At 41.9% G+C, this 125,710-nt stretch overlaps 1 protein-coding gene across 8 annotated transcripts; it reads right to left on the reverse strand.

Moving 5' to 3' along the window:
- Positions 1-7,146: 7,146 nt before the first annotated feature.
- Positions 7,147-120,040, reverse strand: UBR1 (ubiquitin protein ligase E3 component n-recognin 1). Of its 8 annotated transcripts, none has more exons than XM_084847611.1 (48): positions 120,017-120,040; positions 119,507-119,644; positions 108,405-108,661; positions 104,987-105,065; positions 103,854-103,964; positions 99,944-100,074; positions 97,303-97,444; positions 92,693-92,755; positions 92,293-92,416; positions 90,587-90,694; positions 88,791-88,879; positions 87,638-87,736; positions 86,760-86,917; positions 85,823-85,922; positions 82,716-82,844; positions 81,594-81,774; positions 76,626-76,687; positions 72,875-72,985; positions 70,313-70,378; positions 70,114-70,215; positions 68,669-68,732; positions 67,218-67,342; positions 62,743-62,795; positions 58,995-59,097; positions 53,766-53,814; positions 52,153-52,307; positions 49,175-49,274; positions 43,886-43,995; positions 41,763-41,852; positions 40,537-40,748; positions 38,824-39,029; positions 37,368-37,461; positions 36,568-36,720; positions 35,700-35,797; positions 33,232-33,325; positions 32,146-32,294; positions 29,196-29,251; positions 27,764-27,860; positions 27,299-27,366; positions 26,780-26,927; positions 25,677-25,764; positions 23,752-23,885; positions 22,768-22,876; positions 20,782-20,838; positions 18,647-18,724; positions 12,412-12,582; positions 11,294-11,395; positions 7,147-10,820 (listed from the first exon to the last, which is right to left on the reverse strand). In XM_084847611.1, the coding sequence occupies exons 2-48, from the start codon at positions 119,585-119,587 to the stop codon at positions 10,679-10,681; spliced, it is 5,298 nt and encodes a 1,765-aa protein (XP_084703737.1). In that variant the 5' UTR covers positions 119,588-119,644; positions 120,017-120,040; the 3' UTR covers positions 7,147-10,678. The 8 variants fall into 8 exon arrangements, 7 of the variants coding, with proteins under 7 accessions (XP_084703737.1, XP_084703747.1, XP_084703727.1 ...); XM_084847621.1 differs by lacking the exon at positions 120,017-120,040 and adding an exon at positions 119,900-119,964; XM_084847601.1 differs by lacking the exon at positions 120,017-120,040 and adding an exon at positions 119,753-119,845.
- Positions 120,041-125,710: the final 5,670 nt, after the last annotated feature.

A 125,710-nucleotide genomic window follows, 5' to 3' on the forward strand; every position in this document is an offset into this window, starting at 1 on the left:
ATTTAGCTTTGATTAACCAGTTAATAATGCCCGAGACTTGGCTTCTAATAATGTTAGTAGTGGTGACACAATAGTTTTCACAAATAGTCAAGGGCCTTAATGATCCATTAGTTTGATAAAGTTTTTTACCAAATAAAGTAATCTGGTATTTTTGGTACCATGAGGCCTCTAAATTACTAGTTTATTATCAAGTTGGTCTATAGTTAAGGGCTTCCCATTGACAAACAGATCTGTTAACCTGTATATTCCCCTGTCCATTATGCAAATTGGTCAAATTTTTCTGGAAAAGAAAAATCTGGATGTGAGAGAATTGGAATTAAAGGTGATGGCTGCAGGGCTAATATTTTTACCCATTTGTCCCAAGTTTTCAAGGTGCGTAATAGAAACAGATTATTCATATTCCTAATTTCTTTGGCTCTCCAAGGTAAAACAACACCATGTTGGCTCCTGCTTGACTTCCAGAAGTACACAATTCTGTAAAAAGCGGGCCACCATACTGAAGCCTCTTCGGGTGGACTCCAATCAGGCCATAGGTCGATGTGGAACTACCAGGAGCATGCCATCTGGTGACCTCCATGACTGGGCAGGTTGATAGGGCAGAAGGCTCTGTCGGGTATCCTGGCCCCAAGTTGTTTAGGGCTTTATATAGTAGGGCCAAAACCTTAAATCTACCCTGGTAGTGAACAGGTAGCCAGTATAGTTCCTCAGCAAAGGAGTTGCATGCTGAAAAGGGGCAGCTCCTAATAACAGTGGAGCTGCTGCATTCCGCACTAGCTCCAGCTTTCGGAACAGCCTTAAGGGCAGCCCCACACAGAGTGCGCTGCAGTAATCCAGTCTTGAGGTTGTTAGTGACTGTATCACTGTGGCCAGGCTATCCCTGTCCAGGAGAGGCCATTGCTGGGGAACCACCTGAAGCTGATAAAAGGCACTTTGAGCTGCCATGGTTCCATACAATGTCGTACAAATGGACTTCTGCTCTCCTCCCCCTTACAGTTCCCCCATGTCTCCTTAATCCAGTCCAGAGGCCCCCAAATCCAATGGAGCAGATTTGGGGGTGTGCAGAGGGCTGCAGGAGGGATCGATTTCGCCAGTGGTGTCCATTCCATTGCTGGATGGACCCAGTTGGAGACAACTCTATGTTTGCACATACATAATAAACCCCAAGAGCCATTTCTCCCAATATATAAACACACATTGCTGCAGTTTATGAAATCAGTGATCTAAATCAGCAGTTTGTACAGTATCACTTACTGTAAATAGTGTGCCAGTATCCCTTCAAGATCATTTATATGCACATCTGCATTTTCTTCCAAGAGTTCAGTTTGTTCCAACAACATTATTGCAGACTTGCAGAGATCTTTTTGTAGTATTGACTGCATCAGGCAACTGGAAGAAGCAATAAGGGCCAGTAACAGCTTCCCTTTATTTTATTCACCCCTCTTCTGCTGGTGGAATAGGTAAATATGTAGAGATTTATGGGGCAGCTGCATCCATACTGCACCATTCACCAGATAGATGATGATTCCAACAGCCTCCTCTGAATTTCCATTCATGTCATAAACATTCTTGTTGCAATACCCAGGTTTCTTCTCTTCCCAAGGCATTTTAAGACTTAAAAAAGCAACCAGCCCTTTGCCTTTATAAATGTGAAGAAAGCAAACAAATTAATATCTTAACCCAGAAGTTAAGCTAGAGCCACATGGCACAGAGCAGGTGGCCAGGGTCACAGAAAGGTTTGGTGAGCATTTAAGAAAAAATGGACACTTGAGTGATACATATTTAACTGTGTGGGGGATGGTGACTGGGAGAGATAAGACAGGCATATCCCTTGGATTCAAATATTTGGCAGAAAAGATTAAAACCCAGAACAGTCTTGAGAGTTGCTTGTAGGATAACACCTGTAGGAAAGATCACTCTTCTCTTTCACACATGTTTTTTAATATCTCCAAATAAGTGCGTGGGTACCATCAAAGGTTGAACTACTGCTTGATAACAACTGTAACTTGCACTATTAAAAGCTAATGCATCTAACCCAGGGATAGGCAAAACGCCGACTGCAATTTCCACTAGACCATGTATTAGCTTGCATCTGATGCAGAAAAGCATTTTGCTTAAGCAAGAGTATATATTCAGGATCACTTAACACAAATTAATTATGCTTTAACTGTTAAGGGATCTAAATATGCATTAAATTTAAACACATCTCCTTGGACCATCTCAATTTTAGGATTTAAAAAAGTAGACCCTACAAGTCAGCCTGCCTCTTCCTTAGCTTACCACCACAAAGATACTTCAACCAAGGAGAGCTGCTTTCCAGAGTTAAAAAAGATCCTGTTGCAAGGAAAACAGCAGTTGCACAGCCCTTGTTTTAATTCTCATTAATTTGAGAAGACACAGATGGCCTCAACAAGGAGAGTCTGTAAGCTGCAACATCTGCTCAGATACAGAAATGCTGTAGACTTCTGATCCCATTTATCATCAATGTGTAAACTAATCAGAATGAGCAGGAACAATACTTTTTTTAACTTGCCATACGTGGAAACCTATCAACTGCATTCAAATAGAACATGATCCTTGCAATTTTTTGGTATAGGAAAGTATTTCCTGCCTTTGTGAAAGAAGCCCACTCAGCTGAGAGGTTCACTGCAGCATTCTGCTAGTGAAAGCCTTGAGCATATGCAAGAATTCACATAGGTTTGACACACAGGTGCATCTACCTTGTTCAGTGTCTTCCCTTGATGACTTGCAGCGGAGTATGTAAACTAACTCCATTGAAAGTATGTTGATTAGTGTGTATATTGATTATATATTGCTATGTTGTATATTGTTTCATGTATTAATAAAAATTATTAATAGGAAAGTAAATTGGTTTGTAGTAAGAAAATGCCCCTGTATAGTGTGTTCTCTCATAGCAATTTCATGACTTATTACAGTCATTGAGCAACAAACATGCATGCACAGACTCATCTTTAGGGCAATTTTACAGATTCCAAAAAACATGTGCTTCAGATGTCAGAAAATTAGGCTAGTGATTATAACCAATTATAACAGGCAGCTATTTCATGTCAGAGTCCTACGTTTGTACTGACATAGCTGGCTCTGTAGCAGACTAGGTATCAGTGTTGTGGCAGAATTTTTACTGGGAACACCTCTGTTTCTTTGCTGTTAATAGCTCTGTGCACCATCTGTATGCTGCGGATGGCAAACATTGGCAGTGCTGTACACCGGATCCTTGCTTATACTGGCATTAGGGAGGCACTATCACAATGGTACAGGTCATGGCATGGCGCTTGTGTAGTTATCACACTTCAAACTGACTGGGTGTTTCCAGACAAGGCTTTTATTGTGCTATTGCCCTGCCTCATTCACAGAATTTTATCCAGATGTCTGGGGTCAAGATGTCATCTTCCATTTGAAACCCTCCTGTGTTTTCCCACTACTTCTTCCATCTTTGTTTTCCCACAACTTCTTCCATCTTTTTTCTTAGCACATAAAATTTGTTAAGATGGAATAGTTGCACAATGTTTTTTGATTGGTAGTACTAGGAATCTTCTGTCTGGAAGCACCCGCTTTGATGGTTCAATGACTAAAAATCCAAGAATTATCAAAATTTACTCAAAACTTTCAGCATTAAATTTGTCTCGTTGCTTGAAGTCACTAACTGATGAGCAAGAAGGAAAATGGCAGGCAGCCAGACACTGGGCCAGTTCGCATGATCAAACAGCCTAACATGGCTTATTTATGTCACAGTGGGCTGTGGTGCATGTCAGTGGCCATTTTGAACATTCAAGCCATGATCACTGCTTGTTGTGTTGTCTGAACCTGGTGGGGGTGGGTTGTGTGAAGGTTAAACAATACTTGCAGAATCCATGGCCTGTTTTAGGGCTATGCAAGGGTTGTTTAACTCTCGCACAACCCACCCAGGTTCGGACGACATGACAACCCACAGTTGCAGCTTGAATGTTCAGGATGCCGCCCACAGGCACCGTGGCTTATCCTGGCTTAAATAAGCCATGATGAGCCACAGCAATCATGTGAGCCTGGTCACTGCCTGCTGTTTAAATGGAATGAATGGAAAACCCTGGCTTACCGTGAACAAGCTGCATGCTTGTACATACAGCTTGATAGTGCCCATTTGGGTCCCCCCTCTAGTTTGACTAGGGAAACCAACCAGAAATTGAAAGCTTACTTTGCTCTCTCTTTTTATGGGGAAAATAAATCCACTCTGTTGAAAGACACAGTCACTTGCATGATGGTTGCTGCATCATTAAGTAATAGCGTCAAATTGGAAGAGTGTCAACCCTTTAACTCTTGACCTTTGGTACAATCGTATTTGGACAATTATACTTGTGGAAAAGCTAACAAGTCAAGTAAGGATGCTGAGAGGGCAGCAGGACACAGAGATCCAGTTCGCATGTAATGGTGGCAAATCTCAGGTTAATTAACTTCTGCTTTGTATAATCAACTTCCGATCATGCCTATTGGAGGGTGATTTGTGATGTGCAAACCCAGACAATATGGGCTAATCGTGAGTTAAGCAACCCACAGTTAACCTAAGAATTAATTGTAGGTTAACTGTGGGTTGTGTAACTCACAATTAACCCATAGTGTCTGGGTTTGTACATCACAAACCAACCTCCAATTGGAGGGTGATTATGCAAAGCAGAAATGGCATTATTGTTGTTGTTCAGTCGTTAAGTCGTGTTCGACTCTTCGTGACCCCATGGACCATAGCACGCCAGGCCTTCCTATTCTCCGCTCTCTCCTACAGCGTGCTCAAGTTCATATTCATTGCATCGGTGATGCTATCTAGCCATCTCATCCACTGCCGTCCCCTTCTCCTTTTGCCTTCAGTCTTTCCCAGCATCAGGGTCTTTTCCAGGGAGTTTTCTCTTCGCATCAGGTGGCCAAAATATTTGAGCTTCAGCTTCAGTATCTGTCCTTCCAATGAGCACTCAGGGTTGATTTCCTTTAGGATGGACTGATTTGACCTCCTTGCAGTCCAGGGGACTCGTAAGAGTCTTCTCCAGCACCACAGTTCGAAAGCATCCATTCTTCGGCGCTCAGCCTTCCTTATAGTCCAGCTCTCACAGCCATACATTAGTACTCGGAAAACCATAGCTTTGATTATACGAACCTTTGTCGGCAAGGTGATGTCTCTGCTTCTTACTATGCTGTCTAGGTTTGCCATAGCTTTCCTCCCAAGGAGCAACCGTCTTTTAATTTCATGGCTACAGTCACCGTCTGCGGTGATCTTGGAGCCCAAGAAAATAACATCTGTCACTGCTTCCATTTCTTCCCCTTCTCTATGCCGGGAAGTGATGGGGCCAGATGCCATGATCTTCGTTTTTTTAATGTTGAGTTTCAAACCAGCTGTTGCACTCTCCGCTTTCACCCTCAACAAGAGGCTCTTTAGATCCTCTTCGCTTTCTGCCATTAGGGTGGTATCGTCTGCTTATCTGAGGTTGTTGATAATTCTCCTGGCAATCTTAATTCCGACCTCTGATTCATCCAACCCGGCGTTTCTCATGATGTACTCTGCATATAAGTTAAATAAACAGGGCGACAATATGCAGCCTTGTCGTACTCCTTTCCCAATTTTGAACCAATTGGTTGTTCCATGTCCGGTTCTTACTGTTGCTTCTTGACCCTCGTACAGGTTTCTCAGGAGACAGGTAAGATGGTCTGGTACTCCCATCTCTTTAAGAATTTGCCACAGTTGGTTGTGATCCACACAAAGGCTTTAGCATAGTCAATGAAGCAGAAAGAGACGTTTTTCTGGAATTCTCTTGCTTTCTCCATGATCCAGCAAATGTTGGCGATTTGATCTCTAGTTCCTCTGCCTCTTCGGAACCCAGCTTGTACTTCCGGTAGTTCTCGGTTCACATACTGCTGAAGCCTAGCTTGTAGGATTTTGAGCATAACCTTGCTCGCATATGAAATGAGCGCAATTGTATGGTAGTTTGAACCCTCTTTGGCATTGCCCTTCTTTGGAATTGGAATGTAAACTGACCTTTTCCAGTCTTGTGGCCACTGTTGAGTGTTCCAAATTTGTTGGCATATTGAGTGCAGCGCTTTAACAGCATCATCTTTTAGGATGGAAATGGCATGCACCACAGCAAATCGTGAATTTTGGTAATTAATTGACCCATGATTTGCTGCCATTACAGGTGAAGCAGGTCAGACTCAGTTCCTGGTATTGTTTTATGGATTATATTAGAACTGTACCCATGAAACGAAGAACACCAACTACTCATGGCTCAATTTGGAAGGACTTGTTTGGGTAAGATGTGATTGGATTCTAATCAATTTCTCTATGAATGTAATGACATTGTCTATTTATATCTTGTCCCTGTTGATTGTTGGATTTTGTATATTTTATGAATTTAAAGAAAAAAAACAATTTAAGTGAAAAAAATATTTAAAAGAAAAAAAATAAATTGAAATCCTACAGTGTCCTCTGAACCCCAAATCCTAGCTTGTTGCTCCACTTACAAAGCAGGATTTGTTCTTGCTTATGAATCCTGGCTTATAAAGGAAGCAACGAGCCAGGATCTCAAGTTTGGATGATACAGTAAGCTTTTGATTTCTGGTTACTTTATCTGGTCACAAGAACCAGGTGGATGGGAACTCTTGTCCATGATAAGCCATGTTTCTCCAGAATCCTGGCTTATTGTTCCATGCAGCTGTGGCCAGTTTGTAGCACATGATGCAAAAAATTGTAGCATTTAAGTTTTTAAACTTTTAATTCTAAGGCTACTGCATAAATTGGAAATCACTGGTCTGCTGACTAGATCATAATTATTTTGGCAAGGAATCTATGTTGCTTTGTTTCAAGAGCATTACAATGTTATATACATTTCTTTTGGAGGGGTGGTGGAACAACGTTACAGACTAATATGACATACAGTAAGTCACACTGAACTAACCTGAAATGCTGTACAGAGAAAACAGTATGGCACAGCCATCGAAAATAAAGGGGGCAAGTCTCAAGGATGAAGCACTTCAGTAGTGCGAAGAAAGGTGATAACAATCACATGATTTAATATGCAGTCTAGTAATTTACTAGAACATTTTTCTTACTGGATGTCATCCATTATACTGGCCTATACATGTGAAACTCTTTCGAAATGAAAGACCACAACATATGAGAAGTTACTTTATTTCCTTTTTAAATATACAGAAAGATATTTTAAAAGGACAAGAACATTATACAAGGCTCAAATTTACATTTTTGCAATTAGAGGATATCAATATATGCATGTATGTAAATAAAATTCCATTTATCTTCCTTATAATTCAAATCAGTGTCATTAGCACTGCGTGTTCACTAAATACAGATTATACTCACAGTGAACCCAAACTGCATAGTCATTAAAGAAATGACAAATGACCACTCACCCTTACCCGTGCATGAACTTTGAGCGTATTTGCTAGTAAAGTCCAAACACATAAGAACAGAAGCCAATTTACTTCATTGTACTCTTTTTCTCAAATCAGGAGAGTTTCAGCAAGGAACTGACCAGTGAGCACAAGCACCCAATCCAGCTAGGTTTCTGCGTACATACCCTTAGCTGGATAGGGAACTGTGTGCAAACATGCGCTCCCTGCCTAATTCCTTGGCCTGAGCAGACAACTGTGCCTGCATGCACATAGCCCTTTAAGAGAAGCTAGAATCCCACCCACTGCCTGTTAGGGGAGGGGGGCTCAATTCAGTTCCCCTAGTTTCCCTTCCTCTCCAATCAACTGATTGGTGAAGTGCCTGCTTCCTCTAAAGGGCTTCATATGCTCAGCCGTAGCTGCTGTGGTTGTACACTGCTGAAGTCAGTAAATAGCAACATTCATATGCAACTGAATTCCAGACTAATCTTACTGAGTACAATTCAGCCAGCATTAAAATATTTTGAAGTCCAAATGTTTTCGATTTAAGATATGTGCTTAACTCTCTAATTGAAATCAATGGGACTCTCAAGTGCTGGCTGGATCATGCCCACTGCTTTAGCGATCTAATTCATTATTTGACTGTTTGCGAAGTCCACAGTGAAAGTTACACTCACTCATCTTCTTCCTCTTCATTAGACATCTTGTTTCCCAGCCTCTCTCTCCAGATACCACAACAAGATGCTGTATTAGGGACATTGCTAGATCACTATTTTTTCTGGGAGAACAGAAGTAATTATTCCATGTTTTGGAATCACTCACCAGAAAAATAGTGCAGGATGCCAAAAGCAGTGTGAGATCCTCCGGCACTAACATAGAAGTACCTCTGCAGTTATTCTAAAACTACTGTGGCAGAACAAATCCAAGTATAATTCTCCTGTAAAATCCAAAGTATAGTATGAGCAAATGGATATCTAATCAAAAGGTGTTGCAGTATATGAATATGGCTAGGACATCCACACTGAAGGATGAACATTGGCTAATCTCTGCTTAGCATGCAGTGTTACTGGAACACTTTGCACTAACCTCAGCACATATGTCTCCATAACAACTGGTTTTCGTAACCAGCTTTAACCTTTGTTTGAAAGTTGCCATAATTATGTTTGTCTGCAGAGGGATTTACCATTTTTGAAAAACCCAGGAAAACAACAAACCCTTCATGGCAACATTCCAAGGACAGACAGCACAGAAGACAATTTGCACTGTACAGAGAAACTTAAATGGATAAATAAGCAAAGATTTTAAAGGAATTATCTAAATACTAAAACATAATTAACACTCTAACTCACTCTACCTACCCTCTTAACAGTGATAACTCCTCCTCAGTGCACTGATGTATATTAAGTGAGAAATCTTATCTTCTGGTTCCACTGCCTGTCATGTCTTCTTACTTTGCCAACTGGAGGCTTATCTTCTTTTAAAAACCATTTATTTTCTCTCACAAAAATCCACACGTTCCTTATCTTCCCTCTTAAAATCTTAAACATACACAAAGGGGCTCCAAAAAGGGAGAAGGAAGGCTAGAACACACATAAAATGTACCCATTTTACTTTTAAGACAGAAAAAAGATAATTCCTTGGAAGAGGATAGTTAAGGCATATTAGGATAGTTTTTCCTCTCTCATCACAAGTTCTCTCTGACATAATCATGGTTATAATCAATACACAAGGAAACATGACTCAAACATTTCAATCCCACCTTTTATCAATGGAGCAGCCTCAAAACATCACTAGCTATTGAAAACAACTTGTTTGTGTAGTTAGCATGATGACACCAGACAATACACAGTCACTGAATTCTCCACAGAACCAAAATGTAAGACTCAAAGAAAGGGCCTTTGTACAAATATTGAACTATTGAACTTCCATCTTGATTTAGTTGTTCTATCAGCCTCCAGATGCTGAAAAGCAGATGCACACTTGAATGGCTTTACTGCAGTCTATGGTCTATGCTGGCCCACAGTAAGCAAGGTACCATTGCTGTAGATAACATCTGGCCACACAGATAGGCCATGGGAGTGGGGAGTCAAACTCCTGGGCTGTACTGATTGCAGAGATGAAACATATTAGTGGGGGGCTGGGGAAGAATGTATTTTACAAGGCGATCATCTGGCTATGCCAAAAGTGAAATATTTAATTTTGGATGAATCTAAGCCAAATGAAAGCTTTCATGTTGATTTAAGGAGTCAACTGGCACTCACATTTTTCCCCTCAAAGTATTCTCAAGTAAATCCCAAAATCTTCCACAGTGTGCTTCTTACCTGCACGGCTTCACCCTCAGACTGTTGCTCTGGATTACTAGATGCCTGACAACACTGCACCACCAAAGAATGTTACATACCATGCCAGTCGCAGACTTATGGGCATGACACGACAACCTACCCTGGCAAATAAGCGATGCAGTGTGGGTTGTTGTCAGAACAGCTGTCAAAGGTTGCTACAGTTAGCGCAAATGGGAGTGAAAAAGGAGGGGCATGTAGATCTCTGTGAAAAAGACTTGCTGGAGACTAGGGCAAGGATTTTGTTGGGTTGGCAGTGCTGGGTCCGGACAACGTGCCAACCCATCGTGGGTTGAACAACACCTAAAACAAGCCATGGATTGTTAGGGTGACTTGTTGCCCACAAACAAGCCTCCCTACAGGAAGTGGTCTAGGTTCTCATGACACGACAACTCATCGTGGGTTGTTAACCACGATGGGTTGTCATGTCGTGCAAATTTGGTCTATGGCTACTTTGAGAGCTGGTGGAGGAGGAAAGAGATGCAGAGTAAAGTATGGAGGAATTAAATAAGTCTAAACACATTATTATTATTATTATTATAACCAGATGCACTGAAGCCATTAAACGGGTCACATGTCCATTCTGAACTGCTGCTGATACACATGACAGAAAATATTATATATTCTTTTACTTGGATTAAGATTGCATCTAAGGATGACAGAAGGCAGTTTGTAACATCTAAATGAGTTATACAAAGAGCAGACTCTGGTAGAAAAAGCTGACTCACCAAGACTCACTTATCCCACTTCTACTACATCCAGCCATTTCTGGTTCTGATTCTGATACTTGAGCAATTGGGGGTGGGGGGCAAGGTTGTGTGCATTTGTGTTTTGACCCAACAAACGTTTAATACATGCACTTGGGCTAGTCATTTCCCTTTATGTAAGCATCTTATTACTCCTTGTATGACTTTTTAAGAGACTCAAATATGGCAATTCAATCTAGTAGAGCCCGGTACTCAGAGCAGATGCCAGTTGAATCCAAAGAGGATCTGGTTAATTTCCTGGCTTCGAGCAATCTCTTCTATGATGCAGTGTTGCTGCCATAACAAGTGGAGTTTCCAGTATCGTTCATGACATAAATGCAGAGGGTTGCCTCTTCTTCAAACAGAAACAAGAAGAAGGGTTAAGGAAATTGATAAGCACTTCAACATTTGGTTTTATTATGACTTTTATTAAAGTAGTGTATGTTAAAAAATGGTACCCACTAAGAGTTAACAGTTAACTCACAAAGAAATGTTAAGAGACATTGACGCCTGTCACTAGTTTCATCACAGAACGTTTGCTAGCAACAAAAGCCTCTGCTGTATGGCAACCAAACAACAAGTTACTATCCATTGTAACTGTCATATAGTCACTAACACTGTTACTATCATATGAGAAATGCGTATTTCTGCTGAAAAGGATAAGAACACTCAGAAGGAGTTTGAACAGCTATTTAAAAACACCAAGACAAGGGTATTTGCCAGATCTTTTGGGCATCAAATAACAGTAATACAAAAATAGTATATAAAAACACAGAAATCAACAAGATGGGAGTTTCTTAGGAGATAAAGAGCAAAACACCCACTTACATCAGATCTGGATCTGTTTCTCCATATTCATCTAAGTATGGTGCAGGATAGAAAGCGCCTCTGGTTTTGCCCCCAATCAGGATAACTTTGCAGTCCCTGATTCTGAAGGAGAAAACAGCTAAGTTAAAGAGGAAGTGCCAAGGAGACCAGTGATCTGCAAGTACTTTCAGTACACAAACCATAAGAATGTGCAAGCACCTATTGGAACTAGAGAAAAGCCTGCAGAAGGGGGTGGTTTGAAGTTGACTTTCCTGCCATCTCCTTCCCCAGCAACCGTCTGAAAAGCCTCTCCCAAGGATCAAGTATAGGGTGGGCTGTGGTGGGCTGTGGCACAGTGGTCTGAGGGGAAAGAGGGGATCGCCAAAAATTGGGTGAAGGCACCTTATGTAAGCGGAGTGCCTCCTCACAGAACATGCCTCTGCCCAAGTTTGAGGAACTGACCCCTTATCCCACAGCACCTCCCCTGGGATCCATCCCATCCCACTCAGCAGAGGGCTCTTGCCCTTCGTAGAGGCTTTTCAGAGGGCTGCCAGTGGGAGGAGGGGGTGGGAAAATCATCTTCTGCCCACCTATGTCTGTGGGCTTTTCTCTGGATCCACCCCATTACAGATCAGGTTTTACGTAAGCAATGCTAGTGACTACTTCCAGCATCCTTTAGATGTGGACATTTGGAGTGGGGGGAGAGAGGAACTGACTACCTATTCCACAACAATTCCAATTCATTTCTGTGAACATCAGGATATTGTGCCACAGTCACCAAACTGGGGCTAGTGAGAGTATAGCATCCAGAGAACTTCTGCTTTTAACAACCAGCTCAGTAACTAAAGCAAAACTGCAGGATGAGGACCTAAATAAAGAGACAGAGGCCTCTGCCAGTCCAACTCACAATTAATTATTTTATTATTTAGTTTAGGATAATCTAATTCTAAAGTATTTTTAAGTTGCATCACAGGAAATGGACACACCAAAATTCATGTGTATCCCTTTGTATGCAAGTTATGTTCTAGAAATAAAGTAGAAGATAAATCTGCATGTCATCTGGCATAACACCAGCCCATCACTGCCATTCATTTTATTTCCTTTGGTCAATGAGCGCTACGTTCCAGTCTGTTACCTACTTGAGAAAAATGCACGCTCCAGCACCACAATAGATGGCATGTGAAGTGCAGGCTCCCAGCTCTTCCCCATTCACGAGCTCCTGACAGCAGGTGTTTTGAGAACACAGCATAGCCCCACAGAACAAACACAATACAGGATGTTTGGTTTCATCATCAGAGGATCGAGGGCATCTGAAATGTTAAAGTTAACTAGAGAGTGAAGTTTGAAACCAACATGGGAGTTTAGAAACACACTGTAGGAAACACATCATTAGTTAAAAGTCTGCTTCATTGGTAACATCCATTTCATTAGGCCTTCTTTAGAAACCAGATGGCCTCAGTGGCACCGAGTGCCTTCTATCAGCTAACTGGACAGGGATAAACTAGCTTCAGTAGTCTGTGCTCTGGTAACCCCCAAATTAGATTACTGCAATGCGCTCTACATGGGGATCCCTTTGAAAAAGGTTCCGAAGCTGTAGCTTGTGCAAAATGCAGCAACCAGATTGATAGCAGGGACCAGAAGGTCTGAACATATAACACTGATTATATGTTCAGTCAGGGGGGCTTTTTGATGTTGGCCCCCCTGACTGTGGAACCCTTTTCCCAGTAATACCAGCCTGGTGCCAACATTTTCATCTTTTCAGCACCAGGTTAAGACTTTCCTTTACGAAAGTCTTGACAGCATATATAAGGTTTTTTAATGTGTCTTGGGATTTTAAAAACTGCTGATTGTGTAAAAACAGGTTTTATATTTTTGTATGGTTGTATATCATGCTATCATAAGAACATAAGAGCAGCCATGCTAGATCAGACCAAGGGTCCATCTAGTCCAGCATTCTGTTCACACAGTGGCCAACTGTCAACCGGTAACCCACAAGCAGGGCACAAGTGCAACAGCACCCTCCCGCCCATGTTCCCCAGCAACTGGTGTACATAGGCATGCTGCCTCTGATACTGGAGGTAGCACATAGCCATCAGGACTAGTCATCATGGCGATCACTCGTGAACGAGTAAGATTGTCTTCCAAAGATAGAGTCTATATAGATAACTCTTTAAAAGGATTAGACAGATTCATAGAAGATAGGTCAATCAACACATTAATTTCTAGCAATGGGTCTGCAGGTGGCTGTAAAGGCCGATTCTGGATCTACACAGCCTCCCACAGTGAGGACATAGGTTTCCAGGTGGAAGGCGGTCACGATGAGGGTTTGCTTGACATGCCTTCGGCTGAGCTCGTTTCTCCCTTTCGCTCTGTACTCGTGCTTCTTCAAAGTCCATAGCGACTTTAATATAGGCTGACCTCCAGTTGGAACACTCATGAGTTATAGCTTCCCAGTTCTCAATGCTTATGTTACATTTTTTTTAGATTAGCTTTAAGAACATCTTTAAATGTCTTTTGCTGTCCACCAATATTCCGTTTTCCATTCATGAGTTGGGAATAGAGTAACTGCTTTGGAAGACGATAATCAGGCATTCAAACAACATGGCCGATCCAGCGAAGGTGATGTTGGAGAATCATTGTTTCAACGCTGGTGGTCTTTGCTTCTTCCAGTACGCTCACATTAGTCCGTCTGTCTTCCCAAGTAATTTGCAGAATTTTTCGGAGGCAGCGTTGGTGAAATTTTTCAAGAAGTTGGGAGTGGCGTTTATAGATGGTCCATGTTTCACAGGCGTACAGTAAGGTTGGTAGTACAATGGCTTCGTAAACAAGCATTTTGCTCTCCCTGTGAATGTCCTGATCCTCGAACACTCTACGCTTCATTCGGGAGAATGCTACAGTTGCGGAGCTCAGGCGATGCTGAATTTCAGTGTCGGTCAGCTTTTGTGGAGAGAAGGCTGCCAAGATAAGAAAAGTGATCGACATTTTCCAGCATCACACCGTTAAGCTGGATTGATGGCACTACAGAGGGATTGGTTTGTGCTTGCTGGTAAAGCACTTTGTGTTTTTTTTATGTTAAGCGAGAGGCCGAGATTTTCATATGCTTCTGCGAAGATGTTTAGGATAGTTTGGAGATTTTCCTCTGAATGTGCGCAGATTACGTTATCAGTATATTGAAGTTCTATGACAGAGGATGTAACTACCTTACTTTTTGCTTTCAGCCTACTGAGATTAAAAAGTTTTCCATCTGTTCGATATACGATTTCTACACCTGTGGGAAGTTTCCCTTCAACAAGGTGTAGGATCATAGCGTTGAAGATAGCGAATAAGGTTGGAGCAATGACACATCCCTATTTAATGCCTGATCCCACTTTGAATGGATCACTTTGAGAGCCATTGTTATCCAAGATTGTTGCCGTCATATCGTCATGGAGGAGCCGCAAGATGTTCACAAATTTATTAGGGCATCCGGTTTTCAGAAGGATGGTCCAGAGAGCAGTACGATTTACAGTGTCGAAGGCCTTAGTCAGATCAATAAATGCCATGTACAGGGGTTGGTTTTGCTCCCTGCATTTTTCTTGGAGCTGTCGTGTGGTGAAGATCATATCCACTGTCCCCCTGGAAGGGCGGAAGCCATTTTGGGATTCAGGGAGGATGTCTTCTGAGAGAGGTAGAAGGTGGTTTGCAAGGATCCTTGCCAGGATTTTGCCTGCCATAGCTAGAAGGGAGATGCCTCAATAGTTTCCACAATCTGTTTTATCACCCTTTTTAAAGAGAGAGATAATTATGGCATCCCTGAAGTCTGCTGGGATCTCTTCCCTCATCCAGATTTTTTCGATGAGCGTGTGAAGCTGTTGTGTAACTTCAGGCCCACCTTCTTTAAAGACTTCAACAGGGATCCCATCCGGTCCACTAGCTTTATTATTTTTCATTTGGTTAATGGCTTTACTGACTTCCTCCAAACTAGGGGATACTGCAAGCTCATCTCTGGTTTGTTCTTGTGGGATTTACGAGAAAACCTCATCAGCCACAATAGAGTTACGGTTAAGGAGGTTGTGGTAATGCTCTTTCCAATGCAGTGCAATAGACTCTTTGTCCTTTAGAAGTTTGGCACCATCTATTGAGCGTAAGGGGTTTGTATAATGGTTTGTTGGTCCGTAGATGGCCTTTGTGGCATTAAAAAAGCCCCGTGCGTCATGGGCATCTGCAAAATGCTGGATTTCTTGAGCTTTCTTTATCCACCAGGTGTTCTTAAGTTCTCTAATTCGTCTTTGGACCTCAGCGTTTGCACTGGCATAGATTTTTTTCTTAGCGGCACAGTTGATGTCTTTTTGCCATATTTGGAAAGCTTTCCTTTTCTTATCAATAATATGTTCAGTCTCCCTATCATTCTCATCAAACCAGTCCTGATGCTTCTTAGTTTGGTATCCGATACCAGTTCACAGGCTGAGATAATGGAAGTCTTCAGTTTATTCCAGTGTTCCTCAACATTTTCGGGGGTTTCCATAGGTCGATGTTCCTTGAGGGTTGTTTGAAAGCAGGCTCGCTTAATAGGGTCTTGAAGGGCTTGGGTGTTCATTTTACGCCTTGGTTTTCTTCCTTGGAGCCTACGTTGAGGGACAATCTTAATGGCCATCGTGGAATGAATTAATCGATGGTCTGTCTAGCACTCATCATGGCTCTAGTGAGGAGTACATCGCAGCGATCTCTGGCACGGACAATTACATAATCTAGAAGATGCCAGTGCTTCCATGATATTTTAATTTTATTTTTCTGACAAAAAAGTGTGTTGGTAATGACAAGATTATGCTCTGCACATTTAGTCAGAAGTAGAATTCCATTCTGGTTGCTATTGCCAACTCCTTCCTTCCCAATGGTCCCTGGCCACAAATCAAAATCACGCCCAACTCTTGCATTGAAATCACCCAGGAGGATGATTTTATCCTCCTTAGGTATCTCTGATAAGATGGTGTCCAGTTGGGAGTAAAAATTTTCTTTGATGTCTTCATCAGCATCTAATGTTGCTGCATAGGCACTTAGAATAGTTGCCTGCTGGTTTTTGGCGAGTTTTATTCGGAGGGTTGAGAGTCACTCATTAATGCCAGTAGGAACTTCTGACAAGAGCTTCATAAGAACATTTTTAATAGCAAAGACTACTCCATGTATTCGTTTTTCTTGTTCAGGCCCTCCTTTCCAGAAGAAGATGTAACCTCCTTTTTCTTCCTTCAGTTGTCCCTCTCCTGCTCTTCGAGTTTCTTGGAGTGCTGCTATGTCAATGTTAAAATGTCTCAGCTCCCTTGCAATGATGGCAGTCCTGCGTTCAGGGCGTTGCTATCTGTATTGTCCAGCAGTGTCTGTAATTCCATGTTCCAAAGTTCATTTGTCTTTTGCAACCGCTAAATGGTGACCCCACTGGACGCGGTAATCCAGTCAGGGAGAAGATGAGGCAGACTATGTTTAGGGCACCTTTTCTAGCCCCCACCCCATACGGGGTGAGCAGAGTGGATCCTGAATAGGACTGCTCAGTCATGGATACAGCTGCTGAACTACTCAACTGCCTCGGTCCTTGAGTCAGGATGACTGAATTTGTATCCACCGCCCATGTGCCAGTCCATAACTAAGGTCTTCCAGATTTCACAGTCCTGCCCCATTGCCATTTGCCGATTGCCATGGAACTTTTGGTTGGTTGGGTTTAGATTGGAAGACGCCTATGCGTGAATTTGTTTTGTGTGTGATCAGTGCACAATGATCAACACACTGTCTTCACAGAAAAGGCTCTAATCCAATGGCATGAATATCATGACAATTGGTGGTCTTTTATCTGTTGCAGCCTTCATCTGCCTTCTCAGCCGTTGTAACATACACCTTGTTATCTTCCGGCTGTTCTGCCGTTGAGGACTTTCTTGGATCGTTCTTTGTCTGGTTCTTCCCCCTTGACCTTGCCGCCATGGGTAACCCTGCTGGGAGTACATAACTCCTGATGACTTCACTCACAGGGTTCATTGGAACACACAAGCCCACTCACCACAGCAAGGTGACGATCCAGCGAGTAAGATCAGGACTAGTAGCCTTTGATAGCCTTCTCCTCCTATCTATCCCTTTTTAAAGTCATCCAAATTGGTGGCCATCACTACATGTTGTGGTAGTGAATTCCATAGTTTAACTATGAACTGTGTGAAGGAGTATTTCCTTTTCTCTGTCCTGAATCTCCCACCAATCAGCTTCATGGGATGATCCCGGGTTCTAGTATTATGAGAGAGGGAGAAAAATGTCTCCCTATCCACATTCTCCACACCATGCATAATTTTGTACACTTCTATCATGTCTCCCCTTACCCTCCTTTTTTCCTAACTAAACAATCCCAGCTGTTGTAATTTTCCTTATAGGGCAGTTGCTCCAGTCCCCTGATCATTTTAGTTGCTCTTTTCTGCACTTTTTCCAGCTCTACAATATCCCTTTTAGGTGTGGTGATCAGAACTGTGCACAGTATTCTAAGTGTGGTCGCACCATAGATTTATATAAAGGCAGTATAATATTGGCAGTTTAATTATACATTCCTTCCCTAATTATGCCCAACATGGAGTCTGTCTTTTTTACAGCGGCCGCACACTGGGTTAACACTTTCATCAAGCTGTCTACCACAACCCCAAGATCTCTTTCTTGGTTGGTCACTGCTAGCTCACATCCCATCAGGTTATACTTGAAGTTGGGATTTTCTGCCCCAATGTGCATCACTTTATACTTGCTTACACTGAACCACATTTTGTCATTTGGATGCCTAATCTCCCAGTTTAGAGAAATACTTTCGGAGCTCCTCACAATCCCTTCTTGTTTTAACCACCCGAAATAATTTGGTTTCATCTGCAAAGTTGGCCATTTCACTGCTTACTCCTAATTCCAGTTAGTTTATGAATAAGTTGAAAAGCACTGATCCCATACAGATCTCTGAGGGATCCCACTACTTACATCACTCCATTGGGAGCATTTACCATTTTATCCTACTCTCTGCTTTCTGTTCTGTAACCAGTTACTGATCCATAAGAGGACCTCTCCACTTATTCCACAACTGCTAAGTTTGCTCAGGAGCCTTTGGTGAGGGCCTTGGTTAAATGCGCGTGCACACACACACACACACACTCTAAAACCACCATATATATACAATAAAGCCATGATTTAAACACAATAAAACCAAAAACTATGATTTTATTGTATAGTTTTATATTATACTACCATTTTTGTATAACAGTTTTCTATTACGCTATCATATTGTTTTTTTAGGTTTTAATGTCTGTAAACCACTTAGGGAGCTTTGGCTATTGGGCGGTAAGGAAATGTAATAAATGAAATGAATGAATGAAAAAAGCTTCTGGTTCTCACCTAAACTGAGAGCCTTGATTCAAAAGGTAGCTGTAGTCGTCTGGAAGCTCAATCAATTTATTTCTTATCCTCGGGTATCTAAGTAGTTGAAGTGAAAAGTATTACTACACTCCAGGACACAACTATAGCCAAAGCAACAATTGGAGAAGTATTCTTCTGCTGAACTTTGAACTTTCTACAGTTCCCCAAAGGTTTGACTTGCACAAGCTGATGATGCAAAGACAAGAAGCTTGCAAGTGATAGTTATGCATTAGAATTACACCTACTATGGGGAATTATAAAGTCATCAATTGAAAAATTGCACAACCCAGCAGCTTTCCTTCCTAGCACTCTTTCTAGATAATTATCCCACTCTAGAGATGCATGCAACTAGGTCTATGTAACCATTGTTACAGATGCAATGTAAGAGATCTGTGATTGGATTTTCCGACTTTTTTGTATTCACCTACAAGCAGCTGTGGGGGCTTTGATCAGAATACTGGCAAAGGAAGAGGGGAGGTTTAACTCTCCACCTGGTCAGTTCCCTGTGGGGAAACCTGAGAGGCTAATAGCAATTTTGGATGACTGATATATCTTAGTCTCCAGAGAGACTAGCATTGTTAGTCTGCTGCACCAAAAACAAAGCATCTTAAAGACGAATACATTTATGATGGCATACGTTTTTGTGGACTATGTTGGCTGTAGGAGTCATGCCATAATCAATTTTTTGGTCTTTAAGGTGCCAAAACTCTGTTGTTTTTATAAATATGAAAAGTCCTTGAATTTCAGAGCTCTTTGCTTGCAACAGAAAGGACTATTATTTGAGAATCACAAGACAAACGTCTTAGGTCAAAACAGACACAACATGGGAGATCTTTGATCAGATCTCCTCGTGTTTTTATAGTTATCTAAAAGCACCAGTGTGGAGCTCTGAAGTGGACTGGAGGAGCCGCAATGTGTGTGCCCTAAAAGGTGCTTCTGGGTAACTATAAAAACATGAGGAGATCTGATCAAAGATCTCCCATGTTGTGTCTGTTTTGACCTAAGACATTTGTCTTGTGATTCTCAAACAGTAGTCCTGTCTGTTGCAAAGCAAAGAGCTCTGAAATCCAAAGAGATTTCAAATGCTTTTTATATACCAAAGTACTTTGCTATTCCAAGAAAAAAAAATGTTAGAAGTCTGGCAGGAGATGCACATGGTTCTGGGCATGTCTAAAGAAGAGGTGGGGAACCTCTTTCATCCTCAGGGCCAAATTCAATTAGGGAGAAATTCTTGGGGGTTGTGTTCCAGTGCTGGGTGGAGCCAAAGGCAAAGGAGCAGGGACAAAAGCAAAAGGAGTGGGCTCAGAATTACAAAAAAACCCAGCATATTGTAAATTGAAGTTCTTACAGCCAGTGACTGAGCCTTAGGAGAGGCATTTCAACCATTTAGAGTGGTGGGGGTGCACAAAAGCTGGGAAGCCACCAAATGACTGGTGGTTGGGGGAAAGATGGTGAGGTCAGGGGAAGGGTCCATGGCTGTCTGGGGAACTCCGGAAGGGTAGATTAGGACCCACAGAGGGCCGAATCTGGCCCATGGGCCTGGAGTTCCCCACCCCTGCTCTAAAGCATGCCTCTGAATTAGAAGTTATACAAATGGGGCATTGTCACATGACGTCTTTACTTGGAAGGGTTTGGCTCCTCAAATATATGGCTGGCTAGTTATTGGTTATCTGGACTGATACAGGGTTGGGTGGGGTCCTGAATGGAACCAACTGAAAGACACAGGTGATTGCCCACTCCAGATAATTTATATTCTCTGGACACTGGTAAATTGATCTGGACTACTGTCTCAACAAGGGATGAGCAACTGAAGGGACAGTAAAATTGTCTACCATTTTGAAGGGAAGGATTATTACTCAGCATTACTACAGAAATGCTGTAATCTAATTTAAACACAAGTGCACATTGGTTGAAAAAGGTTCACCCAAGGGTTGAAAAGGGTTCACTCAAAATGTTACCTTTCCTTTCCTTTGAGAACTCCAGGTAAACTTATATCAAGCATTTTAAAACAACATTCTAAATCAGCAAGTTGAAAGGAAGAAAATGCTCTGGATTTGAATATTCAAATACCAGCGAGACAACTTCTGTTTCAGAACCAAAGAAGTGAAACTAACCTTACAGCAATACGTTTCCCTTTCAGAAAGCTGAGAACAGCAGGATCTGCACACCAGCTGTGTGAAAAGTTGTTCATCAGAATAATATGTTATAGCATTGTCTATTGCTAGTTGCCCCCCTCCCCCCATTAAACAGGTATTTTTCTACTCTTATTTATAATTAAAATCATTTCCTGTATTAGTCAAGTGTTCAGACGTATTGGTAGCAAAATGGAGAAAAAGACAGGGCAGGAATGAGTCTCTACAGATGGGTAGGACACCTTCTCCCCTCCACATGTATCTAAGCATTTTTTTTTAAAAAAAACGAATGCACTACTTTCAGGCTGCCAGGGATTACTGAGAGCAGAGCAGTGCCCATGCACAAACCCTTGTTTGACCAGACCCCTCAGGTACCTAGAGGCTACCTACTGTTAGGTTTTGGCTACACTGGCACACACACTCACCGGGTTCGTACCATCACCACAGCCTACCATCGCTTATTTAAGCCACGGCGGGTTGTAGTACATACCGGCAGCCATTTTGAATATTCAACCATGGGTTATTTGAGGATTGTTCCCCCCCTCAACAACCCCAGCTGCCTGGTTTCAGATGACACAGCAAGCCATGGCAACCCCCACCAGGGGTCGAATATTCAAAATGATTGCTGGCATGCACCACAATCCACCGTGGCTTAAATAAGCCATGGTGGGCTGTGGTGATCGTATGAACCAGCCCACTGTGTACCTTTAGCCTGTCCATATCACATGCATCTGGCCTTTTGTCCTTTGAGGCCAATTGTCTAAGCCTTTACCCTGAAGCCAAGCACAAATCTCCATGATGGCCCTCCAACCAGGAGGGGAGAGGCAACACCTTGGATGCTCCTTTAGACTTCTGACTGGTTCTGACTAAAACCTGGAGTGGATTCACTGCCCCACTGACATTGGAGCCACCAACCAGGAAGGTTTGGACTGGTAGCAATACCGAAGGGTGTTTGCTTGTCCCAAGGCCATTGACAAAGGAGGACCTACTCTCTTGGTACAAAACACTGGGATAACTGATAAGCACTCACCACTTAAATATTAATAAAGCAAACATTAATTTTATTTAAAAATAATATAATTAAACAAATTTTAAGCATTTTAGGCTACCTGTATTTAGGTTATGTCTGTTCTACATAGGGATGGCAGAATTCACCCGTCAGCGGCACGCACCACTCGCTGGACCCTCTCCGGCCACCTGATCTTGTTCGCTGTGCTGGGTGAGCTGTGTGCAGCCACCCAATCTCTCGCCAAGTTGCCATTTTGCATAAAATGGAGGCTCGACCTCTTTCGTAAATGCCCATTTATGCAAATGGTGGCCGTAAAGTGGCCATTTGCACTTGTAATCTGGCATAAATGGCCCCTTTACGGCTGCCATTTGTGTAAATGTGCATTTACAAAAAAGGCCAAGCTACCATTTTTACACAAAATGGAGGCTTGGCGGACCTGCATGGACTGCCACGCTTGCCTTGGTGGCCCACAGACTGGAGGCTGCCTGGCCGAGCAGGGGGGATGTCCAATGGACTCTACCCCCTTTCCGGACTCCCGCAACATCCCTAGTTCTACATTGACAGAAACACTCATACTGTGCACCTTTAACCTCTGCACACCACAAGTTTTCTGGCTATGGGTCTGGTCTTTTCCCATAGCGTGCAGCCTCGCAGAATTGCCTAAGTGATGTGGAGAAATTTCCTCTACAAACACCTTCATATGGACACTTGCTTGTGATACATGGCAGTCTAAGTTGTGTAGGATGTATGAAACTGGGGGTTAAGTGAACCCACATTGAGGCAACGGGTATACTAGATAGCCTTAGTTTCAATGAACTCTATGGTTCCCAGTCCATCTCCAGTTACCCACACTTGATGAAGTAGCTTTTTCCTATCCAAACAGCAACACCTTCCACAGGCTGGGGCAATCTTATGCTATATGAAAGTACATAAAAAAAGGATCCAACAATAAGTACTACCTTCGGAGCAAGGGTTCTATGGTATCCCAATATTCTTGGAAAAGCAAGAACAGATTGGTAGGTAGAGACAAGTAGTCACAAAGTGCCTTGAATTGACATTCCTCTGAAACTGCAAAGAAAGAAAATATTAGATATACCACTAATTGCTTTTTTCTATTAAAAGTTTCATTCTTTGCAGATTCCGAGAGTAAAAGTGTATCAGATGACTAGGTGTGAAGCTTGGGGGAAGAACTCAGCCAATAGCCAGGTTAGAATGACAGCCCACTACTACTTCAGGTAAGAGATTCATGAAGACGCTTGTTCTTATGAAGGGTAATGTCCTGGTAAGCCACACTGAAAACTGCCAGTTCATTTTTCCAAAAGTCAAAGTGATTGTTACTGTAAATGGCCAAGCTGTAAACCACTTCCCCATGCTAAAGAAGACAAGACTGTCTCTTGCATAGAAAGATGGCAGAGCCTATCACTTTGGGGTTACCCATTCCAATAATCTTTGTGGGGTGTGGACTTTTGAGTGTAAGAGTGGATCTCTGTTCTGGAAGAGCAGGTTTAGAGTGAAGGGATGGGTAGAAAGTTTTCATAAAAGGAGAAACAGTAATAAAATGGGCCAGGTCCATTTGTTACTGGGGCTAAGGAGCCACTCAGCTCAGGGCTCTGAGATTATACTTTAACACACCTTCTTTTTCACTCTAAGCACAACCACCATTCAAAAGCAAAAAAGAAACAGTTAAACCAGTACTAAACTACAGTCTCCTTGTTGCCCTAATGAAAGTTATCAACAAACAGGTAAGAACATCCAGATTTTAAGAGCAGTGGAGAAGACTTTTCAAAGTAGAGCTTAGAACATAAAACTGGGAATTTTACGAACAGGAATTTTTAACATCAAAGAACATTTTGGCAACCATTTTGTAGCAGTTGATTTTTCCCAACAGATTTTTGGTTTGATTCTACCTTGGCATGTTGAGATTACCATGTAGAGCTACTTACCCAATGAAAGTTCCTCAGGTGGTGGCACTCCCAGCAAATAATGGAAAAACAGAGCAGCACAACGGAGGTAGGGTGCGATCCCCTTCTTAATACAATCCCACAAATACCACCCGGGAACAGTTTGGCTATAGCAACTGCAAAACAGATCAAATGCATGAATTTAATTTGAACTCTCCACAATCTTATTAAAAAACGGCTTATTAACATGATACAAATTCCTGGCTGACTGAGAACAGATGGTCAGAGGGTGGCCGAAAACTTAAAAAGCCGTCTCACCCGAAGAGAGATTTTTTTGTTTGGAAAAGCTCCTTAAACCATGAAGTTATAAAATACAGATCCCCCTCTCATATGCAAATATACACTTTGCTGAGAAGTGGTTAAAAAAAAAACAACAGTAAATTGGAGGGAGAGCTCAAGCACATAAGCTGACCCTATCTGTATCCTGGATAGAATGAGCAGGCCTCATGCCTCCCTGGCTTCCAGATACTCTCCCTTTCCCCCTCCCCACTGCCTTCCTGTTGGTTTCCCTGACTTCACAGTTGGTTTACTGCTACCCTTCCTAGCCATGCCCCCTTATTCTTTCTAGACCCCCAATGCTCTCTTCAGCCTCCCCACCCCCAGGTTACCAGACAGAAATGACTGAAGTCCCTTTTTCTTTCCCCCCTTGTTTTCCTTTGAGGCTGAATGTGCTGCAGAGGGAAGTATTGGCCTGCAGCCACCCACCATCTTCATTTCCTAAAAATGTTTCTGAACCTCATGTGTGGCACACAGACATTCGTGGGCAAGGAAGATGGCAGCAGCTGAAGGCCTGCATTTTGCTTTGAAGTGGTCCCAGCTTCTGGTAAGAATATGTGTTTAAAAATAAATTAAAAATGTCATGAAAAAAAAAAGTGGGAAGGGTAGGGCATCTTAGTGGATATCAAGAAAGGTGTCTAGGAGTGCACTGCTGCCTATGGGCACCAAATTACCTACACCTCATATACATGGTTCCCCCCTCTTCATTTTGTCTTCACAATAACCCTGTAAGGCGCTGTGTGTGTGTGTGTGTGTGTGTGTGTGTGTGTGTGTGAGAGAGAGAGAGAGAGAGAGAGAGAGACTGGCCTGTCACCCTGTGAGCTTCATGTAAAGTGAGGATTTGAACCCAGATCCTCCTAGCCCAGTGTTCTAAATGTGCTGGTTTCTACCTCATATCTGCATAGAGACAGCTGGATTGCACCAGGATCTGGAGAATCTAGGGACCATGTGGTCAGTGCAATCTGGAACCTTTTAAAATGGCCTAATACTTTTAGAATTTGTAAAGATGCACCCTATTTGGTAATTCTGTCTTAGGTAGATGCCTTTCTTCATTGCTAAGCATTCTATTATTTTCCCATTGTTTTATCCTACATCTTTCTGCTTCTTCTTTATAATAAATTACCTCATTTGATAAGAGTTCTACACTCACATTTTATGCAAGAGACTGCCTAGATTGCTTTTGGGAAATAGGTTTCATGCCCAAATTAGCAATGGGAATCCAGAACAGCGGATCCAAGCCATGAAGCAGTGCTTTCTTGATGTGTTTCTTTTGGAAGCTGCCTTCACAACATGGCATTTGTGGCCATTAAGAAATAATTGTTTCTAACAGATTAAGGCTGCAATCCTATACATGCCTACCTAAAAGTAAATCTCACTGAACTCAATGGAGCTTACTCCTGAGCAGACACATAGGATTGCAGTGTAAATCACTGCACAGGCAATATTTATGAGCTTAAAGGTCATAAAAAAGTAGAGGCAAAAACTGCAACAGGAATTTGCTGTATAGTATTGCAATTTTGCCAGACCCAGATTTTGCTATCAAGCTTTCCCCCACTCTCTCTTGGCGACTGTGAATCATCAGTATTATACATTCCTTATCCATCAAGGCATGTTGCAGAGAAGCTACTTACCCACGTGTGTAGCTGCGAACCTCTTTACAAAAAGAGTCAGCAGCATGTGCCTCCTCGCTTTCACTCTGTATCTGAGCAGAAGGATACTCTGTGCAAAAATGCATCAAAACAAAAATAAATGATTTTGTAAGGTAAAAAATAGTTTACCCAATAGCATTCACTATTTTTCATGTACTTTGACTTTTATAAAGATCTGCTCCTTTTCTGTTTTTTACAATTTTATATAGTGCTATCAGTGCACACAGAAGAATGCCCAAACCACTTCTACATTCAGGATGAACACAGAAGTTGACTATAATTTGCCTGACCCCTATGATGCTGGGCGGGGGTAAATGTAGCCTTAAGCCCAGAAGACATTCATGGAGAAAAAAGGAAGACAGATTCTTCTCACTACCACCTTGATAATATTGTTGAGGCAGATGTCCTGATGCTGATAACTAGAATGAAACATCCAGAGGCAGTGGCATAGACATAGGTTGATCTTGTTGAAACCATATGCTTACCACCCTCCGATTCAGCCCTGGGATGAAGCCCTGACAAAGGCCTGATAAAGATAGGTAGACTAACCAGCTTTCATACTGGCCCTTTATTCAAGCACTTTATCTACAACTTTATCAGACTCCCTGCAGCTGCAGAAAGGAAGTGTCAAGAGTTAAAATGACCTGCCACTCCTCGCTCTAGCCTGGATGAGAGGCTTCCCAGGAAACCTAGGTATGATGCCTCCAGCTCCATCATGAAAGGAAGGCAGGATACAAATGAAATTATGGCCCCATGCAGCTGGGAACATCCCCTGCAGGGCTAGCAGCCACTGCTGCCAGGGATATGAGAGAAGTGTGCATGCTCAACCAATGGCAGGATTGTGGTATTGGGGGAAGGAAGGGTTCAATGTGATACCTCTTGTGCAAGGGAAAGGAACTCTACTTTATGTCTCCTAGCTTGCCCTTTCCCCCACTAAGAGTCCTGGAATGTCAGCACATAAACCCCACTTTACAAATATATGGAGCTATTTTTGACAACTGGAAGGCATCAAAACCTCCTGCCAAATCACCTAAAAGTGGTTTATCATATTATCTAGAAAACACTAAACCCAAAAGGTACCTTACCTGTTGTTGTGAGAATAATTTGTGTTACATGTGCCATAGTGACCAAATGGAAGAGGTAGAGATGGTTACAGGCCGAACTAATAGATGAAGGTTGTAAGTCTACAGTATCCTCCCAGTACAAAGATGAAAATGATAATACGGCACCAACCTGCAGAGGAAATAGGAAACTCATAATATTGGCATTCATAACACATTAAAAGCAGTTCTACAACCAATAAAAAGGACTGAAAACAGGATGTACAGATATAGGCTTTGTGAATTCCTTACAACAGGGAAAACCTGTTGGATATGATGCCACGTTTTCAGTTAAATTATTGTGAAAAATTTAGGTTTTAAGAAGAAATATAAGTCAAGCCCAAAATAAGTCAAAGGCAGTCTCAACATACTCCCCATAATGCACTAACAACTGAAACTGTTACAAACATGACTACAGACTAGACAAGTCCTGAGACTAGTATGTGCACATAGTTAGCCTCAAAACTTAAGAGCAGCAGTATCAAAAGAAGCCTACACACTTACCAAAACATGGAACAGATCTACATCTAGAAGTGATGGCGTATCTTCCACTTTTAAACTGGGCAGAAGAACTACAAGAGCAAAACACAATATTTTTTTAGATATTTTGATTGTAAAACTGCAATAGATTGAGAAGGAAGTGTTTGAATTATTCGGATGCAATCCTATGCATGTTTAAACAGAAAAAAGGCCTACAACTGGCTGCTAGCCAGTTGAAGGACTTTTTATTTGCCTAAACATGCATAGGATTGTGCCTTCAATGAACGTAAGATTCCTTCCCCTCGACATGCTTGTCAACCCTTGTTTCTCCAAGCCCCCTGGATAAAAGACAACGGCCCTCCTCCCTCCCCCTCACACACATTAAATCCTTTGCCTCTTATCTGAATTATGTAACTATGTCAGGAAAGGGACATTTGCAAGAACATATTTAAATCCTTTCCAAAATCTGTAATGGAAAAAACGTATTACCTCCTAGGAGACGTACAAGGTGTTGCTGGATTAGGCTTTGTGGTAGTGTAGTCCTCTGAGCAGCTGCAAACTGCACAACAGCTTTAAGACCACTGTGCTAGAAGTGCAAGGAAAAGTAGGAGAAAGATTTAATTAAGAGGGTTATACTTGCCTAACCTCCTCCCTCCCCCGCACAAAAACACCCCTGCCTTCTAGTGGCTGGAGATGGCACTCTAGGCTACAAAGAGGCAGCAACTAAGGGAAAAAAAATATATAACTGAAGAGGATGGCACTTGGACTGCTAACTCCTCCTTAACTGCAAGCCTACAAATGAAAAAAAAAAAAATCAAATGCCCCCTGAGAAAATAAACATGCAGGCCACAATCTTAAGAACTACTTAAAAATGTCCAATGCTTGCATGGTTGGATTTTTCCATTTCCACCTGGAATAGCACATACCCCATTTCAAAACTATTTGTCTTGTGGTGGTAATTTCTGATTGAGATGCTTGAAGTCCAAAGGCTTGCTAAGCACATGAAGCCATTACTCAGCTCTGGATTGAAACCTATACATTTTTTTTTGTTTTATATTATCCAAGTAGAAAATACACACATACTCATTAAACAGACAAGACCACCACACATCACTTTCACATAGAATCATAGCATTTTAGAATCTGAAGATGACTTGGAAGTCATCTAGTCTAAACCTCCAGCTAGATACCGTGGCTCAGTGGTGGAGCACATGCTTTGCATGCACAAGGTCCCAGGTTCAATCCTGGCATCTCCAAGGAAGGCTGGAAAAATTCCTCCCTGAAACCCTGGAGAGCCGCTGCTAGCCAGTGTCAACAGTACTGGGCTAGATGGCTCAATGGTCTGACTCAGTATAAGGCAGCACCTTATGTTCCTGTGCGGGATCTACAATACAGGATTGCAACTATAGCATCCCTAACAGATGGCTTTTCAGCCTCTGCTTAACTATCTCAAGTATCTAGAAATGTCTAGTGAGAATAGGTAATAACTTGGTGAAATACATGCATTTACAAAAAGGAAGAAGTGCCATGTTCACGGTTCCACCTAGACTAGCACTCTGTGAGCTTACTTCCAGCTAGTGATGACTGGAGATGTACAGATCATGATGAAGAAAGCCATCCTTTGCACTTCATCTTCAGCACTTATCAAAAGATACCGTTCCTTAGCCAGCTGTGTACATTTCTGAGTGACTTTCAGAGTGTCACAGCCCATACACTTGCCTCCAAGTTTATTGTATTACATATATTAATCGCTCCATTTTTCAGATACAGATGATAACTTTTCAGGAACACATGTATGTAACATAACACGGAAAACAGCCATTAAGAGGATCTCCTCCAGAGACTCTCTTAGGGAACTGCTAATATATTTGGTATTACTATGATGATTGTCTATATCAACATCTTTTTAAATCATTCATACCTGTCTGTTTTGCAGAGAACCAAATAAAGGCTTGCCCTCATCTTCTAGAAGGTTTTCTTTGAAAAGAAAGCAAAGAAAGTTTGTTGTGAGTCATATACTCCAAAAGTAGTAAGAATTGTTTGCATTTCAATTTCCATAGAAGTTCATGAACTAGACCTTTATGTCATTCTAATATTTTCACAAAATATATTCAGGAAATGTCTGTTATTCAATTAATCTTCAGACTGTGTACACCAAACCAGCACATTACCATGCAAGGGCTAGTGCAGCACAGGGCCTAAGTGTAATCCGGGATGTTCCTCATCCAAATCTCACCTTGGCTGTGAACTTATTAGGATACCTTAAGCACTGCCTTCCCAGCCAGCAAATGACTGCCCTTCCTAAAATAGCTTTTTTATTTCAAAGATTACTGATTAAATTACCACAGAAATATCTCCTTAAATGGCAATTTTTTTTAATTCATATATCTGCGAAGGAAAAAAGCCAAGAATTGCAAAAAATATTAGATATCAACAGCCTGCCCTGGGTGGTCTTGGTGTTCCCAATATTATTAAATATCCTGATGCATTTCAATTACGCCAGCTCTTTTCAATATTATATAAAGATTCTGATGTAGCCTGAGTGGAAACAGAACATCCTGGAGATAACTTCAAGGTTTTTTTTTGTCGAATATTAATAGAAATATAGCCACATTAAATAACCCTTCTTTGAAATTTATCCTATAAATTTGGAATAAATGCCCCAAATCTCTCCTCTTATACCATTTTTAATCCATCCCTTGTTCTTTTATCCCGATAAAAGAGCACAATTTGCTGGTTGGGAAGGCTTATTGTGGTTTACACAAGATGCTGGATTTCTTCCCAAAGGGCAAATGTTTAACAGGACAACAAATATTAAAGATGGAATTCCGAATACACCTAATTTGTGGTTTCAAATCCACCAAATACTTCGCTTTCTAAACGTACCATCAGACAAGCAGCAGACTACAAGGCCACTTACACAATTTGAAAAGTATTTAGTTAACTATACTCTGGGTTCTAAAGGAATAGTTTATAAATGCCTTCTTGATATTGCTAACTATAACATGGGAGGTTTAAAGACAGCCAGGGAGCAAGATCTGAGATACGGAATAAATGACAAAAACTGACAAAAAAATTTGTCTGCTCACCCATTGAAATCAATTTCAGCACATAGTAGTGAGAGCTCAATCAAGGTGATTTATAGATGGCATCTCACTCCAGTGAAGCTCTCAAGAATAAATAAAAGTAAATCTCCATTATGTTGGAGGAAGTGTGGAGTCTTTGGCACATATCATTAGCACTGGTGGACTTGCCCATTTGCTCAACTCTTTTGGGGCGAGACTGAACATGAAATTAACAAAATTACCAATCAATCAATTAGCCTTGACCCAGATCTTGCCTTTCTTAATCTATAGAATGAATTTAATACTAATTATTTGCAAAAAGATTTAATCTCATTTCTTTTGCTGGCTGCTAGACAAGATTTTGCTAAAACCTGGAAACGTGACAGGCTTCCTAATCTGAGTGACTGGTATAGGAGAATGTGGAACTTGGCATTTTTGGAGGAAATGATTCAGCAAGCTAGGTACCCAAGAGATCAATCAGACATCGACACATTTGAATGTACACAGTTGTCATTAATTAATTTTATTGATCGAGAAGGTAATGGATTTTGGTCTGCTCCGGTGACTCATGGCAACGTATGGACAGGTCTACTCAGCTCTATAAGATATGGACAGTAAGACTCTTTATCTTCATGTGCTTCCCCTGTCTCAAGGTTTGTTGGTTTTTGGAGATGGATTTTTATTCTCCTGGCATATTTGGTGGCAACAACATCTGTCTATGTGTTTATATGTTATGTGTTTGCTTGTTTGCTTAACCAGTTATATATTTTTTGTTTTAAAGATCTAGATAAATTTGTACCATCTATATTTATTAATAAAAATGTATTTATAAAAAAGATCTAGGAAAATTGAATTGGCAAACTGAAGCAGAGCCTTATGTGGTCTAATTTTTACATCATCACTGTTTCAGAGAACACACAAACAACATTGCCCTTTTTCACATGTAATAGAAATTCATGGGTTATTTAACTCATGAATTGTCGGGGCTGTGCAGGCGTGAGAGAACTGTCCCCCGCCGCATGCCACTTCCACTTTGCATCCGGTTTAGCAAACAATCCAGGAACACCTCTGCTCCAGGGTTGTTTGATGCAATGTCTGAACCCAGAACACTGGGTTGTTGAAGAACAAACAACCCAGAGTTCTGGGTTCAGATGCTGCATCAAGCAACTCAAGAATGGGGTGCCTGTAGGTGCCTGGGTTGTTTGAGAAACCAAATGCAAAGCGGAAGTGGCAAGTGAGTGGGTGGGAGGTAGCACGCTTGCTCATTCCCATGTGGCCCCAACAAATCATGGTTTAAACAACCCATGGGTTGTTGTTATGTGTGAACCAAGGTATTTTTTCTTTCAAGTGTGAACACAGTTCTCACACCAGGTCTACAGCAAAGAACATTTAAGATTGTGCACCATTTTGCTATCTGTGGGGACTAAGCCTACTAACAGATTCTCCACTGAAACAGGTTTTTGAAGACTTTTGCAAGTGTTATATACCCACATTATTAGGCAAGCTAGTACAAGAAACAGGTCTCGGAAACCATTACTCCCTGAAATTAGAGCAAGGCGTTTTACTGTACGTTTTAACTGGAATAGACCAATAATATGGGCTGTAATTTTCCAATTGTTGTCCTGTATATGTCCATTTTTTCTAGTACTGTGCCCTATACTAATATTTCAGAAATTACATTTTAGCTTTCCAAATTTTAGTAGCTTTCCTATATTTTCAAATGTAAAGTTCTATCAATTTCAGGTGGAGTCTATTGTAATACAAGCTAAACTTCAAATTGTTTAAGAAATTCTACTTTTGGCTTACCTAAACACTGGATAGTAAAAGCACATGTACTCCAAGTCATCGTAGGAATGCGCGGATCATTTTCATTGGGAGCAACTTTTAATCCAATTCTGTAAATTGCAGTGGCAAACAGAACCACCATCTCCTTGATACTATCAGAATACTTCACTCTGTAGAGGGAGGGAGCCAGGAGAACCTCATATTGTGAACCAGTGACAGAGAAAAGTTCAAGTGATAGATTATGAGAATATCTGCACAGTCATATTTACCTTTTTTCCAGAAGAGGCAAATTATGAATTGTCATTATGAATCAGCAATCCTTGGTAATAGGCTTAAAATCCCAAGAGTGTTTCAGCCACATGCAATTGCTGATTGCTGTAGTAGCTCACTCTAAGGTTTATGTTTCATAGACATCCACAGGTATTTTCGAGGGGGGGGATGGACCGACTGCACAGTACTATATGATTGTAATTCATATAATGCGCACCACTACAACACACTTGTGCATTTTCCTTGTGTGTGCTTTGTTGCTTAGTGTCACAATCCATAACATTTAGAAGCCTATGCATATTAGCAGGAAATCCTGGGAATTTTACAACACTAATGCAGAAATGTGTTCGATTAAAGCTTCATGCAAGAGGCAACATTAACTCCAACAAAACTTTACTTTTATTGAGGAATATAAAAGAAAAAGAAGGGAGGGGGGGAAGAAGGGAGGGGAGGAAGAAGGGAGGGGGATGCACAAAAACAGTACAGCAATCTTAAGGATCGATTGGATATTTTCTGGCATCATTGTCTTTATAAGACTGACAATTTCATGTGACTTCCCAGGAAATGGGTTCCCATGTTCTAGAATAATTTCCTTCATCTTGGAAATATTGGCAAACACTATGTAGAGCAGGCATAGGGAACCTCTGATATGGCCTGCAAGGGGTCCAAATCCATCCTGTGAGTTTGTCCCCTGTCTCCGCCCCTCTTCCCTTATCTCCAGGGAGCAGGCTAGTTTCTTACAAAACAAATGGGCAGAATAGTACCTGCACATTATGGCTTACTGTATACCTTCCAAATTCATCTAATGGAATTAGAAAAATGACTCTCAACACTTACAAAGGTTGAACTCCAAAGCTAAGAATAGAATGGAAATCAGATGAGGCATCTTCCATTTCTTTATCAAGTAGAGATGGAGCAATTTGTTTTGTTTCTTAATTTAAAAAAGAAATTCATAAGTCAATTTGATGTACTTCAGCTAACTGAAGTACAATTATTTGTTTTACAATAAAATAATTTAGAACATGCAATCATCACACAGTTTTGGCTGTAATAATTCCTATGTAGCAACTTATTCTGGCCAGTTAGGGATCAAATGCAATGTGCAGCTGATTAGATCAATATGCATACACATTGATCTTTGGCCAGCAATGTTCACACTACGTTTGTGAACTTTAAGTGCAGAAAAAACCACAAAGCCATTCTAACGCATGCCCATTTAGCATAACATATTAAGGGGAAATCAACCTAACATAAGACAAATGAGACCAATATCTTAACTGACTACATAAGTATGTATCCAAAGGAACAGATAATGAAAAATAAAAAAGAGAAAGTCTGCACTAGACTTCACTACCATAAAGAAGCACAAGAAACGGAGCATAACCCATTCAATCTGTATGGGAGGGCTACCTCCTTTTGGGTCTCTTCACACTCCCTTAGGGGGGCCTAAGTTCCACTTTGGGAGGCATGACTTTAGAACAGGGGTCTCCAACCTTTTTTGGCCTGTAGGTATATTTGGATTTTTTATAAAGTATTTTGGGCATCATCACAGAAGGACTACAGAATTTACTCCAGCAACAAAACACCTATTTTATTTATTTATTTATTTATTTATTCATTCATTCATTCATTCATTCATTTCATTTCTATACCACCCAATAACCGAAGCTCTCTGGGTGGTTAACAAAAATTAAAACCAAATGGCACACAATAAAACAATTTAAAATATATAGAACATTAAAACCACAATATAACAATACAACCACAATAAAACCTAGCAGCAGTGCAGAAATTTAAAATGCAGATTTAAAACAGCAAAGCTAAAAATCTAGAAAGCTAAAATGCTAAAATGCCTGGGAAAATAAAAAGGTCTTCACCTGGCGCCGAAAGGAATACAGTGTAGGTGCCAGGCGAACCTCACTAGGGAGCTCGTTCCACAGCCGGGGTGCCACAGCAGAAAAAGCCCTCCTCCTAGTAGTCACCTGCCTCACTTCCTTTGGCAGGGGTTCACGGAGAAGGGCCGCTGAGGATGATCTTAAGGTCCAGACAGTCAGATATGGGAGGAGGCGATCCTTCAGATACCCTGGCCCCAAGCCGTTAAGGGCTTTAAATGTTAATACCAGCACTTTGAATCGGGCCCGGAAATGGACTGGCAGCCAGTGCAGCTGAAAAAGTACTGGTGTAATATGAGCTCACTGGCCAGTCCCTGTTAACAATCTTGCTGCCCTATTTTGGACCAGCTGAAGTTTCCAGACCGTTTTCAAAGGCAGCCCCACGTACAACTCATTGCAGTAATCCAGACGAGAAGTTATCAGAGCATAGGTAACTGTAGCTAGGCTATCTCTGTCCAGATAAGGGCGTAGTTGGTATACCAGCCTAAGCTGATAAAAAGTGCTCCGTGCCACTGAGTTCACCTGTGCCTCAAGTGACAGTTCTATTTCATAGAAAGGCAAACTTGTGAGGCTAGAAGAGAAACACACTCCCTTTGATCCTAGTTTTCTGCTCCAACAAAACACCACAGAAAGGCAAGCTAATTTCCCCAAATCACCTCTAAATAAAATCTTACAAAATTAATTCCCCCACATTTATTTCCCCAAAACAGGAAGATCACCCCTAAATAATGTCCCCCCAAACCCACACACACTCACAGACACACAACCACAGACCCCATTCAACCATCACATGAATACATCCCCTCTCCCCACCTCCGCCAAGTTGCTCCTCTTTGGCTTTCTGCTCTCACTGGATTTTCTAACCGCCCCCCTCTTCCTCCTCTCCCTCCCCCAATAGCTTTTCTAACCCCATCCCCCAGGTTCCTCTACCCTCTCCAGTCCCACAAACTTACCCTCAAACAGTCCCCTGCCCTCTTTTATTTCTTTCTGGTTTGGCTAGCTGGAAAGTAGGAAAGCTTCAGCCAGCAGCTGCCCCACCTTCTTTCTTGCCTCTGAGGAGTACTCTGGGCCTGCATGAGGCCCAGAGGTATTATGGGTAAGGGAAAGGAGGAGGGCGGGGCGTCTGGAGATCTGCTGCTTTCCAGCCATCCAAGGTAAACAACACTTTTAAAATTTTACAATAAAATAAAATAAAAACAATTAGGAAGGGCAGGGGACCTTGCCAGGCACCAAGGAAGATGTCCAGGGGTGTTGTGATGCTTTAGCTGACCCCAGCTTTAGAGGATAACTGAACTATCAATAATTAAGCCACACAACTAGATAATAATGCTCTACCACCCTAAGCGTTTAAAGATGTAGTAGCCTCTTGAAATGTTTTCCCCGTATGTAAAGTTCTGAATAAAATATACAAACCTTCAATGTTTTTCTTGTCGTAACCAGATATCCGGGCCATAACAATCTCTATCCATTTTCTCAAAGGCAGAAGCTGAGCCACCACTTCTGCATCCTCACTGACAATACAAAAGGGCAATGACAGTTTTGACAAGCACAACCAAAAGTCTAATCCTTGGAGTCCAGTCTGTGAGATGCGTGTGCCCCACTTAATAAACCATGGGGAGAGCAATCCTATAGAAAGCATCTGGGGGACACAGGCTATTTCGGATTCCTCGATCCAAGGCCAGAGACAGAGGTCCAACCTCGGAGTCCGGAAACTGAGCTCCCCCTCACAGCTGGCACAGAAAGAACTGCACTGGCTGCTTCTACGAGCTCACAAACGCGAGCTCCTAGGAGGGTGAAAGGGGGCATGCTGGTGGGTGGGGAAGGAAGGAGACTGGGGATGCAGGGAACTGAGCTATCCCCAGCCATCCCCTGCCTCCTCCACCCCCCTCCCCAAAGCCTCTGCCAGACGGGTGAAAACACCTGTCTAGCTAAAATGAAGAGCAGGAGGCACAACGTGCCTCCCACTCTACACTGAACACTCGTAAGCCTGCAAGTTTGGAGGCTTAAAGGTACAGAGGCCAGATTCAATGAGATTGCACCCTTAAACAGTTATTTGTTGCAGTTATTATTCAAATATGAATTGATCCTATGAAATTTGTTCTAGCCACCCAAAATTGATATTTCCTCACAGGTTGAACAAGCTCTGAGAATGGGCACTGTTACATGTTACTGGTATAAAACACACATACAAAATAGTAAAGAATCATATACTTCTGCATGTATGCAGCAAGAAAACTGCTGTCAGACTGAAACACAGGAGAAATTGAATGTGGTAACATACCTGTTTAACTTGTGTGTTTGCAAAGGAATAATAGGTATCACAGTGTTGCACAGGGATTTGCAAAGCGGACAGAGGTACTCTCCGTTCTCTAGGTCGAAAACCTGTTCAATATGATGATGTTGCCGAGAGTTTAGCTGAATGGCTTCAAAATATCTGCAATATTCAAATGGACAACCAAGAGAAAGGTTTGTAGTACAACATGAAAAAACAATTTTGATACCCATTTCGTTCTTTTCTATGCCAGAATATTTTGCCATTATACACGTGGTTTATGCTTTAATTCTATGCTTGAGCATAAGAGGAAAAGAGGGACAATGATTGCCAGGACTGCACCGGTCACAGCAAAACACTGTGTTTCTTTTGTGGGAGATAACCCAAAAAGTGCAGTGAGAAAATTAGGATACAGTATAATTGATCCATCCCAAAAGGCAGTAGAAGAAGCTAACACATTCAAATAAATGTACTTACTACAGCCATCTTTCTTAAATGTTTCCTCTATGCAATAATCAGGAAGAAACAAACTTTAGGCTGTATATTTAGTAAATCCCTATATACTTGAGTGTTTCAACAGCAATGTTTTATTCTTTATTGTGCATTTTAGTGTGTTCTAAATTACTAGGTGATAATTTGTCTGCATTTTGCTTTGTGGTTCTGCAAACATACACATATCCTAGTCTGCTTTAGTTGTTTTCGCTGAGATACTTGAACCTGCTTGGCCAATCATATATTCTGAAGCAACCTGGAAGAAATTGGTTGGGACTGACTATAGATAAAGCAGATAACTAAATGTGTCTGCTTACTTCTGCCAGCAGGAAGCATGCATCACATGACCACAGCTTCCAGTATGAGTTCCACATGACAAGTCAGGATCCATGAAAAGAGGATCAATTTTATCTATTGAGGAAAAATGATAAATTATTACACGGTTTCATCAAATCCGAACCTGTGCTTTTGCAACATCTGTTCTAATAAAATTAGACATCTAATTTTGTCAGGGAACCAGAAATATTTTTCAATCTTATTTATCACGTAACCTAAATTGAGAAGTGGACCATCAAACGAGTCTTCTGTATTAAGTCTCATATATATACAGTACATCAAGTTTACTCTTACATTTCATGTTACTGTGTTCGGAGGATTTTTAAATTAGATGGTAGCAATAGGAGCTATCAATTTGGTAGTCTTAAGATTTCAATTATAAACTGCATCAAGTTCACTTGTACTATATTCCCAACACAAAGGACAAACAATCATTTTTATTCTCTTGTGATTTTTCATTATAGTGGAGGCAAGGAAAAAGGTGGATTTTCGGCCACGAAGTTTATTTTAGAGAATAAAACGTAAAACATTATTTAAAGAAACTGGGGCATATATCCTGCAATTTCTCTCAGAATCCAACTAGCTTCTTTCCACTGACAGAAGCTTCCCATCAGTGGAACAGGGAGGTGATGTCAAGGGCTCCATGGAGGCCTCTCTCAGTCTAATCCAGTAGCCAAGTCCAGACACAGACAAAGGGATTCCTTTTAAAGCTTTATTCTTCTTTTACAACTTAACAACTCTACAGGTAGCAACTAGATCCGAGCAGCAGAGTACCTATGCCCTAAGTTGAAACAGTTGGTCCCCATTTGAAAGGGAATTACTGGCAGACCCCTGAACTTAAGGACTAGGGAGAGTCCCTCCCCTTTTCCCTTGGATCCTCTGGGCGCAGCCTTTGTTTGCGCGCCAACCGGGCACTGCGCCTCCTTTCTGCACCCTCCATCTGGCGCCGCTCTCTGCGTCTACGTTGCGCATCCACCAAGTCTGCTATCTCTGCTCGGTCACTCCCTGGACTGCTTTCTAATCTAGGAATGCTGGTGGGAGGAATCTCCGTCAGCTGTGGGCCCTGGGAAAGAGGAGTGCGCTCCTCTCCCAGGAGCGACTGCTCTTCCTCAGAATCAGAACTACTCTGGGATTCTATGGGCTCAGTGTCCACCCTGACAGGTGCATGATTTTCAGCTATGCCTTCTCCTCCCTATATCCCCCTATGCCCCACCCATCAGCTCCAGATTTGAAAATTTCTCCCATTCTGTTGGTAGAAGGAAACTAGTTGGATTCTGCTCTGTGGCTTTCCTTTGAGATGGCTTAAAAAACCATTCACATTTGTTTCATACCATGAAATTTAGTTTTGTAACTTGATCTAACAGATATAATTCCAAAATGAGGTCTAAAGCAATAATGCATTTGCAAGCAGATAGCTTGGAGAAAGGAGATACATACCTCCTGAAAGTTCAATCATTTTCCCCCTGTGCTGGGTTAAGGCTGTGGATTTCTGGACACAGGCAGATAAAACCATGGCAGAACACTCTAGCCTCACTTCCTGTTCTTCCTGACATAGGATACACGTCAACACTTCTTTTTCTGTCACAGATGGACCTCGCCTGGGCCCCAAGGCAATTCTGGTATAATCTATAATTGGCGGACTGCTATAAAGACACAAAAAGATTCAAAGTAGCAGATTTGTAGTCAACAGATATCCTCAGTCAAACAACAAAATTATTTATTTATTTGTTTTCTATACTGCCCAATAGCTGAAGCTCTCTGGGCAGTTCACAAAAATTTGTATTTAAACAAAATCAAATATGCTTCAACATCATACATAAATTGCTTTACTCCCCAGTTGAAGTACTGCCAAAGCTGAGACTGAACATAGCAGCTATCAAATAGTTAAACAAAAATAATCTGGAAAGAAATAGATTAGTATAGTAGCCTGTAGAATGCTATTAACATTTTACTGAGCGCCATGATTGAACATTTATTTACATTTAATATTTGAAAATAATTTTAAATGTACTGAGATATAAAAGTGCCTAGGCTCTACTCAGCCACCATTTTCCCCTTGGGATTGGACCTGCAGACATGCTGGGGGAAGGCCTCATGTTCATATGATCCAGCTATTGCTCCACTGCTTGCAAGGAGAACTGGATCCTTCCTGACCTGGGATTAAACTCAATATTGCAGGGGAGATCATATGTTCAAATAAATGCAAGATCTCTCTGTTCAGATATCCATTCTTTCCCCCAGCCCTCTTTTAGCTATTTTTTGTTTTGACCAACAAAATGTGAAAAGCTATCACTTCTCTTATGGCAAGGTGCTGAGGGAAGAAGATAGAAGCCTGCTCCCAATCGCTCCCTAGGTACAACCCCAGTGGGAGAAACAACTTTTGATGAAGTACCGGCTTGACAACCATGCTTCACATTTCAGCATGGTTACTACTTGAGTATGTAATGTGTAATGGGATACTTAATACACAGTATATACACCTAAGTATGTAATGTGTAATGGGATACTTAAATTCATGCTCTCCAAATAAGAGGGGCATGAATGGTTTCAAACCTAGCTAGTTCCTGAACAAGCATAAGAAGCCATGAAGAACTTCTATAGCTTTGACTTGGATCTGCAAAACTGAGGAAGAGTTATAGGGGGAGCAACAAATATAAGGTTGTATCCTTTCATGTCCTTCCACCAGCAGAACAGACACCTCTGACAGACTGAATTCCTCTTCCCCTCTGAAGCCACCCCATGTGCCCAAAATCTGCTGTGGAGGGTTCAGTGAACTTCCAGAACAGATCTGGGGGACATGCAGGGGGAATGAGGGAAAGTAAACTCCTGTTGTGCAAGTGGAAGTCTGCTTGCATAATGTTGTATTTAGTCCACTGAATATTTCTTCTAGATGCTATGATTTCCACTGGTATACTTTGTAAAAACAAAAACAAACATGAAAATAGCTTCAGCTCTCAATTTCATGTTTATAATATTCTGTATTTACCCATACACTGAATAAGAGCATTATGTTCACTATAATCAGCGATGATACCCTGGTTCCACAGGAGCCAATAACAGTCCACTGACTGGCTGTTTATATTGTTCTGTACTATTTTATATTGCCAAAAGCTAGCCAAAAGTTTAGTACTGATTATTCTCTCTTCCTACCTCTCCTCTTCCATAACATCTCTTCCTTGTGTTTCTTGTGTATTTTCATATAAGAGCTTGTGAGTTTCAATGAAATTCTTCTGCAAAGCAGACATTTGCGCCATGATCTTCTGGCGATGTAGCCTGGCTGCTTCTGCCTTCCTCTTCCTCTCAGCCTTCTCCTTGTCCTGAATTCTTTGCATCTTATTTAGCAGCAGAAAAGAACAAGTAGCCTATTAACAAAAAAGACAATCGAAATAAATGAAGAATTATCTCCTTTCAAAAATAATGGAGAAGGATTGCATTAACACTCGTGGAGCCCCTGTAAGCTTGCCAAAATAACGTTGGTGGGCATTACTCCATCTCCAAATCCCAAAGCCTAGCACAGCTAACTCATGAACGCTATGCTCACCTGCTGGCACGTTTTCAAGCATAGATGTTGTAGTCACAGGCCTAGCTGAAGAAGGAAGGTCTCCAGGAGTGGGCAGAAGGTAGATCTCCAGATGTTTTGGACTTCAACTCCTAGCACTGCTGACCATTGGCCATGCTAGCAGGAGTTCCAAAAGTCCAAAACATCTGGAGATCTAACTTCTGTTTACCCCTGCTCTAAACAAAGCTCCCAAATCTGTTTGGTGGAGTGAAGTAGACTAGAACCACCCTGCCCCAACAGATAATCAGCATCCTGAAAATGCTGCATCAGTGTAATGCCTGTAGAATGCTGATAATACATTTTAGGCTGTTAAAGTGTAGACTCCAACGTGCTGCCCCTTGAGCCTGAAGTGAATGTCCATGCGCCTAGCCTTCCTTGGAAGGGAACATAAGAAGAGCCATGCTGGTATTCTGTTCATTCAGTGGCCAACCAGCTGTCTCTGGGAAACCCACAACTCGGACAGGAGTACAATAGCACCATCCTGCTCATGTTCCCCAGCAACTGGCATAAAGCACAAGTAGTTCTCATGTGCTACAGAGAGATGGCCATAACCAGTAGGACCAGCTGTTATTTGCTTCCACATAGACTGGTTGCAGAAGGCTCTACCAGCAAGGCACATGGGCAGAACAAATGAATGGCTGAAGAAGCTTCTTGCCAATTTGGGTTCCCACTTGTAAAGTATGTCATCTTTTTAATCATATAAGGATATTTAACACTGCATTAAATGCTTAGCTATGAGTCCAGGGCTTTGAATTCTGAAGGTAGAACCATCAAATCTTCCTGTGTATATATTATATCTGTCCTATTTTATGGTTACCTCATTGGCTTTTGTAGATTCTGATCCAGATGCAGCTGCTACTGTGGTAAAACAAGACTTCTCCCTGAGACGTTTTATTGTTTCAAACATCTGGGAACACAGATTTAATGGTTAAAACACTAATGGACTGTGCATATTGTACATTAGTATTTCTGACTCACATTGTATGATGGTTTGCTTTGTGAAAAATGTATGTGGGCCCAAGACATACTGCAGCACTAGTGTTCAATGCTGACACCTCTTTCTTTCACTACCATTACTCTGTATTTGGAATGGAATACCTTTAATCACTTTTCTCTACTCAGTCAGTTTCTGTGGAAACTATTAACAATAATGGTGCATACCTATGGAGCCATTCAGTGTACAAAAAGCATATTGTGCTGTTCACATAAGATGACAATGACAATTACATCCTTTCTATGGATAAACTATTGGAAAAATGGCTTCCTACAGTAGTCCATGGTTGAGCCAAAGCATGAATTCAGACCTCTTAAATGTTCTTCTGTATTTACGGGGAATAATGTTTTGTCACAAAGAATCCTTTACAGCAGGTAGTGCCAGCTTGTTTCATACAGTCTATCAAAAAACCTGAATTGTACAGTTACAGTAAGCACTGTTGCACATGTTATTTAAATAGAAGTGAGACAATATCTTGATCCCTTAAACCATGGTTCTCAAAACTTTAGGATCCCTTACCAGTCAGTTCCATATATGACCTGAAAGTCATACATTCTCCAGTCATGTGTTTTTATAGCATCCCTTAACTCCATCAACAAGCAATTCAAGAATCAACACACAAAGCTGTCATAATCCATTGATAGGTCTTGAACCATCATTTGAGAATCACTAATCTAAACCCATGTATTCAACAGAGTAGTAGGAAGATTAGCAAAGAAAGTATGATTAGTCCTTAACAGGATTTTAGTCCAAGATTAATTATTAAGAAGAGTCCTGCTGGACCATACAAAGGGTCCATCTAATCCAGCAACATCTCTCCACTAGGGTTGAGCAAACATGCAATGTTTGAGTTCACTGAGGTTCTCCAAATTCTTCCTTAATGCATGATTTGCCTCGTTTGCACTCAGAAAATCAGGAAAAATATGCATTTTTAAAAATAAGCATTTTCCCCATAGGCAAAATGTAAAAATGTGGAGGGGGGAGGTTGCACAATCACTAACACAAGTTTGGGAAATTACGAAAACTTCCCAAGTACTGCATTCCTGCTTCTGTTCACAAACTGGGAATGTTCATATGATTTGTGAACAGGAACGGAATTCTTGTACATCCCTAGTCTCCATTTAGCTTTCATGCCTAATAGCCACAGATAAATCTATTCTCCATTAATTTGTCTAATCCTCTTTTAAAGCCATCTAAGCCTATGGTCAACCCCATGTCTTGGGGCAGTGAAATCCATAGGTTAATTTTGTATTATTGAAGAAACACTTTTGTTATAATTTTATTTGAATGTGCTGCCAATTTCACTGGATGAGCCCAAATTCTAGTATTATGGGAAAGAGAAAAAGTTACTAGTTCACTTTCTCCCCACCATGTAAATCTTATGAACCACATACACCCTCCTCCTGTACTTTGTCATCTTGTTTCTATTCTAAAAGCCCATTCACTTTAGCCTTTCCTTATGGTGTTCCAATGCCTTGAGCCTTGATAATTTCTGTTACGTTCCTCTGTATCTTTTTCAGTTGTACAATATCCTTTCTTCAGATGAGGTGATCAAATGCAGTTGCAACAAAAAGGCATTATGACACTGGCCATTTTATGTTTAATCCCTTGCCTAATGATCATTAGCATGGAATTTACCCTTTTTTAACCACAATTGTACAATGAGTCAATGTTTTTAGTGACCAAGGAGCCCAAAGCAGCATACATGATGAAGCAGGATAGGGTGAGACTCAGTGACTGGCCCAAAGTCACCCAGTGAGTAGAAGTAGGTTCTACATAGCTTCAGTTTATAAAAAGAGTATGCATTTAAAATGAATGATTTCCTTCTCAAAGATAGTAACAAAATATATCTGCACAGGTTATCCCATGAAGAGATTACTCTATGCATAATCAGTATCCTGTGGAATTACATCAGCAGGTTATTTAAATATTTTTGCCTTGCTTACCTGTAGTACCCAATTGATCATATCTTTTTGTGATTCCAGCTGCTGAATTCCTTTAAGTTTTTCCAAGATCATTAGTATGTTCATTGCATTCAAAGCAGAGCTTCCCATTCCTTTACAGACAGACACAAGAATGAAAAAACAGCCACATACACATGCTTATCAGAGACCACCATTTCCCCCTTTTACTAATTATTACTATGACTAGTATTAGATATGAGCATGGCTTATAATTACAAACCTGCCTTCTGTCACAGCTGACCCATCACTGCTATGTTAATGATACATTTCACTTCTTTACGAAATGATGATTGCCACAAACAGAAGGCTGCACTGAGCTGGTTTTGGTTCTATGCCTCATTATTTCTCACCAGATGTAACATAATCGAAATGTCTATGAACCCATTTCCATTATAGCATGCAGTTATAACTGCAAGCAATTCGCTTACACTTCAGTTCTTTTGAAAAAGTATTCCGGTCCCCATCGAATGGACTGCAGCACAAGCAGGGATCTCAAGTGGAAGCAGCCTACAGATTAAGGTTGACACTGTCTTAATGCAGGGAAAGCATATCTGCAGACAAATTAAGATCTGACCAGCCTGAATGCTTTTCTCCTTCCTTATTTTAAAACGATGCATACTTCAAAACATTTCCCTAGTAAGCATTTTTTTTTTGGAAATAACTTTTCCTGGCTTTTACAGCTATGCTCCACGTGTAGGACCCTTAGTTCAAATCATCATTCCTTCTAACATTCCTTAAAATACAGAATGAAATATAGCTATATGAAATATATAGTATATAGTACTTATATAGCACAAAACATAGCACACATGGACAAAAGGGCAGTAGTGGCAGACTCAGGGAGGTGGTGGTATAATCTTGCAGTATTGTTGAGTACAAAAAATCTACAAGGGGGGGAAAAACTTGTGGGGGAACCCCCAAAACAGCCCATAACTCAATGGCACAGAATGCTGGAGATCTGAGAGGAATAAAAAATGACAACTGGGTAGAGAAGGAATAAAATGGAGTGGTTGGAAACGGATGAGGGAGGAAGAGACACGGAGATGAAAAGGGTAAAGAGAACCATCTCATTGTCTGGATAGGTCATTTCCTGATTCACACTGAGAAGCTATTTTTAAATGTCCCTAGCAATGGAAGTGAGATATTCCCATAGAAAACAATGGAAAAATCTAAGATTTTAATGTAGCTGGGATTGATCATTAGTGTGCCCTCCCCCACACCCCCTGCAAAGGTAGCAGCAAAGAGTTCCTTTTTTCCTTTCTAGCTCTGTTCTTAGTTATTGTGAAACATGCTTTTTTAAAAAAAGTGGCGAACACAACTTCCAAATTGCAGATTGGAAGGGGTTGGGAGAGCTTATAACATCCTGCAGTGTATCTTACACTAAATACTGCAGGTCAAGCTCTGAGTGCTTCACAGCAGTCCTGCAGTATTGTCCGGTGGTATTAGACACCTATTGCAGGTTGAAGGTTCAACTGAAGTACAACAATCCTGCCATGTTATCCATTGCTTTTATTCCCACATTGCAGGTTGGGCGAAGATAGCCGTATACAATAACGCTGCAGGGTAGTTCACTATTATATCCTTATTGCAGGTTGGAGGGCTTTTTGGCCCACTCAAAAATCCCCCATACTTCTCAGGATGCAACAAAAGTCTATCTATTTAAATTGCCTCCTGAGATCAACTCCCAGACCGAATCAATCACTCAGTTAAATTCAGAAGCCTAATGCTCCATTGACAGCGGGTGCTTCCATACAGAGAGTTCCTAGCACTACCATTTTGCAGCTATTCTGTCTTTTCTTCCTTAATGGATTTTCTGTAGTAAGAAACAAAGATGGAAGAAGTAGTGGCAAAACACTCCGACCACCTGGTGGTCGGAGTCTACTACCGGCCACCCAATCAAGGAGAAGCCAAGGATGAAACTTTTGAAAAGCAAATAGCCAATGTTTTAAGGAAGCATGATGTAGTAGTAATGGGGGACTTCAATTTCCCCGATATTTGTTGGGAGACAAATTCTGCAAAACATGGCCCCTCCAGGAAATTCCTGACTTGTGTGGTGGATAACTTCCTCCTACAGAAAGTAGAGGAAGGAACTAGAGGATCGGCTATCCTTGACTTGATCCTAACCAACAGAGATGACTTAGTGGATAAAGTAGCAGTTACAGGAACTCTGGGGGAAAGCGACCATGTTGTACTTGAGTTCTTGGTTCTAAGGGAAGCAAAAGCCGAGTGTACTCAAACGCGTACCCTGGATTTTAGGAAAGCTGATTTTAATAAACTCAGAACAATGATCAGTAAGGTTCCATGGCAAACAATGCTAGCGAGAAAAGGAGTCCAAGATGGGTGGGAACTTTTAAAAAAGGAAATTCTCAAGGCACAATCACAAACAATTCCAACAAGAAGAAAAGGTGGAAGACAACAGAAGAAGCCAATGTGGCTTCACAAAAAGCTTAGGGATGACCTGAAAACAAAAAAGGACACATATAAGAAGTGGAAAGAAGGCCAAGTAACAAAGGAAGAGTACAGGCAGGTAGCACAGAATTGCAGGGATGGCGTCAGGAAGGCTAAAGCGGAGAACGAGGTGAGGTTAGCGAGGGATGCTAAAAACAACAAAAAGGCTTTCTTCAGCTACGTGCATAGTAAAAGGCAGAGGAAAGAAATGGTTGTTCAGCTATTAAATAAGGATGGCAAAATGATAACAGATGACAAAGAAAAGGCAGAGGTGCTCAATTCCTACTTTGGCTCAGTCTTCTCCCAAAAGAGGGTCTATGACCCCCCTGGCAAAGGCGAAGTACAGGCTGAAGGGGCAGGATTGCAGCTTGAGATCGACAGGCATATGGTCAAGGAACACCTCATTACTTTGAATGAGTTCAAATCTCCAGGGCCAGATGAACTGCATCCTAGAGTAATAAAGGAACTGGCAGAAGAACTCTCAGAACCGCTGTCTATTCTCTTTGAGAAATCATGGAGGACCGGGGAAGTGCCAGATGACTGGAGGAGGGCTAACGTTGTCCCTATCTTCAAAAAGGGTAAAAAGGAGGAACCTGGGAACTACAGACCAGTCAGTCTGACATCAATCCCTGGGAAAATTCTGGAGCAGATCATAAAGCAATCCATCTGGAAGCACCTTAACAACAATGCCGTGATTACTCGAAGCCAACATGGATTTGTCAAAAACAAGTCCTGCCAGACAAATCTGATCTCATTTTTTGATCAAGTCACCTCCCTTGTAGACCGTGGGAATGCTGTAGACATCATATACCTCGACTTCAGCAAAGCTTTCGACAAAGTGCCCCATGATATCCTGATGAGCAAACTTGCTCGAAGTGGGCTAGATGAAACAACGATCATGTGGATCCACAGTTGGCTACAGAATCGGACTCAAAGAGTGCTTATCAATGGGACCTTCTCAAGCTGGGGAGAGGTAACGAGCGGGGTACCGCAGGGCTCAGTCCTGGGCCCAGTGCTCTTCAACATTTTTATTAATGACTTGGAGGAGGAGGTGCAGGGAATGCTGATCAAATTTGCAGATGACACAAAATTGGGAGGGATAGCTAATACTTTGGAAGACAGAAACAAAATTCAAAGTGATCTGGATAGACTGGAGTGCTGGGCAGAAAACAACAGAATGGCATTTAATAGGGACAAATGCCAAGTTCTGCACCTAGGAAAAAGAAACCAAATGCACAGTTACAAGATGGGGGATACGTGGCTCAACCACACTACGAGCGAGAAGGATCTTGGAATTGTCGTCGATCACAAGCTGAATATGAGCCAACAATGTGATGTGGCTGCAAAAAAGGCAAATGCTATTTTGGGCTGCATTAATAGAAGCATCGCTTCCAAATCCCGGGAAGTACTAGTTCCCCTCTACTCAGCACTGGTTAGGCCTCATCTGGAGTACTGTGTCCAGTTCTGGGCACCACACTTTAAGAAGGATGCAGACAAGCTGGAGAGGGTTCAAAGGAGGGCAACAAAGATGATCAGGGGACTGGAAACAAAGCCCTATGAAGAGAGACTGAAAGAACTGGGCATGTTTAGCCTTGAGAAGAGAAGACTGAGGGGAGATATGATAGCACTCTTCAAGTACTTGAAAGGTTGTCACAGAGAAGAAGGCCAGGATCTCTTCTTGATCATCCCAGAGTGCAGGACACGGAATAATGGGCTCAAGTTACAGGAAGCCAGATTCCGGCTGAACATCAGGAAAAACTTCCTGAGTGTCAGAGCAATACGGCAATGGAACCAATTACCTGGGGAGGTGGTGGGCTCTCCCACACTGGAGGCCTTTAAGACGAGGCTGGACAGCCATTTGTCAGGGATGCTCTGACTTGGATTCCTGCATTGAGCAGGGGGTTGGACTCGATGGCCTTGTAGGCCCCTTCCAACCCTACTATTCTATGATTCTATGAACACGGGAGGGGTATGAGTAGAAGACTACATTGGATTCTTCCAGATAAGGCTTTTATAGCACTTTTATAGCTTTTATCTGCCCCAGTCACATAATTTTATGGGGGTGGGGGATGCATTCTAGATGAAGTGGTCTTCCACTTGTGATCCTCCCATATTTACCACGGCTTCTTCCATCTTTTTCCTGCACAATGCTTTTTGATTGGGAGTGCTAGGAGCCCTCCGTCTGGAAGCACTGATCTGGACCACGCCATAAAACATCTTGAATGAGGCAAGATGATGGTGGGGCTGTTCACACAACATGCTAACCCACACTCAGTGGTTGAGTGTGGGTTGTTGTTGAACCATGGGTTAGCGTGTTGTCTGAACCTAGGACATTTTCCACAGAGTGGCTTGTTAACCATGCAGTGTGGCTTGTTAACCACCCAAGAGCAAACCATGGGTTCTCAAGGTGGCTTGTTCGAGTAAAATAAGCCACACTGCATGGTTAACAAGCCACCCTCTGGAAAACGTTCTGAGTTCAGACAACATGCTAACCCACAGTTCAACAAACAACCCACAGTTCAACAACAACCCGTACTAAACCACTGAGTGTGGGTTAGTGTGTTGTGCAAACCCAGTCGGTGTGATAAAAAAACTCATTTGGAAGTACCCTTGCATGCAGACTGGCTGCAGTTTTAAATGTTGAAAAATTAAATTAAAGAAAAAATGAGTAACATTTTGTTGTGGGGTTCCGCTTGTGCGTGTCTGCTTTCTGTTTAGAAACTACTTCTCTGTTGCTGCAGTGCTGAATTCTATTCCTGGATCAGCGAGTTAACTATTTACTTCAGAAAGAGGTTCAGCATGAAGATCAGAAGGCGCACTTACTGGATGCTTTGTGATAAAAGTCAAAGGTCACTTCTTCCTCTGGAGCCTTCTCCAGCTGCTGTTTCTCTTCCAGTAAACCCAAAGCAAGAAGGTGAAGAACCTACAGACAAAGAAACATGTATCAAATATTGCCTCACACATGCATGCTTATCACTTAGGCTGTTACGGTGAAGCACTCTCTGACTGTGCCCTTTCCCCAGATGGTTATGGCTGGCATTTAGGGGGGGGGGGGGGAATACTAGCCATGATCTGGATACTTAGATATTAGCCTGAAGATAGTGCATTAATGAGCTTTTGAACATTGTGGTGTTCCTATACTGCTGTTGAACTGTCCTGCATAGACTCATGTAAATATAAGAAGAGTAAGAATGCTGACAAAAAAGAAGCTAAACCCATAATTCAGAATGAGACATGTCTGTTGATACTGGCTTTGAGTATGATGGTCACACTTTAAATTTGTCTTCCTGGGCCAAATGAGCAGTCTTGTAGTGCCTAATGTTAGAGGAGGTGTAGGCCTCCAAGTTTTGGACTACAATTACCACAGTTCATTTATTTATTTATAGTAAAAACACAATAAAAACAGCAACACCAGCAAACCTTCTAAAGAACAGTGACCACCAGCATAAAACTTAGAACAGACAACCGCAGCCACAACCTAGTCCAATAAAACATAATCAGGGAAAGGCCAGAGTAAAGTAGTATGTTTTCAGGGCTTTCTTAAAAGCTTGCAATGATGGGTAACCCAGATGGTAACTTATTCCAGAGGTGTGGGGCCACTGTGGAAAAGGCCCTCTCTAGGTGGTCACCTGCCTAACTATGCTTACAGGTTGGCAAATGAGAATGGTCTCTCTTCCTGATCATAAAGTCTGGGCAGGCTAATATGGGTGAAGGCGGTCCTTACAGTAATTTAGCCTCAAACTGTTATGGCTTTAAAGGTCAAAACCAGCACTTTAAATTGGGCTTGGAAACATACTGGTAACCAGTGCAGCCGGCGCAGTATAGGTGTTATATAGTCAAATCACCTTGTCCCCACCAACATTTGGGTAGCTGCATTCTGCACCAGCTGAAGTTCCTGAATTGGCTGCAAAAGCAGCCTCACATACAGAGCATTACAGTAGTCCAGCCTGGCTGTCACTAGTGCATGCAGAGCTGGCCCTACCATTCGTCAAAGTGAGGTGGTTGCCTCAGGTGGTAAACACTGAGAGTGGCAGCAAGGTGTTGGAGGAGAGAAGTGTGTACCACGTGTCTCCCTACACCCCTAAGCTAGTCTGCTGCCTTCAGGTTGGTATCCCATTGTCAATGTTGAAGAAAGATGTTCAGTCTTGAAGAAAGGCTTTTGTACATGGAATGGGAGGGGGTACCATCTTGTTCTTCACCTCAGGCAGCAAGATGTTAAAAAGCATGGGGACAGGATAGAACTTTGAGCACCCCACATGTCAAAAGGCCATGGGGTGGAACAAAATTCCCCCAGCACCACCTTCTGAGACTGTTCCTCCAGGAAGGACTGGAACCACTGTTTGGTTAAGGATGTTTGGGAGCTATCATATCGATAGCCTGGGTCATCTCCTCATTCCAAGTGATGACCAGGACGACTGCCAGCTAAGCCTGAAGGAAAATCCCCAAGACCTCAGAAATGGGGAATGGGAACTGCCCAGGTAGCATTACAGATGTTATGCAACATCTAATTTGCATTTTGTGCATGATTTCCCCACTGATTATTTCATTAAATTATGGACCTCTTCATCATTTTGAGCTCTCTTGGCCCCAAATTAGGCAAACAGGGGGGGAAAGAGTTTAAGCCTCAAACATTTAAACTAGCAGGATGCAAATACCAGGTTTAGGGTTACGCTCCTAAATGTGGAGCAGAGTTGTGAAAGCTGTTGGCCTTGGTGGACTTAGCCTCAATGTCAGTGGCAAGCAGGGCCTGTTTCCAGAGAAAAGCCCAAAGCCATGATGATTGCTTGCTTGCTAAGTCATTGGCAATGGGCATAGGAATCAACAATGTGACTCAGACAAAGCAGGCTCAATCTATTTCCGGCGGTAAATAGTGATTTACTCCTACATGCGGAGCACTTGTCAAAGGCAGTCACCTTCATAGCCATAAGCCCTGGGAACAGCTACTGGAGCTCCCAGAGGTGTAAATGCAAAAGTGAGACAGAAGGAAACATGTAAAAGAAAAAAATATGAGGAATTTTTGCCTAGCTCAAGCTCTGAAGAACAAGAGCATCGAGAAAACTCCTTGATAATGTTGCTGCTGTGGCTGTTGAAAGGAATGGAGTGGGAAGGTGGGGGTTATGCCCCCCCTGAGTGAGCACATTGACAGTGGGCGGCCCACCAAAAAGCCTACCTCTAGAAAGTTCCGAATGTGTGTTTTTGCTTAGTGGCTAACAGCAGCTTGGGGTGGGGAGGGAAAGAAGGGGGGATGATTTAAATTATAATACAGTGTAGGAGGGAAAGGGTTAAACATGTCCTCTGCTGCTATTGCGCAGGCGAACTGGCTAGCCTTCCGCAGCTGCTTTTGCATAAAATAGCCATTGGGAGAGGCAATCGATCATGCATCTCCTACTTTATACGTGTAGTTTGGCCCTAATAGTAGTTTAGCACATGTGAACGTGCTATTGTTTAGATGACAATAAAGCAGGTATTATTAAAAACTATATTGCAGTTTTGACACATACTCACTATGAAGTACAAGCATTCGCATTTGGATTGAGCAATAACCCAAATGTACTACTCTGACACACATGGGAAAAGTAAATGCTAGGATAGCATTTCTAGCTGTTCATGGCACATAAGGTCTGCTTATTCAATGTTTTACCATGCTGAGAATTATTATATGGGATTTATTTTTAAGGGAGAATATACACACCTATAATAACATATAATGGGGAAATCCTAAAGAAACTGAAGATTGCATTGCAAAAGTGTCATCCCCCACACACCCCAATCCTAGAAGAAGAGACGGTTGTCAAACATACCATCTGGATCATAAGTTCTGTCCACAAGTGGTTTTCCAGCTCTAGTGCTCTTTGCAAGACAGTTCTAAGAATGTGCATCATGATATCAGAGTTCAGAACTTTCACCACATTTCTGAAAGCAGCACTGAATTCTGGAGGTGGAGGAGGTGGCAGTGCTAAAAAAAAGGTGAATTGATACTGATGCATTACTAACTTACCAATTGTGTTATGAGACGAAGAAAGAAGTACAAACATTCGCATTCAGCTGTGAGCCATCAAGTGATATATAGGCAGGTGTGAGGTGGATACTATTTTGGTGCATCATACTTATATGGTCAAGTTCAACTGGATATACTTCCTCTTGTGAAGTGTTCTGGTAAAACTCTGAACTAACCGAAGCAAATAAATGAAGATATGAAACTGCCTTATATTGAGTCAGACCACTGGTTCAACTAGCTCAGTGTTGCCTATTCTTACTGGCAGTACATCTGCAAGGTCTCAGGCAGACTTCATTCCCTGCTCTAATAATCAGAGTGTCTGCCTAATAAACTTTGGCATAAAGTAACTGATTGGCCTTCCTGGAAACTAGTAGGCTATCATTTTACTTAGCACTACCCATTAGCTCCTCCAGCAAGATATTAACCGGTATGCTCAAATAATTTTTATGCAAAATGCAATCCTTGCAAAGCAAAACTATAGGAGCCAAGAAAAGACTTGAAGCTGAAGCACCATCCTAAACTAGTGAAGCAAGATGTAACTAAATGGCTCACTTTGCACATAATGACAATCCAGAGTTCTTAAAAAAAAAACCAAACCCTGGGTAGTCATGAACAAGTGAGCATGCTACTTCACATTGTAAGCAGGAGCAGCTAAACAACCCAGGAACACTCTGTCCCTGTATTGCTTGCCATGATTCATGAACCAGAACCTCTGGCTTGTCTCTCCCCTGACAAGCCAGAATTGGAACCCAGAGGTTTCACCAGTTAAGTGGGTTTAACATCACAGCAAACAACCCAGGGGCGGAGTGTCCTTCAGTTGTCTAGCCGCTCCTGCTTGCAACAGGGGCAATGGCATAGCATGCACTAGCATGTGTGCTCATCCACAATAACCCAGATTTGGAAAACATTCTAGGTTATTGTGACATGCAAACTGGGTCAATGGCTCTAATCCACATCTCCACAACTCCTACAGGATACTGGACAAGGGTGTTGGAGGAGTCCCCACCCCTTCCCTGCTAGGGTGGCAGATTGTATAGATGTTTTCCGTCAGTGCCAATCTCAGAGTCTTACAGAACAATGCCAATACAGCAGCACCTATGAAAGTAATGAAGACAATGCTAAGATCTGTCCTTACTGTGGAACAAATGGAGAAATGATCACAACCTCTACACTGGGCCTAACTGGTCTGTGCATCAACAAAACAGCACACATAATTGGCACACGGAGCCATCAGAGTTCTCAACTAGTTTCTTGTTCATATGACAATAAGTGACTCAGCAATGAGTTGACATAACCAATCTGTGATCATCTTCAGGGATAATGATAACTACCTCTGGATCTTAATTTTTATTTTACTGCACTGCAGATACATCATCAACTCCCTCTGCACTTATCTCACCCATGCCAACTTTTTACCTTCATCTCTGTTTTCTTGCACTCTTCTTTTTTTCTCCATGTGTTCAGCCTGTAAGAAACATCAACTAATTTACCTCAGAATATCAACAAGATTCATACAAGATGAGAATCAAGCTAAATTGCTTAAGAATCAAGTAACAGGAACTCTCTCAAGTGTTGGACTGTGGCTCCCAGAATCCCCCATCCAGTCATACTGGCTGGGGGATGCTGGGAGTTGTGGTCCAGCACATCTGGAGGGCACCAAGTTGGGGAAGGCTGATCTACACAATTGTGTTTAGGAACGGCATGCTTGTTGGGGTCAGTGGGAAGTGGCAATATAAGATAACAAAAGGAAACCAACTTGTCACTGTATTGGTTTTCAAAGTGGAGCTCCTAGCTCGCCTAATGTTGAGTTAACTTCTGCATAATCTACTTTCTTTCAACTAGAATCCTGACATCCACCAGCTGGAGCCAGGCACAAAACAGTGTTTTTGTCTTCTTTGGTTAAGGAGTGGAGAGGGAAACCTCCAGGAAAGTCACCAAGAATCTTTCCCTTGATAAACAGCTGTCACAGAGGTTGTCGCAGAGGAAGGCTAGGATCTCTTCTCGATCATCCCAGAGTGCAGAACACAGAATAATGGACTCAAGTGACAGGAAGCCAGATTCCGGCTGAACATCAGGAAAAAAGTCCCAACTGTCAGAGCAATATGACAATGGAACCGATTACCTAGTGAGGTGGTGGGCTCTCCCACACTGGAGGCATTCAAGACGAGGCTGGACAGCCATCTGTCAGGGATGCTTTGACTTAGATTCTTGCATTGAGCAGGGGGTTGGACTTGATGGTCTCATAGGCCCCTTCCAACCTACTATTCTACGATTCTACAATAATGTTATAACAGCCTTCCCCAACCTGGTGTCCTCTAGACCAGCGGTTCTCAACCTGTGGGTCGCAACCCCTTTGGGGGTCGAATGACCCTTTCACCGGTGTCGCCTAAGACCATCGGAAAACACATATTTCCGATGGTCTTAGGAACCGAGACACTGCTCCTCTATCCGTCTCCAGGCGGGTCCGCCCACATGCAGATACGCCCACATACGAGTACCCGGCGTGATGACATCATCGCGCCAACCCCATCACATACACCCCGTAAAAATACAGGTGTATGCGACAGAGTTGGCGCCATAATGTACTTATGCGGACCAGTCACACATGTGTAGAGAGCAGCTACTGTGTTAAAAGCAGCTACTGTGTTGAAAGCAGCAGTATTGGAGGTAAAACGACACTTCATGAATTATAATTACTGGGTAAATGTAAAATCATGTACTGTAAAATCATTAACTACTGCAAAAAAAAAATATCTGTACCATGGGAACTTAATCTGGATGCTGATCGGTCTTTTTATATTCAGCTGTGGTTGATGTGAATACTGCCCCCTTGTGATAGTAACAGGTATGTAAAAACAACAACACAGAGAATGGTAAATCATAGGAAACTTTAATGAACTGTATTGACTGAACTATGCCATGTATCATCTTTTGTATTATTAAAGCTATTGTTATATATTATTTTCATTAGCAAACCATCCCATGACAATGGATCGTGTAGAGAAGAACGTTAAGAAAAGAAAATATAGTGAGGATTTTTTACAGTATGGTTTTGTAACAATGAAAATACATCCTGCATATCAGATATTTACATTACGATTCATAACAGTAGCAAAATTACAGTTATGAAGTAGCAACGAAAATAATTTTATGGTTGGGGGTCACCACAACATGAGGAACTGTATTAAAGGGTCACGGCATTAGGAAGGTTGAGAACCACTGCTCTAGACAACTCCCAGAATTCCTGACCATTAGCCATGCTGGCTGGGGCTGATGGGAGCTGAAGTTCAAAACATCTGGGGAAGCACTAGGCTGGGGAAGACTGTGCTGGAGAAAGGGCGGGAGGAAGAGGGCAGGAAGAAGAACCTGTAGCACAAGTAAAATATCCATTTGTTAAACTTCAAAGAGTGAAACAAATTGCTTCCCTATCCTTTGTGTATACACCCATGAGCATAACATAAATATTTTCCTTTGAGCAGAGTCAAGCAGATATTCACTCACACATTCAGACCAACAAGGGAATATAAGGAGACCCATGGGCTCCCACCCGCTACCCCTCCTGTAAAAGCTTCATGACTTGGAGTCTCAGCTGGTTCCCAAATTAAAATGTTTTTTTTTTTTTTTAAATCACAAACATGCTAATAAATGGTTGCCACTACCCCATCATTTTTAGGCATGGCTGTCTCATTTGGTCATATAAAACTGTATGTAACATATAGTATGGAATATTTAAATATTAGTAGGCAAAGATGCTTTAAAACCAGGCTTTAAACTCAAGAGTTAAACTGGTGCAATAAAAATAGATACTTTTAAAAAAATAAAATCATTTAGCTCAGAATCCAAAACTTTAAAAGAAGCCATGTAGTTCTAAATCTGGCTAAAAAAGCCAACTTTTTCTCTGATGGTCAAAGAGACAAGGAACATGCAACTCTTATTTCTAAGGGCTTCTCCACACGAGCGATTTATTGCACACTCGTGACTGGCCACTCATGGAAGTTAGCGGGTCCTTTACATAACGTCATCAACCTCCAGGACGTCTCCCATGCCTTCCCCCGATAATCTCACTATAATCTCACTCATAATGCACTATTTAAAATTATCGTGGGATATTATGAAATATGCCCAGTGTGTAAAGTTGGTGTTGCGCTATAATACAGCTGCTACACAGCACTATTTCATTGAACCTTATGGAGCACTGCAGAGAGGGGAGGTTTTCAATAACAAATAACATGGTTGGAGTCTAAAGGAGCCAATAGCGAACGCGGAAAGACTCCAGAAGAAGAAAGCCTGGTAAGGGTGCGTGTTTTTTCCTTAATGTAGAGGTGCCTTAAGAGTCCTTTTTCACACAGCCCAATCCTTAGGTAGTTCAGCCAACACCCTACACACAAGCCACTTGGCTAGTGTATTGCAGCAACACCCACAGCCCTCAGAGTCTTACTCTGGGAACTGGGAAAATGCCAGTTCGTGCCCTCACCCCGTGCCCGGCTTGCCTGGCCGCGGAGGGGGGCTGTTGCGGGTGGAGGACGGGACAAGGGCGAAGGCCATTGGCCTTCGCCCCTGGGGTCTCCAAGGGGCGGGTCTAGCCAGCCACTATTTAGGCCGCGCTGCCCCGCAGCCTCCTCATTCCGGCTATTCCAGCTCCCTCCCTCCCGCCCTTAATGCAGTGCGGGTTGTCTACTGGTTGTCCTATTTTGGGGGCCGAGTAGGAATTTTGGCTCCTAGTTGCATTGGTCAGGCTTTGGGTTTTTTGCCTACTTCGCACTGCAGTTCCGACACTGAGCTGAATACGTTAAGCTAGCACTCAACGATATGAACTTCTGGTCACATAGCTGCACCGGCGGCTCCGGGCGGGCTCTCCACTGGGGGAGTGGCCAGGTGAGCATTCGTAGGCACCGTTTCAGGTGACTGGTAAGGCCTGAGGCTTCCGGCTCAGGGTTTTGTGGCCCCAGTTGGGAGATACAGCTTACCTTTGAGGCCAACCCTCCTCACCCACTCGGGTTTTGTGGCTTGAGGGGGGGTGACAGGGGAAGGTCTCCCAGCCCAGAACTGGGTATGTCCGATTGGTGGGCGAGGGCAGACGCCTCGCCACAGACAACAAATGCCTCACTCTACACCTGTCATGTTGGTCTTGTTGTGGTGTGCCCGCCGGTGCTTTCTTCGCAGATTGTAATCTATCAATAAATGTGGCCCTGTTTATCCCAAATTGATTGGTGTCGTCTCGTCATTTCTCCCCTGTCCACTTGCAATTTCTAGTTGCAAGGAAGTCAGCTCATCCGCTCCCAGTTCCCTGTCTGCCAAAACCTTGGAGTGTGTTGCTGGAGCAGCCTGGCTCATGAGAGATAAAATCATGGGGTAGTCTAAAGGAACCCGCCAACCTCCAGCATTTTGAAATCGAAAGGTTTAAAAAGGTAACATAAAAGCGTGTGTGAGAGAGGTAAGCAGAGTACAGAGTAAAATGAAACACAAAGTTAGTATCAGGCTAGGCTTAATTTGAGCCAACAACTAGTTACATACTGCTTCCAATGGGAAGGTGGCCATACAGCATGAGGGAAGTCATGTATTCAGGAAAACATTCAGAGATGCATCGGATGAAGACAAAACCTATTGGGGATCATTCTGCCTTTATCTTGGGGGATAGGAGGGTGGATGACTGACAGCTCAAGACAGCCTAATGGAAAGGTGCCTGGCCAGCATGACAAAAGTCATGTATGCAGGAGAACTTTCAGAGATAGATGTTTGGGGCAATTCTTGTTTTGCCTAGATTGGGGAAGAGGTGAGAAGTGAAGCTATTTCCCAGCTGTTGTACTAGACAGTTGTTTATAGCATCCAAGCCTTGCCTTGTGGATTCCAAATGAAATGTGCTGGCTCAGCCTTGAAGTCCTTGGTCTAATTAACAGGCAGGATTTGGGCCACCTGTCATTAAACCTGTCCCCTGTGACATGGACTGATCAAGATTCCACGTAGTCTCTCTGAGGCTGCAAGAGGCAGGGCTTGAGAAAACCAGTTAAACAGTAGAGCCATGAATGCCTGGTATCTTGCACCTGAGCAGAATCACCACCTTTCTGCTTGATAACAAATGTATTAGCATTTTAATTGAGAATTTGAGGGGGAATAAAATTTCCACATAATACCTGCCCAAATATTAACCAGTTCTCTCCAGTTTTTATCTAAGTGACAGAGAGAGACTAATGACTAGCTGTGTAGGCTACCAAAATAAAGGTTTGCCCTTTTAAATGGCAGTTAGCCGTGTTAAGTTGGCTAAACCATAGAGCAATCATGATAAATATCGGTTGTTAAACACGAGAGGCCATAAAGATTGTCTATAAAAAGAAAAGGTCTAGATTAAAGGTGACCAGATAAAAGGAGCTTGCAAATTAAAATTGTGTCCAAACAGGTAATAAGTGGCTCTTGCAATCCAATTAGGCCAGTTATTATCACCAAGGAAATATCTCTCTGAAAAGCCAATGAAGTTAATTTCACCATATATGTAGCCTGAGAGGTAAAATATATATATTTATTTCGCATTCATTTTAATTACCATTATTGCTTCTCTTCCTCATGTCTAACAACGTTAGTTAGTCTGTACGAGAGATGCATGCCCATGTCCTAGCTCTGTCTTTCACTGTCAATTTTATAGTTCCTTACCTTGCTGTGTTGAGGCTTGCTATAATGGTAAAAGAATAGGTTGTACTCCTTGAGGCACTCTTCCTTCAGTTCATAAACTCCATGGCCTGATATGCCTGGTTTTCTTTATTTAAACAACAACAAAAAAGGTTATAATCAAATCAGACTATTGGCTGATTACTTATGTTGAAGCAAACCAATGATGCAATTATTTTCATTAAAAGCATTAAAGGGAACAAAATGATATTTTGGGAACACGTAAGGATTTAAGAGCTCTGCTGGACCAGACCATGGCTGTCTAGCTGAACATCCTGTTTCCCACACTGGCCAGCCAGTCGCCTACGGGAAGCCCAGAAGCAGGACATGAGTGTAATAGCATCCTCCTGCTTGTATGCCCCATATACCCAGTAACCAGTATTCAGAGGCAAGGTGCCTTTGATCCTGGAGGTAAAATACAGCCATCGTGTCAAATAGCCACTGACAGCCTTATCCTCCATGAATTGGTTTAATCCCTTTTTAGAGCCATCTAACTTGGCGGCCATCAGCACATCTTGTGGTAGTGAATTTTACAGTTTAACTACGCGCTGTGAAGGAGTACTTCCTTTTGTCTGTGCTGATTCTCCCATCACTCAGCTTCATCTGATAGCCTTGGACTCTAGCATTATTGCGGGGGGGAGATGTCTGTCTACTTTCTCTACATCACACATGAGCAACCCAATGCCCATGTTTGACCACTGAGTCTTACGGAGCCCTGTTCAGTTTTCCCCACTCCCAGGGGATCGATGGGGAAAAGATTTCTAATAGCACCGTGGGAACAGTGCGTCAGGAACAGCTGCATTGGAAGCTAGCAGCTATGTGCGTGAGAAAGAGAGAGTAGGGTGTGTGTGTGTGTGTGTGTGTGTGTGTGTGTGAGAGAGAGAGAGAGAGAGAGAGAGAGAGAGAGAGATTGAGATTGATTGGAGGGGCAAAGGGGACACCAGTCCTGGTCATGCCCACCACTGTCTTTGACCACACCCACTGCTGGCCTATGGCCCATAATCCACTGCCCATTGCAGCCTTCAGGGCAAAAAGGTTGCCCACCCATTTTACACAAGGCATAATTTTATAAAGCACAATCATGTCTCCCACTACTGCGTTCTTACTCGCCCTTTTCCTAAGCTAAAGAGCTCCAAATATTGTTACCTTTCCTCATAGGGGAGTTGCTCTATCTCCCTGATGATTTTGGTTTACCTCTCCTGCACCTTTTCCAGCTCTACAATATTCTTTTCAAGATGGGGGAACCATAACCATACACAGCATTCCAAGTGTGGTCACACCATAGATTTCTATAAAAGGCATTACGGTATTAGCAGTTTGGAAATAGGGAAGGAAAGTTGGATATAATTCAAAATTCCATCACCACCTTGCAAGGAGCTGTCGATTTAATTAATGCGTCATGGCAAAAAACAGAGGCAAGAATTAACGAGCTAGAAGACCGAGTAGCAGGGAATGAAACTTCGACACAAATTTGTTTTAAAAATATCTGACAGAATTTCTCAACTGGAGGCCTTCACGAGAAGATCCAATGTACGTATTATTGGGACTAAAAATCTGTCTAATGATGTAAAATTGCCTATTTTTGTGGATAAACTTTTACATGAGATACTCCCTATCCCATTTGATTATTTACTTGATATTGAGCAGGCATTTTGTGTGCCAAATGCGAAAGGGACTGACTATACCATCATAGTCCAATTTGCAAAGGTCTCCACAAAGAATTATATCCTGCGTTTGGCAAGAGAGGGTGGACGCCTGTCCTGGAAACAAGATAAAGTTATGTTATTTCCAGACTACATCAAAGAGGTGGCAAATAAATGGAGGCAATTTATCAAAGCAAAAAATATGGCAAAACAAATGAACTTACAATATTACTTAAAATATCCTGCTACACTTTGTATCGTGTCTGAAGGTCAGATGAAGAAGTTTATAAATCATGAAATGGAAAATGTGTAAGATTCCTGTTACAGCCCCATGAATTGGAATCTTTAAACAAGCTTTGTTAACTGTTTGTGTTTAGTCTACATGATCCAGGCTAGGTCAGAAGATAAATGATTATATGTGTATGTGTATATATATATATGTATGTATATATATATATATATATATATATATATATTCGTTTATTCTCTTTCATCTTTTGTTTTTTCTTGCTTTTCTTTATATTTTTTATTTCAAAATAGATATGGTATGCTGTATTTAAATTAATTGTTTGAGGGTACAATGTGTACTTGTATATCTGGTATAAAATATAAAATATATTACTGTTGAAGGTTTATTTTAAGTTTTATTATTATATAACACTATATTCCTTTTTAAAAAATTATTATAATTATTATTAGTAATAACCTAGGCTACTGGGAATGAACAGTAGACCTGTTTCTTGGATATAAGACTGATGGTATGATATAGAAATGTAAGGTTGTTTATTAAACTGTAAGATCGTTAAGGTTATAGATATAGTTTGTAAAATAGAATGGCATCGGAGCTGGGGGTATTGAAGATTAAATTTAATTGTTTAAGGGGGAGGGAGAGGGAGGGGGAAGGGGAAAGAATCTTCTTCCTTTTTATTCACCTCCTTCCCTCCTCCCTTTGCCTTTTCCCCCTTTTTTCCCCTTTCTTTTTCCTTCTTTTGTTATTATGGTGTCCCCATCAGAATATTGTATTGTTGGGAATAGTACTGATCAGGTTGTTGGTATGTTTGGTATTGTATATTTCATTTATAAAGAATGAATGAATGAATGAATGAATGAATAAATATAAAAAGGAAACAGGGAAGGAAGTGTCACACCCTTATCAGGTGCATAAAGATTTCAATTGCTAGTTTATAATTAACAGAGTGTTACTACAGAAGGACAGAAGCACTGTTTCTAATACATAGGTAAGTCAGTCAACATATTACTTCCACCCTGGTTTTTCTGCACTGGCTTCTGATCCTAATGCAAAGTGCTGTTTTTTTAATGTACATTGTGGCCCTCCAGATGTTTTGGCCTACAACTCCCATCAGCCTTAGCCAGCACAGCCAACAGTGAGGGGTCATGGGAGTTGTAGGCCAAACATCTGGAGGGCCACAAGTTGCCCATCCCTGACCTACAGAGTTCTATACAATCATATTTTTACCCACACACTAATAATCTTGGAGCAAGAAAAAAATTCTCAAAATCCAAGAATGATGAATTTGAACTAAAATATCACAAGCTATGATATTTGTGATACAAATGTTATTAGAGCTAGCAGCAGTCAACTCTTTTGAAAGAAATGCTATATATCAGTGTTTTTAAACTGTGTTCCAGGGAAACTCAGGGATTCTTCACAATCTTATCAGGGGTTCTCCGACGTGAAGATGAATTGTGCTCACCATTATTTACATTTCCTTGCAACTCACAACATGTTAGGAATGTTGAAGAATACATACTCAGTTCACACAGAACAGTACAGTGAAGTCCAACCAGATTAACTTGTCTTAGAATATGCAACAGAACACAAGACTACTCATCAGACAAGTTGGTTAGGAAAATAATCCCCCTCAAGATTAAAAAAAAAATGAAAAAAACGCAGCTTGTAGACTTTGATGTCCAAGTAAATGGATAACCACCATTGGCTTGAGCACAAATTTGAAGTCCTGCTTTCTATGAAACTTTGAAAGCAAATCCACTTCAAGTGCCATGTTTGTTGCAGAGTGACAAACATAGGTCATCATTCAACTACTGATTTAAAATGAACAAGAGCTTACTTGAATATTGCCACTTTCTGGATGACCTTCTCCAAACCAGTCTCATTGTTTTCCTGTAAAAGAGATTTGATGTGTTACGATGCTGACAAAATATGTCTGATGAAATAAAGTAAATTAAAGCAAATCAAGTTCCGTACGTATCAAAGAGGAATACTGGTTCTTACTATGAAGGTTTCTTGCTGCTGGCATGTGAAGGGTATCAAGTGCAGGCTTATACTCTCTTATTTGCTCATGTGACTAAGTTTTTTGATACTTCTGTCTTCCTGGAGTAAGCCCCTTCCAGTTGTATACTGTGGACACGGGATGTACTGTACGTCATACTCTAGAGAAGGGGTGGGCAACTTGTGGTCCTCCACATGTTTTGGCCTACGACTCACATCATGCCTCACAATTGGCTATGTTGGCTAGGGCTGATGGGAGTTGTAGGGGAAAAGATTGGGAGGGCCACAAGTTGTTCAGCCTTGCACTAGAGAGATGCAGGCCTTAATCTACCAAGCTATGGTGGAAGTGAATACCTTTTTCCAATGGGGTATGATGAAAAGATGACAAATACGCTGTCAGATTGCCTGAAGGTGAAAGTGCACTGGGTGTATATTTTTAGAGCTCTACAGACATCCAACTTACTCCAGAGGTGTTCAGTATGGTGGAGGATTTGGGAGAGAAGGAAGGTAGAATTTGTTCCCGAGAACTGTGGAATAAGGTGTTAACCTTTGGAATGAAGAAGAGGTCTGGTCTAACGACAACTCTGTCCTTACGCCAGTCCTTGAAGGAGAAAGCGCTGATCTCCTATGAATGGATGTTAGTGCAGCCAGGAAGGCCACCTTGAAGGAAAGTAGCCTTAGTGCCACCAATTTTAGTGGCTGAAATGGGGGCTTAGGAAAAGCTTTCAGGACCTCTGGAGGGTTGATGCTCCAGAGGTGAATCTTCAAATGTATGGATGTATGCCAAGTGGTCTGGGTCCTAGTTTGGAGAGAACTGATGAGATGGCCAAGGCTCATCTCCTTAGGGTGTTAGGCTTGAACCCCATTTGTAGACTATAGGAATGCTAATAGTTCCTTGAGCCCTGCCTTTCCATGGCTCATTGTTTTCCTTATACACCACCTAATGACGCCTTTCCACGTGGCTACATAGATATGTATGATGGATTGTGTTCTGAAAGAGAAGAATTTGCCTGCCACCTCTGTAGAATATCCACACTTTAGGAAGGTCCTCTTGTCAGTTTTCTATGCAGCTAAGCACAGCTGTTTGGCCCAGAAGACAGGCTGGTCCTTGCATCAGTAAGTCCCTTTTGTTTGGGAGGAATCATGGTTGTGTTGACCCTAGCTGTATTATCTCTGAGAACTAGGGTCTTCTTGGTCACAGTGGAATGATGAGTATGACCAATGCCCGTTCCCTTCAGATTTCTCTCCCTCACATTAGGAGAGGATTCAGAAGGAAGTCAGGGAGAAGGCCTAGGGATCATGCTGTCATTAGTGCATCTGCTGCTTTGCTCACTCTTTTGGAAACTTGAAAAAGAACCACGCAGTTTTGTCATTTATGGGGGAGACAAAGAGGCTGAAACTGAAGGGGCCAAAGTGTCTGAATCATTTTGAATGTAGTCAGGTTGAGGTTCTGTCGATGGATCAAGGTCCTGGTGGTTGAGCCAGCCTGCCTTCTTGTCAAATATTCCCCCTATGTGGTGCACAGTGATGGATAGAAGACTGACTTTGGCCCAAGAAAGTGGAGCAGTTGCATCATGGTTCAGGAAGGGGGATCTAGTCTCCTCTTATCTGTCGATATGTGCCTTTGCCATGGTATTGCCTCTTCTGATGAGGGTGTGGGATTGATGAGTCAGATGTGGGAATGATGTCAGGGCTAGTCAAAGTTCATGGAGCTCCAGTCAGTGTATGCTATATTTGGACTCCTGAATCGACCAGGTGTGCTGAAGTACATGATTCATGCAGTGTGCTCCCCATCCCTGGAGGCTGGCACTGAAGTTACGAGGATCTTGACTGCATTCTTCAAGGGGAAGGTTGTTGGAATTAAGTCACCACCTGAGTGATTGTCTCATTTTTTATGGCAGTAGGAGCTTGTGGAAGAGCTTTTTGGCGATGTCATTCAGGAACAGAAGTAGGAATCAGTGTAGTTTGAATGGAACTTGAATGGAATCAAAACCATGGAACAATTTCTGTGCAGGAGATCATGACGCTTAATGTGTATGCTAGAGTCATTAAGTATGCCTTCTTGTGAGCAAGAAGGGCCTGATTTGGGGGCCCTTTTCTGGGACAGAAAAATATGACTCATACTTGTATTTATCCAGGTGCTCTATCTGCTGGTAGACCCCGGGTGCTATTCTGCAAAGATGGATGAAGGTAACTCTTACAGTTGTTCATTACAAAACTAACACTGAAGCATCTGGAAGACAGATTCCTCTGTAACAGATTGCTCATCTGAACACTCTTTTTCCTCGTTATCTGAGGCAAGGGGGGATTCTAAATTATTTTTACTGAGGTGGGACACCATGTTAGCTCTAATAGATTAAGTGTCTCAAGGAAGAGAAAACTGATTATCAGGGGATTCTTTAGTTCTGTTATAGGGTGTTTTACCATATGACAAAGCATGGAGATCGGGTGATTCCCTGTTGGACTAAGCTGATTTCCTGTTGGACTCAGCTGACGAGTGAGAGGGAACATGGAGTACCTTGGGTGTTCATGCTGGGGTGCTGATTCTAAATTCTTTTTCCCCTGAGACAGGGAGACTCAGAGGGCAAAGGGGATGCTGAAGTGTCTACTCCTTTCAAGGGTCCATTTTCTTCCCCTGCTTCTTTGTAGCTGCTCAGTATTATCACTCATTATGGCACCTTTGACTTTCTGAATGAATTAGGCATTGAGTATAAATCAATATACTGTAAGTGGGTAGTTCGTCTGCCCGGCTAGTTGATGTTCAACCTGTTCTGGAGGGGGCTGCATTCCTCCTAAAGGATCAGGTTCGTAGTTTGGGGGTGTTCTTGGACCCAGAACTGTCACTTGAGGCACAGGTGAACTCAGTGGCATGAAGCACTTTTTATCAGCTTAGACTGGTATACCAACTACGCCCTTATCTGAACAGAGATAGCCTAGCTACAGTTATCCATGCTCTGATAACCTCTCGTCTGAATTACTGCAATGCATTATACATGGGTCTGCCTTTGAAAACAGTCCAGAAAGTTCAGCTAGTCCAAAATAGGGCAGCAAGATTGCTAACAGGGACTGGCCAACAAGATCACATTACGCCAGTACTTTTCCAGCTGCAATGGCTGTCAGTCCATTTCCAGGCCCTGATTCAAAGTGCTGGGATTAACATTCAAAGCCCTTAACAGCTTGGGGCCAGGTTATCTGAAAGATCGCCTCCTCCCATATGTGCCTGCCTGGACCCTAAGATCATCCTCAGCAGTCCTTTTCCATGAGCCCCTGCCAGAGGAAGTGAGGCGGGTGGCTACCACAAAGAGAGCCTTTTCTGCTGTGGCACCCCGGCTGTGGAATGAGCTCCCTAGAGAGGTTCGCGGGCACCTATGTTGTACTCCTTCCGGCGCCAGGTGAAGACCTTTTTATTCTCCCAGCATTTTAGTATTTTAGCTTCCTAGTCTTTTAGTTTTGGAGTTTTAAATCTGTATTTTAAATTTGCATTGCTGCTAGGTTTTATTCTGGTTGTGCCGTTATATTGTAGTTTTAAGCTTTTATATTTTATATTGTTTTATGCTGTGCTTTGTGGTTTTAATTTTTGTGAACCACCCAGAGCACTTTGGCTATTGGATGGTATAGAAATACATACATACATAAATACATAAATGCAATCAAACTGCGAATAGTGTTATTTTGGTAAGATAGGGTCCCAGATACTGCCCTTACCTGACAAAAAACAGTTAAACAAGAAAAATCAAGCAGAAGTTTGTAAATAGAAATATGGAGAGGATCAGAAAAAAGGAAAGATGACAAGAGGTAAGAACAGAACGAGATGTGAAAATATTAAGCCTAGATGAAGCTTGTTCACTAGAGCGAGAAAAACGTGTTTGGCTCCTGAGCTGGGCAGGAAAGGGAACTGGGACAGGCTTATTGGGAGACAGAAGTATAAACATGATCCCTGTCTCTTGAGCAAATAGGAGAATATATGCTCTCTGGATACCCTCCCACATCAGAAAACCTAAAACACATCTATAAATAAAGGATTATTACATACTTTTCTTTACAGCTGATGGATACTAATGGTTTGAGATTTGATCCAAAACAACATGGATAAACCAACGTGTGCATGAAAGCCGCAGTGTTTCCCCAATCACGGCAGTGCTGAGGACAGGTGTATGTGCACAGTGCTGATATATATGTAGACCTGCCCTCAATGTTCCATTAACAGGAGCCTTTGGATAAGGGCAAGCATGTTTAAAATTTCTGTTCAAAGAAATGCAAAATAATAAAAGGAAACGTCAAGAGAAGGAGGTACCAAAGAAAGAAATCACTCACATCCTTGGGCAAAGATTTTGCAATAGCACTGTGTGCCATTGGTTCAATGCAGAGCAGATGGATAATTTCTCGTATAATAACATCATCTTTTGTCACATGACTGACTCCTGGTACATATCTTTCTCCTGAGAGTGAAAACAAAAGAAAGTAGTTATCAGACGCACTGGAATGTATTTGTCATACATTCAAGAGATCATACTGAAATACTAATAGTTTGTTAGATCAACAATTCTCCAAATGGAATGCTGCAAGAGGAGGCTTGAGCAAGTCGCTGACCACTACCTTAGTGAGTGCTGGAGTAGATAAGGACACTGAGAGTGTTGGAGTAAGTAAGGACGCTGAGAGTAACAACCCCACTCTGCCTAATCAGTGTAATCAAAAACTCTATGTCCTCTCTTAAATGGGTGACAATGAGCCAGTTGATTTTTGCAGTCTTTTTTCCCCTTCTCTCGTGTCACTTCCAATGGTCCCATGATGAATTTTTCTTCCATTCTCCCTTGATCATGCTCTAATTTTCGAAGGAGAGAGAGATCTGCCTCTCTATCTGTCTTTGTTTTTATCCCAGCACTGGATCTATATAAAAATGTATGACCCAGAGGTATTGGGTACAGTGTATCATGCTCTATCAAAAGCATATCAGTACACAGGTTTTGCCTTTTATATAAAGATGGTAAATGGTAAATTTTATTATTTTATTGTATGTTGTACGTCGCCCAGAGCGGCTGGGTGACCAGCCAGATGGGCGATTAATAAATTAAATAATTAATAAATAATTAATAAACGTAGTTCACCATACACATGCATCCACTTCTCCCGCTGCGAGGATCAAGCATATCCAGAGGACCCTGTTCCCGCCCAGTATTCAGAAGCAGTGCAATGCTGCCACTACCATCAACAGCCACTGGGAATACAACCATTCCTAAGTAGTAATGGCATGCATAGGCTATCCAGTGAGGTGTCTGCTGGGCCATTCCTTTGAGACACATGGTCACACACCCAGAATAGTTGATGGTAGTGCCATGTATGGCTGCTAAGAAAAGGGACTATTACAAGGGTCTCAGGAACCAGCCAATGGTGGTGGAAGAAGATACAGAGCCATACAGTAAGTTGGACAACATTAACAGATGGTTCATAATTAATCCAAATACGATTTGTAATAAATATGTCATCTAACATTAAAGTACTTTTTTCAGATATTACGTTTTCAAGTATTGGAGAACCTATTATACCTAAACAGATGTCAATCATCTTCAGCCCTACAAATTAGAGGGGCACAGATGTGCAGTGGAAAAAACATGCTATTAAACCTACTTTCAGTAGCAAATATTGGTTACAGACAACAACAAACTAAGAAGGAATTAGAGAAACTAATTGATAGATTTGTTCTAATGCAGGGAAAGACATTTCAACAGAAAGAAAGACGGCCCATATCTTTCCTATTTTTTTCTTACCTACAACATAGATAAGAACTTGAAGCATCTCTTCTATCAATGTGTTACATTGTTTATTCAAATCCTGTAAGGTTTAAAGAAAGAATAAATAAATCAAGTTCTTGTAACAATATAATTATTTAAAAGACTCAGGTCTGACGTTAACTGAAGCCCTTAAGAGTATATGAAATTGATCCAAGGCTATCCACAGAACAGAAGAATAGAGTTTCAATCTATCCTACATGTTATGAAATTAGGCCTGCAAGAGGAGATCCCATTTTGGGATGTATGAAAGCAACCACTGCAAAAGATATCTTGTCCATTCCGCTGTTAACATTTTTGAGTTGCAAATGAAGACAATCTATGATTCAGGATCTCTTCTTGATCATCCCAGAGTGCAGGACACGGAATAATGGGCTCAAGTTACAGGAAGCCAGATTCCGACTGAACATCAGGAAAAACTTCCTGACTGTTAGAGCAATACGACAATGGAACCAATTACCTGGGGAGGTGGTGGGCTCTCCCACACTGGAGGCCTTCAAGACGGGGCTGGACAGCCATTTGTCAGGGATGCTCTGACTTGGATTCCTGCATTGAGCAGGGGGTTGGACCCGATGGCCTTGTAGGCCCCTTCCAACCCTACTATTCTATGATTCTATGATCTAGAACAGGAGTGGGGAACTTCTGGCCTGCAGGCCTAAACCAGCCCCCAGAGGCTTGGGTCCCTTTACCAGGCCCTTCCCCCTCCTGTCCCCAAGCTCCTCCTCCCCAAGTCCTACCCCCTGGCCTGGAGGCTACTGGAGTCTTTGGGAGGGGGATGGAGTGAGGAACCCCTAGTTATCTCCCATCTGTGCTGTGAAAGGAAATAACAAGGGGATTCCCCTGCACACGACACTGCATCCCAATGGAGATTGAAGATAACAAGGAGATTCCCTTTGTGGGGGGGAGCAAGCACCAGCCAACACAATGAGTGGAAGATCCAGACAGTGCTTTAGCCAGGGCATCTTCGCTGCACATCAGCCTCCTTCAAAAGGGAAAGCCAGCGCACAGAGTCGTGGCCAATACGCTGGGTGGATCATCCACCTGGCACATTAGCTGGAGAGACAGTAAGTCAGGGCGAAGGGCTGGGTGGGGACATCTGGCCACCCACCCACACATAGCTTCCCACACTTGATCTAGAAAGTCTATATGATCTAAACATTTGCTATAGATGCAAATAGCCTAACTGACTCACTAGTGAGTGTTTTTAGCAAAAATATTATTTAATTGAAATGAATATATTTATTTTGTTTATTTAAAGAAATTATAAACTACACCTTCATCCCAAAGAGGATTTCAGGGCAGAGTAGATAAAAATGAAACATTTAATACAATATAAATAACCTAAAATAAAAATCAAATATATAATCATGAGGTTTCCACATTATATTTTCAACTGTGAAAATGAACACGATAGGTCTGCTTACCTGATCTTTGGTTGGCATAATCTTCTTGAAGGCATCAAGTAATTCATACTGTTGAAGTACCAGCAAGAGGAAGCTGTTTGGATCCATATATGCTGCCCCAATCTACCGGATATATGCACATTAAATAGCATTAAAGAATAATAACAGTGATACAGAAGCACTGTTACTATATGACCAAAGGGATTAGAAGCATATTCACCTGAAGGAGAATTATATCCTTATCATACATTTCTTCTCTACATTTAACATCCTGGTAATAAAATATCTGAAAAGACAAGAAATATTGTTTAAATTTCAGTAGTAAAACTTCATATACAAAGTTAGCCTCTTATATTTTATGCACATAAGCCCATTTGTTCAGTTTGCAAAAAAAAATAGACACACATATCACATCTTTGCTCCAAAAGGTTCAAGTATCACTTACATTTCAGATACTGAGTACTAACAACTGACACCGCATATTAAAAAATCCTGACTTGGATTCAAGGCATTTCTACACAAGGCATTTATGTGCCCTTCATTCTCAACTCCTGGTTGTTTACGGGTTCTTTAGACAATTTCGTGAACCTCTAGTTTTGCTTCCGTTCTTTAACCAGCACTTTTGCCAAGTTTTTTTAGAGCAGGGAAAATGCAGCATTTAACTGTGAAAGCAAAAGAAAGTACGGGTTCCTCTTGTGTACTTGTGCTATTCCGCTATACCACAGTGCCACCTAGAGGTTATGTAGTGGAAAAGCAGGAAAGGAAATTCTCCGCATTTAGGGTTCAGATCTCAATTCTGTGATTAAACCAAAAGTAGAAACAGCAGAAAATGCTCCTCATGTAGAAAAGCTCTCAGACCAGTGCCAGTGGAAGGAGTCGATAGGTGACTTCCTGCCACTTCCTCTTCCCAGCAGCCCTATCGCAAAGCCTCTCTGGAGAGTCAGGGGAAGGTGTGTCTGCCTGATTTCGGGGAATCCTCTGTGCACCACAGCCTATCCAATTCCAGAAGATCTCCTGACCATCTGGAGAGGCTGGGGGGGTGGGCTAGAGGAGCTGCCGGGGAAGGTGGGGCAGGGAAGTCACCTTCCACTGACATTTCTCTGGATCCAGTCCCTTAAAAAATAGTAATTCCTGCTCGTATCTTGAAAAAAATTAAGGTTTGGTGACAGATCCTCCTTCTGTTTTCAGGTCTTTAGAAGTCTGGGCTAAATTTTAATGGCTGGGGTTAAGTATGTGCAGGTATGGAGTTTTAATATTTGTTAGGTTCATATTTCTTTTTAACTGGCTATTTTAACATATTTGTGGCTTCTCTGATTCTTTGCAATGATTCGGTTCGCACATCACACTAAACCACCATGGGCTAATTAACGTACAGGACTCCAAGGTGCATGCCAACCGCCATTTTGAATATGCAAGCCCATGGGTTGTTCTAAGGTGATCTGAAGGTGGTTTAACCCCCAAAATAACCCATGATGCCCGGTTTTGCATAACACAACAAGCTATAGCTTGCATATTCAAAATATGAATATTTTGCCAGCACACATCTCAGAATCCCATGAGTTAATTAACTCATGGTAGCTTGTCATGATGTGTGAACCAGCCCAATGGGTGGACTAAAAATCCATACCTATATATTCAGAAACTAAAATAATAGAAAAACGATGTTCTGTATTTACTTAGCTCTTTGTACATACAATCATGTACATTTATTTCTCATTTGCTGAACACAGTCTACATCCTTTCCCTTAAGGTTGTGTTTTTGTTTTGAGATATTTTCCAGCACCCATGTTCAATGCCTATACATTGGATCATGTGATAGAAAACACATCTTTTAGTTATAAAACTCAGTCCAACTATTCATATATTTCTAGTGAAATCCAGCAAAGTATGCTGGTTTGTACTCATTTTTTCCATAAGCCACTTTATTTTTCTTTATATCATAACATTTAGAACAAGAAACTGACTACTTGATTTTCTTTTTTAATTTAATTTTTATCCCATTCTTCAGCCAAAATGTCTTCTCGAGAGGCTTACAAAGATGAATAATGAGACAGTCCCTGCCCTCAGGCTTACAATAGAAAAGACAAGACACAAAAAGGAAAGGAATTGGTAGGGCAAAGAAAAAAAGCAAATTCAGCTACAGAGACCTTATCACAACCTGCTGGAATGAACACGGTTCAAAGAAAGAAGGAGCCAAAATAGGTGGTCTCTCAGCTGAGCTGATGGAGTGGCCCTGCTTCCTATCCCTCCCTCTGCTGCTGCCTCATGGAGTGGCTCTCAGATGACAACTGCAGGAGGGGCAATGCTAATGAAGCTGGCTTCGCAGCAGAGGTGATGATGGTTCTGATTTCTACCTCTGCCAGCACTGCAACCTGATCTATTTTTACATGATACCAAGTGGCAACAACTATTGGGTATGCGAAGTTAGAGTTTCTGGCAAGTCCTTATTTGGGGCTTGCATGTCTTCATTTTACAGCTTCTACCTTGTACTTTGAGAGTCCACAAATATAGTATCAGATTTTTATCCCATCCTTCCTCCAAGCTCAAAGCAGTGCACATAGCCTGTCAGGTTATACAACACAACACCCTGTGGGTTAGGTTAGGTTGAGAAGGGTAGTGACTGGCCCATGGTTACCCAGTCAGCTTCACACTTACTGAATAAGCTTTGCAATAAGTTCTAGTTCACTAACTTGCTTGAAGTAAATGCATTGGTAATTTAACCTCTGTGGGAAACACAGCTCCAACTTCAGGTACAATATATTCACTGTAATTTGGAAAGTACCTGATTGATTAGAGATAGTCCATTCCTCCTCCACATTTCTGCAGCAACCTGAGCAACCAGTGCTAGACAACGCAAAGGATATTCTATCAACGTCTGCACTTGGAATTCTTCCTAAAAGTAGAAAAAAACATGACATTTTGCATAATGAAATCAATCACTAGATAGATAACATATAGACAATCATTTTTCTACAATTGAAAAAGGAAAATACAACAGCAGGTTGGAGGCAATAGAGGGTTTTTTTAACGATACTTTGTATACCAGCTTTACTACCACACGATTTTGTTTCAATCACGGCTGGGTTCAATCATGGCCAGCGAGTCAGCTACTACAGACCTAAATCTTTCCTGTCTGAGGAAAATGAGGATGACTCAGCCTTGGGATACAGGCTCTGAAGACCTTGGCAGGGACTAGTGGCTGATAAAATTTACCCTCACCTCCCCCAAGCCTCAAGGGCCTATATATTAAAATCTCACATGTTCTTGAAACAAAATATCGGCCACAGGTGCACAAATATTCACTAGGAAATTGTCTCTTGGAATTTTATGGAAAAAGAAGTGCACACAGTGGAGGCTTGTAGCTCCGATGTCAGTGGGGCAGTTAATCCACTCCGGGTTTCAGTCAGAACTCAAGAGAAGCTATCCAAGGTGCTTGCAAAACACCTTGGATAGCTCCTTTAGAGTTCTGACTGAAACTGGAGCAGATTTACTGCCCCAGTGACATCGGAGCCACCAGCCTCCACTGAGTGCATAAGCATGTATCATATCTTCAAACACTGAAGATGCAATGCATCCTACCAGGGCAGACCCAAGATGTTTTGCTTCCTGAAGCAGTGCCCAAAGGGTGCTCACCCAGCCCTGCTGGGACCAACACTTTAAAAAGTCTTGTTGTGCAATGCGGCACCAATTCCTGCCTTAATCTATCCCTCCCCCACAGTGTCACCTTAAACAAATCACTCCATCTTGCTGTATGACAAGGCCAGCCTTGTATCCTAGACTTTAGTTCTAGGACAGAGATGTAGAAACAGAATTGCCCCCCTCCCTCCAACCAGGCCGTCTATGGCCTGGATGATGACATTATCACACCCACCCATTTTACCTGTATATATGCTGAGAGAAGCACAGAGTTCCATGCCTCTCAGCATAGAAAAAGGGACTTGTCCAGTGTTGGCTTTGTGCAGTGTGCGTTGTCCTCATGGGGGTGCCACACAAAGCCAGTTGGCCAAAGCTGGGAGGGGCACCTACTTTCCCAGTGCCATCCGAGTCCCCCACCCATACCGTTATCTCCAATTTCAGATCAGAGATAACAGTGGGGATTCCTCCAGGGCTCCCCGCTGGAGGAAGCCAAATGCATGCTCCATGGAGGAACCCAAGAAGGCTCCACAGGTTGGATACAGAACCGCCAAGGGTCAATTAGTCCCATGGGCTGGATGTTCCACATCCCTGTCCTAGGACAACATGAGCGTCTCTATTGGATCAATCCGCATCATTAATTTTAAAACTGATTATGTAGTAGGCCATCTGACCTGTACCAGGGATGGGCAGAAGGTAAATTCTGATCCACTGTTGGACCACTGGCCAATGGGGAGGGGGGGACTCTTGCTGGTTTATAAGATTCAAGGAATGAATGCTGGACCAGGTGGACCATGGTCTAATGCAGCTAGGCACTCATATTCTTAAGCAAGGATAACTTAATACAAATTATGCATTATCTGTGGGGAGATATGCACTCTTGCTTGTAAATTCAAAACACACATGGTGGACCGCAAAGATTTTAGTAAAAAAAAGGAAAAAGTGGATCATGTAAGACTGAAGTCAGCCCACCTTTGCCCTACCCTTCCAAGCAGCACTATAATTCAGCCGTGCAGTTAAGCTCACAAGAGTTACCGGCCCATAACAATTTTTACTAGCTTTTAAAACATACTCTGATCCCATAAATAGCTGTTCTGGACTTTCAGAAAAAAAGGAGAAAATACATTTGCTTTTTTTCTACTTTGAGGGAATGTCAAAGAGGCAATCCCCTCTCCCACAAATGAAGAAGGGGGAGAGAAAGGAACACACAAAAAATGCTTCCAAATGGAGGGCTAATAATCAAAGGGATTGTGCAGTTATTCCATCTTTTCTTTCTTAATGGATTTATTCTGGTAAGAAAAAAAAAGGTGGAAGCAGCTGTGGGAAAACACTGGAGGGCTACAAATTGAAGACGATGTCATCTGGACCCGCCACAAAATCCGTGAATGGGGCAGGACAAGTGCACAATAAAAGCCTTGTTAGAAGCACCCAAGAACTAGGTGAGGTTCAAATAGCTAGTATCTTTTCACATGTTTAAATAGGCCAAAGACAAATCCTCTTTAAAAATGAAAAGAAAATCAAACTTACACCTATGTACAAGTAATAACTGTTCACAGCAGAGTTTTGCAACTAAACGTAGACATCCCCACTTACCACATTATCAATTATCTGATATTTAATGCATAATTTGAATCTGGGCTTATTAGGACTCTGCCCACCAAACCTGTTTTTTTAGACCCAATATTATTAAATTGCATTTGTGATCATCTGTCCTGCTGGATGTCTATGCATGGGCTTCTTATTTGCCAAGTGTCTATATGTGGAAAAATCCAGCATGTATAGCCCTGAACCTCAAAGTCAGTCCCCAGATTTCATATGATTACAATATTTTTGTGCATAGACTTTATGGAAATGAGATGCTCCTACGGACAGCCAGCATACCAAGAGGTGGGACAGATGCATTGTGTGGTTGTGATCCACCTTCCCCCTCACGTAGCTGACAAGTTTGTTAGAACCAACCCATAATCAGCACATATAGACATCTGAGAGGGGGCAAGACAGGTTAAAAAAAAACCCAGAGAAACCTTTAAAAACAGAAAAAACTAATGTCAGATACCTGAAATATAAACAGAAAACCCTTGAATATGAAAAAAAAACTTGAATATGAAAAAAGAGACACCACTTTTGTGAGTGTGCCTAATATTTATTTATATTTGATAACAAAAAACTCTACACAATAGGGCTTTACAGCTGTAGATGGAACATCTCTCTACATTAACAGCTTATTACTAATCCTTTATTTATTCACATGATTTGCTGTAGATGGCAAGAGTTTCTGACTCCCAACTGTCTAACAATAGCAACAACTAAAAAGCCTTTACCCCCTAAATTTGGTTGCTGAATAAAGGACACTTGGGAGAAAACCAAGAGTGGATTTTTGAGAGAAAGGATTTGAAAGCTTGATTTTAGTACTGATCATAAATCCCTGGACTGTACAGGTGCTCAGAGAAACTCTTGTTCCTTAATTGGATGGGAGACTGCCTGGGAATCAGGCTTCCTGCATGGAGCAGGGGGTTGGACTCAATGGTCTTGTAGGCCCCTTCCAACCCTATGATTCTATGAATCTATGAAATTCTTAGCACATGTCTGCCTGCCTGAGCCAGTATTTTACTGGTTGGTGGATCTCAGGGTTCTAATAAAATACAAAGTAGATTCCACAAGTCTAAAGTTTGTGCACCCCTGGTGTACATGGCTGTCCCCCTTCCTATTTTATCTTCATAACAATCCTGTGATGACTAAAGGTAGTGACTGGCCCAAAGTCACCCAGTCAGCTTCATGGAAGGATAGGGACTTGAACCTGGAACAGGAGAATGGAGACTCAACGCTTTACCCACTACACCACACTGGTCTCATACCAACTGAATCTCAGGACACTATTAGTATCCAACGGAGATACTTACAGACGATATGAATTCCTGGAGTCTGGAGATTACTCCAGTTTTGCTTAATTGTATGTGCAGACCTAGGAAATACATCAACAGTGAAATCTGTATTAATCAAGAGTGAGATACAAGATGTATTTGTACGAACTCCACTCATTTCAACAATGCTTATATGGCACATTTTTTAAACTTCTAAGGTTTAAAACCTCTATGCATGTTCAGACAGAAAAAGTCCTGTAACTCCCATGGCATGCTGGGGAATACTGGGAACTGTAGGACTTTCTTTTCTAAACATGCATAGGATTGCACTCTAAATTAATATATTGCAGAAGGCTATGGTTTAAACCCATTTAGTTATGTATGATACCAAAACATGCAAAAGTTTTCACATCAGGCAAGTTGCAATCAAATGATCAAGAGGTTGGAACACCTTCATAATGACGAAAGGCCAAAGCATTTGGGGCTTTTAAAAAGAACTGGGAGTGGGAGAGAATGACAAAATAAAAATTATGGATGGTATGGAGATATATTTTTATTCCCTCTCCTGTATTAGAAGTTAGAGTCATCCCATGAAATTGATTGGAAAGTATTTATTTTCAGAAAAAAATAAAGTCCTTCACCAAATGCATAATTAACTTGAGGAATTTACAGCCACAAGATGTGGCAATTGCTACTTGGTTAGATGGCTTTCAAAGGGGATTAGACAGAAGAGCCATGCTGGATCAGACCAAAGGTCCATCTAGTCCAGCATCCTGCTCATACAGTGGCCAACTAGCTTCCCAGAAAGCCACAAGCAGGACATGAGTGCAACATCACCCTCCCGCCCATGTTGCCCAGCAACTGGTGCGCATAGGCATACTGCCTCTGATGGAGGTAGCATATAGCCATCAGGACTAGTAGCCACTGATAGCCTTCTCCTGGATGAATTTGTCCAAACTCCTTTTAAAGCCATCCCAATTGGTGGCCATCATTACATCTTGTAGAAGTGAATTCCATAGTTTAACTGTGTGCTGTGTGAAGAAGTACTTCCTTTTATCTGTCCTGAACCTCCTACAAATCAACTTCACAGGATGACCCTGGATTCTAGTATTATGAGAGAGGGAGTAAAACGTCTTCTTATCCACATACCCCACACCATGCATAGTTTTGTACATCTCTATTATGTCCCCCTTACTTGCCTTTTTTCTAAGCTAAACAATTCCAGCTGCTGTAACCTTCCCTCATAACCTGCTGGGCAGGTGCTCCAGCCCCCTGATCATTTTAGTTGCCCTTTTCTCCACTTTCTCCAGCTCTACAATATCACTTTTAGGTGTGGTGATCAGTACTGTACACAGTATTGTGTGGTCTCACCACAGATTTATATAAAGGCAGTATAATATTGGCAATTTTATTTTAATTTCCTTTCCTAATTAGGTCAAACATGGAATATGCCTTTTTCACAGCCACCGCACACTGGGCTGACATTTTCATCGAGCTGTCCACAACAACCCCAAGATCTCTTTCTTGGTCAGTCACCACTAGCTCAGATCGCATCAACATATACTTGAAGTTGGGATTTTTTGCCCCAACATGCACCATTTACACTTGCTTACGCTGAACCACATTTGCCGTTTTGATGCCTATTCTCTCAGTTTGGAGAGATCCTTTTGGAGCCCCTCATAAACCCATTTTGTTTTAACCACCCTAATGTCGTCATCTGTAAACTTCGACACTTCACTTTTGTTGTTGTTGTTCAGTCGTTCAGTCGTGTCCGACTCTTCGTGACCCCATGGACCATAGCACGCCAGGCCTTCCTGTCCTGCACTCTCTCCCGGAGCATGCTCAAGTCCATATTCATTGCATCAGTGATGCTATCTAGCCATCTCATCCTCTGCCGTCCCCATCTCCTTTTGCCCTCAGTCTTTCCCAGCATCAGGGTCTTCTCCAGAGAGTTTTCTCTTCGCATTAGGTGGCCAAAATATTGCAGCTTCAGCTTCAGTATCTGTCCTTCCAATGAGCACTCAAGGTTGATTTCCTTTAGGATGGGCTGATTTGACCTCCTTGCAGTCCAGGGCACTCGTAAGAGTCTTCTCCAGCACCACAGTTTGAAAGCATCAATTCTTTGGCGCTCAGCCTTCCTTATAGTCCAGCTCTCACAGCCATACGTTAGTACTGGGAAAACCATAGCTTTGATTAGACGAACCTTTGTCGGCAAGGTGATGTCTCTGCTTCTTACTATGCTGTCTAGGTTTGCCATAGCTTTCTTCCCAAGGAGCAAGCGTCTTTGTCACTGCTCACTCCTAATTCCAGATCATTTATGAATATGCTGTAAAGCATTGGTCCCAATACAGATCCCTGTGGGGCCTCACTGTTCACATCCCCCCATTGGGAGAATTTGCCATTTATTCCTCCTCTCTGCTTTTGGTTCTTTAACCAGTTGCTGATCCATAAGAGGACCTCTCCTCTTGAGGCTTCTCCACATGGGGCTTTATCCTGCTATTGAGATTAGTTACTCATGGAAGTTTGCGGGTCCTTTACATGGCATCGTCAACCTCCAGGGCATCTCCAGCACTGAATGACCTTTATTCCATTTTAAAACATATCAGAGATAATGAGCTATCAAATTACAGTGCGTTGAGTTCCCCCGTGAAAAGAGGAAATCCCACAATAAAAGGCGCTAGACCACAAAGCTATCTAGTAGCTGTATAATGAAACATATAAAACATGCAGATAAGGGGGAAAGGGAGGAAGAAAAGTGTGTGTAAAGACAGCCTGCATTTAAAATGGAAGAAAGCCCCAGTAAAGTTGCAGGATTTTAGGGTGGTGTAGAAATGCTCTTATTGCATGACTGCTAAGTTTTCTCAGGAGTCTGTGGTGAGGGACTTCGTCAAAAGCCTTTTGGAAATCCAAGTAAACAATGTCTACTGGATCACCCCTTAACAGATGTTAAGCTAACCAGCCTGTAATTTCCTGGATCCCCCCTAGATCCCTTTTTAAAAACTGGTGTTACACTGGCCATTCTCCAGTGCTTTGATACAGAGGCTGATCTTACACGTTACATATTTTTATTAGAAGATCAGCAATTTAATATCTGAGTTTTTTAAGAACTCTAGGCTGGATACCAGCTGAGCCTGGTGATTTATTAATTCTCAGTATGTCAATAAGATGTAGTAATGGACACCAATTTGGATGGCTTTAAAAGGGGCCATCCCCTCTCAAATTCCTGGAGGTCTATCAATGGCTACTAGTCCTGATGGCTATGTGCCATCTCCAGTACCAGAGCCAGTATGCCTATGCACACCAATTGCTGGGGAATACAGTGGGAGGGTGCTGTTGCACTCATGTCCTCCTTATGAGTTTCCCATTGACAGCTGGTTGGCCACTGGGAGTTGTAGGACTTTTTTCTGTCTAAACTTGCATAGGATGGGAGATTCAGGACAGATAAAAGGAAGTACTTCTTCACACAGCGCACAGTTAAACTATGGAATTTGCTACCACAACATGTAGTGATGGCCACCAATTTGGATGGCTTTAAAAGGGGGTTAGATAAATTCCTGGAGAAGGCTATCAATGGCTACTAGTCCTGATGGCTTGTGCTACCTCCAGTATCAGAGGCAGTATGCCTATGTACACCAGTTGCTGGGGAACATGAGCAGGAGGGTGCTGTTGCAGTCATGTCCTGCTCGTGGGTTTCCTGTGAGCAGCGGGTTGGCCGCTGGACTAGATGGACCCTTGGTCTGATCCAGCATGGCTCTTCTTATGTTCTTAAGGTTGAGAACTTCATCTTTTGTCACCACTATTTGCCTCCGTTCCTCAGACTCCTTTCCTGAAAACATCCGTTCAGGCACAGGTATCTGTCCTATATCTTCTGCAGTGAAGACAGATGAAAATAATTCATTCAGCTTCTCCACAATCCCCTTATCTTCCTTTAGTGCTCCTTTAACTCCATTTTCATCCAACAGTCCAACTGTCTCCCTACCTGGTTTCCTGATTCTGATATATTTAAAGAATTCGTTACTGTTGGCCTCGTTGTTGTTAGCAACATGCTCCTCAAAATGCTTTTTTGCATCTCTTATTGTCTCCTTGCATCTCCTTTGTGCAAGTTTGTGCTCCCTTTTCTTTTCCTCTTTGGGAAAGACTTGCATTTTCTGAAAGAAGTCTTCTTCTCTAATGGCTTCTTTTACACTGCTCATTAATCATGCCGGTGACCTCTTGAACTTGGTGCTAGCTTTCCCAAGCTGTGGTATACATTCTAGCTGAGCTTCTGTTATTGTGGTTTTGAGTAACCTCCAAGCATTCTGAAGGGATTTAATCCTCTTGACTCCCCCTTTCAACTTCCTTTTTATCAGTTCCCTCATTTTAGAGAAGTTTCCTCTTTTGAAGTCAAATGTGACTGTATTGTATTTCCTTGGTAATTTTCCACTGAAATGTATATTAAATCTGATAGCATGGTGATCACTGTTTCCAGTTGGTTCTACATCTTGTACTAGGTCCTGGGTGACGCCACTTAGGATGAAATCCAGGGTTACCTCCCCTCTGGTCAGTTCCATTAACAACTGTTCTAGAACACAGTCATTTAGGGCATTGAGAAATTTAATCTCTTTGTCGTGACCGGAACACACATTTATCCAATCAATGTGGGGGTAACTGAAGTCACCCATTATTACAACACTTCCTTGTTTGGAGGCCCCCTGATCTCATTTCCCATCTCAAGATCACCCTGAATGTTCTGGTCTAAGGGATGATAGCACGTTCCTACCAATAAATTACCTTTGGAGCCTGGTATTGTCCCTCACAGCGCTTCTGTGAAAGAGTCTACCCCTTTTAGGTTTTCTAGTCTGCTTGACAATATACCCTCTCCAGTATGCCCTTCCCTGTCCTTAGTAGCCATGATGGTTAAATACAACCTCCAAGTTCAGGAACCTTAGGTACAATTTTTCTCGAAAACAGACTGCAATTTAAAAAGAAAATTAATTTCTCAGACTTTGCAAGTAACCTAGAGCTCACCGGCAAGCATTCTGGACAATGGTAGATGTATGCTAACAGGATCTGCTGACACCTTGAAGTACTTGCTTTCCAGAGTATGGCCACATAAGTGAAGCATTGTCTTGTGCCATGAGTAATTACTTGCACTACATCTCATTACTGCTGCATGGCATTCCTTGTAAGCTGTCAGCAAGAGCTCTTCCTAAAATAGACAATTTGTATTAAAAAAAATTAAAACACTAAATGTATAGCCTTATTTTTATTACTATAATTTAACTGGACTAAAAACATACAGACTCATTTCCATTCTTTTATATGGCTTATGAAAGCATATTTAATTAGGGGCAACAGAGTTGAGTATTAAACTCCTATACCTTTAAGATAAACTTAACTCCTAAGATATGTAGATAAAAGTTATTCTACAAAAATGTGCATTGCTCTAAAGAATCTCTTAGTAACAACTTTTTTGTCACTTCTTCTGCTGCAAGCAGTATCTCCATGAATACTGGTCAAAAATATTTAGCACATGTGAACATCTTTATATCCATTTCTTTTCCAAATGACCTTCTGGCACTTTGTTCTTAAATGAACTTTGTTATTTAATCACATTCTTTCACTTCTAAAGCTTTATCATCTACATTTCCAGAATTTGTCAAGAAGTCATTTTCCAGCCTTCTACAAGGGATTCTAAGGTCATGAAGAGATACGATTCTAATAAAAATACATAGCAGACTCCTTAAAAGAGAGTTGTAAACAACTGGTAAAGTTTTAAGACAAAAGACCCAGAACAATAGCTAAATCCAGAATCTACAACTTCTAAAATAAATCAGTATTATTTATATTTGCATAGAGTAGCCAAGCATATTAACAGTTCCACACAGAAGGGCGGGTTTTGTTTTTTGCTGTGTACAAGTATTTCCAGAAGCCTTTTAAAGTAATAAACAATTGAACTAACCATAACAGTATTTTGTTATATGAACTCTTAAGAATATAGGGGGTAGGGGGAAATCATGAGTTAAAGTTGAACAGTCAGGCTTGCCATGGTCGGGGTCTTGCTGACTAGCAAACTCCAAATGTTTTAGATTACTCTATTAACAGATTTTTTCTACTATACAGTAGTGTAATTTTATTGAAACAGCTTACATCACAGGCACACCACTCCTGAAACATCAAGAGAATATTCTTCAATTGCATCTGGATAGTAATGGCTGCTTCCCAGTCAGGATCCACTTCAATGTGCTGATCAATTTGCCTCTTTATTTCCTCCATTCCCTGTAATGACATTCCCCACAGAACAGTATTCAAATATTTTAACAAATCAAAATCCATGTAACTGAATTTAAGGCCATGATCCTAAGCAAATATACATGGGGTCAAGCTCCAACTGAGTCAAGACTATTTATATTTATGAGTTAGGGTGTAAGTTTTCATTTTATCCAAGAATATTATGTAATTAGGTGCTTGCAAAATGCAGAGCTTTGCTGAATACAATTAATTAATTTCCTGAAAGAAATAGTTTTGTTAAAAATCTCTTAGAAGTAAGTTTATGAATCATATTATTACAACACAATGATATTGTATTGGAGTATGAGTATATTGGGAGTACATAATAAATCAGGGATGGGGCAACATTTACCGCCAGAGGGCCGAATTCCAATCTGGGAAAGATATCAGGGGCAGCATTCCATCTGTGGGCAGGACCAAAAGCAAAGTGGTCATGGTCCAAGGAAGAGTGGGAGAACCCAAAATGTGATTACCAGTTTTATAGCCTACTCAGAAGTAAATTTCTAATTTTACTGCTGCCTCCTCAATGTTTTTAATGTTTAAGATTGTATTATTTTGAAGGACGTCCGGTCGGAGCCAATGTCGCCCTTGCAGCATGCCGTGGAGCTTCCGCGGGACGCTATCTCAAACAGGTTTTTAAAAGGTTGAAAAACCTTTTCATCTCTCCCCTGGAATGAAGGGGGGGGGCAGGAGCAGCTTTGGATTGAGTTTCGGAAGATTAGCTATCTCTGCGTATTAGCAGGGGGGCTGGACTCCAGAGCCAGTCTGCCAGAGCTTAATCATCACTCAAATTGTTTTGAACCTCCTATTTAAATTGGAGAAAATAGGGCTGAAGTGCTCCATTGTAGTTTATGGATTAAGAAACACCAACAACATTTGAGGAATGGATTAAGATATGTCAACAACATTTGAGGACCTGCAAGATTTGTTTAAAGAAAAGGATGACTACATTAAGGCAAAAAAAAAAAAAAAGGTTCTCCGCCTCCGCCTCCCCCACCCCCACCCCTCCCTTGGCAAAGGCTCCGAGAAGCGAAAATACAGAGGAGTTACTTGCTTTGATAAAAACTTTGTCCTTGCAATTTGCTGAACAGGCTAACAGACTGGATACTATTCAAAATTCCAGCACTGCCCTGCAAGGGGCTGTGGATTTAATCAACACTTCTTGGCAAAAAATGGAGGCGAAGATTAACGAGCTGCAAGATCGGGTGGCAGGGAATGAAACAACATCACAAGCTTTTTTCAACCATCTCTCTGTCAGAATCTCTCAACTGGAGGCTTCTGTACGCAGGGAAAATGTACGTATCATTGGTATTAAAAATGTACCTACTGATGTAAATTTGTCTACTTTTGTAGATAAATTCCTGCATGAGATACTCCCTGTGCCATCTGATTACTCATTTGATATTGAGCAGGCATTCCGTGTGTCAAATGCCAAAGGGATTGGTTATACGATTATAGTTCAATTTTCAAGAATCTCCACAAAAAATTATATCCTGCGTTTGGCAAGAGAGGGTGGAAACCTTTTTTGGAAACAAGATAAAGTCATGTTATTTCTGGATTACACCAAAGAGGTTGCTGACAAAAGAAGACAATTTACCAAGGCGAAAAATCTGGCCAAACAAATGAACTTACAATATCACTTAAAATATTCTGCTACATTTTGCATTTTTTCTGAAGGCCAGATGAAGAAGTTTCTAAATCATGAAATGGTGGAGGCGTGGCTAAATGGAAAATCACGTGAGATTTCTGCTTCACCACCATGAACTGGAATCTACAAACATGTTTTGCTAATTGATTATGTTTAGTCTGGAAGAATCAGGCTAGGCCAGAGATAATTGCTCACATATATATCCGTTATTTTTGTTTATCCTCCCTCATTTTTTTTTCTTTTCTCTTTTTTCTTTAAATCCTTTCTTTTTCAAATGGATATGATACACTGTACTTAAATTTACTGTCTGAGGGTGTATAGAAATGTGCGCACTCATTTATATATCTAGTACAAAATATATTAGTGATTGTTGTAAGGTTGATTTTAGGATTTATTATCATATAATATTATAAAATTTATTAGTGATTTGTTAGTATTATTAATCCTTTTAAATCTCCTTTTTTATTATTACTATCATTATTGGTTAGTAAGATTTTTGGCTGGTTAAATTGTTAAGCTTTAATATTATATGTTAGCTGAAGGGCAATATATGGAATATATGGAAATGAATTGTAGGCCTGCTTCCTTGCTATAAGACTGATGATATGATTGAAATGTAAGGTTGATTATTTATACTGTATTGAACTGTAATATTGCCAATGTTTTTTCTTTCTCTCTTTTTTTCCCCTTTTCCTCCTTCGTTATTGCTGTGTCCTCCTAAGAATATTGTATTGCTGGGAAATTGTAGTTATTGATTAGGTTATTGGTATTGTTTATTTCATTTATAAAGATAAAAAATAGAATAAAAAGTATTTTTTTAAAAAAAGATGGTATTATTTTGACACTTGTATTGCTGTATTATTTTTATCTATTCTTTGTTGTTTTGTTACTGTTTGATTTTATGATTGTAAACCGCCCCAAGGGCACTTGCTAGTTGGGCGGTATACAAATCTCATAAATAAACAAAAGGGACAAGGGTTCTGCCTGTCTGCTCAGAAGAAAACAGGACAATTTTCAGAAACAAGCAGGACTGAATCACTCAGCAGCTTCCTCCCCAGACTTTGCCCCCTCTCCCTGGCAGGGCAAAGCTCTTACCTCCAATCAGCTACTAATCAGAGTTAAGACTGTGCCCTGCATGGAGAGTGGGCAAGGAAGAAGCTGGTAGGCCGGATCCCCACAGGCCATATCTGGCCCACAGACCAGAGGTTCCCCATCCCTGCCTTTCCACCAGTCATTCTACCAGTTACAAAGTACAATTTGAGTACAACGTAAGCTTTTTTTAAAAGGGTAAATAAGATGCCCAGATTATATACCATACCTGCATGCAAAAAAGAATCTTCAGGAAAGAGCGGAACCCTTCCAAAAACTGTTCTCGTAGTTTGTCTGTCCACAGAGTAGGCTTACTGTTTAAGATATATCTGTCATAACACAAACAAACAAGGCTTTTTATGATTTCACAAGTACTTTCTTTCAAAAAGCTGGTTATAAGCTAGGAATATAGAACTGGGGTTTTATATTGGCTGGGAAGCATTATGAAACTCTGTAGAGCAATTATTGTTATTATTATTAATTTCATTTCTATACTGCCCCATAGCCGAAGCTCTCTGGGCAGTTTAAATATCCACTGATCTTGATGGTTGCTCTGCTGACAGCTTGGCTGAACTGTCGAAAAGTAGATTGACTTTGACCACTGATAACCACTTACACAAGTTTGTCTGCACAAGGTGTACTCAGTATAGGGAGAACTGAAACATGATGCAGGACATAGATGTCTTTCTTCATAGGCATTGAACAGTTGCAACATACAAGAATGGACTATGATTTGATGGTGGTAGTGGCAGTGACACAAATTATGCTTCCCCGTTGCTATTCCCCTGCCCCAATAATTGGTTCAAGAATGAGTTAAGCTAATTGCTGACCATGGTTTTAAAGCAGCTAAAAACTGCTATACACAGCTTAGTGGGTTAGGTTAATCAATGCACGCTTTGATTAGATAAATTTGCCTGATGTTGTAGTTGTACATCCATAATATGATTCAAATGCAGTATTTTGTAACGTGTACCCCACCCAGTCATACAGTTATCTCTAACGTGTAATGAGATGTATTAAATAATTTATTATTTCTATCGTATACCACCCTGGAATCTCATGTGACAAAGGGCAGTATAGAAATGTTTTAAATAAACAAACAGGAAAGAAACAAAGATGTTTGCCTGCTGAATCACTTGATATTCTCCATAAATGGGAACACTTACTTGAGATCAACTATGACTGCATATATTCTGCCAAGTTTCTCTTGGTTGTAACCCTGGAAGTTGAACTTGCCATTTTTATCCAAATATTTTGGCAGCTCTTCAAGTAGTGTCTCCGTTATGACAGTGATTACATTTTGCTCTTCAATGAGATGGCGGGCCTGAGAAGAAGAAGACATTTAAACAATAACAATCTTAATGCCTGCAAAAGCAGCCAGATCACCTTGTTTATTTTATTCTCATTTTTTTCAAAAAAGTTGATAACGTCAGGTTATTTAACATAAGCCAGGCAAATGCATAGCTTTTGACAACATATTTCAAGCCTTCTCTGCATATTTCTTATTTCCACTGTATGCTGCCAGACCAAATCAGGTAGGACTACAAATATATATTGGATGGGATCCAGAATCTGCCTCCTGCAGATGGAAGGACTCCTTTCATCCACAAGAGACTTCTGATTCCGTGGAGGAAGAAAGGCAGTGTGTGTGTGTGTGTGTGTGTGTGTGTGGACAGTAAACAATCTTTGCTGCTTTCCCCCTCCTTTTGCAGTCCCCTATCCCCCCTTGCCCCAAGCTGCATGGGCGGGCTGGGAGACCATCCAGTTCAGTGGGAGAGGTGACACTGGGGCATGTAGGAGGAGGAGGGAATTGGAAAAGATTGCATCCCCCTGCTTTCCACTGGTGGGAGCATTTTAAGCAGAACTCTGCTCAGGGAATGCCCCTGCTGCTGAAAATAAAGCTAGATCTAGCCCACTGTATCTGAGCAGAATTCAAGCAGCTTTTTCTTTGGGAAATTTCTTACAATGTTTAAGTCACCTACAGATTTTGCAATTAAAACAATACAAAATATTTTTATATACTTGGTTGACTGGCTATACTTACAAGCGTAGGAACAGTGAACATTTGAACTGAAAGTGCTGTCACAGAAAACTGCTTATCATGATCATCAGTGATATAGTCTCTCTGTAGTGATTTGTAATGCTGTGAAGACAAGAAACAAAGAAAAGGTAACTGACTGACTGGTAAATGAGACCAGAAGCATCATGAAGAGGGGATGTGTGCAATCCCCACCTCCCCCAAGAACATAGCCTATTTCACCAGACAACTCAACGGTGGCAGATGGCCTGCTTTTTCTTAGCTTGGGACAAAGAAGGACCCAATTTCCTAACAGACCATTGGGGAAGGCAAGATAAAAATTATGAGTTAGGTTGGAAGTATGGCTCCAAAACTTGAGATAGGGAAAAATTACTCCAATCAGCTACACTTTTAGAGTCTCGGAGGGAGCAACCCTATTGGGATAGGTGGCCACCTCCGAACTCGGAGGCGACCGCCTATCCAATGCAGGGCAGGAGAAGCACGGAGGGAATCATCCCCTCTGTGCTTCAGCTGCCCTGCATTTGTGCCTAGACAGCCAATTTTGGCTGTCTAACCACAGGAAGGCAGAGTGGGGGAAGCAGCTGCCAGTTGACACATTGGATGTACCGTACCGGCATTACTGCCTTCCCCTCCCCGGAATACCCCATGGAACGCCCCGTTTTTGCCGCTCTGCACTCCTCTTCCGAGCACAGAGTTGTTTCGAGCTGCCTGCGAGGCAGTGTGTGGGGGGGGAAGGTCAATTCCCGGAAACCGACATATCCTATGGCCGTCTAGCCACTGAGTAGCAGCCATAGGATTGCTCCCTTAAAGCCTTAACAGCTAAAGAACCTAAGAAGGTTAATGACATAATTAAAAGATTAAGGATGAGGGAAAGTTTGAAGGCAAACTTGAACAATGAGATAAAAAAATTAAGTAACTGAGAGAACACATACACTAGGTCAGGGAAGAACACCCGTGATTCGCGTGTCTAATCTGGTCTGGCGGGGTCCCCAATCCAGCCTGCAGAACTTCTCTGAGTCACCCCACCCCTTTACTTTATATCTGATTTGATATTATCTGCAGATAAATGGTTGAGAGGGCATTTCACTGATAATTTTTAAAAACACTGAAAAAAAGTCTTGCTACTCTAAGATGAAAGACAATATGAGAAACAAATTACCTTGACAAATTCCATAGAAAAAAACTTTTTGTATTCCATTTCCATGAAAAAACTGTTGAGGATTAATTCATGGAAGATCTTCCTTGCTCCTGGAAAAATTTGACAGTTAAAGTTTTCACCCACAAAATTCCCTCCTTTGTTTTACAAGGACAAATCAAAAGGAAAAAAGCAGATAGATAGCAAATCATAATTTTTTTTATCCTAAGTTAACAATGGACATTTTACAAAATCCAATGTTTACACTAATAATGAAAGAAGTAATTAAGAGGAAGCATCAAAACTGCTACAAATGCACAAGTATGGTCCACCTTGGTGAGCAATCCTTGGCTGAAAGGCAGGATATTGATTCTTTATTTATGTTTGGAATTTTTATCTAACCAACAACTGTTCTCTGGAAGGATTATAAATAGTTAAAAGAATAAAATATAATACAAATGGTTAAAAGAATATAATACAATACGGTACAATTTAAAAAATGAAGCAGCTGCCAATTTTTATTTATTATTTATTTATTAAATTTCTATACCATCAAGTTGATATGTAGACATTAATTATCACTCATCTTAACATGAATGACATCCAGGGTAGGCTTAATGTACCATGGCTGATACTGTAACTTTGTTGAATGAATTATTGGATTGTGTGGGGATGGGTAGGGAGGAAGACATAAAATGGGGATGTAGAGCAAGGCACTCATTAATGAAAGCAGTACAGGACTCCTAGATTTATGTTTTTGCCACAAATGGTAAAAACAAACCAAAACTCTTGTATTTCTTTCATTTATCTGCCCCTGTTCCTCCCCACTTCGCTCTTTGCCACTCTTTCCCATCTATAAGAATTTAACAAGAACTTGTCCTGCTGAATCAGAATTCAGTATTCTGCTTCTCACAATGGCCACAGATACCTCCAAGAAGCCCAAAGTAGTCCTTGAAGGCAATAGCCCTGTTCCACTGTTGCTCTGCAGCAACTGACATTCAGTGCATACCGTCTCTGAATCTAGAGGTTCCACAGTGTCATCATGGTTAATAGACCTCTTTATTCAACAAAAGATTTATACAATGACCAACAGTGCAGTTTTGGCATTAAGACTACCCAGGGCGCCACGCTAATGCAGCAATACAGACTAGTGCGCCTATACCAGCAAGGTCAAGCACCACCATTGTGCAGTTATTGTAACGATCAGAATTGGACTGAAAGGTGGTGTGGCAAGAGAATGACTTATTCATCTGTTCAAAGCTTTAAGACCACCACAAAGATTTTGTGAAGGTTCTCCCACAGTCTACCATGGAAATATGCCATTCAATAACTTTGCAGTGATATGGACACTGGAATTCCTCTTAAGTTAATACCGTAGCAATAAATAGACCCAGTAACAGACATTTTTCACCCCAGACCAAGGGTGCAGGTGTCAGCTGGGAGGTCAGGGGCCGTACATGCACGCGCGCGCGCACACACACACACACACACTCTTTCTACCCCTACCCCCCATCTCAGCATGCAGGGATGGGAAGGTTTAAACCTCCCCTTACTGCCCACTGAGAGCTAGGGATCACTGGGTATGTGTGAGATGAAAGCTTCTCCCATACCTCAGCAACCACCACCAAGATTGTTGTTTTTCTGCTCCTACTAGTAGCAGGAAAACAGTGACTTCATAAGCCAGAAAACAGCGGGTTTTCCCTGTAGCCCATCTTACAAGCTGTGCTGCAGGGTAGGGTCCTGCCAGCTTTGGAGGCTGCACAGGGAGTGGGCAAGGGCCGCAGGTTGTGTACCCCTTAACTATCATTGATTCAACATACCTTTATGAAGTTTTGCATCTGAAAGCAACAATGTGCTTATAAGACAAGGCTTCCCTGAGTCAGTTTCTTCTTTTAGACATATTTGACAGAAGATCTGACGAAAGTCACCTGACAGAAGCACATAATTTGAAGGGATGTGTTACTGAGTGGGCCACTTAAATGGTGCATTTTTTTGATAAAAGATTTTAGCCAATAAATCCTCAGATGTAAGAGAAGTATTTCTCTGCTGCACGTATTTCCTTACATACTCAATAAGTGATCTGTCCTCACCACTTCCATGTTTTTAAACATTTACCTTTGCAGTGACAATCAATGGTAAAGAGCAGACATTTCCTTTGGAATGAAGTCACAAGAGTACCAGAACAAATGTTGCCTTCTATATTTGAAGTGATATTTTGAACCAGCTTTGAACAAACAATACCAAGGTTAGCATATATCAAGTTCAAGGGGGCAAGCTATGTAATACATTATTCACACTTTTTTTAAAAAGTGCTTAAATTGACCACATATTTTGAAGAAAAATCAACTGTAGGGCCTTAATCCAGAACATGATCCTGATCCAAATAAGGGCTCAAATTTAAATACGACGCACATGCATACACACACACACAGCTGCTGGTTCACCCAAATGTTCTGTTTGCTATAAACAGCACCTATAGGAATAAAGAGCAACTGAGGAGAGGAGTGACTTTCAGGAGGAAACTGACACGGAGCTCCAATCTGGATTGAAAGGCTGTTCTGGATCGGCGCCCAACAGCTATTTTAACATCAAAATAAAAATGTCCAGTTAAAGCATGCTTTTAAAAAACTGAATAATGTAACACGAAGTTAGGCTTAGATCGGAATGGGGAACATCTGACCTGCAGGTCTAACCCATCTGGCCTGAGAGATTTAGGCTCCCACTCTGGGCCCCACGCCCTCCCCAAGCCCCACCCCCTGGAGGCTACTGGGGCCTTGGGAAGGAGGCAGGGAATCCCCCAAATTAGCATGCTGCTCATCTTCCCAGTTGGGATGGAGTAGGGCATTAAGTGCTTTCCTCATGTCACAACTTCCCCGCACTGGGAAGATGCGGTGCAGGGAAAGTGTCCCCAGCTGAGGAGGTGGCTGGAACATTCCAGACACTGCCTCGGTTGGAGTGGGCTTGCCTGTGCTGCGCCTTCTCCCGCTGGGGAGAATGCAGCATTGCCACACCCACTGGCATCATATAGCTCCCCACCCATGGTATGTTCCCCATCCCTGGCCTACATGCTTTTGGTAGTGTTCATACTCCTGCCCCCTTACACCACCATACTGAATCAAATTATGCTAACAGTTCCCACTTCAGCAATTGTCTCCATAGTCCATACCATTCTGTCTAGTAAGTTTTAAGTCATCTGGGTAGGGATCATATTCTTACAGTACCTAGCCCACTGTGAACATGAAATATATGTTACGTAGTGATGATGGACTGAACTGATACTGCACAGAGAGCCCTGAAACTGCTCCAGCCAGCTTGACTTTCCTTCCATTGCTTGCTTGGCTAGTCTATTAAAAACGGATACTAAGGATATACCCTCTTGCCTTTATTTATTTAAGGTATTTTTATCTTGTATTTCACCCCAGAGATGAAAAAAGAGAAGTATTGATCCAGATATAATAAATATTACCAAGAAAAGATGCAAAGGGTCATGTGTCAATGTTTTGGCATCTGTTTATGGTACACTTACCTGAATAGCTCATAAGTTTGTTTAACCAGGAACCAAGACGCAAAGCAAATTTCTGGTGAGCCATAATATCAGCATGAAGTACCTTCACACTGAGGGGACCTTGAGAAACGTTATTTGAATGTTTCTGGAAGATAAAATGTCAACATTTGAATGAGATTAAACAGTTCTTTGATCTTCACAGTGCCTTTCCTGTTATATTCTCTACTATCTCATTTTTGCTTCAAAACAAATCCAAGACAACTTGAACACCTAGAATTTAAGTATGTTGATCAAATGTGACAAAAGGTGTAGGATAGGAAAAAACTGAAAGTATCAAGAATATTTTCAAGTATGAGCATCTTTATAAAGTAACAGAACAGTTATTCAGTATTACCTCTATGTCTTTTAAACATTAAGTTACCTTAATGTCTTCTTTTGCTTCCTGACAAACAACATATGACCCTGTCTTAACAGCCTTCCGCCCCTGTATAATTAAAAAAAAAAAGAGAGAGATGACATACTTAGGTCAGGTGTGCTGGAATAAGCAGCAGGCATTAGTTAAAACCTACAATACAGAGGGGAAAATAACTGGTTGAACAACCACTAAATAGTTAATGCATGTAGGGAGATGGGGCACTGGTTTTGTTTTCACTTTTGCCTACTTTACTTTGCCTGATTTAGTTGTAACAAGAAGATGCCTATTAATATTAACTAATATTATTATGGAGACTGCAAAAAACTGTTTCTATCCAAATGTACAAACTATGAGTATTCCAATAGTTTCTAACTGGGACCCACTTCTCTTCAATTGCAACCAAAGGCCATATACCTGAAGCGAGTGACTGCCCCAGGAGGTCCTGCAGTTATTTGAACTGCACTCTCCTAATTTTGTCAAAACTCTCCACCATGACCTGTCCGTCTTGGGTGGCCCTGCACAGCATAGCTTATGGCTTCACTGAGTTACGCAAGCCCCTTCGCCACAACAAGGCAGTGATCAAAATGTGACAAAATGTGGTCCACTGGAGAAGGAAATGGCAACCCACTCCAGTATTCTTGCAAAGAAAACCCCATGGAAGGTATCACAAGGCTAAAAGAGATGACGCCGGAAGGTGTCCAATATACTACTGGGGAAGAGCAGAGGGTATTTCCAAGTAGCGCCAGAAAGAGTGAAGCGGCTGGGCCAAAGCCGAAAGGACACTCAGCTGCGGATGTGTCTGGTGGTGAAAAGAAAATCCAATGCTGTAAAGAACAATATTGTTTAGGAACCTGGAACGTAAGGTCAATGAATCAAGGTAAGCTGGAGGTGGTCAAACATGAGATGGCAAGATTGAACATCGACATCTTGGGAATCAGCGAACTAAAATGGACAGGCATGGGCGAATTTAATTCAGGTGACCATCATATCTACTACTGTGGGCAAGAATCCCTTAGAAGAAATGGAGTAGCACTCATAGTCAACAAAAGGGTGGGAAAAGCAGTACTGGGATCAATCTTTACAATCTTAAAAACGATAGAATCATCTCAGTACGAATCCAAGGCAAACCATTCAACATCACAGTAATTCAAGTCTATGCCCCAACCACTGAGGCCGAAGAAGCTGAGGTTGATCGGTTCTATGAAGACCTACAACACCTTCTAGAACTAACACCAAAAAGAAGATGTCCTCTTCATCATAGGGGTTTGGAATGCTAAAGTAGGAAGTCAAGAAATCACCGGGATAACAGGCAGGCATGGCCTTGGTGTACAAAATGAAGCAGGACAAAAGCTAATAGAGTTTTGCCAAGAGAACACGCTGATCATAGCAAACACTCTTTTCCAACAGCACAAGAGGCGACTCTACACATGGACATCACCAAATGGTCAATATCGAAATCAGATTGATTATGTCCTTTGCAGCCAAAGATGGAGAAGCTCTATACAGTCAGTAAAAACAAGACCTGGAGCTGACTGTGGCTCAGATCATGAGCTGCTTCTTGCAAAATTTTGGCTTAAATTGAAAAACGTAGGGAAAACCACTAAACCATTCCGGTATGACCTAAATCATATCCCTTATGAATATACAGTGGAGGTGAGGAATAGATTTCAGGGATTAGACCTGATAGACAGAGTGCCTGAGGAACTATGGACGGAGGTCCGTAACATTGTTCAGGAGGCAGCAACGAAATCCATCCCAAAGAAAAAGAAGTGCAAGAAAGCCAAGAGGCTGTCTGATGAGGCTTTACAAGTAGCTGACGAAAGAAGGGAAGCAAAAAGCAAGGGAGAAAGGGGAAGATATATCCAACGGAATGCAGAGTTCCAGAGAATTGCAAGGAGAGACAAGAAGGCCTTCTTAAATGAACAATGCAAAGAAATCAAGGAAAACAACAGAATGGGAAAGACTAGAGATCTTTTCAAGAAAATCGGAGATCTCAAGGGAACGTTTTGTGCAAAGACTGGCATGATAAAGGACAAAGAAGGCAGGGACCTAACAGAAGCAGATGAGATTAAGAAGAGGTGGAAAGAATACACAGAAGAACTATACAGGAAAGATCTGAATGTCCCTGATAGCCATGATAGTGCGCTCACTGAACTTGAGCCGGACATCCTCGAGAGTGAAGTCAAGTGGGCCTTAGGAAGCATTAGTAACAACAAAGCTAGCGGAGATGACAGTATTCCAGCTGAGCTATTTAAAATCCTAAAAGATGATGCTGTTAAAGTGCTGCATTCAATATGCCAACAAATTTGGAACACTCAACAATGGCCGCAAGACTGGAAAAGGTCAGTTTACATTCCAATTCCAAAGAAGGGCAACGCCAAAGAGTGTTCAAACTACCGCACAATTGCGCTCATTTCACATGCCAGCAAGGTGATGCTCAAAATCCTACAAGCTAGGCTTCAGCAGTATGCGAACCGAGAACTACAGGAAGTACAAGCGGAGGTTTCGAAGAGGCAGAGAAACTAGAGATCAAATCGCCAACGTTCGCTGGATCATGGAGAAAGCAAGAGAATTCCAGAAAAACGTCTATTTCTGCTTCACTGACTACTCTAAAGCCTTTGATTGTGTGGATCACAACAAACTGTGGCAAATTCTTAAAGTGATGGGAATACCAGACCACCTTACCTGTCTCCTGAGAAACCTGTACGAGGGTCAAGAAGCAACAGTAAGAATCAGACATGGAACAACCGACTGGTTCAAAATTGGGAAAGGAGTACGACAAGGCTGCATATTGTCACCCTGATTATTTCACTTATATGCAGAGTACATCATGAGAAACGCCGGGTTGGATGAATCACAGGTTGGAATTAAGATTGCTGGGAGAATTATCAACAACCTCCGATATGCAGACGATACCACCCTAATGGCAAAAAGCGAAGAGGATCTAAAGAGCCTCTTGTTGAGGGTGAAAGAGGAGAGTGCAACAGCTGGTTTGAAACTCAACATTAAAAAAACTAAGATCATGGCATCTGGCCCCATCACTTCCTGGCATATAGAAGGGGAAGAAACGGAAGCAGTGACAGATTTTACTTTCCTGGGCTCCAAGATCACTGCAGATGGTGACTGCAGCCATGAAATTAAAAGACGCTTGCTCCTTGGGAGGAAAGCTATGGCAAACCTAGACAGCATAGTAAGAAGCAGAGACATCACCTTGCTGACAAAGGTCTGTCTAATCAAAGCTATGGTTTTCCCAGTAGTAATGTATGGCTGTGAGAGCTGGACTATAAGGAAGGCTGAGCGCCGAAGAATTGATGCTTTCGAACTGTGGTGCTGGAGAAGACTCTTACGAGTCCCCTGGACTGCAAGGAGGTCAAATCAGTCAATCCTAAAGGAAATCAACCCTGAGTGCTCATTGGAAGGACACATACTGAAGCTGAAGCTCAAATATTTTGGCCACCTAATGTGAAGAGAAAACTCTCTGGAAAAGACCCTGTTGCTGGGAAAGACTGAAGGCAAAAGGAGAAGGGGACAGCAGAGAATGAGATGGCTAGATAGTATCACCGATGCAATGAATATGAACTTGAGCACACTCCGGGAGAGAGCGCAGGACAGGAAGGCCTGGCGTGCTATGGTCCATGAGGTCACGAAGAGTCGGACACGACTGAACGACTGAACAACAACAACTCCTAATTTTAGAGTAAATTCTTTTTTAAAGTGACAATTTTGAGGATGCATTTTGAAGTTCCTTCATGTTCCATCCTCTGGATGGAAGGTCCAGATTTAAAAGACATATTAGCACTAATTTCAGTTGGTCACTATCCTACTTATTGATTTTTACTGCTAGAAAGAAAACCATCATGGTTTCATCCTGAAATTCAAAATGACCTTCCAAGTTGATACAAAGGGGGAGAAAAGCCTATGTTTAAAGAGGTACATCAACTCTGGTACAGGAACGGGAAATTCGTAGTATGGAGCCTGCATGGCCAGCACGTTAGCCCTACTAATTCATCTGCAACTAAGCCTTCAGTAGAGTAATCTATCAATTAATTGATTGAGTAACTGATTGATTACATTTATATCCCACCTTTCTTCCAGTGTGGAACTCAAGGTGGCTACATGTGGTACTCACGTGGTTTACAGTCATTTTACACAATTCATGGCTTCTGTGACTTGAAAGTCCATCACTGTGAAAACTGTTAGTCTAGTTTACCACAAGAATTCCCATATTGGGGAATTTCCACATTGCCCAAATCTACAGATCTTTTATCAGAAGTCTCTGCAGACAAAGAAAAGATCTATCTATCTATCTATCTATCTATCTATCTATCTATCTATCTATCTCAATATATATATATCATGCTATTACTTCAGGATATGGGATCATAGTAATGAGTACCACAAGCAACACTGCAGGAATTTCATGCCAAGCGAGATCATGTAGGAGAGAGGACAATGCAACCATCCTCTACGCAGTGCTATATGTGAGCTTGTGGAAAGTGGTGATGTCCCGTTTGATTCTCCTTTTCCACGCAGATCAAACTATATTCAGCAACAGTACACGTCTATATCAAATGGAATATGACATAGTTAGAGCAGAAATCAGAGAGGTTACTAACCTCTTTATCTATAGCAGCAGTATATAGCCGGGCCTCTACAAGTTCACAGCCAAGAGTTCTTTGTAGACTGTAGATAACATGATCATAAGAATGATGCTCATCATTGAAAAGGACACAGTAGTACTTCTCTGACTTCTCTCTACTGGGAAGAAACCAAATCACTAGTGACCAAAGAGAAAACTAAAATAAACTCTAATGTAAGCATTGGCAACAGAACTAGTACAAGCTAAAAAATAAAAGTAGAGAAAGGTAACCAAACTGGAGGAATTCATCATCAAAATAGGCTTCACAAAATACAAATGTTCTCATTTAAATTAGAAAAGCCCTTGATCAAGATACTTATAATTTAAATGGAACATTTAAGCTGCCTTGAGTGCCACTTTTGGTAGAAAGGCAGAGCAAGAGTCAAATAAATAAACCAGTAAACAAACATTAGAGCTCACCATAAACATTTCTTCTTGTTTGACGTGTGGATTTGGTCTCCTCCTACTGCTCACATCACAGGAATCAAGTCACCTAAGTCTTTCTACTATGCTTTCCCCCTGTTGGCCCCTCCTCAGTTCTATTTCATGGACAAGCTTGTAACAGAAAGAGACTGATGTGATTAATAGGTATAGAAGAAGAAATAGGGAGTTGGGAGCAGTGACCTGGCTGTGTGGTCCTGGCCCTTAACTTAGTGGATATGTTACTGTAGGTAGCCACCTGTTCTTGAAGCGGGTGATATTGGATGCCTCTGCATGCCAAACAAGAAGGAATCTTCACAATGAGTACCAATGTCCTATTCTCCTGTTTGCCATGGAAGGCATCCAGCGGGAGATAACTACAATAGCTGTGTAGCATCCTGGGAGAGTTAGGTGGCTGCCTTAGGAAGGAAGGAGAATGCACTGCTGCACCCACCTCCTAAAGGTGACCTTAGCAGACGAGTGGGTGTCAATGCTGCAATGCTTCATGGAAATGCTTGCCCATGACCATGTGGGCTCTCAGCATATCTCTACCATGGGTATGTTATGGACAGTGCTGCTGATGGAGCGGCTGCTCTGGTGGAATGAGCTGTTATGTTTAATGGCTAAGTGTAGTTAGGCACTGAGAATCATGAACCAAGGAAATACAGGCTTTTAACCCTTACCCTAGCATGAATTCAGACACTTGCTTCCCCACTGAGATGGAGTGGAAAGATATAAAAAGGCTGTCTGTCCAAATGTTCCTATTCACTGCATGTAAATCTTAAGAGCCCTTCTAATATTTAGCATCTGCTCTGAGCAAAGGAACAAACTGAGGAAGGGCAAACGGGGGGAGAGGACAGGAGAAAGATTTAAGTCAAATAATTTCTGCCTTCCAAGCAGTACCAGTAGACATAACTCACATTGGACAAATCCCATACCAAACATGAGAATGGTATTAACACAGTCTGAGTGTTTTTATCAGCATCTAATTGTGAAGCATGGCAGAATTTAGAAACATTAGTGTTTCATCTATAAAGCTGCATTTGAAGTTTTGTCAATGGCCCTAGAACCCATGTCCAGACCTGGGGATAACCTAGTTATGGGATCAGGGAACTGCACCACCACAAATGTTTCATCCTCAGCCCAGCAGCCCTTCACTTTTCTGCCCTACCTCCACCTACTCCTTCTCATTGCTGTTTTCAGATACAGGCTTCCCCCCAGTCTGACACTTTTCTTCCATTTAGGAGGATGAAATGTAAACATGCTATCCCCCCTCCTTCTTAATATACCAAAAACTGCAACTCTGTGATGTCTGCAATGAACACCAGTTGGTAGCAACAGCTGGTGCTTAGAGCAATTATTCTACATGTCCCATGGGCAAACTGACCGTGCAGTAATTTAAAGTATAGGCATGTCTCCTTTTACTCAAAGTGGAAGTTGGTCCTGAATTCTCCACTTTCTCCTTTTAAATCTCAATACATCTTTTTCTAAGAAAGCTTGTTTTCTACACAGTTTTTTAAACCAGGCAGAACTAGACAATATGTTGGCAACTGCATGATCCCAACTCCTCATTTGCCATCCTAACAGGAATGCATACCAGGGCACTTAACACATCCTTCAAATTCTCTCCTGCAAATGCTGACCAGAAGTCATTTCTCCCCTGACTGGGTTCACTTCCTGTCTGGAAGCACAGCTGGGGGGGGGGGGGTAGAAAGACTGGAGAGTGCAAGCATTTCCAGGACAGACTCAGTAGATGGGTGAAGGGTGAAGTACCCCTGGCCTGTTTCTCACTTGCTGATACAGCCCCTTCCCTACATTAGCATTATAAGGGCAATAAAAGGTTGGAAACCCCAGATTTGGGGCAGTAAGTAGTCAGTCTGAGAATTTTCAGCACCATGTCCTGACAGTCACACAAACAATCCTTTACTTCCAAGGCAGAATTGTTAAAACATATGAGGGTAGAAGTATCGTTAACTTGCAGACCTACAACTGTAGGATACTGGTAATTCTGTAGAGTACTCATCTCCCACCCATGAACTTGTTCTGGCTTTCCTTGCTAAGGAATTCAATTATTTTGTTAAATCCTGATGAAAAGCTGCAAAATGTTCATAGTTTTATTTTCTATGATTTTACCACCAATATGTTTGAGAGAGAGGCAAAAAAATAAAAATAGGCACCAACTCTAATACATTACTTACCTAGTCATAAGCTCTGGAGGCAGCTCCTTCTCTTCTTCCCAAACAGTCATATCTACAATATATTTTATCACTGATGGGAAGATTTTTCTTGCTTGTGCTATTAGCTCTTCATTCAACTGGCATTCCAAGTTCTACAGAAAGCAATAAAAGTATACTAACATGAATGAGTATACATATTATAGATATTGAAATAAACATTAGCAATGTTACAATATTTTCATAACTCATTTAAAAAGGAAATACCTTGTAATATTAATTTATTCAATAGAAAGTGCATGAATTTTTTTTTTCCTTCCCCAAAAAAGATATATGTAAGAATAAACTATCAGTCTCCCTGCCTGAGCTTGCTCAAGCCATCTTAGATGTGGTGCTGGAAAAACTCCTAGAAGGTCTCCACAGCACTCTTGAGATAAAAAAAAAAAACATTTTGGTCAACCTCCACATAAGTATCTATTATTTGATTCAATTGTTGTACTAACAATGTCATGAAAAACTTTGCATCCTCGTTAAGGAGTAAGATTGGGCAATTAGAACTCACATAACTCGGATCTTTGTTAGGTTTTGGTAGCATCACAATTCAGGCTTCTTGCCATGTGGTCAGAATGATTCCTTTTGAAAGAAGTTTATTAAATACTCCAGCCAATGGTTGAGCAAGGCTGTTCTAACATTTTTTGCAGAATTCAAGCATGAAGCCATCCCATCCTGGGGTCCTGTTATTTTTAAGTGTTTGAACCACCTGTACAATCTCAAAGGTTGTTATTAGTTTACCCAGATAGGCTGCATATTCTTTTGACAGAACCTGATGCATATGAGCTTTTTTTAAAAAACTGAATGATTTCTGGATCTGGGTTCTTTAATGTATAGAGATTGGAGTAATAATCTGCAAACACTTCAGAGATAATTCCAGGCTCAGTTTCCATGCCTTTCAATTGCTCTTACCATCCTCATATTGAGCTTCCTTTCTAAATACCTAGATAATAGCCTACTCACTTTTCCTCCCTGTTTATAGTAGCTTTATTTCAAGTATAAGTGTCCTTACCCCAATTTGTGCCTTTCCCCTTGAAGTTGTCTGTTTTTTGCTGCCTGTTATTTTGTGCGTTGACTCTAAATATTTTAGCCTTAACAAAATTTGTGCCCTGTCCTTTTCATGCTCTTTCTTTATATGGGAAGCTATGCTAATACATTCCCCCCTTAAAACTGATTTAAATGCATAACTTCTTGGGAAACCCCACAACTGTCATTGTTTTTAAATACACTACTATTTAAGTTACTAGATCACTGAAAAACCAATTTGCTCAGCAACAATGACGTCTCTGTTCTCCAGTCTCTGATCTTTGACTTTTGCCATCTGAGTGTCAAGGTCGGAACTGAGCCCATAGAGCCCCAAAGCAGCTCTGATTCTGAGGAAGAGCTACAACCCGTGGGAGAGGAGCCCGCTCGTCTCTCAGGGGCACAGCTGCAGGGAGAGCCCCCCCCAGTTCGCATTCCTGAGATAGTGACCCTGGCAGCAAAAGAGCAGTTGTTGCTAGACGCAAGGTGCCAGTGCAGAGAGAGGTGCTCAGCCCGCTTGGCACTACGGGTACGGTTGCATCCCTATGTCCCACGGGTAAGGGCAGGAGCTTCCCCTCCTAGCCCATAAGTTTCAGAGCTTTTCCCGCCCTTCTCCAAACGAGGACCAACTGTGTACATGGAGCTTAGGTTACTCTGCTATGGTACAGTTCCTTGCTTAGTTGCCGGCAATTAGCATCTGAAAGTGTCATTAGGTTATAAAGGAATAAAAACTTGGAAAGAATCCCTTTTGTCTGCATCTTGTTTTGGCCACTGGAGGGGACTTTAAGAGGCAGCTAGGGCGCTCCTGACACTGAGGTTTTTCTTATTATTGAGCAACTTGATTGCGGTACTGCCAATTTCAGATCTGTCAGCTAAGGTGACTAGGGAGGCAGTAGCTAATATTAAGTCAGTGCATGAATGCGTACTGTAGACCACTGAATAGAAAATGTAATTTCTTGCCCCTGAGTATATCATACTATATATCCCTCACATTATGCCTCTGAAGAAATTGGCTCAGCTATGACTCTATGGGAGTTACCTGTTTAGATCTTGTCGACTTGGATCTCTATAAAGTCACATACACCACACTTTTAGTGTCCCCTCCAATTAACTGAGGGTCCTCCTCTGCAAAAGCTTATCAAACTTCTCTTCCAAGGTGACTTTTTGTCCTATGTTTGGGGCATATATTGAGGCCATGGTCAGAGATGAATCTGCCATCATTCCTTTCACACACAAAAATGTCCCCCTTTGATCCAATTCTGTAACTGAAGGGGAAGTTATTAGACAGCAAAATAGCCACTTATCATGCCATTGATCAGGGATGGGAACAGTGGATCTATAGATGTTTTGGTCTTCAACTCCCAGCATTCCTGACCATTGGTCAGGCTGGCAGGGGCTTCTGGGAGTTGAAGTCCAAAACATCTGGAAATCTACCTTCTGCCCACTCTGCCTTAGATGATCCCTGGAGCCATATATTGGGGGGCGAGCCATTTCGTTTTTTAAAGTAACCTTTCCTTAAGCTTTAACATGTTGCTTGGAGTAAGACAACATCCAGCTGCTACTTTAAAAGAGCCTTTGCCAATCTCCCTCTCTTTTCAATCCCTTGAAATTTAGTGTCAAGATTTTCTACCTTGTCATTTGAGGCATCAAGACCTTGCTGTATCTGTCCACTCTGGGATTTGTGACCTGATACTAGGAAGGCATTTTTGTCTTTTCAGCAAAACATTAAGGCAGAGACAGTAGGGCTCTGACTTTACACAACCAAGAAAAATAATTGAACAAGATCAACCTCTTTCCTCGTTCATTCCCTTATTACTGCAATAAACACAGATCATGCTTCAAGCCATTTGCAGATTCACAGCATGGACCATAACCTGGTGGCCTGAGAAAACAGTATGGAGGGAAAGCGTGGGCTTACCTCTCACCACCTTGGGAATACTTCTCCAAGTCAATATCTTGCTGCTTATACCTATCATTTTGTAAGGAGTCATTAGATATTTTCAGAACAGAAACACTTGCTGAGGTAACACTAGCATTCTCACTGTTTCAGCTTAGTGGGGAAAAGTTGTCCAAGTGAGGAAGCGAGTTATTCTTAGATCTCCCTAGTCATGGTGGAATCTTAATCAAACTTATAGTTAGTGCTAAAATGATTTTCTGGTGATAACGTTAATTTTTAAAAATCAAAATACTATTTGAAACAAAGCGCTATAACACATAATGCTAAAATGCTCATTTTAAAAATAAAGGAAAAAACATTTTCCGGTCACTGTCATTTTAGCAATGTGTTTTTTTCCTAATTAATCCTTCCAATCTATAGTTTCAATCCAAAACAAATGTTAAATACTTGTATATTGATATTTCATGGGCAATCAAACTTAAATGAATAAGCGCTTAGTACTACATACATAGGTGTGTGTTCTTTTTTTTAAAGGATCACTTGGAACTCAAATGACTGCTCAGACTAGTTGGACCTTTTCTTTCCCCACCCATAGCAGCTATGTCACACTCACTGGTGTACACAGAACATAGGACATATAGAAAAGCACAATATCCCCAATCTTATACTTTTCGATTTTAACCTAAACGTTTAAGAAAGGTGAATGTAAAAATAACGTTTAGATGCATATATTGGAACCAGAACATCTGCTTGAATGTCTTCGTAATATCACTGCAATATTTGTGTAATAACTTATGTAATACTTGTACAAAAGCCATTCTAAGCACTTAATTCCTGGTGAAACAAGTTTTAGGATTGCAATACACTGCTGAAGATTATGATGAACCAAGAAGTGGTTCCAAATCAGTAGAGTGGAGTGAAGTTTTGCACTATTTGTTTTTACATTTATTACAGGTACTTTACCTGTCCTGACCTGCCTGCTGTGCCAGACTCATGGTTTGTACATAGTGGTCCAGTCTTCCATGCCTCCATATCCCCACAGTCACAAAATCCTCCTCCACTGGAAGTGTGCATCTGAAACAATTAAAACCATCAGATACAACATCACACCTAATGGCCCTTTTTGGTTATAATGCTAAACTATGATTTAGCATTATATGTAGCAGCAGCAAGCCACAGGCTTGTGTGCTACCCCTTCCCCTCTCTTCCTCTGGCATGGCTGCAAGGAGGGGATCAGAAGCTGTAAAAATACAAAATAATTCTTCCTCTCCTTCTCCATCCTTGAGAGCCTGAGAGCAAATTTGTGAATCCATTTTTTTATTCTGCCTAGTAAATAATCAGTTGTAGCCATGTATATTTAGTTTTAGTTCATTAAGTGCTCCACCACTAGTAATAAATTAGTATTTTAGTCATGTTCCATACTTTGGATGCTTGAGCAACGGGTTCAACACATAGGAAGAAAGTGCATGAAGTAAGGCCAATACATACGTGACAAAATAATTATTTCCTCAGCTTCTATATGCACACAGCAGTTCTTACTTGCATTATATAAAAAACATTATTAGCTAACTGCATATACAGCATAAACTTCTCACTAATTCCAGCAACTGGAAACAGTTTGTTTCTTTAACAGTTAGGTTTCTTACTAACATAACAGTTTCATAACTGAACAATCTGCATTGCCACATGAACGCCTAATGCTTTGAGAGCACTCACTGGAGCACCAGCAACAAGGCATAGGGTTATTATTAATTTATTTGACTTGTACACTGCCTTTCTACCAAAACTGGCACTCAAGGTGGCATTATAAAGGAATAAACAGATCTCTTGTATAAAATGCAGCAGATTTGATACCAGTCTCTCTGTAGAATCAAATACGTCACACAGAATAGAAAAAAAAGATTTTGACATTTTAGAATGCTGTAGCCATTCTATACTTGAATTTGTATCTTTACTTTTTAAAACAGCTTCCTAAGTGAAAACTTCTATTTCAAGAAATCAGTAATTCCTGAGTAAAATAAATCATTTACTATATATAACCTTATTTGCTAGCATACCACAGCAACAATATTACTTTGAAGCACATATATTCTTACCTTGTAACGATGTTTTTTGTGAATGCTGTTCTGGAAACAATCCACGCAAAGTACACAAGTTGGATCAATAGCACATTCTCTGCAACAAAAATAAGAAATTAGTCCTATGGTATAAACACTCACTCCTTCAAAACTCCACAAAGCTCCCATATTCCAGCAGTGTTACTAGCAAATATTTCATTTGGCATTACAGTGGTCATATTCTCAACTAATGATAAGCCGGAATTGCTGGCCTACTCTGGTTTACTGTGAATGAGCAGTATGCTGGCACATGTAGCTTACTTGCTCCCACTTCACTCCTCCCTTGGCATGAGCAGTAAATCTAGGGATGTACAAAAAATTCATTTCAGTTAATTTTTCATCAGTATTTACCCAGTTCGCACCTTCTGAACTGAACATGGACTCGGACGTAATCTGTGGCTGAAATCTGTACATTGCTGAGCTTGCAATATGATTCATAAACCCAAACAATTATGTTTGACAGCATGCATACATTTGAAAAATGTACATAAGAATGTACATGGTTTTAAAAATCCGGACAAATACACTTTAATCAATGGGAGAAGAATGCATACATTTCAAAGTTGCCCACAATTGATGTGTACATTTGGAAAAATACACAAGAAAATACACATGGATTTTCATGTGAAAAGAAAAAAAAAAAAACAAAGCTCACAATCTAATACAGATTCGAGTTGGAACAAGCCTTGAGATGGAATTTGGAAAATTTTATCGAGCTCAATTTTTGCTTACTTGTACATCCCAAAGTAAAACAAACCAGAAATGGGAAGCCTGAATGACATCAAAACCCAGGCATGGCCATCATGCAAACCTCCCCATTTCTGGTTTGCCTTACCTCTTAGCATGAAGGGAGGTGCAAATGAGTGGTGTGTACTAGCATGCTGCAAGCACAAGCCAACAATTCTGCCTTACTGTGTGTGAACATAGGCACTCTATTAATTTTCATTTAGTCAGTCATAAAGTATTCCCATGACCCAGTCACCATTAATATTTTGAGCCTCAGTATTAGGCTCATCAATTAAAAATACTATTCAGAAATGTTTCGGTATAGTTCCTCTACACTGGCCTGGCACAGACAACCAGGTTTAGATTACTAGGAATGAGCCTCAGTGAGCCTCATACAGTGCCTCCCTTCTCTACTTTGACACACAATAGAGGGAGAAGCAAAGCTTATGGTTTCGAACAAACCACCATTCAGCATTACATACAAATACAGGGAACTTTTATTTGTTCTAACCAAAATTAGTTAACAGCCCAAGATATCAGATCACAGTTTGATTGATGGTTGGTTTGTTTTAACTAACTTTGGTTAGGACAAAACAGTTCCCCAAGTTCAAACAAGGAACTGCAGTTTCTTCAAATGTAAAAGCAGAAGCTTTCAGTACAGCTAGTGCCCACTAAGACTGGTAGGACAGACAGCAGGTCACCAGAGGCAAAGCCAACCCATTTCACATAGAGACACACTGAGCATCCAGCAAGCCATACTCCAGAAAGAAGAACTGTGACAAATTAAGCACAGGATGATGAAAATGATATTATTACATTAATATTAATTATATTATTGTTATTGTCATCCTCAGGCCAACACAGAAACCAAATCTACACCATCCAGCAAGCCATACCCCAGAAAGAAGAAACTGGGCACATGAAATTATAAACCATGCTGGCAAAGGCCAGGATAATAAAATTTAATAATAATAACAACAACAACAACAACAACAACAACAACAACAATAATAATAATTGCAGAATCAGAATTGATCACAAGCAACCAAAACAGATTTCTAAAAAGAAAAGAAAAAAAAAACCCAGTGCCACCCACAGCATCCAGAAGCAGTTTAATGAAGAAAAATACCAGTGCAAGAGTCCAAGTGCCCAGAACCCACAAGCAGTTGTTTTTAATGAAACCAAACAGATAAAGGAGAGAAAAACCTTGCCCAAGCAATCTTAAAAGATAGGAGGCAAAAATGCAAAGGGGGGGAAACAGACAGATTACAGTACCCTTTAAAACCAAAGCATCACCAAAAAAATAGGAAGTGAATGTACCTACCTTTTATATCTGGATTTATAAAATGAACTCCCAGGGGAGCCTTTGCCTGCTGATTATTCCCCCCCCACACACACACACACGCACAAACACGCACTTTAAAAAAAGAAAGAAAAAAAGAAATACTGAATCCTCTGGACTGGACTAAAAAATACAATCCAAATTTGTTTTTTCCCTTCGGAGCACCCATTGCTGCTCTGCTCATCAGTTCCAAAATGAGCTCTGTGCTCTCCAAAGGAGGAAATGATCACCAATTTCCTACTCCACTGAGCATGCCAAGAAATAAATATTTTTTAAAATCCTGTGTTGGCTGAGGGCCTCTAGTTTTCTGCCCATTTCATCCTCTACTTCAGAGGACCTGATGCCTGGAAGGGGGGGGGGGCATTTATGGCCATATATGGCAGCTAAGCAGGTCGGCATTCATAAACACTCTGCCTGCCTGGTACCAGCTGCTGCTTCATACCCCTTTGCTACTCCAGCACAAGCACTACCCAACTGCACAGAGGAGAGCCATCCAGAGTGTCTATCAGTCATTTCCGACCCCTAAGAGCTCTCCCTGACCTGTGCCTGCACAGCAAGGCTCCTCTAAGCTCTCCACTGTGCAGGCTCCAGTCAGGGCTCCAGTCTTAGCGCTCAGAAATGACTGATAAGGCATTCTGGCAGTCACCGCACAGCAGGAACACAGAGGAAACAGCAGCAAAGGGTTTTTAAAAATTCCAAAGGGGTGGGTGTTTGAACAGCTGGGGGGGCAGAAGCAGGGCTCTGGACGCGCCCCCCCCCATATTATAGGACCACACCTGGAAGCCTTCTCTCTCCTTTTGTGCATAGGACAGAGGAAAGTAGGATCATGCGAGCCAAAGGCCCATCATGGCTCATTCTCACTCATCAAAACCATGGTTTAGATGATTGTCTGAACTGAGTCACCTATGGACAGTCATTACAAACAAAACAATTAAATACTTTTTTGATGGAAGTTTATAGCCTTTTACAATTGTTTGTCCTTTTACTTCGAGGTGAAAGCAGATTCCCTCTTCCTCTATCACTACTACCTCTTTCACTAGAACAGCCTTCCCCAATCTGATACCCGCCAGATGTGCTGGACTACAACCCCCGACACTTAATTCCCATAGCTGGCTGGGGGATTATGGGAGTTGCAGTCCAACACATCTGGAGGGCACCAGGCTGGGAAAGGCTGCACTAGACCCTTATGTGACTATTACCTTACTACAGCTCTCAGAAAATTCAAACACATTTCAGAAACACATGAAGCACCAAAACTATTTTGAAAAGTGCATATTGGTGTGTCACATCACGGAAAACATGTTCAAGGATAAGAGTATCACTATTCACCTGCAGGAATATGTTGTCTCCCCACCTTTGAAGACTTTCCCACAGAGTTGAGGGGTGCTACTTTGCCTTAGCTTCTCCAGGCAGATATCTGGATCTTCCCCAAACAGATGCCACTCCAGTGGGTAAAGTATGGTCATCTGAGTTATTTCTTCCTCCTTCTCTGGCAAGGGATCCATTTCATCAAAATATATGTCTGGAACAACTTTTGCCAAATGTTGAAGAAAGGCAGTATGGAAGTCAAGCTTCTCGTCCCACCACTGCAAGAAATGGAAGAGTATAAGACAGATATTAAAACAAAAGGGAAACCCAAAAACTCAGCACCACCATTTTGCAGACCAGAAAATGTTATATATGCGAAACTAAAACATCTGTTTTGGAGTTATACAATTTTGGAATCAAGTCCATTAGGGTAGGCATTATAGCAACAACTGAAATAATGCAGTTGTATCATACAGCTTGATTGTAGATGATGGATCATGCAGTGTGCTATGGACAGCTGGAAGCATGTATGTATGGGTAGCAGTCAGTGTTCTTCTGGCATACAGTGGTATTTACACAACTGCTGCATAGTTGCTCTGTGGTTCCTGAAAAATGTTAAGTACTGATGTGCAAATTTACTTTTCCCCCTCTTCCCTCCCCACCCTTTTTTCCTTTCGTGTCATGTTTTTTAACCCCGTGGGCAGGCACTATCTTGTTATATTGATGGTGTATAAGCACTCTGGGAATGTTTTCAGCTGAAGAACAGGCTTAAAATGCTTTAAATAAACAACTACGTGATGGAAAAAGCACCACCTTACACTGGAAAGCCATTGATCATTTCATTCTACTCAATCTTCCAGCTCCCACCTTAAGCACATCACCTGATCCATTATCTACTGCTACAATGCAACTACATTTGTTCTAGTTCCTTGGACATGGAATCACACCTGCAGGATCTACTTTAGGCACTTTTACGATACGCATGCAACAAAGCAATGAAAGAAATTGATAACTAGCAGAACAGCAGTCACTAGTAATAATACTATTTGACTTGCTATACTAATGGCCCCACTGATCAAACTGTCTCTCTCTCTGCCCAAGTTTATATATACCTGCCACCTAAAGATATACTTCATGCATTTGATAAAGTGGGCTCCAGTCCATAAAAGCCTATAGAACAATACCTATGTTTATCTTAAGGTATTACAGGGCCCTTTAAATATTTGTTAAAAGTGGTTTATGTTTCCACTTTCCTTTTGTATTGCATATACCAACCATGCCTAACCTGGTGCCCTCTAGATGTTTTGAACTTCATTTCCAGCCCCAGCCAGCATGGCTAATGTCAGGAAAGCTGAGAGTTGTAGTCCAAAGCATCTGGAGGGCACCAAGCTGGGGAAGGCTGGCATACATGAAGAACAAACTCAGGTTTGACTTATGGCAGTTATGTAGCCAAAACCAGGTTAGTGAGAAACAAAAGGGAGGTATCAGCACTCTCATGGGAAACCTCAAGGTTTGTGGCGATAGAAAAAATATTTAGCAAAAAAACCTAAGGAGAAACCCTCCTGGAAACAGTCCAATTAAGTCTGAGCATGCACAGTGGCCATAGAATACTGATTGTCTATTGAGGGGGTGAGAGAACTGGAAAACTGTGTGTGTGTGTGTGTGTGTGTGTGTGTAGGGGGGGACTGAATGCATTATCTTGAAAGAAGCCATGGCTAGCAAGAACACATTGACCTCGTTCTCACTTAATGCCAATTCATGGATTGCTGATCCATCCAGACTGGTGGCCATCGCTACTTCCTGTGGTAGCAAATTCCATAGTTTAACTATGCGCTGTGTGCAGAAGTACTTCCATGTATCTGTCCTGAATCTCCTGCCAGTCAGCTTCATAGGATGACCCCGGGTTCTAGCATTTTGAGAGAGGGAGAAAAATGTCTCCCTATCTACATTCTCCACACCATGCATAATTTTGTACACCTCTATCATGTCTCCCCTTACCCTCCTTTTTTCCAAGATAAACAATCCCAGCTGTTGCAACCTTCTGTCACAGGGGAGATGTTCCAGCCCCTTGATCATTTTAGTTGCCCTTTTCTGCACCCGACAACCCATGTTTTAAATAACTTGTGGGGTGTCATTATGTGTGAACTTGACCATTTTATTTCAGGCCCCACTTGCACTTTTAAAAATATTTATAAACTGCTCTACGTTAAAACTAGCTCTCCCCCAGGGAATTGCTATCCTGGCCAACAATAGCACTCAGATACCATGATCACATAATCATATTGTAATGAGGTGATATGCTACACATAGATTGTGAAATCATATTTTGTCTCATCTGGTATGGTGTGGTGTATATTCTTTACAAGTTCTGCATGAAGAAAAAAACAGTAAGGAAACACTATGGAAGGATGAATAAACAATAAAGATACTGCTTGCATGACACACTAAAATTAATATAAAGCTCCATACAGCAGTGCAATTTAAGTTAATATGTTGACAAGTCATACTCTTTATAACCCTATTAGCCTTGAGTGGAGAATTCCAGCTGTTTTGACAGAATAGTAGGGAAAGATACAAAACAGTGTAAATGACCTGTGGGAGTAAATGGCTTCAAGTAGAAATAACTCGATGCAAGATATAAATATTGAAGTCTATAATGCTTTTCTGCCCAGATATAGTTATTTGCTATAGACTAGTAAGAGCTTCACAACTTCGAATCTTCAAAGATCATGCCTCAATTAGAAAAAAAAACATTGCGGAGAAGCCCCGATTCTGCCAGGATAACAACTGAATTTAAAAACATCCAGAGCCGGGGATAAGAGGGGGTAAAACTTAGTCTCATTTGAAAGGACAGAACAACCCCCTGCTCAATGCAAGAAGCCTGATTCCCAGGCGGTTGCCCATCCAACTACTGACCAGGGCTGACCCCGCTTAGCGTCCGAGATCAGACAAGCGCACGCAGGAAAACAGCACAGCGCTCAAGTGTGAACCGAGCCCGCGCATTCGATGAAGCACTGCAACAGGGAAAATAGGTGAGTGTGAATAATCACGTTTTAATGCGAGAGCGTTTAACCTGATGGGACCCCGAATTAATTGCGATGGTGGGTGCAATGTAGATCGACCCAAAGCCACTATTGGGTACGTACAACCTGATATTTTCTTGCACTGCCAATAAATATACTCATTCTTTCTGGGCACAGACTGGAAGGTCAAAGATAATGGATTCCAATAAATGTGATACAACCTGCCTCACATGTGACTTTCTCCCCAAGATGACTTGGCCTTATTGTTAAGAGCGAACTGGGCCACAGTTTGAAAAGGGTCATAGTGTAAGCACAATTTTCAGCCAAATTGTAGATTCCAGCTATTTGTTGGAAATACATACTTAGCAAAAACATGCTAATGGTCATGAGCCAAAACTATAAGCAATTTCACATGCATATAAATAATTAGAACACAGCACAATTGGTATGCAAAAGCAACATCTCAAACTGATGTCGGGCACCACTGTGAACCAGTTCCAGGATGATGCACTGATACAATTTGGGATAGTGCTACTACACAGTCACATTTCTATGCTGACATTTAATATAGGTATTTTCAGGGTAGGTTACATAATAAAAACAGGGTTGATAAATATCAATGATTTTTTTAAATCCAAAAAATCTTATGTTTCAATTTCAATCAGACTGTTAAAAATTAAATCAGATTTCAAAACTTTCTTAAAACAATTAGTAAAACAACAGCCTAGGTGAAAGATATCATCATGAATACTAATTATACAATATAGAATAAGTATATTCTATGAATATGTTAACAGCAGTTTATGGAGTTGGGAAATAACCTGATCAGCCCTATTCTGCACTGCAGGTGGCATACAGAAGTGCATGTGCTCTCTCTCTCTCTCTCGGCTTTGCCTCCCTCTAAGTGCAGTGACAGAGAAGGTCAATTAACAGAGAATTTGGGGAGATGGAGGAGGAGTCTGGATATGAATGCAAGGGATGTTGCTGTTCAGTCGTTAAGTTGTGTCCGTCTCTTCGTGACCCCATGGATCATAGCACGCCAGGCCTTCCTGCCCTCCATTCTTTCCCACAATGTGCTCAAATTCATATTCATTGCATCGGTGATGCTATCTAGCCATCTCATCCTCTGCTGTCCCCTTCTCCTTTTGCCCTCAGTCTTTCCCAGCATCAGGGTCTTTTTCCAGGGAGTTTTCTCTTCGCATTAGGTGGCCAAAATATTTGAGCTTCAGCTTCAGTATCTGTCCTTCCAATGAGCACTCAGGGTTGATTTCCTTTAGGATGGACTGATTTGACCTCCTTGCAGTCCAGGGGACTCGTAAGAGTCTTCTCCAGCACTACCATTCAAAGGCATCAATTCTTCGGCGCTCAGCCTTCCTTATAGTCCAGCTCTCACAGCCATACATTGCTACTGGGAAAACCATAGCTTTGATTATACGAATCTTTGTCGGCAAGGTGATGTCTGCTTCTTACTATGCTGTCTAGCTTTGTGTACTTCTATTAAAAAATGATTATATAGTATCTTCCTTACTAGTGATTTAAATTGTGTTTTAAATAATTAAAACTGAGTCCTTCAGGGAAGAGATTTAAATCATGATTTTAATAAATTTGATTTAAATCAGATCAACCCTGAATAAAAATAAACCATACTAAAAAAAACTAGATTAAGAAATATAAAATGGTAGATAAAAGCTAGCAGCAAAAATTCACAATTTCAGAATTTAAATACCTGCAATTTTTTTAACAATGTCTCTGTACTAAACAGGTAGCAAAGTAGACACCAGGCAAGTCTCCCTTTGGAAAGCATTCCATATTAGAGTGCCACCACTGAGAAAGCCTTTTCCCCCATTTGCCACCTGACTCATTTCTGATGGTTTAGCACCTGGAGGGCTTGTGATCATGATCTGAAGACATTGGGCAGGCTAGTGTGAGGCAAGCATTTCTTCAGGTACACTGAGCTGTGTAATTTCTTCAAAGTTGTGAAGCTTCACAACTTCAAAGCTTCGAAGATCATGCCTGAATTAGAAAAAAAAACATCGCGGAGAAGCCCCGATTCTGCGAGGATAACGCCTGAATTTTTTAAAAAAACATCCAGAGCGGGGGATAGGAGGGGGTAAAACTTAATCTCATTTGAAGGGATACAACAACCCCCTGCTCCGTGCAGGAAGCCTGATTCCCAGGCAGTCTCCCATCCAAGCACTGACCGGGACCGACCCCGCTTAGCTTCCGAGATCAGACAAGCGTGCGCACATCCAGCCCTTTGCTTGTTGCTGAGGAAACAGGGGCTGCTGAGGAAGCTATGTGATCGGGAGTCGGGAGAAGACATGGGGCCGTCAACAGCTGTGATTGGACAGGAGGGAAATACAAACACCGCCGCATATGGACAGGTGGGGGAGGGGACTATGACTGGATATGGTAGTGAACGCAGAAAATCAGAGCACATTAAGGGGAAATACCGGGATATTAGGGTATTGAAAGTGGGAGCACGGAAGTGGGAAATTCCGGTTCCAATTCAAGGCGGCTACTGCATAGTGTGAAAGGCGGGCAGTGAAACCTCATTGGAAGCGAAAAAAGGTGGTAAGTGTAGATCCAGCCACAGTTTTCTGCTTCTCACAAAACCTATTTATTTCTTGATTATGTAGAAATATAAATTCAAAAAACTGGAAAAGTAATGACATTTCTCAAAATGCATTCAATGTTATTCAAGATCAGCATCAGGAAAGACAACCACCTTCTCTTCAAAAGAAGAAGAGCCATGCTGGATCAGACCAAAGACCTACAGTCAGGGCCAGAAATATTGGAACAAGGATAACTGTTTTGGCAGTTGGCCTCTGTACACCACCACATTGAAGTTGAAAGGAAACACACCCAGATGGGAGCGAAGTCAGGACTTTCAGCTGTAATTCAAGGGGTTTGACAAAAGTGGGACACTAACCATTCAGGAAGTACAGCCAGTGGCATACACACACACACCCATCGTTGGTGGCTCATAAGTAATGGAACGAACCAACATCATTTCAAACTTACGGATCGCCTTTAATACCTGGATGAAAATCCTTTGCAGTCAATGACTGCCTGAAGTCTGGAACCCATGGACATGACCAAGTGCTGAGTTTCCTCCCTTGAGATGCTTTGCCAGGCCTTTACCGCAGCTGCCTTCAGCTGCTGCTTGTTTGTGGCACTCTTCACTCTTCAGTAAGTGAAAAGCATGCTCTATTGGGTTGAGATCCGGTGACTGACTTGACCATTGAAGAACATCCCACTTCTTTGCCTTGAGAAACTCTTGGGTAGCTTTTGCTGTATGTTTTGGGTCATTATCCATCTGCAATATGAAGTGGCGTCCTATCAGTTTGGCAGCATTTGGCTGAATCTGAGCAGAAGGTATAGCCCTATACACTTCAGAATTCATCCTGCTGCTTTTATCAGCAGGTCATCAATAAACACCAGTGTCCTGGTTCCACTGGCAGCCATACATGCCCATGCCATCACACTGCCTCCACCATGTTTGACAGACGATGTGGTATGCTTGGGATCATGAGCTGTTCCTTTCCTTCTCCATACTTTCCCCATAATTCTGGTGCAAGTTAATCTTGTTTTCATCAGTCCAAAGTATCTTATTCCAGAACTGGGCAGGCTTTTTTAGGTGTTTGCTGGCAAAGGCTAATCTGGCCTGTCTGTTCTTGAGCGTTATCAGTGGTTTGCACCTTGTTGTGAAGCCTCTGTATTTACATTCATAAAGCCGTCTCTTGACTGTAGATGTTGACAATGATATGCCTACCTCTTCAAGAGCGTACTTGACCTGGCTAGATGCTGTGAAAGGGTTCCTCTTCACCATGAGCAGAATTCTGCGGTTATCCACTTTAGTTGTCTTTTGTGGTCTTCCAGGCCTTTTGCTGTTGCTGAGCTTGCCAGTTAATTCCTTCTTTTTCATGATGTTCCAGACTGTTGTATTGGCCACTCCCACTGTTTGTGCTATCTCTCTGATGGGTCTATGTTGTTTCCTCAGCCTAATGATGGCCTCCTTCACTCGCATGGACACTTCTTTTGACCTCATGTTGGGGGTTCCAGTGAACAGCTACCAAATGCAAATGTAACACTCAGAACCACCTCCAGGCTTTTATCTGCTTGATTGGTCATGGGGTACCCAAGAAACAGGCCACGCCTGGCCATGCAGCTGCTTGTCAGCCATTTGTTCCATTACTTATGAGCCACAAACGATGGGGGGGGGGTGTATGCCACTGGCTGTACAACTGTTAGTGCCCCACTTTTGTCAAACCCCTTGCATTACAGCTGAAAGTCCTGACTTCGCTCCCATCTGAGTGTGTTTGCTTTCAACTTCAATGTAGTGGTGTACAGAGGCCAACTGCCAAAACAGTTATCCTTGTTCCAATATTTCTGGCCCTGACTGTATCTAGTCCAGCATCCTGGCCAATCAGATGGCTACAGGAAGCTGACAACAGGACATGAATTCAATAGCACTCTTCTGTTCATATTCCCCAGCAACAGAGATATTCTGCCAGTGATACTGAAGGTAATCTGCAGTTATCATAACTCCTAATCATGGACAGCTTTATCCTCCATGAATTTGTCTAAATAAGTAATGCTGTTCTTAAAATGTACCTTCAGAGGAATCATATCCACAATACCTGTAAGACTATGGAAAAGGAAGGCAACATAGGACAAGATATGGAGGGAGCAATCCTATCTGGGTCGACGGTTGCCTCTGAGCCTGGGGGCAACCGCCTATCCAGTGCAGAGCGGGAGGAGTTGTGAAGAGCGGATCTCCTCCTCGCTCCCCCCGCCCGGCTTTTGAGGCTAGACAGCCAATTTTGGCTGTCTAGCCGTGGGACCTCAGGGCGCAAGAAGCGGCAGCCAGACGACATGTAGGATGTGTCGTACCAGCATTCCAACTTCCCCGCCCTGGCACGCACCCAGGAATGCCCCGTTTTTGCCGTTCTGCGCTCCTCCTCGTTCCACGCTGCCTACGAGGCGGTGCGGGAGGGGGTGGAGGTTGCTTCTTAGGAAACCAACCTCAGAGCGCAGGCTCCGAGGTTGGTTCCCGGAAACCTACCTATCCTATAGCCATCTAGCCACTGACTAGCAGTCATAGGATTGTGCCCTTATTTAATTAAATATTGTGCAAGTCTACATGATCCTTCTTTGACTTGCATATTGTTTTCAATACTTCTCAGTCTGTAATCCCACATAATTCTACTGTGCATTCTACCACATATTTGCACATGTGTGTTAAACAAAGCAGGATGATAAGGACAGTCAAGTTACCGAGGGTAAGTGTTCAACTCAGAATGGTTTGATCATCTGCACAGCTCATTTTCCCCTTCTACTTTCTTTTTTTGTTGGAAATTATTTATAATCTTATCTTTTAATCGTTAGCTTGTCTCATCTTTGATTATTTTTCCATGGGGCAGCATCTAATTGAACACTAGCACTAATGTAAATTATGTTGCGCACATAAGAGATCTCCAGCACAATGCCAATAGTGTTAGCTGGCACAACCGGATTTTCCAGAAAACCCGTTGCACCAGCTAACGCTACTGATGTTGCGCTAGAGGTCCCTAATGCTAGTACAATGTAATTTGCTTTAATGCTAGTGTCCAATTGGATACTGCCCATGGCTTCTGATGGCTCTCTTCCTTTAAATCCCATGGAAATCTCATAAGTCTGAGTCTTTGACTTCCCCTGCCCCCATTCTTTCTTCTAAATTATCTCTTTCTAGGTGCTTATTTGTTGTGGTGGTATTCACTACCATTTTTACACTCATGTCTATGGTACCAAATCCAGGTTGGGCATGTTATTTACCAAGGTAGTTAAACCAGTTTTTTTAGCTTGGTTGAAACTACCCCTAATTCTTCCTACCTGGAAAACATAAAGCCAGTTTAAGGCATTAACACTTATTTCAATACTTTTCCATCAATACATACCCACTGTTATAATTACACTTAGTTCAGTTTTAATTACATATTCAAGTTGTGATAAATCCAGCAATAGATTCCTAGGGCTATGCATCTAAAAAATAAAATTGCCAAAAATATATGTAGTTTATAAATTAGATTTAAGAAATACTGAAAAAGTTTATCTAAACAAAATTCAGACTTCTATACAATGCAATATTATCTCTGTTGTGACCTTCGGACTTGTTTCACAGATGTTAGCAAGAATAATAGTAGTCCCATTCTCTCATTCCACAGCATTTTACAAAACTTTTCCTAACATGGGATGCCATTCTACTCACTTTATCCTTTCCTGTATCTGCATCTAAAATCTGTTTCTACATTATGGTAGGTTTTTGCGTGCCAATAAGCACATACAAATACACATGATAGTCCATCAGTGATTGGATTATTTTAAAGGGAAAAGTGACAAACAAGGGCCAAATCCTTTCCTAATTGCTCACATGTGTTTTAAAGAGAAAAACAGTATACATGTGTGTGTTCTTATCTGACACATGTTCAACAACCAACATCCCTGGGTACCTGCAACCTATTACAAAACATCACCTAAAGAGAAGCCCTCAGATGATTTACCATCTACATAAACTCTCAGAATGCCCATAAACTGGATCATGCAGTTATCACCTTTGCTCATTTTGAAAATAAAGGTCTTTGACATGTCTCATGGTATTCATACTTCAATTTCAAGTTTGAAGTATGATTTCAACAGCAACTTATACTAAGGTTAAGTTGCTGTTGAAATCCAGCCAGCCCAAGAGAAAAGAAACTGTCTGAAATTCAATTTGTTTTGCTTAAACAAAAACTGAAAGAGTTTGTGAATCTGAAAACTCCCCTTGTTTAATGAACTAAAGTCCATTGCTAAACAAATGGTGCACTAACTCACATGATCATTATCTATTTAAGGTATTTTCGTCTTATTTCTCCACCTTTGTTCCTTGTCACTACAAACTCACTTATTACAAAGTTATTACATTTAATACTTTCCAGCCTTCTCATGTCACCCGTACTTCCCCTTTTTGTTCTGCACAATTTCTTTAGCTCCCAGCACATCTTTTGCTCTTCCATTACTTACTTTCATACATTAACTCCTTTCCATAGCTCTTCTTTAATGAAGAAATCCTAGTAAGTTTGTTCATACAATTATATTTAGCAAAGGTTTACCAAAAACCTGATGGCTAAAAAATGACACTGGTTTTCAGAGCGCACATCTTACTTAATGGATTAATAACACTATACAAAACACATTTAACAGTGCTTTGCTATATCAGGCCCAAGAGTCTGAGTAAGTGAAAAGATTGTGGCCTAGAAATCAATCTACCAAAGAGAATGGCAGAAGGTACAATTTGCTCTTTGGTCTCAGAAGAGTCTTCCTCCTTTTCTATCTCCAACTTCACAGTAATAATCTTCAGCCTGTTTCAAGTCACTCTAGTTTAATTTATACAAATGCTTCTTTTTAATTAGCAGTGCAGGTAAATGTCCTAACATTCTTGTTCTGGTTGTGAAAAAAGATCACCTTCCAGCGGCAAAGCTCTTCTCAAGGCTGCTTCAGGATTACTTTGTCATGTTCCAAATGCAGTCTTGTCAGAACATCTGTTTGTTCCACGTTTATTGAGGTGGGGGATGAATACTAATATTTAACAAAGCAGCTCCACCTGAAACCAAATCACTTCGTTCTAGCCCTGTACGACTGAGAAAACATTTTAGACACACACACACCCCTTTTTGCAGGTCATTTAAAATGGGTTTTGACAGCATGCACGTAGCATTGATCAACGTGCAGGTGTCCACTGCCATTTGACAGAGCCGCAGGGATTAACCATCTGCAGGACGGCAGACAATTAAGGAGCCAGTCACACCGAGCACTTCAGGAAAAGACCCCTTGCAAGGCAGGCTACAGCTAGCAACCCCACTGTGTGGGCTGCATGGGGCATTAATACCCTCGGAGTACAGTCCTGGCTTCTCCTCTTCTTATGGCAGACATAGCGGGGGGGGGGGTACAGAAGGCTCCCCGCATAGCATATGAGCTTCAATCCCTATAGGGCTTTCTCTACCCAGGAGGAGCAGAACCGCGTCTAGCACAAGGGCTTAATCCCACAGCCGAGAAGACCCCACAACGGGCGCGGAATCTCACCCTGGCCAACTCCGAAGGTTTGACGGAGGCAGAGCAGCCTGTTCCAGCCATCCCTCCCGCGCCGTCGCCTGCATCCGCCATCTTAGGAGAACGGACAATCTGTAGGCTGAACCCCGCCGAAGGCCTACCGGAAACCAGCTGCGGGTGAAAAAGCGGAGGAGGATGGGATTCGGGAAAACTTGACCCTGCGCTAGATCCTAGGCGAATCTGGTCCTAAGCGAAATTGAGCATGCTCAGATCACTCACGCATGCTCAAGAGAGCACTTGCGAAGCGTCTCTTGCTGCTGGGAGAACTCTGGCGGCTGGCTCTTGAACGGACGAGATGTCAGGGTGGGATACAGCGTGTAAACATGGGCGGGTGGTATATGTGTGTGTTGGGGGGGGTACACTGACCTCAATGTTTCATCAGGAATCCTTTACGGGGAGCCCCTCCACCAAGATCTACATAAGGTGCTGCCCCGTGCACGCATATCTGGAGAAAAGAAGTCCTATTGAACTTCATGAGCTTACTTTCGAGCAGTAGTGTAGTGGCAAATTCAGAAGTGCAGGGTCCCTTGTGACAGTCACAGCCACACCCCCTTTTAAGATTATACAGCCTTCAACTGGGATCCAAAAACAGTGCAGCTGAGAGTAAGGCAGTGGTATTTCAACTGGACGGCTGAGAAAAAATGCTGGGGTGTTAAAATCTTTTTCACTCACTCAAACATTTTAGGTTTTCAAAATATACTTTATGGAAGCTTCATCCTCTCAACTCAGCCCTCATGGACAAATCCCTTCTAATTTAAACAGCCCACTTGTACACTCCCTTAGCACCCCAACATTACCCATTAGCCTTCCCTAAGTGCCTTCACTATATCTCCCCCTCCAACAGAAACGTCCACACACCCAGCTGGATTGAACTACACACACACACAGAGTGGTGTACTGGTAAATTTTGAAATGCAGAAGCTCATTGTGACAGTCTCCAAGGCCAATCCAAAAGTTTCAGGCAGCTGTGTCAATCCATATCAACAAACCAGTTCTAGGAGTTTTCATCTCCACCAGGAGCATGTCCTTGATAAAGCAAATAGGTCTTAATTGCCCATTCCAGGCCAAGTCATCCCAAGTACGTTGCATTCCAACATTGAACAATATATTGTTGCTTGGAAAATTCATTCCCCCCACAGCTACAGTGAGGATTGCAGCTAAGCTCAGAGGGAGCAGGGAATTCTGAGGGGGGTGGCAGATGACATCAGAGTCCCTGCTAATGAGAAAGTGCTGGGGCTATGTCCCTGAAAGCCCTGCCTCCACTACACCACCGCTTTCAAGTAAATGATGTTTAGGGTCGGTGTGCCTAACAGTATTTATCATTGTCACAATTATTTAATTTGCAAACAGTTTCCATTTTTTTCCTCACTCAAGTTCTTTGTGTTCATGGAAGACTGAAAACTGTAAGTTAAGTCTGGCTTTCTGGGTCCAGTTTGATTACATTGGCATGTATTGTATCAAATGCAATTAATTCATTCTAATCCACTATGCAACTCCATAAAATACTGTGAATGAAGCAGGATGATTGCACAATAAAGACTTGTCGCAGGAAGCCAACAAGGTGATATGGCTGCAAAAAAGGCAAATGCTATTTTGGGCTGCATTCATAGAAGCATCGCTTCCAAATCCCGGGAAGTACTAGTTCCCCTCTACTCAGCACTGGTTAGGCCTCATCTGGAGTACTGTGTCCAGTTCTGGGCACCACATTTTAAGAAGGATGCAGACAAACTGGAGAGGGTTCAGAGGAGGGCAACAAAGATGATCAGGGGACTGGAAACAAAGCCCTATGAAGAGAGACTAAAAGAACTGGGCATGTTTAGCCTTGAAAAGAGAAGACTGAGGGGAGAAATGATAGTGCTCTTCAAGTGCTTGAAAGGTTGTCACAGAGAGGAAGGCCAGGCTCTCTTCTCGATCGTCCCAGAATGCAGGACACGGAATAATGGGCTCAAGTGACAGGAAGCCAGATTCCGGCTGAATATCAGGAAAAACTTCCTGACAGAGCAATACGACAATGGAACCAGTTACCTAGGGAGGTGGTGGGCTCTCCCACACTAGAGGCATTCAAGACAAGGCTGGACAGCCATCTATCAGGGATGCTCTGACTTGGATTCCTGCATTGAGCAGGGGGTTGGACTTGATAGCCTTGTAGGCCCCTTCCAGCCCTACTATTCTATGATTCTATGAAGCACCCCAAGAACCAGCTTCCCCAGCTACAACTGGTATGCTGGGGAGCTGCAGTCAATGAAACAGGCTGGATGTCAGCTAGAGCACAAATGGCATAAGACTCGAAGTGAAGATGACTGAGCACGCTCTAGAGCACATAATTGTGCCTATTGCGTGGCGATGTGGGCAGCAAAGAAGGGTTAATTTGCTGCCTCCATTGTGTCCTCAGGTGCCATCCAGCGGAACTCTTCCAGGTCATCTGGGGGTTGTTAACACAATGTTCACTCCCCAGCAAATAGGGCCCTGGCCCTGTGGAGAACCCACTATGACCTTTTTGCATTGCACTTTGAGGACAAAATCACTTGCCTCTGCAGTGAACTTGACACCGTTATCACAGTTCCAGTCGAGGTGTCTGATGCCATCATCTGCCCAATTTTGTGGGATCAATTCCAGTTACTGCGGCCTGATGATGTGGACAAGGTGCTTGCAGCAGTGCAACCAACCATGTGCCCTCTTGATCCCTGCCCCTCTTGGGTAATAAAAGCTCGCCGAGGAGGTATGTCTGGGTGGGTTCAGGGAGTGATAAATGCTTCCCTGCAGGAGGGAGGAGTCCCTGCTGTCCTTAAGGAGGCAGTAGTGTGACCACTCCTGAAGAAGCCCACTCTGGACCCAACAGTATTAGGCAACTACTGCCCAGTCGAAAATACCCCTTTTTAAGGGAAGGTTCTTAAGAGGGTTGTAGCGGAGCAACTGCAAGTGCTCTTGGAGGATACTGATTATCTAGACCCATTCCAGTCTGGGTTTCGACCTGGTTACAGGACTGAATAAGCCTTGGTCGCCACTTCTACATGAAGCCGCTGGGAGTGGTCATTAGGGGATTTGGAGCCAAGTGTCATCAGTATGCTCATGACACACAGTTCTATCTCCCTGCGACATCTAAATCAGGAGATGCTGTGCAAGTCCTGGACCAGTGCCTGAACTCGGTAATTGCCAATAAACTGAAGCTGAATCTTGGCAAGATGGAAGCCCTGTGGGTGAGTACTTCCTGAGTCTGGGAGGTAGGCTCATTGCCTGTTCTGGATGGGGTTGCCCTCCCTCTGAGAGATCAGGTTTGTAGTCTGGAGGCACTCCTAGTTCCATCACTGTTGCTGGAGGCACAAGTGGATGTGGCGGCTCAGAGTGCCTTTTTCCAGCTTCAGCTGGTTCGCCAGCTACCGCCTCTCCTGGACAGGGATAGCTTGGCCACCGTGGTACAGGTGTTAGTAACCTCAAGACTAGATTACTGCAATGCACTTTATGTGGGGCTGCCCTTGAGGCTGGTCCAGAACCTGGAACTAGTGCAGAATGCAGCAGATCAGCTGTTGTCAGGAGCTGCCCCTTTTCAGCATGTAATTCCTTTGCTGAGGGAACTGCCCTGGCTGCCTATTCTCTACCAGGCCAGGTTTAAGGTTTTGGTACTAATGTACAAAGCCCTAAACAACTTGGGCCCAGGATACCTGAGAGAGTGCCTTCTTCTTTACCAACCTGCCTGGTCACTGAGGTCATCTCAGCGGCATTTGATACCATCAGCCATGGTATCCTTCTGGATCACCTGAGGGAGCTGGGGGTTGGGGGCACTGCTCTGCAGTGGTTCTGCTCTTTTCTCTCAGGATGGTTCCAGATGGTGTTGCTCAGGGATAGTTGTTCCTCGAAAAAGGAACTATTACATGGAGTCCCTCAGGGCTCCATTCTATCCCTGATGCTGTTCAATATCTATATGAAACTGCTGGGATGGATCATCACGAGGTTTGGGGCTGAGTGTTATCAGTATGCTGATGACACCCAAATCTTTCTCCTTAACATCTTCATCCAAGGAAGGTATGACTCCTCTGAATTATTGCCTGAAGTTGGTAATGGGCTGGATGAGGAGAACAAGCTGAAGTTGAATCCAGGCAAGACAGAGGTGCTCATCGTGAAGGGTCCTAATTCAGGTATTGAGGTATGTCAACCAGTTCTGGATGGTGTTGTACTCCCACTGAAAAAGCAGGTTTGTAGCTTCGGGGTGCTTCTTGACCCAGCCCTGCTCCTGGCACCCCAGGTGGAGGCAATGGTGAGAAGTGCCTGTTATCACCTTTGGCTGATACGCCAGCTACACCTATTCCTGGAACATGTGGACCTGGTAACGGTTCTTACCTTTAAAGCCTTACATGCCCTAGGTTGAAGGTACCTTAGGGAGCGCCTTCTCTCCTACGTCCCAGTCCACCACCTAAGGTCCTCTGAGGGCTATCTACTGCAGCTGCCTCATGTAAGACTGGCAGCCACACACAGGAGGACCTTTTCCTTTGCCGCCCCTCAGCTGTGGAATGACCTACCAGTTGAAATGTGCCAGCTGACCTCGTTGAAAGTTTTTAAGCAGGCATTAAAGATTCGATTATTCCAGCAGGCCTTCGCTTTTTAGAAGTCTTGTTCCTTCTGCTGACTTTTGTATCTTGTTTTTAAGCTATGTTGTTTTCAGCTGTGTTTTGTTGGATTTTTTAAAATGTTTTTAGTTCAAAGTTGTTTTTAGTTATATGTTGTTTGTATATAGTGTCTGTATGCTTTTATGTAAACTTTGTATATTGTTTTTTAACTTTGTGTATTGTATTTTAATGTTTTAACTTTTGTAAACTACCCAGAGAGCTTCGGCTATAGGGTGGTATAGAAATGTAATTAATAACAATAATAATAATCAGGGCATGTCCCTGGTGGTTCCACATGGACCCATGGCCCGGCCAGAGTCCACCAGGAAAAGAGCCTTCAATGTGGTGGCTCCCTTCCTGTGGAACTCCCTGCCTTTGGAGGTCAGGCAGGCACCGTTATGTTGCTTTCAACGCCTCCTGAAGTCATTGTTATTTCAAGAGGCCTTCCTTAAGTGACCTGCCACAGTTTATTAAGTTCAGAATCTGTTTCTTTTAAAATGTTTTGTTTTAATATTGTGTTTTATTCTTTTGTCTTGTTGTTCACTGCTCTGAATTCTTTGATGTGGAGCGGTATATAAATATTGTAAATAAATAAATAAACTACCTTGTCAACCCAGAGCTGATGGAGATGTAGGCATAAGCACGCAAGTGCCAAAACATGGTTCAATGAGCTATTTCCACAGCCAGCTGCCTGCTAGTTCTGGGTTCTTGTTCTGCCTTCCTCTTCCTGTTTTGAAGTCAACCTCCTATCCAGAAATATTGTTTTATGCTCTAGTAGGAACCCTGGACCAGGGTTGCAATTTGTCATCTTTTTATTTTTTGGTAGCATTACAGGAAGAAAATCAAAAGGTGCAGCCTTTTCCATTATTTTATATGGAATGATTTACGAAACTAAGCCTGACTCTATGTGGAAGCACAAGCACGAAGGGCTGACAGCTCTAGTTGGGATGGGCCCAGCAAGTGACCGCCTGATAAGCCATTCTGGTCTCCTACACAGAATAAGATTTAGAAAAATAACCCAATTAGCCACACTAAAACTGCCTCAAAATTAGGGCACATTAATCAAGAGTTAGGCATGAATACACGGGTGAAGAAGTTGCATACCCCCAAGGTGTTGCATAACTACTGATAAGTATGAAGGTAGGTAGAGACAGTTCGAGACCCGAGTGCTGCATGACGGAGTGAGCTCCCGTCTTCAGTCCCAGCTTCTGCCAACCTAGCAGTTCGAAAGCAAGAAATTGCAAGTAGATAAGTAGGTGCCGCCTGGGCGGGAAAGGTAACAGCATTCCATGCACCTCGGTGTTCAGTCAGGCCGGCCACATGACCACGGAAGCGTCTTCGGACAGCGCTGGCTCTTCGGCTTAGAAACGGGGATGAGCACCGCACCCTAGAGTCGGACACGACTGGTTGGGGACACCTTTACCTTTAGGTAGAGATACCCACCTTTAGATACAGCACTACAAGAGGATTTTGTTCTTGATTAGAACACAATTACAGAAAATTAGACTTCATAGAGTAGTCCAGTTTATTACGACAGGTATTCATCCTGGCCAGGATATCGGTCCCTCTTTTGTTT

Source organism: Heloderma suspectum, chromosome 1, assembly GCF_057233095.1.
Source record: "Heloderma suspectum isolate Gila_16-S chromosome 1, 16-S_ref, whole genome shotgun sequence".
In the NCBI taxonomy this organism is placed as follows: Eukaryota; Metazoa; Chordata; class Lepidosauria; order Squamata; family Helodermatidae; genus Heloderma; species Heloderma suspectum.

What these genes read in the sequence shown, in the direction of transcription:
- UBR1 (XM_084847611.1), bottom strand. Translation starts at nt 119,587, where the DNA reads ATGGCGGATGCAGGCGACGGCGCGGGAGGGATGGCTGGAACAGGCTGC. An exon ending in CAAACTTATGAGCTATTCAG is followed by an intron (nt 90,695 to 92,292) that starts GTAAGTGTACCA and finishes TGCTTCTGTCAG; the next exon opens with GTGACTTTCGTCAGATCTTC. An exon ending in GCAAGAAAACAGAGATGAAG is followed by an intron (nt 52,308 to 53,765) that starts GTAAAAAGTTGG and finishes CCTTTTTTTTAG; the next exon opens with CACTGCCACCTCCTCCACCT.